The sequence below is a fragment of the Haliotis cracherodii genome, unplaced genomic scaffold (assembly GCF_022045235.1).
Source record: "Haliotis cracherodii isolate W230 unplaced genomic scaffold, xgHalCrac1.p SCAF_4, whole genome shotgun sequence".
Classification (NCBI taxonomy): Eukaryota; Metazoa; Mollusca; class Gastropoda; order Lepetellida; family Haliotidae; genus Haliotis; species Haliotis cracherodii.
This window is the reverse complement of record NW_027266297.1, coordinates 14,450,590-14,584,678: the sequence shown is the minus strand read 5'-3', so window position 1 is coordinate 14,584,678 and position 134,089 is coordinate 14,450,590. Positions and strand designations below refer to the sequence as shown.

Here is a 134,089-nt window from a genome sequence, read left to right as displayed (position 1 = left end):
CTTTAAGATCAGACAGAGGTCATTCCGTTCAAATCAGGCGTTTCTTCCTTTAGTAAAACTAACGTTTAAGTGTGCGCGCACATTTCTCAATGCAGTCAGTTCCAGGACCTTACGAACAATAGACTGGGCCCCGTCTCAATGGCAAAATGACACGTAAGTGGTTGAGATCTGATACAGATAGGAATCGATGTCGGTTTGCGACTCGTTGAACGAGAGACTCTCACGCAATGTATACACATACACTCCAGTATATCTACCCGATACAGTGTAGCAGTTAAGTGGGTACGTACAAGGGGTTATGTATGTGTCTCGTTATTACGCCGGGCAGTGGCACTGAGCGACATTGGGAGGGTGTTTAAGATTGGTAACATCGATGTTGACATGGCTATCAGAGCTGATCTAAAGACGCTGCGTCTAAATCTTGATTAACATGGCGCTCTCAGAGTCTTTGTGGACACGCCATGCCCATGTTTAAGGGGGACTAGGCTAGAGTTGGGATAAAGACCGGGTTTTGGCTCACTAAAATATCAAATTTCGAAGTTACGGAAATATCAAATACAATCTCATTAAATTCATATCTTAGTTTTCGCTACCGCTAAACAAAGATCTGAGGACATCCCATTACGAGGTCACGTCAGAACGACCTTTCGCGAATTTTGACCGACCAATGAAATGACTGACAAGAAATCGACATAAGCCAATCAGAGGGCAGCTTTCTCGAGATTTACGACGCTAGTTTCGAACTGACGACTACTCTTCGAAACATATTTTGACGTATTCTCGATTAAAAAAAGATTAAAACTGATAAGAAGAACATTCTGGAATGGCTTACAGATGGCCTAGATTGTATGGGTATAATCATAAAACCCGTAACTGTCGTTCGGAATACCCTCTGTTAAATATATCGTGGTTGCATGATTACAAAACACATTCCGACTGTCACTTTCATGATCTTGTAAGCGACGCTCTGATTGGTTGGATGAAGGTCGTTCTGACGTGACCCTTAATGGGATGTCCTCAGATTTTTGTTTAGCGATAGTGAGAACTAAGATCTGATATTAAAGAGTTTGTATCAAATTTTGAAGTTACGTAAATACAGTCAAACTCTGTATAGTAGAATTGAAGGGTCGTGGATAAAATAATGACTTACCAGCTTTTCTATTTACCAAATACGACTTGCGTGCCGTTATTGAATTATCTATCAGTCGTTGTTTGTACATTGTTATGCGTTGTACACAGTGGTAAGCCTCTTTGTCTGACAGGTTGTTTGCCACAAGAGAAAAATCACAAAGTGCAGCGTATTGACATGAACATTATCAGACATATTTTCCTTTTTACATTGGCAAATTTTAGAGTTCTGGTATGATACAGTATAGAAAATATAAGAAAAATCCGATTTATCCAGCTTGAAGAGAAAGTTAACTTTGAACAGGTCCGTGCCTCAAGGCTCTCAGCTTGGGAAGACTTACAGATGTTCAGATATTGGACACACGTTTCACGACAGCTCTGATGTAAGCTTTTGTGAAACAGTTGATCCTTATCTATGTATTTAGAAATATCATCATCTTTCGACTAACATCAAAACCAAAAGTAACTCCGATCATATATTTTAATTATAACAGGAAAGTAATGGTAATTATGATGATTTGGACTGTAAGGCTTTCCAGTCTTCTACAGTAAACTACGTTTATAACGAACACGGTTATAACGAACTGACAGATATAACGAACTGTTTTTCGGTCCCGTCCATAAGATGCATATGCTGTATGTATGCTTATAACGAACTGAAACTGTGATCACAACAAACCACTTGTGAAGGTAGACCGTTTTGTGTATTGATGTGAACAAGAAAATCCCACTTCAAATTTGTTTCATCTTAACACACCGCGTTTCCAATGGACTATAGACAGTGACCTCCCTTGGCTACTGGAGATGCTTTTAAACCGTTGTAATCTCTTATGGGAAATAAACGCATTGACAGTGCGAGAAAGACCCATAATTGTCTATCTCTAGCCCATTTGGACATAAGTACACTTTGAACGAAGGCCCCCGTAGTGCAGCGCTAAACAATAATACAAAAAGGAATACACGCAAAATCACAGCCGCACAGACGCAAACAACAAAATCACTTTAAAGGTTCCAAGAACATAAGACACTTTTTCTGAATTATTTGCTTTTGAAAAGACACAGTAAATAAGTGCGTGACAACATGGAGAATTAAAGACGGCATATTTTTCCCAGATCGGGCAGTTGAGTTAGTGCGAATAAACTCTTTCAGGGTAGTCGCCATAACAACGGTCAATGCTGCGATAAGAAACACCACACAAACAAAATATAGTAACCAGCCCCTTGAATCCATGTATTTGCAACTAGTTCCTTACTATTTCCTCTCACCAGCAACGCATACTTGAAGGCGACTTAATGGATCGGGTGGTCAGGGCGGGTGTCCCTGTTGAATGCGTGCCATCCTACCCGGACGGCCTGGGTCGTTCCTGATAATATGTTTCTATGAAACGTGATACCAAGAACATGTTTAGTCAGTTTAGTAAGACAGATCATGCACCACTGGTAACCAGTAGATCGGGTGGTCAGCCTCAACCCGTCAACGCAGTCTGATGTGGTTCGTTGCTCACAGTATCAATCACTGGAATGTCTGGTCCGCAGTCACATAGTTGGAGTGCAGCGTTAACAAACACACAAACAAACAAACAAACAATCAATCAAACAAACAAACAAACAAACAAACAAAGATATGTCAACTGCCCGTGTTTTCAGGGATATTTGAGAAGATATTTACACCTTAACAATTATTCCGTACATGCATGGAGAGCAGTGTCGATACTGGTTGAAGTAACTGGTGACTTTCGCAAGACATGCAGATACATTTCAGGGAGATATCGTTGTTCTATTTCATTACACGGTGAACACTGAACACTGTGTACATACTTCTAACATCCATGTGACTCTTGTACCGCTGATAGCGATGGGGTTGTGATAAACTCATGATGTGCTCGAACGCGTGGATAATAAGAGTTATCTCCCTTATACTACAGACGGATTCTCTCAGCCTTAAGAATAACAATGAAGTTGTGTAAAATGTTCTCTCGCATAAAAGTAATGAAAACGATAAAGAAACAACTACTACCACTACTGCTACTCCTACTACCACTTTTCTACTACTACTATTGCTGATGTTACTGCTACTACTACTATTGCTGATGCTACTATTACTACTACTGATGCTGATGCTACTACTACTATTGCTGATGCTACTACTACTACAACTGATGCTGATGCTACTACTACTATTGCTGATGCTACTACTACAACTGATGCTGATGCTACTACTACTATTGCTGATGCTACTATTACTACAACTGATGCTGATGCTACTACTACTATTGCTGATGCTACTATTACTACAACTGATGCTGATGCTACTACTACTATTGCTGATGCTACTATTACTACAACTGATGCTGATGCTACTACTACTATTGCTGATGCTACTACTACAACTGATGCTGATGCTACTACTACTATTGCTGATGCTACTACTACTACAACTGATGCTGATGCTACTACTACTATTGCTGATGCTACTACTACTACAACTGATGCTGATGCTACTACTACTTTTGCTGATGCTACTACTACTACAACTGATGCTGATGCTACTACTACTTTTGCTGATGCTACTACTACAACTGATGCTGATGCTACTACTACTATTGCTGATGCTACTACTACAACTGATGCTACTACTACTATTGCTGATGCTACTATTACTACAACTGATGCTGATGCTACTACTACTATTGCTGATGCTACTACTACTACAACTGATGCTGATGCTACTACTACTTTTGCTGATGCTACTACTACTACAACTGATGCTGATGCTACTACTACTTTTGCTGATGCTACTACTACAACTGATGCTGATGCTACTACTACTTTTGCTGATGCTACTACTGCTACAACTGATGCTACTACTACTACTACTGCTACTATTGCTGCTGCTACTACTACAACTGATGCTGATGCTACTACTACTTTTGCTGATGCTACTTCTACAACTGATGCTACTACTACTACTACTGCTACTATTGCTGCTGCTACTACTGCCACTACTACTACAACTGATACTACTACTACTACTACTACTACTACAGCTGCTACTACGACTTACTGCATACGCAATAGTATACAATCAAATATAATAATGCCATATATCGTATTCTTACTCAAATCACGTATTCAGTCAACAAATGTGTTGCAAAGTTCATGTTTCCAATTATATTTTACCGAAATCTCCCTATCTGGAGTGTCCCGAATGCTTTTAGAAACATTTTGGAAACAATGTTTTGGCACTTTTGAAGTAACGTTTGTTTTATACGATGCTTAAGACTTCGGATTTATGCGATCTTATATAGACTCCGGGTTTATGCGATGCTATATGGACTCTGGGTTTATGCAGAGTTATAAAGATTCCAAGTTATACGAGGTTATGTAGACTCTGGGTTTATGCGATCTTATATGGACTCTGGGTTTATGTGATGTTATATGGACTCTGGGTTTATGCAGAGTTATATAGATTCCAAGTTATACGAGGTTATGTAGACTCTGGGTTTATGCGATCTTATATGGACTCTGGGTTTATGTGATGTTATATGGACTCTGGGTTTATGTGATGTTATATGGACTCTGGGTTTATGTGATGTTATATGGACTCTGGGTTTATGTGATGTTATATGGACTCTGGGTTTATGCAAAGTTATATAGATTCTAAGTTATACGCGGTTATATAGGCTCTGGGTTTATGCGAAGCTAAATAGACTCTGGGTTTATGCGAAGTTATATAGACTCCAGGTTTATGCTCTTTAATTTATGAAGGCGTTCTCCCTATCATAACACCCCAAGCAGAGGTGCGATGCACTTTTAACGTTCAACAGTGCAAAAGTACAAATTTGATTACCTCAGCGTGGGAGGAAGAGACGTCATAAGTGTTCGGTGTAAGGTGGGGAAAATTATATGGACATGCCCTGTCGTGTAAACAATATTCACCACACCTCACCAATAACACAATACAGTGGTGTCAGATAGACGACGAGCCAGGGATGGCGCACAAAGGGTGTGCAGGGCTAATGATAGCACACCCACAACGGCTTCTTTGTCCTACTATCATGGCGTAGGAGTAACGTAAACAGATAGGAAACTGTTTAAGTTATGTTGTTTTTTCTATTCCTCCATTGTGAAATTTAAAGTCTGTGGATAAGTACACCGATATAAATGTGCACAGTGAAATCTGCCTGAACCGGATTCTGACAAATCCGGATTTCTGCCAGTACCAGAACAAGTGAAGGTTGAATATACCGCTTTCTTGAGCTAAAGTGATAAAGGTGTTGCCTAGTGGTTAAAGCGTTCGCTCGACTCGTCGAAGGCCCTGGTTCGATTCCACACATGGGTACAGTGTGTGTAGCTCATGTCTAATGTTCACCGCCGAGATATTGCTGAGCTATGACCAAAAGCGGCATAACAAATGTGGAAGGTGTTTGAATGGACCTTTTCATAATTGAGTCCTTAGTCAAACCAGTGATTGATATCATGAGCAACGCCCCATGCCGTTATCAATGAAGTCACCGAGGCTGACCACCCGGTCCATGCAGTCGCCAGTGGTGCATGGTCTTTCTTTAAGATGACTAAAACATAAATCAGTATGATGTTTCTAAGGAACGTCCATGCCCGGATGATGTCGGCCACTGGTCATTAACGCTGTGTTCAAGAGTCAATAACGTGAACCCTTTTGAACCCTCGTGAACCCTCGAGAATCCGGACAGTGCTGTTCCCCTAGAAATCGTCCAGAATTTTCAGAATTTCCTGATTAACGAATCATTGTTTTTGAGAATTGTCCCATGGATATAAGGAAACATTTATAACAAACTCGTCCGAGCAGCGTGTGTCCAGATTAACGGGGTCCGATTTGACGAGGTTCATTACTTGAGAATGTTAAATCTAGAAACTGGAAAAACATGAAAACCTTTTCCACAAATAATCGTTCATCTACTACATCTGTTGGAGAGATCAAAATTCCCTCGATAAGGGACACGGGTGACACTGTTACGACCTTTAGGCGTCCCTATGGTCGTGAGTTCGAATCCCAAATTCTCACTGAATACGTTACTTGGTTTGTGAGTTCCCTACCCGTACGCGTTGGTTTTACAACAGTTTGAAATGCCCAGACCTTCATCCCTTTGGGCTTTCCTCCCACATCAAGCTGATACGCCGTGATGTAACTGAAATACTGTTCAAAGCGGGGTTAAACCACACCCATATCCTCAATGTATTAGCAAGCACACTTTACAAAATGTATAAAGGAAAACAATTATTTAATTCATGAATATTTTATGAACGGGCTATGTGTATGATCATCATAATTTTGTTTTGTATAGGATACTAACGGTATCCTTATGTTTCACGTAAATGTGTGTTTTACCGACTTATTGTGCCTCAATAGCCTTAGGGAGGGACGTTATTTTTAAATTATATGCCTAATGTTTGTATATACACAGTGTATCTCTGTCTCTCTCTCTCTCTCTCGCTCTCTCTCTCTCTCTCTCTCTCTCTCTGTGTCTGTCTGTCTGTCTCTCTCTCTCCCTGTCTGTCTCTCTCTGTGTGTCTGTCTGTCTGTCTCTCTCTCTCTCTCGCTCTCTCTCTCTCTCTCTCTCTGTGTCTGTCTGTCTGTCTCTCTCTCTCCCTGTCTGTCTCTCTCTGTGTGTCTGTCTGTCTGTCTGTCTCTCTCTCTCTCTCTCTTGCGTAACGGTATCCTTGAGTAAATTAAATATGTCCGATAACCCGTTAATCCATAATCATTCACAACTGCTTCACAGTAACAGCGCTAATTCTACCAATTTGACCAAAATGTCATGTCCTACAAAAGATCCCTGCGCTGCTATAAAAATGGCGACAATTGCTTGTCCTTGCCACTGGATCTAGTCCCAATAAATCAAATTACCCCTGGGAATCTCTTGTACCACAGACAGCCTACCCCTGTACCCCAAATCCTTTCAACTAGCTACCCCAAACGCCGGTATCATTTCCTCCTCAATCACGTTAAGTTGACCAGATCCACAGTTTGTTTGGAAACACGTCCACCCAACCGTGCCATCATCAAAAGGATAAAATTCATTGAAAAATATGCTGCACATTCCTACCACTTCATTCATTGTTGACCGCACAGCTCGGACAATGTCCACGGGGGTTAGAAAAGGTGCGCGTTACCGCACCAAGTGACGTGTGAGTTGAAGCGCTGGTCAAGAAGCTATTGTTTAATATTCAAGTCTCAGAGATTAAATGGGAACACTCTTTAGAAAGCGTTTTGGGGCCAATGGGTGTTCAACAGATGCTTAAGCAGCGCGAACCGATAATATTCACCTTGTGATCAATTCCAGCAGAGTCGTCGTAACTGCGAGTATCATACTGTGCATGCTAAACCATTTGAGAGTTCAAAGGGTGAAAAGTGTCAGTAATAACGCCATTGGGGTGATGTATATCTCTTGAACAACCTTGAGTCGCCGACAACATTTACATAACTGTTAAATCGGTAGAAAAAGTACTCGTCAATCACAGGGGTGGGATTTGTGAATGGAAAGTACATGGGTAAATCTCTTAAAGTGGCTTTAGACGCAGGCTAGGGTTACGTCACAGCGTTATATCAAAAGACGAATAGAGTAAACCGGGATTTTTTAATGTGGGTCAATCTTTGGTTTCGGGGTGGGGGATAGGGGATCTAAGAGGGGATCAGAGGTCTTGGGTTGGTCGGGGATGTTTAGTGTGATGGGGCGGAAATCTGGGGTCTCTGGTGAGTCGGGGATGTTTGGTCAAGGGGTAGGGGACCTTGGGCCTTAGATTCGTTTGTTTGTTTGTTTGTTGTTTAACGCCGCACTCAGCAATATTCCTGCTACCCGACGGCGGTCTGTAAATAATCGAGTCTGGACCAGATTATCCAGTGATTGACATCATGAGCATCGATCTACGCAATTGGGATACGATGACATGCATCAACCAATTCTGACCACCCGATCCCGTTAGTAGCCTGTTACCATAAGCATAAGCTACTTTTACGGCAAGCATAGGTTGCTGAAGACCTATTTTTCCCCCGGATCTTCTTCGGTTTGGGCAAGAGATTGGTATGTTGGTCCAGGGTGAACGTGAATGTTTTGTCTTAGGCCAAAGTGTGGGCAGTATCGGGTCAAGGGTAGGCCGGGGATCTACAGATAGTGGATCTTGGGGGTGGGGGTTGTGGTTGGGTGTGGGGATACGGGTGGGGGTGAGGGTAGGGGTAGGGGTGGTGAAGGGTTGGCATATGGGGTCCAGGTGGCCGGGGATATTTGGTCTAGGGGTAGGGCATATTGGTCGGGTGAGGGATGTATGGGTCGTGATGTGGATAAATGGGGATGAATGAGCTTTAAATACATTTAAGCATTTTTCAACTAGCGACAATATCAATATCGATGTGGATGATACAACCCCGATTTCGAAAAGCGAACACCTTAAGATCGCTTTGTACAACGGCACCCTGGCCTTTCTGTGAGTTACGTGGTCGGGTGAACGGATCTACGATGACCGGACACAGAAGCAGAATATGCTTATCACATTATAGATGCTTTCTGAATCTCTCTACTACCAAATGCATCCTTGGTTACAATTAAGCATTAAAGAAAACGATCTGAAGATCTGGGGTAGAATAGGTTTTCAGCAACCCATGCTTGCCGTAAAAGTCGACTATGCTTGTCGTAAGAGGCGACTAACGGGATCGGGTGGTCAGGCTCGCTGACTTGGTTGATGCATGTCATCGTATCCCAATTGCGTGGATCGATGTTCATGATGTCAATCACTGGATTGTCTGCTTCAAACTCGATTATTTACTCGATATATAGCTGGAATACTCCTGAATGCGGCGTTAAACAACAAACAAACAAACCTCCCGCGCGATACACATACGAAACAACAACAACAACAACAACAACAACAACAACAACAACAACAACAGAATCTTTTTTGGATAGTTGCACAAACTATATTTTGGGACAGTACGATGTGGTTTATCACACCGGTGGCCGTACATGTTAAATTGGGTACAAATTACACTGGAAGCGCGCGTGAAGCCGCATTGTACTCGCCTTGAGGTTGACACCGCCCACTGATCCCACCATGGCCCTCTGGTGACCATCCATGCAGCGTGTAGACATGTCTGTTGTCTGTGTATTGTTACGTGTGTCTATATGTCATCTCACCTGCTGCCCCTGTCTAGACATGGCTCATGTGTCAGCCTGTCAAGGTTCAGCTTGTTCCTCGTACTTGAGCATATAACAAGGCCGGCCTATTCTGAGTAACTGAAAATTAACTTCTGATGAATGAGTTGTGTCTATGGAATTTCTATTCTACCCTTTCGGGCCTTTCTCCAACACCAAGCTGACACGCCGTGATATAGCTTAAATACTTTTCAAAGCGGCGTAAAATTAAGTTCACTCATTTAGTACGTACATACAAATGATTAACTTACATCTCATCAAAGGGAATCAAACAAGTGTTTTCGTGAGGTGAGGTAAAATAGGGGTCACATCGCGTTTAAAATTATTGCACTTTCGTGTATATAGCGACGTTCATGCACACGCGTGCGTGTGCGTGTGCGTGTGCGTGTGCGTGTGTGCTTGCTGCTTGTGAATGACTGAGTTAGTATGATTTTACGCTGCTTTTAGCAATATTCCAGCAATATTACGGCGGGGGACACCAGAAATGTGCTTTACGCATTGTACCCATGTGGGGAATTGAACCCGGGTCTTCGGCTTTAACCACTAGGCAACCCTACCGCCCCAGTTTTACTTGAGGTAGTGAGTGAGCATGGTTTTAACATTTCAGCAACATCAGAAATGAGTCTCACACATTGTACCAACATCGGGAATTGAACCCTGCTTCGTCGAGACGATCGAACACCTTAACCAATAGGTTACCCAAGCGCCCCTTAGAGTGAGTGAGTGTGAACATTATTTGTGTTAAATCACGGCGCGTCAGATTAACGTGGCAGAGCATGAGTAAGTGAGTGAGTTGTGTTTAAAGCCTTTTTCTTCAGTTACAACACGGCATGTCATATTAATACGGTAGGTAAGCCTAGCGAGACGTAGGTTGTAGATGGCTTCCTATTTGATTGCACGTATGAGACAGACAATCGGATGATAATCGAGTGATTCTGGGATTTCCATTTGATACCTCTAAACTAAACCTCGATAGCCCCCATATCCCACCAAAATGCCATGGTGCAGTTTAGGATGGATACCTTACCCGGACTTGTTTTATCATAGTTTTATCACCTTAGTGCCGAACGCCAGGCAGGGTAACAAGAAGTTCTTTTAGCGTATTTCGGTATGATTTGTTTGATTTGTCCCCGGAGATGGGAATAATGAATGACATTGGCACATCATGTATCTCATGAATGGATTATTCTGGCTGTGATAGAAAATGAGAATTCTCATCATACGTTATAACTTGAATATTTTCAAAACGGGTGTTTGTCGTTTAACGGCACACTCAGCAACATTCCGGCTATATGACGGCGGTCTGTAAATAACAGTGACAATCCCGTGATTGATATCATGAGCATCGATCTACGCAATTGGGATACGATGACATGCATCAGCGAGCCTTACCACCGAATCCCGATAGTATCCCCTTAAGACAAGTATAGTCGCCTTTTACGACAAGCATGGGTTGCTGAAGACCTATTCTATCCACAGTTTCTTTCGGCATGAAGCGGCCGGGGATCGAACCACCGACCTTTATTTCTCTGGGACGACTCTAGTACATATATGTGTGAATATATTGAAACATCGTTAATCTTGGTACCATTGCAATTGAAATCCCTCGCATTAATACTTATTTCTGAATAACGAATCATAGGCTGGGGGTAATGTCCCTTTGATATATAACCAACCAAGCTCCTCACAGCGACAGTCCGTTCGCAGAGCTCCCTATACTATGGTAGCCACCACTCACAACTTCCCACAGTGCTTGGCGACCACAACTCTGGACCGTTATGTTTGCTATCAAGGGATGACTGTCGTGACTCCGATTGCTCTTCCCCCTCTGTTTGTTTGTCATTTTCAATTTCAATTTAATTTCACAACTATCATGTATGATGAGAATGTAAGGGGAAACCATGCTTCTCACCACGAGGCACAGCGATGTGTATCGATGCTCTGACACAAGGGGAGACAACTCTAATCCGCACCCTGTCCCTCCAAATTCTAGATCTCGAAAGGGACCATTTGATGTTTGGACAAGTGAAATGAATTAATGAATGCTGCTCTTCGCCGGAGGGCTGTAATCGGGCCTTGATCAAGAAAACCGGTGGTTGACAGCATAACCAAGGTTCCATGCTTTCGGGGCACGATGACACAAAGCCATTGTAACCCCCATCCATCAGCTGTCCAACATATTGTCAGTGGATGCTTTGACACAAACACAGTACCTTAAGCGATATGGTGGTGTAGCTCGATCATTTTATTACCGTCTTCGCCATGCCTGTGGTTTTGACACAGAGGTCCATCCATGCTAGGACCCAGAATATGTAGGGGGCGTCATGGAAAATGATAAATACAAAATTCTTTGGAATAGGCTCGTTTACAGCCTCAGACCTATCCAGGCCAACAAACCTGATATTGTCCTTTTTGATAAATCCAATGAAATAATTTATGTCCCTTTTGACACAAATGTGATTGACAAGATTCAGGAAAAACACGGCAAATATGCGGACCTCGGTTTCGAAATGACACGCTTGCATCCCAAGTACCAAGTTGTCCGATTCTCCATTGCGCTCGGAGCCTTAGGTTTGGTACCTCCCAATCTGTTGAATGACACTGGGAGAGTACCCTGGTTCGCTGCCAAGAATTACAGCCCTTCTGACAATCTAGGTAATGCAGAAGGCTTCAGTGTTGGGGAGTCGTCACATTCACCGAAAAGTTCTGGGTGGGTTTGACTAGGCAGCGCTTCCTGGGAGAAGTCCCATTCGCTGTCTGGGCTGCGTGTAGAGGGGACAAGGGCCCTAAGCTGTTGATGAGCCTAACCAGCCTGACTTTGCCAAGATCAAGAAGGTTTTCTTTGCTGCATTTTTTATTTTAATCTGTAAATAAATAAATAAATAAATAAATAAATAAATAAATAAATAAATAAATAAATAAATAAATAAGAAGCGGCAGGAGAAGTCCAAATAGATGTCCATTACTAGTGGATCAGTACATCATAATCATCACATCGGCGTAATCATTGATTATCGCCTTGGATCATGTATCATTTGCTGTTCACGACTGAAGACGTTTTTAGGATTAAGACGGGATTAGTTTGTTCCTAAGTAGCTTACATGCACAACAGTCACAAGTTGCCTGATACATAGAACCTACTCTTTGAACTCTCAGGACTACAGGACATTTAAACTAATCTCTCAATATGGGTTTGTCACTGAAGCCCTCTTCTACAGCTTTCTCGCCTAATACAGCTATCACATGTGGATTTAATTCTTTAATACCCCATTACCTCGCATTAGTGTAAATCTTGCATCTTTACGAGGTGTCATAACGAAGAATGGCTACCGATGACCTCTGGCCCCCAGAGCCTTAGAATCACCCCACCTGGTGTCATGTCCCCAAGGGAGATAATTTGATGTCGAGTCGCGATCTTCCGTTATGAGTGACTGTTGGCCAACACCCCGCTGGGGTGCACAATACCTTGGGTATCTCGGGTAGATCGCCTCTCTATCAAGATGGCCTTCGCAGACCCCTGTCGTTTGAAATCTATTGTATATTTTAACGACTAACTTGTCATGAATTGTTCAATTGAAGGGGTTGATTGACGGTGTTAAAAGACATATTGTGCTTGATAGCTCTCTTTCTTATTAGCAACATGTCTCCCTGTACACAATTATACAATTCATTCCTGACCCGCATAACTGATTAATTATGGTCGAACTACATGTAGAGTTGAAGCATGTTTTCGGTTCTAAAAATTCCACTTGTGAAACTTGCAAGGCCTCTTGTTTTATTTACAGTATAAAAATAAGCTTGTGAATGTTGAAGTCAAATTGTAGTCATGTATTAGCCAATTTGGTAAAAACTCACCCTTTTCTGGACAAAACAGACCATTATTAATCAAATATTTATTCTTAGGAAGTTTTGATAAGAGTGAATTTTACCAATCATAAGAAAACAATTTTCAGACATGTATTCCGGTGATATTGATATGGATATCCTGAGGGTTCAAATGGGGATAAATCTGACATTTGTTAATTATGAAATAAAGCTAAACATGCATCAGGTCTAGCCCAAACCGCATCCTATTCTTACAGCAACCTCTCCAAATAACCACTCATATTTATCCAAAAAATACGTTGATATGACAAAAATATGAATTTTTCATCGGATATTCACCGATCCGTTTTGACTAACAGTGGTCTGTTGTATCAAAACCCTTATTCATCACCCCACCCCATTGGTTGGTTGGTATTTAACGCTGCCAACTGCAAAATTCCTGCTATCTGGCGGCGGTAAATAATCGAGTCTGGACCAGAGAATCCAGTGATTAACATCCTGAGCATCGATTTACGAGATACGATGACATGCATCAACCAAGTCAGCGAGCCTGACCGTCCGATCCCGTTAGTAGGCTCTTACGACAAGCATAGTCGCCTTTTACGGCAAGCATTGGTTGCTGAAGACGAGTTCTAACTGGGAAGGAAAGTGAAAGTTGACATATGTTTAAGAATTTTCCCACTTTCATGGCTCCACAGGAACGGGTGCAGTAAACGAAGCGCCATAACCTATGATCAAGAGAAGAATATTGTTTTACAACGTCATCTAATGAATACGAGACTTTGTTATAGTTGACACAATACTGACATTGTGGAAAAGAGATGCTCTCAGAAACATAGGCTAATTGTCCCTTTGAAAATATTCCCTACCAAGCAAAGAATCGTCTGTTCATTCGATATTTCAAATAAACACTTAAACAACAAGAAACAACAATATTAAGGTCAAGCATAGACACATTGCCGAGTGTCCTCGATTTAAAAAACGTCTGTAGCTAGAGTTTTTATGATGCCCTTTCCAACAAAACGAACCATTGTATGCAGTTTAATTACATTTTTATGTTCACAAACCAGACCCAAACTTGTTCATGCTATTTGAAATCCATCTGCATTGATGGACCATGTGTTCACGATTTTCCTTTCATACATAGAAATAGACACATTTATGAACGTAATTAGCTTGTGAATGCACACTGATATCTCGGTCTCCAGCTTCATCCTCAAGACATCTTTACAACCCCGTGCTGATTCAGCGTTTGTCGGTTTACTGCCCTATGACCTCATATTGTCAATTGCCGACACCCATCGATACAGAAATGGCGTCGAATTGGTTGTTAATGTGAAAAGACATGCTGTTCAATAGCTTGACAGCTTAATGCCACACTGGTTTTAACAGTTATCTCCCTTGTTTGACCCCGAGTTGACCCTTCTCTTCATTTTTGGGTAATAATCATAAAAGTATTCTTTCGCGGGCAGTGTTTCTTAATTGGATGCTTGACATTTTTTTATGTCCCCTACTGTGATTTTGTTGACCGGAGCTTAGTAGATAAATGTTTTTGACCATTTTCATTTCTTTGTCATTTTTATGGGAAGAGAGAATGATATTTTTTAAGTACCGATTTATGTATGAAATATCTTACCTATTTGTTCATGTCAAATATGTATCAGTATTGAGAGACCACGATATAATGAGTTATATTTCTGTAAGTAAACACACTATGGAAATGACAAAATTTGGTAAGTAATGTCATAAATATGACATTAAAAGTTTATATGAACGTTAAAAACGCTTAGACATTTCTACGAGTCTCTATTCCATTTACACGTACTTACATGAACACATATATGCATGCATCACACCAAGGTACATCACACACCAAGGTACATCACACATAAAGGTTACATGAACACAAACATGCATGAAATACACGAAGGTGCATCACACAAAAAGGCGCATGGCACAAAGATTCATCCCCCACAAAGGTACATCCTAAACAAAGGTGCATCACAAACACAGATTCATCACACTCAAAGGTGCATCACACACAAAGGTGCATCACACACAAAGGTGCATCACACACAAAGGTGCATTACACACAAAGGTGAATCACACACAAAGGTGCATTACACACAAAGGTGCATCACAAACACAGTTCATTACCCATAAAGATGCCTCACAAACAAAGGTGCATTACACACAAAGGTGCATTACACACAGATGTGCATCACCCAAAAAGGTGCATCACAAACACAGATTCACCACACACAAAGACGCACCACACACAAAGGTTCATCACACGAAAAGGTGCATTACACACAAAGATGCATGTCACACAAAAGTGCATTACACACAAAGGCGCATCACACACAAAGGTGCATCACAAACACAGATTCATCACACTCAAAGGTGCATCGCACACAAAAGTTACATGGACACATACATGCATACTTCACACAAAAGTGTATGACACACACAAATGTGCATCACACAGGTTACTTGCATGAATCAATCTTGCCATTGAGCATAGGCTACAAAAAGTTACATATGAGTATCACACGATACAAAACCCATGCATGCATAACTTACAAATGTGATTCATACGCTAAATAACCTATGCATGCATACGCTACAAATTAACATCCTACTCTACAAAACCCATGAATGCATAACTTACAAATGTGCATCATACGTTAAAAAATCTATGCATGCATACGCTACAAATTAACATCTTACTCTACAAAACCCATGCATGCATAACTTACAAATGTGCATCATACGTTAAAGAATCTATGCATGCATACGCTACAAATTAGCATCCTACTCTACAAAACCCATGCATGCATAACTTACAAATGCTTATATGCTAAAATACTCTATGCTTGCATAAGTTACAAATGTGCATCATGAATTACACCACCCATGCATGCATAACTTACAAATGAGCACTATATGATACAAAACCAAGGCATGCCTGAATTGCAAATGGCTACTTGTAGGCTACAAAATCCAGGCATGTATAACCTACAAATGTTCACCATCCACTACAAAACCCAGGCATGCATAATCTTAAAATGAGCACCATACGCTACAAAAAAAACATGCATGCATAACCTTGCAAATGTGCCGCATCATATATATGCCACCAAACCTTTGCATGCATAATCTGAAAACGTACACATGAATAGGTTCATCGTGAGCAAAGGTGCAGATACATGCATGCCCACCATAAATACGTCAATCACGAGCAAAAGTACAGGCACATGTTTGTGTGCATCATAACACAAATGTGCTTCATGGCAAAGTTACACCTTCATACATCAATATATTAATTATCTTTTGGCAAATGTTTAAAGCTTAAACAAATAGGATGCCAAAGGTCAAATATCGTAGATGTTTATATTGTATGGTTTCCCTTGTTTTGGGCCTCAGCAGAGAATCTATTATGGCCGTTTGTTTTATGAAGTTTGGTACTTCACCTTAGTATCACCGTTAATGGTTAAGAATCGACGGCCAAAATTACAAAAAGAAATAAAGTGATATAAGATAAACTGATGTTTTCCTGATGAGAGTACATGCAGATTTCAATGTTAACAGCGTGAGAAAGGAAAATATACACTTTGAACATTACAAAACATTATTAAAGTTTGTTTCATCTTTAGCCACCAACATGGTTGTATACTTTGTTTGCTTGGCAGAGAAGTTGCAGAGCGCACCTGTCTCCCAGGTGTGTGTAATGTCTGAAGGTACACGCGTATGATCTCTTTGCTTGCTATTAAATGCATACTGAACTCCCATTGTTATCTTACTACTATTTGTTCATCGGTTCCCATGACCATTGCACAGGGGTGGAATGTTGCTCTTGTTTGTTGCGTTTTAAAGCTTCAATTCAGGTATTGTCATGGAGCCGATTTCTTCTCAGTCAACCCCCGCCCTTCTTGTTTGGCTCACAGCGGCGTTCGTAATAATTGTTTACTATTCAGAAACATATGATTATACCAATTTTCATGTCACAATCATCTTCAAATCAGAGGCACGTTGGAGAGAACATTCAATAGAACAACAAATTACAACATCGCTATTGAATGTGTTGTAATGATAGTAGGTAAGGTCTGAATAGGTGTAACCTAAGATGATAGAGCATGTAATTGCATGTGATTGGCAGTCACCTACACTGCCACGTGTGCATGGTGCATTCAGGTGCATCCAGGTGCATCCAGGTACAGCTACACTATACATGCAGATACAACATACAAGTAACTGGCAATTATCATTCTTCCATGTACATGTTTGCTGTGAACATTGTTATCGTTTAAAGTTACTCCCACTCAAACATTTCTTAATTTCAGCTTAATTGCACACTCAGCAGGTATAATGTCTTCAACTGCTGGTACCCATATTATATTACAAGACGCACCAGGACCAATGATTTTATATACCATCTTAGCATTTAAGAACGAAAATACCTTTCGTCCAGGCACACATGTGTAAAGAGTCCAGTATGAACCAACTATTTCTTTTGCTCTTTCTGCTTTTACTTCTTCTGTTGCTGCTACTTCTGTTTCTAATTCTTCTATTGCTGCTACTTCTGTTTCTAATTCTTCTATTGCCGCTACTTTTGTTTCAACGTCTTTCTATTGCCACTACAGCAGCATTTGCTGCTATTATTGCTACTACTGCTGCTTCTGTTGCTATTTTGCTACTGCTGCTTCTGTTGCTATTATTGCTACAACTGCTGCTTCTGTTGCTATTATTGCTACTACTGCTGCTTCTGTTGCTATTATTGCTACTACTGCTGCTTCTGTTGCTTTAGGGGGCACGGATGGCCCGGTCGTCTAAGGCGCCGCGATTCGCTGTGCAGAGTTGCGTCCCTTGGGCACGCCAGAAACCTATGATTGTGGGTTCGAATCCCGGTTCGCCCCGATTATGTTCCTAGGTTTGTCAGTACCATACCCGTGCTCGTGGGTTTCACCGAAGTGGTAAACGTCTGAGCTCTGCATCACTTCGGGCTTTCCTCCCACATTAAGCTGACACGCCGCGATATGACTGGAATACTGTTAAAAGCGGCGTTAAACCCAACTCACTCACTCACTGTTGCTTTACTTCTCTTATTGCTGCTACATCTGTTTCTATGTCTTCTACTTCTAACACTGCTGCAGTTGCATTTTCTATTGCTACTTCTTCTATTGCTACTACTGCTGTTCTAACTCTTCTATTGCCATTACTGCATTATTTGCTTCTACTGTTGCTACTACTGCTGCTTCTAATGCTACTTCTACTGACTCTAACCTCTTCTATTGCTACTTCTGCTTCTGTTGCTACCTCTACTGATTCAACTTCTTCTATTTCTAGTAGGACTGCTTCTATTGCTACTACAGCTACATTTGCTTCATGTATTTGCTGTCACTGCTGCTTCTATGCCTTTTATTGCTAACATTGCTGCTTTTGCTACTTCTATTGCTGCTTCTGCTGCTTTTACTTCTACTACTGCTGCTTTTATTTCTTATTTTTCTACTAATGCTGCTTTACTTCTTCTATTTCTACTAATGCTGCTTTACTTCTTCTATTCTACTACTGCTGCTTTTACTTCTACTTCTGCTGCTTTTACTTCTTCTGCTACTACTGCTGCTTTCAGTTCTTCCATTTCTATTAATGCTGCTGTACTTCTCATATTTCTACTAATGCTCCTTCTACTTCGTCTAATACTACTGCTTTTATTTCTTCCATTTCTACTATAGCTGCTAAACTCATCTGTTTCAAATAATGTTGCTTTTACTTCTACTACAACTGCTGACTCACTACTATTTCAACATTTGTAAATGCTATCATTATGGAGCCCCCAAACAAAACTCTTCTCACATCCAGCATCCCAAATTACTCATCAGATCCGTTTTGTTGCAATTATCCTCCATTCAAATTCCTTACTCTGCACATAACCACGACCTCTTTGACTAGCTTAACCACACACGTGCAGACAGAGAAAGGTTGTCCTCTCCGATGTGAGACCCCGTGGCTCCACTCTTCGAATCCCCACCGAGTCAGTCACACCATCCCCGCCCCCAACCCTCACAGTTAATTCAAATGCTTTTGAGACCAGCGTCCAGGAAGACGTTTTGTCATGTCGGACCACAATGATTTTCAGTGTTATCGTTTTCTTCCCATGGGTTTTACTGTGTTACAATACAACACACACCAAGCGTCAGTTCCACATCTATGCCCGCTTAATTAAACTATTATTGGCAGCTTCTTGAAGTTCTCCTACACTTGAATGGGCAAGACTTGGTCCATACTAGGGGGTGAAAGAAGTGCACAGAGTCCCGATCAATCGACATATGTTAGGCGGATTTTAATCACGCTAACCCAATCTACCGACCCAAAGTTTCGTGAATGAAAAGAATGATTTATTATTTTCTTTCTGGACTAATCTGTGAACTTAATACTACAATGAAACAAAATTCAGATCAGGATTGGGAAAGAACATATCTTTACTTTCATTGTACTTTTTTCTATATTTCTTCCAACCGAATCTAATTGAAAGATATTATTTTGAAAAAGCAACAACATGGATTTAAATTTATTATAATTTCGATCACGATTTTTTAAAATGAATAGTTTGTTCAGATATGTGCCCAAAATGGACAGTCTAATTGGAGTAGTAAAAAAACCTGGGTAGCTTGTTTTGTGGAAAATGCCGAAGCGACAAAGTTTTTATGTTACAAGTGTAAAATGAATAGATTGATTGATTGGGCTCAGTAAATAAATATTTTGTTGGATGCAGTTGGAAAAAAGATTGTTGTAAACACCCCACCCCCACCTCCAATGAAATGAAGCGCATTTGGAAGACTGAAGTGGGAATCGTGTTTGAAATTAAATCTCTTCATCACGTAAAAGGAAACTGCGATGATCTTGCTAAACGTTACGTCAATGAAGCACTAAACAACCCGTGAGCAAACCTTACAGGTAAAGGGTGCCATCGAGCCATACCCAAAGGCTGGAAGACCCACAATAGCACGTGACAAATTCTTCACAGTAGAATCCGTTTCTGCACAGAAACTATTATTATACTAGTTCGGAATTGAGTCCATAAAAGCGCAATGACGCTAATTAGCTTCATTTTGTATTAGCAGCACTTGGGGTTTACTCTCGGAGGCTAACTTTTAACTGGTACCCGCATCTTCAATGATAATTGAATCGCTCACAGACTGTCTATACTCGTGATGTTTAATATTTACTTGTGGAGGATCGATGTTTCCGCTGGTGGAGTAAATTCCCAGGGTCTATTCATTAACTCATTTAGCATTTAATAAAATGAGTGAGTGAGTGAGTTGGATTTAACGCCGCTTTTAACATTATTCCAGTTATATCGCGGCGTGTCAGCTTAATGTGGGAGGAAAGCCCTAAGTGATGCAGGTCTCAGACGTTTACCACTTCGGTGAAACCCACGAGCACGGGTATGGTGCTGACAAACCTAGAAACATAATCGGGGAGAACCGGGATTCGAACCCACAATCATAGGTTTCTGACGTGCCCAAGGGACGCACAGCGAATGGCGGCGCCTTAGACGACTGGGCCACCCGTGGCCCCTAATAAAATGAACTATCCTGCGTCAACAGCAAACAAAATGTTTGGACCGAGACATTGAAACTACCACCCACTGGGTTGCAAAACGAACATTTTCTTAAACGTTTCTCTGTGAGCAACAGACTGTGCCCTTGTACGCAGCAGATGTAATTCAAAATTAATATATCCTTGTTAGTTTCAACAAAATCATTAAATGCGATATCATGGCACTGGGTTGTCTGGTCGATACCTTGATTGTCTGGTCAAGACTTGATTGCTGATTAGGCATTTGACATTGCATATCATACAAACAAATCTGCAATTTGTACAAATACGAAAAAAATCATTCATAAAGCGCTCCAAATATTCCACCTTTTGTTATTATATTAATTTTGTTGTCCGTACGCGTCCTTACGTATGCATATACTAGTATATGCTCTCTGCCTCATGACATTCATTCACCTGATGAAGGAGTAAGCATATACTCCGAAATGTTGTGTTCCTCATAATGAGATGTCGACATCCATATATTCTCTTCCTTATATTGTTTTGGTTTTTCAGATGGTAGAATATTTATGACGTGCCCGACACCTTTCGTCATCATTCGGTGCGTTCTCGGGGTGACACGAGTTGACATTCGAAGTACACATTCCCCGCATCTATACAAGATTAACCTCCCCTGGCTCAATTCCCCATTAATAAACGTACCACCTACCTGCACAGTCGCTGATGCCATGTCTCGAACATCTACACAAAGCCACCATTGAATATTTTTCACTAACGCAACAGACATGGTGGGGCTATATATTTCACGTCTCTGTCGTTTAGGCTAAATTGGTTTTATAGGAGTAATATTGCCGTAATAAACACAGTTCCACCTTCAATGTCAGCGTTTCTGATAAGGGTTTTATGACTTTGTCTGATTCCTGTTGACATAAGGATATTATGACTTGTAAACACGTAAATATTATACGGATCAATTAAGCTTGGACTTTGATATTATTTAAGCAGATTATATGTTTGGAGAAAACAAATTACAACGGAAACTTTTGCTCTGATTAAACGTTGTTGATTTCAAATATGATGTCAGTAAAGAGAACAAAAGCTGAGCCAGGGAGTTGATTGATTATTTGCCAATGATGACATGTCAATATACTCAGAATGAGAAATGAGAGTGATCAAATTGTTATTGTCTTATTTGTGACTGCAAATATCTTCGCATGGAAATGACACATGCCATAGTGACATATCAGTGAGTGAGTGAGTTGGGTTTAACGCCGCTTTTAACAGTATTCCAGTTATATCGCGGCGTGTCAGCTAAATGGGGGAGGAAAGGCCGAAGTGATGCAGGTCTCAGACGTTTACCACTTTACTAAAACCCACGAGCAAGGAATGGTGCTGACAAACCTAGAAACATAACTAGGGCGAACCAGGATTCGAACCCACAATCATACGTTTCTGGCGTGCCCAAGGGACGCAACACTGCACAGAACTGCCTTAGACGACTGGGCCACCCGTGGCCCCTATTGACATATCACATGTGAGACACCAGCTTGACTCGATAATGAAATTATGTATCAGATAAAAGCTTCCAATGGACATTGCATCAATATAACACGTTAACACGTCCTCGAGAGTAACTTCAATGCATCAATACTGACATTATCACATATAAGACAAAACCTTTACATGGACTGTACATCAATATAACACGTTAACACGTGCTCGAGAGTAACTTCAATGCATCAATACTGACATTATCACATATAAGACAAAACCTTTACATGGACTGTACATCAATATAACACGTAAACACGTGCTCGAGAGTAACTTCAATGCATCAATACTGACATTATCACATATAAGACAACAACTTTACATGGACTGTACATCACTAATCGCATAAGCACTATCAGATAGTAGATTCACGGGAACAGTGCATCGATAATGACATTGACACTTATCATATAGTAGAATCACATTGACAGCATCAATATTGACATTAACAACTATGAGACAACAACTGTAGATCGACATTGCATCTATAATGACATTAACACGTCGATAAAACCCTTTCCATGTTCATGAGAAATATGAACTAGTTTTAATGTTCGTCTTCACTCGTCACGCCGAAATCCCGAGTTCGATTCAGCATAGGTACAATGTGTGAAACACACTTCTGGCGTCCTGCGGCGTCATATTGATAGAATATTGCTTAAAGCGCCGTAAAACCATATGCACTCACTATAATCTCCATTGAGGTTCTCGAGTATTGTTCAGAAGTATACTGTAAAACGTTTATAATGTAAAAGTTCATTGTAACAATTTACATTAAAAAATCAATACAAAGCAGCATTAAAATCTGTTTTATGTCCAAAATACGCTGTTCGTTTATAATCGATTTTTAGTTATAAGCATCTTTTCTTCCTATCTTTATGTGACATTGGGAGGCAGGATTGACTTGTGGATGTCAGCTTCTTTATTCTTTTAATGCGAAGTTTTGGTGTCTTTTGATGTGAATGTCTTTTGTTAGTTCCCTTATGGTGAAGCTATTCACATCAAAAGATTCAAGCCGACCATCAACAAAGACCAGGGCTACTTTATCCTACTATCCATCACCTCATAAACTAGAATGACATAGCAATTACTCATTTCAACCAACATTATGGACAAACCACGCCATCACATTCTGTTGTTACAAGCTTGGTCCCAGGGCTTCATCCTGTGTCCCCATGTGTAACACTGTGCCTTGTAGTTGTATTTGAGGAGGAAGGGCGAGGAGGTGGAGAAGGGTAAGAAGAAGAAAGATGAGAAGGAAGAGAAGAAGGAGAAGAGTAGGAAAAGGATAAGGATAATAAGAAGAAAGTGGAGAAGAAGGGAAAAAAGGAGGAGGGGAAGAGTGAGGAGTAGGGAGGTAGAAAAAGAAGAAGAAAATTCGATAAGGAAAAATAGAGGAAGAGTTGTTTGTTGTTTTACGCTGCACTATTCCAGCTATATGACCTCGAAGAAGAAGGTGAAAATGAAAGAGGGGAAGACGATGAATGAGAAGAATAAGAAGGGGAGGAGAAGCAGGAAAGGGAGAAGTATCAGAAGACGGAGAAGGAGTATCAGGAGGAAAAGAAGAAGAAGAAGGAAAAGGAGAAGAATAATGATAAGAAAAAGGAATATATCAACTGATGACAGTAAATCAACCCCTATCCCCCCACCCCACCAATCCACCATAGTATTTGGTGATACTTACTCTCAGTTTTAACTGATGTTTTGTAATAACCAACTTGTCGCTTAACCGACTTATTTACGCCCTCTTCATAACGAACTGTCCCAGTTTTACAGCTAACTGAGCTCTTCTGACCACAATCATCGCAGTGTAGACAATGACTGAATATATACCAGCAGTTCATATGGGGCAATCCCAAACACACACACAGGGTTGGATGTGCATTGAAAATGAAGACTTATAACTTCCCGAAACACCATGTCTGACTTCCATTAATCAGTACCTGCCCTCGTTAAAACACGACCTCCGTCTCTAGTATCGCTAAACATGTGCATTAACAGCTGACTAAGCTGAACTCATGATGCGCGGCAAGGGAACGCACATATCCCTCTCAAAGAATAATCCTAAAAAGTAAGAGTTTAAAAAATGAGAACAGTAAAATCCTCAAAAAAATACACTTCACACATAATCTCAGAACACTAGCTCCGTTGTTAGCGACAGCATTTCACACCTTCGATCCCACAGTTGTGTTGGGTTATGATAATCTTGATGCCCCTCGTATTATGGAATAGAGCTAGATGTAAGAACATGAGATGCTACAACAACCAAAGAGGCTGGCGAAGGTTGTCGAGTTTGAAACTGCATATAGCTTTTTTTTCATAATAATATTTGACTTGACTGTCGCGTTAGACCTCGCCATGACCTGTCTATCACTTAACGCTTCATCAAAGAGTAGCGCCGCACCCTGAAAAGGGGCGGTCGAATTGTCTCGGGTGTCTTTGAAATCTGTAAAGTTGTGATGTTATGAACAGGAAAATAGCGTGTACTTCCAACAACTACAATTGTGTGCTGAGGTGTGTATTATAGGCAGGGCCATCTAGTCTGGGTATCATTCTAAGTCGATGTGACATCTACCCGTGTTTATATACACTCTTTGAACTGGGCAGAGTTTCCTCCTGATTTGGAGTCCTACCCCTCCCTTCAATGGGACAAATCCGGGGGACATGTCCTATCGTTACCTGGATCCAGGTGAGTTGATTACAGGTGTAAGGTTACACAGGTAGTCTACTGGACACTGCATGGATCACGATGTCCAGCGGCGAAAGGAAATAGGTTTCGGGTGAAGGGGTGCTGTTTGTGACAATGAAGTGACGTGGTCACTTTGTGTAGGGATAGGTTAATGATCCTGTGACTGCTTGATAAATAAAATAACCTTTTGATAAATAGATAAATATCAGTGAGTGAGTGAGTGAGTGAATGCGAGCGTGCGTGCGTGCGTGCGTGCGTGAGTTCGTGAGTTCGTGAGTGAGTGGGTGGGTGAGTTCGTGAGTTCGTGAGTTCGTGAGTGAGTAAGTTCGGTCGTGAGTGAGTGAGTGAGTAAGTGAGCACCCACATGGCTAGTTTACAGCACTGATGGATTTCATTGGTTATGAAAATGAAAGCCATCCAATAAAGAATCCAAAATCAAAACAAGGCATGGCCATTGTCTTTACACAACGGACATGCTGAAGCGGTCAAGAGCAGCAACATGATACAAATCACAGATACACACAAAACCCACAAAACTTATCACATAAAGATACAAGTAGAATCAGCTAAATGATAGGCAGAGATGTCATTTTCAACTTTACAGGAGTATGCCAACAACAAACCCAGACGAATTTTTATGCAAGTTGTGTGAGTGGCGGTGCTAACGCCAGGACACGACATGTTTGCCCTTCTCGCGAACACCAGGGCCCCGTTCCACAAAGCGATCTTAGCGCTAAGATGATCGTAACTCCCATACTTTAACATAGGCTTACAATAGTCTTAGCGCTAAGATCGCTTTGTGCAAGTGGACCCAGGTGTCATCACTGATATCCAGTAATCCATTCATACGGTTTTCAACACTTTTTTGCCTTCTACGTCCAATGTAATCTGTTACGTCGGATAATCGAGACTGGTTATTCTCTGGCATTGACATTGTATGTTATATAGTCCCGTGAATTCTGTTTACACTTTCTAAAGATGCCTTTGCGTGTACCTATGTACAAACTGTCATGACCTTGTGATATCGCAACCTAAATAGGAGTATGTCATGGCGAAAAGCCATGATGGCGCCAAAAACGTAAAACAAATACACAAAAGAGTATAGAACTCCGAACACAAATATTTACTTCATGCAAAATCACACAATGAAACATACAGAAATGACCGATCAAAATATATAGACAGACATAGCCTTTTCAATAGGGCCTCCATGGAGGCTGGCAAAGAAATCCCATCATATCAAGAAAATGTCAGATTCGCGTTCCGTTCAGGTGAACCGAAAAATTTAGCGAGGACTAAAATCGACCTTGTACTTTAAGCATCTGTGTCACGACAAGGCAGTTTGCAAAGTACACTGTAACTGACACTGACTCACCACGCTCACACGACAGAATAGGTCCTTAATGAGAATTTAGCATCTTTGAAATACCAAGTTCACAAGCCCGTGTCACCGCAATTCTGACACCTACTCACTTCATGAATAAATTGACTAACAGGCATTCAAGAGGTGGACAAAAGCTGTTATCATGGATACACTTAACATAACGATTTTATACAATCGCGGTTATTAAATCTTGTGGTCAATCTTCAGGTTATTAGTACTATGACTCTGAATTTGGGGGGGATACGTGTGTGTGTGTGTGTGTGTGTGTGTGTGTGTGTGTGTGTGTGTGTGTGTGTGTGTGTGTGTGTGTGTGTGTGTGTGTGTGTGTGTGTGTGTGTGTGTTATCAATACCAAACCCGTGTCGTGGGTAAGAGGAAACAGAATTGGAATAAACCTTTTTTGTTCCAGTCAGCTGCCATCAGAAGTGGCTACCATACATGAGTGAGTGAGTTAGTTGGGTTTAACGCCGCTTTTAACAGTAGTCCAGTTATATCACGGCGTGTCAGCTTAATGTGGGAGGAAAGCCCAAAGTGATGCAGGTCTCAGACGTTTACACTTTGCTGAAACCAACGAGCACGGGAATGGTGCTGACAAACCTAGAAATATAATTGGGGCGATTTGGGATTCGAACCCACAATCATAGGTTTCTGGCGTGCCCAAGGGACGCAACTCTGCACACCGAATCGCGGCGCCTAAGACGACTGGGCCACCCCCCCTACCATTTATGAAAAGTTTGATGCTGTTCCAAATAACCTAACCATCATATGTAAGCATCACTGCATTAATCCTTTAATCAAAGGCCAATGTGTTAACAGGGGAATAAATCTGTCACAAAACACGCATCAGTGCCGTCAACGTTTGTCTTGTCTTACAAACTGTCCTCTGTCGTACTGGATTTCAAAGCTCCATAGAAATCCGTACAAAGAGAGATATATTGCTGGGTCCAGCATATGTACTACCGAATCCCTGGTACAAAGATTAACCACAATCCTTCAAACATTTGAGACTGGACTTTCTTTATATTAACAGAAAGTATTTGGGACAAGTGGAATTAACACCATAGTCAAGCAAATGTAGCCTGAAGTCTACTGGGAAAACAATATAATTCTGGAACTCTTCGTTCTATGTGAAATTTGGGGATAAGTCATTTTGGAATCCCCAGGGGCATCTGTACCCCACTTCTTGCTGATCTTTCTCCTTGCATTTTAATCGGAATTTCGTCTCGGGCTGGCAAAATGAGAACAAGAATAATCTAAAGAAAGTTTAAATTAAGCTTCAGATCTATCGATGATCTGATATCGTTCCATTGATTTACTCACATGAACTAGAATTAATAGAACGCGGTGGAAGCGCCCACTCTGCTTTATATTTGGATTCACAGTGACAAAAAGCCTTCCACAAGACTTTATGAAAGATACCATGTCATCATATACCCAGTCACTGTATTGTCTGGTCCATTATCTGAACAGGACGCCGAGTGCAGCGTCAAACAAATAAGACACATGTATATGTAGCTAAAACGATAACGTCAGTTGATCAACAATTTCGTTTTTCATAGTTTAACGAAAGCTAAAAGGAAGACGTTTGTTTGAAAGTAATTATATTAATGATAAAGCATTGACGGTGACAACTTTCGTCCAGGCCCCACATGCACAAAGCGATCTTAGCGCTACGACTATCGTAAGCCTATGTTAAAGAATGGGAGTTACGATCATCTTAGCGCAAAGATCGTTTTGTGCAAGTGGGCCCCGGACGATTATCGCATGAGCTGTTCTGGAATAACATTACAGGGCTAATTTCTTTCAACTTTGTGACCCGTAAATATGTACAATAAATTGTGTTTGTAAATGTATTTGTTTATGTGTAAATCCAGACAAACAACATCCGAAAAAAGGGATCCCACGTGATAAATATATTTGTCCCAAGGCTGTCCTTCCGTTCCCAGTTAAAGGGGCTCGACCACACGCTGATGCTCAATTCCAATGTAGGTCAAGGCCTACCCATGTGAAACCGAAACATTGCCTGTACATTAAGGTTATTGATAACCAACTGGTGGAATTACATAAATCATAACAGCACACGGACTGGGTAGGGTTTGAACCAGTGAATCAACCTCGCTTGGACTGTCAATTTGCTCCCTCAAACATAGTATCTCTTCAACCTAAAATAATGAATAATTGAGTTAGACATCCGAGCTTTGAATAGATTAAGAAATTGAATATAAACATTAACGCCAAATTAAAAATAAACATCAACTCCAGAGAATAACCAGTCTCGATTATCAGACGAAACACATTTTATTGGGCGTAAAAAAGCGGTGAAAATTATAAGATTGGATCACTGAAAATTAAGGATGACACCAGTATTCGCACAAAATGGTAAGCATGTCCAGGCCTACCAGTAGCACCCGCCACTCACACAATTTGCATCCAACTGAAGTGTTGTTTGTTTCCAGACGTCACACTGTAGTCCTGCCATGCTACTTCGGCCTGTAAACAAACCAGACAATCAAGCGGTGGACCAGAAAGTCCAGTGACAAGATAGCTCATTTACTGTTTTTGTTGAAACTTAAAAACCTGATATGTTAATTTTGAATTACGTCTGCTCTGTACAAGTGCAACGATTCTGCTGCTTCTCAGTATAGAAAAACGTACAATAAATAGGTCGTCGGATGCGTAGTCGTCTCATTGTGATGAAGTGATGCCGTGAGAGATGCGACACATGCTGATCCATTTCCATTATAACTGTCACGCGTGCTGCCTGCTCATGGCGTTTGTTTTGAATACATTACTGTCATTTTGTTGAGCGAATATATATTATGGATATACATTGCATTTTTTATGTGCATTTTTCTGAAAGGTTATTTATATTGTGTGTTTAGTTATATTGTTCATGCTGAGATCCCTATCAGGTTGACACCTCATTATCTATCTGAAAAGAATCAGCTGTCGACATTAACACTGGGGCCCGATTTAAGAGTTATGTCAGTCTAGTTGAGTTACATTTATCTTGACGTGTATCTTGATATGTATCCGTACCTTAACGTGTATTTTGGTATGTATCCGTACCATAACGTGTATCTCGATATGTATCCGTATCTTGACATATATCTTAATATGTGCCCCTACCTTGACGTGTATCTTGGTATATACCCGTACCTTGACGTGTATCTTGGTATATACTAGTACCTTGACGTGTATCTTGATATGTATGCTGAATATATATCTTCTTATGTACTTTTGGCACATATAACAGATATCCGTACATTCACCCGTATCTTAATGTGGACTAAGCATTACTAAGCAGAAACTGTTGAACAATGGATGACGTTTACAGGACACTTAACGTTCACAGATCTTTCTCAGCACTCGTCACATCATAAAGCCTGGGTTAAACTAGCAGCACGATTAAAGCATCGGTTTCAACTTCTCTTCAGTCCCATTTGTTTTATATAAAAAGACTTAACGCAATGAGTATAATGTTCTGAGGAAGGATCGGTGTCTAAATTCCTCAAAATCTTTAAACAGTTTTAACGTAGACAGGGAGGTCGTTTCTAAAAGTGACGCTTTAGTGATGTCCGATGCAATTCCCTATTTTGACTTTTGTCATTTGTTTTCGTGTTCTTTTCAAGTTCACAGTTGACTTGCATGTGTTTGTGACAGGGGTCACCGGTGGGTCAGGACACACATCTGTCCGCGAACACCTGGTGTCATCACTATTTGATAGTGATTCATTAACACATGCTTTTGATATACTAGTATTCAGGATCGTACAATGTACTTTACTTTTCGCACATCTCTCATGATTTTATTTAAAAGTGACAAGTTCAATTTGTGAAAAATGTGACAAGACCATAGTTAATGTATGCTCAGTTGAGAGACCTACCATTTGAGTTTCTGTGTGAACACTCTAATGACCTACAATTTTTCTGTGGTGAGAGGGATGTGTGCGAACAATAAGGTTTGTTCCATAAAATGATTCAAAATAATACATGTTTATTGTTTGATAGGCCTTCTGAGAAAAATTGAGTTTGGTGTCCCCAAGAAGTCGTTTGTTTCCTCCTTTTTGACAAGAAAGTCGTGTGTTTTGAAGTAAGTGACTGAAAAAATATTATATTAAATGGTCATCCATTACTATATTTTTATTTTAAGGCACACCAGTAGCTAGGGTTTGGTTCACCATATATAGAAACAGATTATCAACACATATTGTGCTTAATTCAAGGGTGGCCCAGTCGTCTGAGACGTCGGAATTCTTCGTGGGCGCCCGGATAATATTTCAATGAAATGGTATTCGTCAAAGATCTCTCGTCACATGCCGTGATAAAACTGGCACAATGCTCAAAGCGGCGTTAAAGTCACTCACTCACTCACTCACTAACACTTCGTATGTGGTGTTTCATTAAACTAATGGCACTTATGAACATGAGATGATTTAGGGATCGACCATTTGATAGTCGATGGTACGGGATAGGATGGGGTAGGGTAGGGTAGGGTGAGGTGAAGTGGGCTGGCGGTTGCTTATGTATGGTGACAAAATGAGTGGTTATTTTTTCAGCTGAAGATGCAAAACCAGAATTTTACATCTAAATATATAAAACAAACGAACCCCGTCATGCAAGAACGAATGTTTTTTGTGCCAGATAAATTCATTTCCCCCCTTAAAAACAACACCCAAAAAAACGTTTGACATCTGGGAACGCCCAGCGTTATTTGAACCCCCAGCTTAATCTGGCTACGCTCTATAAACCGTGGCAGAAAATGTGACGCCAGTCTGTACGTAACACTCGTGCTTAAGTAGATCACGACATTTATTCTTCTTGGCATCGGTACCTAAATAGGATCATTCTCGGATCAGCTTACAGTGCTTTTGACGGTTAACTGTTTATTGACCTTGAATGTTTCACCTTCACAAACATTTACTAGTGAGTGGAATTTTTTTCTCAAAGGCGTACAAAGCAATATTCCAGCAATATAATGGCGACATGTAAACAGTCAGTGACTGATGTTATGAGCATCAATCCACGCCGTCGGGGTACGCTGACATGCAATCAAACAAGTCACCGAGCCTGACCACCAGGTACATGCTAGTCACATCTTACGAAAAACGTAGGTTACGGGGACCAATTCTATCTCAGGGCCTAATTTACGTAAAATTATATAGATTTTTCAGATTAGTGAGTGAGTGGGTATGGTTTTTACGCCGCTTTTGGCAATATTCCAGCAATATCACGGCGGGGGACATCAGAAATGGGCTTCACACACTGTACCCATGTCGGGAATCGAACCCGGGTCTTCAGCATGACGAGCGAACGCTTTGACCACTAGGCTATCCGACCGCCCTTTTTCAGATTAAGTTGATTTAAAGACAAACGATAATTCTCGACGCGATCACGGATCGTGACGTTATATGCAAATCTCATGCTCAACTGAAGACTCGTTTTCTTTCGAGTGAGTGAGTGAGTGAGTGTGTAAGTGAGTTTGGCTTAACGCCGCTTTGAACAGTATTCCAGTTGTATCACAGCGTGTTATCTTAATGTGGGAGGAAAGTCGGAAATGATGCAGGTTTCAGACGCAGCGCCCTATGCCCCTTTCAGATAGCACGATGTTTGCTACAATGGACCACGACTTTTCAGTTATTTACAATCGCAACTGTGTCGTACACGTGGTCAGTCGTGGTCCGCCTGATGTGACCATTGCCTGCCGTAAGAGATCACTGCGTTCTTGTTAATATTAGTGCGACCCGTAAAGACCCGGGTTTGGCTAGGTCTTCACCTACCCATGGTTGCCGTAAAAGGCGACTATGCTTGTCGTAAGAGGCGACAGACGGGATCGGGTGGTCACACTCGCTGACTTGGTAGATGCATGTCATCGTTTCCCAATTGCGTAGATCGATGCTCATGATGTCAATCACTGGTTTATCTGGTCCAGGCTCGATTTTTTTACAGACACCTGTCATATAGCTGGAATATTGCTGAGTGCGGCGTCAAACAAAAAACACACCAAAGGTTTGCAGCAAGAGATTTGTCATTGCCTATTTTGAATCAAGCTAAATTTACCAATATCAACTGAATGCTTATCCAAAGCCTACGATGTTCTAGTAACACTGATGCCATTTTTTCTTTTCTTAGAATTGAAGTTATTTGTAAAGTATGTTGATAAATCAATAGAATACGGAAATTGTTTTAAACCAAAATACAGTGACGATCGGATTATTTGGAGCTACAAAATTGAAAAAAGTCCCCAAGTGTCAGGGAGTATTTAGGACTTAAAGCACGACGACCATCCCTACCATCGTTCCGCTACAGTAATCACTGGATGCCATTCGTGAAGGTCATCTCACCTCGTTTCGTTACAGTAGCATGGCCTACAACAATGGCTGCCGTCTCCGATACAATCTGACAACTCGAGCGCGAGACAGGGTCTTCTGGGGCTCTACCCGGGGTATCAGGGGTCACTGGGCTGAATGCCCCGGGGAGGGGTGATGGAGGTTGTCGCTGGAGCTTTGTAAACAGGCATTCTTTGGGAGGTTTCATGAGGTTGTTTGGATGGCGTGTTATGGTGCATGTCTCGTAGGACCATGCACAGCGTTTGGGGTCTTGCTGGGAACTACAGAGGATGGATGTGCTGTTTTTTTTGTTCTGTAAAAGGGTTGTATTAATACAAGATTTTAGTCTTCATCAGTGTATGAATAAATTGCATGAAGCGAAAAGTCGGATAAACGACAACACTTATTTGATCGCATGAAAAGAAATATTAAAAAATATACAACTATAATAACAATCATACAGTGATACCGTAATCATACAACACGTTAACAACAATCGAACGACAACCATACCACAAAAATATCACAATTACATAATTATCGACAACAATACAGCAAATGAAGCATATCACAATCATCAACAATCAATTACTACTACTACAACTACTACTACTACCACTGCTGCTAGTACAAACTACCACTACTACTACTACTATTACTACTACTACCACTACTACTACTGCTACCACCACTACTACTACTACTACTACTACTACTACCACTACTACTACTACTACTACCACTACTACTACTACTACTACTACTGCTACCACCACTACTACTACTACCACTACTACTGCTACCACCACTACTACTACTACTACTACTACTACTACTACTACTACTACCACCACAACCACTACTACTACTACTACTACCACTGCTGCTAGTACAACAACAACAACTACTACTACTACTACTACTACTACTACTACTACTACTACTACTACTACAGCCACTACTACTACTACTACTACTATTACAACAACTACTACTACTACTACTACTACTACTACTACTACTACTGCTACCACCACTACTACTACTACTACTGCTGCTAGTACAACTACTACTACTACTACTACTACCACTGCTGCTAGTACAACAACCACTACTACTACTACTACTACTACTACTACCACTACTACTACTACCACTGCTGATACTACAACAACTACTACTACCACTGCTGCTAGTACAACTACTACTACCACTGCTGCTACTACAACTACTACTACTACTACTACCACTGCTGCTAGTACAACTACTACTACCACTGCTGCTACTACAACTACTACTACCACTGCTGCTAGTACAACTACTACTACCACTGCTGCTACTACAACTACTACTACTACCACTGCTGCTACAACTACTACTACCACTGCTGCTACTACAACTACTACTACCACTGCTGCTACTACAACTACAACAACCACTGCTGCTAGTACAACTACTACTACCACTGCTGCTACTACAACTACTACTACCACTGCTGCTACTACAACTATTACTACAACTACTACTACTACCACTGCTGCTACAACTACTACTACTACTACTACTACCACTGCTGCTAGTACAACTACTACTACCACTGCTGCTACTACAACTACTACTACTACCACTGCTGATACTACAACTACTACTACTACTACAACCACTGCTGCTAGTACAACTACTACTACCACTGCTGCAACTACAACTACTACTACCACTGCTGCTAGTACAACAACTACTACTACAACTACTACTACTACTACTACCACCACTGCTGCTACTACTACTACAACAACAACTACTACTACTACTACTACAACTACTACTACCACTGCTGCTAGTACAACTACTACTACCACTGCTGCTACTACAACTAAGTCAGCGAGCCTGACCACCCGATCCCGTTAGTCGCCTCTTACGACAAGCATAGTCGCCTATTACGGCAAGCATGGGTTGCTGAAGACCCTGGATCTTCATGGAAAGCATTCGGGGCACGGTCGTTGGTTAGGCTGTTATTTTCGACCCATTATATCATATTTGTGTCACTTTTTGTCCGTTAACATTAAATTTGGATACAAATAATGTAAAAAACCCCGAGATACCCCTAAACAGGATTGATATTTCAATGGGAAACTTTCATGAATTATTATAAATAACTCTCGCTCAGGTTAAACAACTTTGGTAAGTCTGTAGAATACTAGACAAGGAGTGGCAAGAAGTAAAACTTGTTTGTTTATTGTTTAACGCCGCACTCAGCCTGTAAATGATAGAATCTGGACCACATAACCAAACGGAAAGGGGAGAATCCGACACGACATGGTTTGCCTGACCCTTCCTTAGTAAACACATACAATCAAGCCAGTGTTTGTTTCGAGCATGTATCGATGTTATCAGTGCAGTCAAACACTCCAAGTACTGACGTTACACACACTCGCACTATCCTTTACAGATTTCCGGCCAAATGACACCTTCGATGTTCTTCTCAGATTAACATGGTGAACGTCTTGCACGACTGACTTTTGGTTGATTTCGCCGAGGGGCAAAGGACTTGGCTATTTACTTTGTGTGATCGACTGAGACACCCCTCCACACCCCACTCACCAACCACACACCACCACTCAACTTTCAACCGACAGTGCACTCGTGCTTGTCTCTCTATATCCTGCCAGCTGCGTGAAGATCTGGGTTAGAACTGGTCTTCGGCAACCTATGCTTGTCGTAAGAGGCGACTAACGGGATCGGGTGGTCAGGCTCGCTGACATTCGTCACCACTCGCCCCTTTCCGTAACCTGCAAGCTATTTGGCTTGTCCCGGAATAACACGAGTTGGTCACGAATGGCTCGCTGACTTGGTTGATAGTGTTCTGTGTGTTAAGTTTACGTAACTGAAACACATCTTATTAAAGTGTGGCTTTGTAGTGGCGTACAGATAAACGTATCACATCAAAAGAATAGTCAGGCTCGCTGACTTGGTTGATGCATGTCACTGTATCCCAATTTCGTAGATCGATGCTCATTATGTCAATCACTTGATGTTTGGTCCAGACTCGATTATTTACAGATCGCCGTCGTATAGCTGAGTGCAGCGTTAAACAAACAAAGAAAACAAAACTGTGTTATTCGATACATGATCGATTTTCTAACAGATTTTCTTTGATTAATTTAACTAATTACATGTATAATTACACGTAAATAACAAAGTATGAACACTGAAACAAAATAACTAATAATTCTTTCATGAAGCATATGCATTAAAGCCATGTAATAAAATATGCACTGTGCATAATCGGGCATTTTCAATGTTGCATATATATCAGTTCGTTAGTAGGACAAAAAACAAATACTGTCAATTGCGCAAGGTTTATATTTGGGTGTGGGAGACATGGGGATTGGGGAGGGTACACATCGTTTGCTCCATGTGGCACGTTCGCGTGAATACACTAGAATAAGATATCTTGACGCTAGGCGCAGCTACGTTGTGCAGACATTTTATTGAAACGCCTGCACTTGTCGAACTTGTAGCAAAATATGTGCAACAAGTACCACCCCATGTTTCTCAGGGAGTGAATGTTTAACGCCGCAGACAGCAGTTCACCAGCGAGATCACTGCGTTCTTGTTAATATTTGTGCGACCCGTGAAGATCCGGGTTAGTCTAGGTCTTCAGCTACCCATGCTAGCCGTTCAAGGTGACTTTGCTTGTCGGAAGAGGCGACTCACGGGATCGGGTGGTCAGGCTCGCTGACTTGGCTGATGCATGTCATCGTATACCAATTGCGTAGAGGGGCGGTGGCGGTGGTGGTTCGATTCCCCACATGGGTGCAATGAGTGAAGTCCTTTTTGTGGTGGCCTCCTCCGTGATGTTGCTGGAATAGTGATAAAAGCGGCGGAAAACAATACTCATCCACTCACCAATTGCGTAGATCAATTCTCAAAGCGTCAATCACTGGGGATTGCTGAGAACGGCGTTAAACAACAAACAAACAAACATTAAATGAAGTTATGTAAATGGTTGCCCGAGATTTTTGCACAATATTACGGAATCTCCCGAACTGACACTTGAACCCCGGAGAGCCGAACGAGTCGTTAACTTATATTTTCACACCCGTCCTTCCTTTACGCTGCTGTAGTCAAGGCCATGGTCCTGTTTACATACCCGAGGGGCTATATTATGTAAATGTTCTTGGTTGACCCCCGAAATTCAATTTCAGCGACAATTCCACCCGTAACGTATTCTCAGACTTCGTCACCTTACACCATCTGCCAAAACAAACCCGGATATTTGAGCCACGGAGTTATCTCCCCTTTCCCCCTGGTCATCTTCGAGAACCCTGGGGGTGAGAGAATCTTCCGGATGGATGCTCGCGTTCATCGATGACTGTTTTGATACGAAAACGTATGAATACACGCATTGAAGTGTTGGTTACTCGCTGAAACCACGGAGGAACCTTGAAATACATCCCATTCTCACCACCCAAATGAATTACGCCAGAACGCACATGCTAACCTCCGCCATGTTTAAAGCTTCATAAACAACCAAGGGACCTGTCATTTAGAACCGGGCGGTGTTGTTTGGGCTTGGGGTGGATGCACTATTGTTCTGAAAATAATGACGCTCCCGTAATGCTTGTCATATTTTTGAATGACCCTCCCCATGTCCTTGTACGTTTTGTTCATGACCCTCCCCGAAAAGGCAAAGTGAAAAAGCTTTTTATATGCTAAAATGTCCAAATTGTCATGACCCTCCCCAAATATATATTTTATACTTGTATGCCCCCCCCCCCCCCTTGAGACACTATCATAATTTTTGGTGACCCTCCCCTGATATAAAACCATAATATCTCCTCATGTGGTTTGACACGGTAGGTGGCTATCTCGGACCAAAATACTTTTAATGGTGAAGTTAATCAGCCATATTGACGGGGCCACTTGACTAATATTTTTGTCCCTCCATTTTGTCGAGATTCATATGCCCAAAAGGCGATTATGTGAAAATACATTTCTTCATTTTGGTCAATGCTTGCCAGAAATACTTTTGAAAAGAAATACTTTCCTAAGTCTCAGAACAATGAAAATCTAACTTATAATCTTAGTTTGAACCTGGTAGGCTCCTTTGAAATGATGTAGCTATCTCACAGCATTATACTTGTAATCTAAACACATTTAACCGAACCCATCAGACCGATGAGACACTATCTGATTTAAAGATCGTACACAGCGAGATAATCTAACCCTTGGTTACGCATGGTCAGGCTTATATTTTGTTTACTACGCGACCGATCATGCTTCAAACACTTTATGGAAACAGTGTTAAATCAGTGCAAACACTCCTTTAGATACGGAATGGCACAAAAGTTATTAAAACCAAATGAATACATTTATCTGAATTGTTATTTAGACGGCGTTTACATCCTTTCATGTCTGCTCGAAAACACACGCAAAAAGCGTTTATTTTTCAGAAAATCAAAGTTGTCAAGCCATGATTACAACGCTTTAAAAATACCTTTAGTTGAGATTTTTCTCATGAATATTTTCGAGTGGTATTTAATCGAGTTCAAAGGTAAGGCTTTTGAAAAGTAATAACGTGTATTTTTCTCTTAATTTACCGCACACAAATGGTTAACCCATCAAATAATCTTTTCATTACTATGAACGAATATGCTAATTGGAATGATACTCAAACGGGTAGAAACGAAAAGGCCAGTTGACATTATCGGTACATGGCGACATGTCTTACAATGGTCAAGCGTTATTTACAATCCTGGTTATTTTCAAGTTTGAGTTTGATTAGTCAAATTGTTGACATGCCCCCTTATTCTCCCCCTTCCCCTTAAGTCTCCCTCATCTTTGAAGGCCGCGGATTAGCGGCCAGACAGGTGCAGGTACTCGCCACCCGCGAGTTTACTGCTGTTATGGTCATCTTGGTCATTTGGACCATTGTCCACACTGTCAACTGCCCACTCACCCGCTGACCTGGACGATGTGAATTCAGCCTTCTTTATGGATTCGGCTGTTTGGAGGCGACCCTCTGCAAAATTTCCCTGGGAAGAAGTACTGACCTTTAATGATTAAACTTGATGGCCGGGTGGATAGTCTGGGTGGACAGCCCGGGTGGATTCCAACTTTGCTAGATGGATAACTCACGGTCGTTTCATCCGTATGTACTTGATTTAATTCTTATGATTAAACCAAGTTGTACTGCAGATAATTGGTTGTGTGCCAAGGTATATCTCCACCAAATGTTAACCGCACTAGTGCCAGTCGTTTAACGCAATCCGCAATTCGCTGTGCAGAGTTGCGTCCCTTGGGCAAACCAGAAACCTATGAGTGTGAGTTCGAATCCTGGTTCGACCCGATTATGTTTCTAGGTTTGTCAGCACCGTGCTCGCGGGATTCAGCAAAGTTGTAAACGTCTGAGACCTGCATCTCTTCGGGATTTCATCCCACATTAAGCTGATACAGCGTGAGGTGACTGGAGTACTGTTACAAACGGCGTTAAACTCACTCACTCACATGACGCCAAGTTCTGCCATGCACTATAAAGGCGGCATCGCCAATGTCAAGGCTTCCTTGTTGATTTGTTAAACAGTAGCTCTCATTAAGAGCTCTTGGTCCAGTCTACACTCTGATAATTACTGCTTGTTTACATTAGACGGTGAATAGACGGTTAAATACGCTCATGCATCAGCCTCATACACTCAGACCTTGAACACAGAGCCATTATATACTATAGCCCTACAATTGACAGGAACTAGGGTTTGTGTATATTCCTATCGATATTTGCTACGGTGTATTTGAATAGGGATGTATGGTCGCCGAGCTTCAGTATAAATGAGACTGCAACACATAATGTTTGAACAGCGGCATGGAGTTAATGTGAAGACCTATTCATTCGACGGTAAACTGTATGTGTATAAATGAAACACTACCAGGACTGTGGTACAAGTTAGGCTTGATGAACGCGGGCTAATGTTTGATAAAGACCGTACTGCGTCAGACATGAAAAGGATACAGGCTCGGGGAAATTGGCATTCCTTGAACATTGAAAAAGTAATTTGAAAGCTTTGTTTGTGAAATATTATAATAATCATCAGTACAGCTGTTTACGAGTATCTAACAGAGATACAATGCTATAGCATCAATTGAACGTCTTCCGACCTCTTTAATAAAGAAGAATAAACAAATAAAATGCTTTTCGGGCACATGTTTTTTCTGAAATGTTGGCAACACACACACACACACACACACACACACACACACACACACACGCCATCTACGTAGATGTAAGTATTATCTACGTGAAGGAAAGCATCATCGACGTAGACTAAAGAACCATCTGTGTAGATGAAAGTGTCACTTAAGTTAATAATTCTGGCATAATAGGATGTGGCACGGATACATTTTTTGTTTGTTTTGTTGTTTCACGCATCATTCAGCAATATTCCAGCCATATGACAGCGGTCTGTAAATAATCGAGTCTTGACCAGACAATCCAGTGATTGATATCAAGAGCATCGATCCACGCAATTGGAATACGATGACATGCATCAACCATGTCAACCAACCTAACCGCCCGATCCCGTTAGTCGCCTGTCACGACCAGCATGGGTTACTGAAGACTTATTCTATACACGGATCTACACACAAACAAACAACATAACCACGCTGTTCACTCCAGCATTTAAAAATCCATGCAAATTACAATAAAATCACCGACACACCCACGTGAAAATGCATACAGAAACCATCCTCTTTTTGTCGATCCCGCATGAAGTTGAGGCATTATAATATAAACCCGTAGAAAAATTATTATACGTCATTTACTTCGAATTATTATACATAGATATCGACGCGGATATAACAGCCAAATATTTACGCGTACATGTTGCAGTCAATGGGAGCGAACCGTGCGTAGTTGTTAGGGAAATCGTATACAGTAACTAATAGCGTGATATGCGCATGCCACAACCAGGCGTCAAAATACTGTTTTCCCAACAGCTGTTCAAATGTAATTAAATTTGATCAAATATTGACCAGTACAGAGTTATGCTTCAGGTGCGATCAGAACCACTGCCAATAAACCACGTAGAGGCAACACACAGTCTGTCCGCCCTTACACATTTCGCAGTATTATTTTTTTTTTACCAACTCTCAATCATAAAACGTTTGTTATATCAAACGGTATCGGATGTTTTATGAACATGTGGACTCTTAGACTTTGATAACACGGATATAAAACTTACAAGTACAGTAACAAAAGGTTGTATCTTATGTCATAACGTCTGAAGATTTTGGAAACCCTCAAATGACAGGTTGACAAATATTGACTGTAGCGAAACTTTTACTGATAACGATTGCGGGCGATATTTGATATAAATCCTTGTGGATTCGAACTCCAAATCTGAGGTCATAGATACATAGCGTGGGAGTGACAGACAGACATATCAGTGACTCGTGGTTGCTATTTTGCTTTAGTAAGGACAGTCGACCTTTCAGTAAAGGTCAATGACCTTTTTGGCCTAGTTTGTCAAATCACTTTCACTCTCTTGTATTCATAAGGCGGCGATGGGGTAGCCTAGCGGTTACAGCGTTCGCTCGTCACGCTGAAGACCCGGGTTCAATTCCTCTCGTGGGCACAATGTATGAAGGCCATTTCTGGTGTCCCCCGCATGAAATATTGCTAATGGCGGCGTAAAACCATACTCACTCACTCTTGTATTCATATTATTTAGATACGTTTTCGGCGTCACAATTTAAGATCAGAGCTCCAAATATCAGCGCCTCCTTGAGCAATGTCCTATTACATGATTGAAAGGCATGGTGGTAAAGGCATTCGCTCGTTACATCGAGACCCTGGTTCGATCATCACATCGATGCCATGTGTGAAGCCAATTTCGATGTAATCTTCTCACTAAGAGGCGCCTTGTAAGTCTTTTTTACAACGAGACAGTTTTATTCTTTTGATGTTGTTTTGTTTGTTTGTTTGCTTGTTGTTTAACGCCACACTCAGCAATATTCCAGCTATACGACGGCGGTCTGTAAATAATCGAGTCTGGACCAGACAATCTAGTGATTGACATCATGAGCATCGGTCCACGCAATTGGGATCGATGACATGCATCAACCAAGTCAGCGAGCCGGACTATTCTTTTGATGTGATACGTTTATCTGTACGCCACGACAAAGCCACACTTTAATATGATGTGTTTCAGTTACGTAAACTTAACACACAGGACACTATCAAAAGCTATTTCTTTAAGTGAGGCACGATGTTAGCAAAGGGACATCTTACCCGATGTTATTCTTACACCATTTTGATGTAAGCGTCATGCAAAGATGGCATTAGTATGCTTGTTTCAAATTTAGGAGCCATAGTGATCATGGGCGGATACAGGGAGGGGAATACAGGGAGGGGGAACATTTTTCTGTATAAATTACCACCAAAGACATAAATAAGATCTTAATTGTGCACCCCCACCCCCCACCCCCCCCTCCCCACCCCCCTTTTCAAAAAAGCTGTATCCGCCCATGTTGATATACAGTAAACTACGGTTATAAAGAACACGCTTATAACGAACTGACGGATATAACGAACTTACTTTTTTGGTCGCGACTATTTGCTGTAGTTATGCTGTATATATGCTTATAACGAACTACGGTTATAACGAACTAAAATAAGTAGTCCCTTTGAGTTCATTATAACCGTACTTTACTGTATAGCAAATGTTATGGCCCTCCGGGGGCACCGTCACAAGCAAGCATCATGCAAAAAGGGCTTGATGTGTTTAATCTTTGGAGGAACCATATTAACGTCAGCTTTATGAAAAATAATTCACATACAAACACATACCTTTTTACGCAAATTGTGTGTGTGTGGTGGGTGCGACCGGTAGGGCAGGACATGCTTACACTTTTCGCGAACACCTGGTTTCATCACTGACAATGTCACCCATTCATATAATTTTCACCACTACCATCCATTTTGGGGGCACGGGTGGCCCAGTCGTCTAAGGCGCCGCGATTCGCTGTGCAGAGTTGCGTCCCTTTGGCACGCCAGAAACCTATGATTGTGGGTTCGAATCCCGGTTCGCCCCGATTATGTTTCTAGTTTTGACAGCACAATACCCGTGCTCGTGGGTTTCACCGAAGTGGTAAACCTCTGAGACCTGCATCACTTCGGGCTTTCCTCCCACATTAAGCTGACACGCCTTGATATGACTGGAATACTGTTAAAAGCGGCGTTAAACCCAACTCACTCACTCACTTTGCATTTTACGCCCAAAAGAAATTTGTTTCGTCTTAAAATGAAGACTGGTTATTCTCCGGCGATGGCGATTTATATTTTATTAGGTTTGATTTACGGGTAGAGATAATTCACAGCTCGTTTGTAAAACGAAAACAAATCACCGAGGTATCACTTGAGCGATATATCAAATATAACGTGAATAAATGACATAGATGACACTATTATATTTGACTTCTGGAAACGTATTCCAAGCTAGCTCTTGTCTGGGGGGATAAACACTCAGTTTGGAATAATATAAACCACGCATATTGCACGCAAACCAGTTTATGACGTGGTGTTAACGACATTTGAACTGACCACATTATGTTGTAAACTACCTTTGAAGAATTTTATTTTATGAAATAGAACAATAATTCATGCTGCATAAAAAATATTATACTGTCTTTTGAAACAGTTGCTTTGATCTAAACCGACATGAAAAAGTACGACCGCTTCATAAATACTCAAGCGAGCTGAATATCTCTTTTATGACAGTTAAGGGAGAGAAATAGATTTGCCCATCCAACTATGTCTAGAGTACGGCACATGCAGAGGAATTTTAGAATGATTCAGCTGGGATTTCGTTTGGAGACTAGACATTTTTTTCAGCATTAGTTGCGACACGACATATTTTTAAAAATTAAACCTATGAGCCTAAATATCTTTTCAAGAAAGCCACCTTGCAACAATGTCATTTTCGTGGCAGACAACTTCTGTTATTTTCTACTGTCTGAAGCATTAATATTTTTGTAAAGATTTTTCTTGAACAATTGATTTTTTTTCGATAAAATTACAGCCCCCTTCAGAATATCAAATGGTCGGTCGGTACCAGAAACCTTTGATCGTGGGTTCGTATCCTGGTTAGGCTTTATAATGTTTCTTGATTTGTCAGCATCATACAAGTGCTCGTGGGTTTCACCAGAATGGTGAACCTCAAAGACCTGTGGCACCTCGGGATTTCCTCTTGCTTAAAGCTGACCCACTAAAGTCCAAAACCACTACTCCGCTTGTCTCGAACTAGGTATATCTCGACGAAGTGTAAAATGACCCTCAGAGCTGGAGGATAACAAGGTTACATGTAAAATTAACCCTAGTTGCTAGATAAACACAAAATACAAATCATGTACAGAAACTGAACAAACATGGGGATCATGCATATTTTTGAAGATATTTTTATCAAATGTGCACTCTCAATCACTACAAAAATAATCCCCTAAATATTATTAAGGTCCGTAACCTTTTTTACTCTTGTATAAGGCTCCAAGTCCAAAAGAATATGGTTTTACACTGTTTTTAATATCTTTCTGGCCATTAATCGCGGGGGCTACCAAGAATAGACTTCATATATTGTACCCATGTGGAGTCGTTGGTCTCCCGACCCCACCCCAGTTAGAAAGCCATGCATATCAAAATGTATTTTAGCATTGCGTAGGTGGACAATGTAACACCGACACTAAGCTGTCTGGCACATAATACCGGTGTGAGACAAGGAGTGTTGTACATTGCTACCACCGCTGTTTTTCTCCCACCTTAGCAGCATTCTTGACTGAGGGAGTTAAATTACCATAAACACAGATTGCTATCGATTTTAAGCATGAAATGAAATACTTTATTTATTTAAAGTTTCTTTGTCCGGTAACGGATGGTATTACAGGAATTTTATTGCCCATTGAAACACATTCAATGAGAATGCAACCCTTTAAGTCGTCTCATAATCCATTTTTGTGTTGGGCGTTTGATGTATTCAAGAAATTGAAAAGAATGTTTTGCATTTTCTTGTTATCACTGTTATCAATGTTGTATCATTGTCATGGTCAACAACTATGATACCGGTATGAAATATATCACCATATAATTACGATTTTTTGTTTGTTATATTTTGATCCACCATCAAACATGGGTGTATACTTTCTTTTTACGAACTGTTTCATTTAGTTTTCCTCTGTGTCTTTCCCCAATCCTGTCAACCAAAATGTAAAACGTCAAAGACAGAGAATAACCAGTCTCGATTATCCGCCGAAACATATTCCATTAGCAAAAGGTAAAATAGCGGTGACAACTATATGAATGGATTACTGAAAATCGGTGATGACACCAAGTGTCTGCGAGAAAACTCTTTCCATATTCATATACCAAAAGCATATGTATCATGATCATATGATTTAGAATCACCATCAAATAGTGATGATACCAGGTGTTTGCAGAAAGGGGAGCTAACCCTGCCCAACCGATGGCACCAGTTACAAACACAAAACATTCTGTTCTCTCAATCCAGCTTCCTCTTACTTTAATCTATCCAGCAGAAATTCTGCAACGATCTCTCAGTCTGTCGGTATGGCTCATAATTCAGCTAGCTGTTTGTCAGTTCTCTCCTACCTCCATGTCTGTTTGTCTGTCTGTCCAACTGTCTGTTGTTTACCGAGACGCCTTCTTATGGCCTCGACCCAACAATCTGCCTGCTGTGCCCGACTGTATGTCTAACCGACTGTGTCTTTCTCCGAATGCCACTTCATGTGTGTCTGACTGTGTCTGCATGAGTGTATGTCAAGGAAACTTAATGTATGTCTGGCTGTCTGAATGAGGGTATATCTAGGCCACTACATGTGTGTCTGACTCTGTCTGAATGAAGTCACGTCTAGGTCATTACATGTGTGTCTGACTGTGTCCGAATGAGGGTATGTCTAGGCCACTACATGTGTGTCTGACTGTGTCTGAATGAGGGTATATCTAGGCCACTACATGTGTGTCTGACTCTGTCTGAATGAGGGTATGTCTAGGCCACTACATGTGAGTCTGACTGTGTCTGAATGAGAGTATGTCTAGGCCACTACATGTGAGTCTGAGTGAGTCTGAATGAGGGTATGTCTAGGCCACTACATGTGAGTCTGATTGTGTCTGAACAAGGGTATGTCTAGCCCACTACATGTGTGTCTGACTGTGTCTGAATGAGGGTATGTCTAGGCCACTACATGTGAGTCTGACTGTGTCTGAATGAGTGTATGTCTAGACCACTACATGTGAGTCTGAGTGAGTCTGAATGAGGGTATGTCTAGGCCACTACATGTGAGTCTGATTGTGTCTGAACAAGGGTATGTCTAGCCCACTACATGTGTGTCTGACTGTGTCTGAATGAGGGTATGTCTAGGCCACTACATGTGAGTCTGACTGTGTCTGAATGAGTGTATGTCTAGACCACTACATGTGAGTCTGACTGTGTCTGAATGAGGGTATGTCTAGGCCACTACATGTGAGTCTGACTGTGTCTGAATGAGGGTATGTCTAGGCCACTACACGTGTAACCAACTAACCAACCAACCAACTAGCCAACCAGCCAACCAACAAACCAGCCAACGAACAAACCAACGAGCCAACCAACAAACCAACCAGCCAACCAACAAACCAGCCAGCCAGCCAGTCAAGCAACCAACAAACCCCTGTGCACCTTTGCTCGTTTGGCAACAAGGTGGATTTGTTTAAGCGGATTTATCTTGTGTTTCCTATGCTTTGAAAAGGATAATTCTGTTGCAGATTTACTGGTGTATGCAGAAATGTCTATTTTGCACGCAACAGTTTCACCGGTGGCTGTGGAGACGGGAAATGTATATTTTGTAACGTATCCTTATTAGCGAATCTGATATGCGCGACAACCTATTACCATGACAATAACTTTAACAAGATAGGAACATGTCTTGAAGCTGCAAAAGAGATGCACTGTCCTGTCTAATCAGTGTCTCAGTTGGACGCCATTAACAATGAGGGGTGGGGTGGGGATGCTGGTTCTAGGTCGGGATGGTTATCAGAACGATTGATGGAATGAAGGCGGTGTGGCTAGTCTGAGGTGGGCATGTGATGGGGTGCTGGTGGGGTGGAGTGAGACGTCGTGGGCGATGGTTATACAATGGGTGTTTACGAGGGGATACAGAAGTATAACACGTTTGAATACAGTAATACAAGTCTTGAAACGCCACAGAAATTACAGGTATGACATTTGTCCACACAGGCTCACAATCTTAATGATTTTGACAGTTTTGTTACACGGTAAGCCAACGGAACAAATCTGACTGAATTGATCGATTTGTTTTACAGGTGATGTTCGCCGCTACCACGACAATGACACAACCACCACGCGACAAAAAACACCACCATGACTACCACGACAAATACCACCAGCACCACCACCACTACCACGACAAATATCACCACCACCACGACAAAAACCACCACCACCGCTACCACGACAAATACCACAACCACCACGACAAATACCACCACCACCACGACAAATATCACCACCACTACTATCATGACAAATACCACCACCACCACTACCACGACAAATACCCCCAACACCACTACCACGACAAATACCACAACCACCACGACAAAACACCACCACGACTACCACGGGAAATACCACCAGAACCACCGCCACTACCACGACAAATACCCCCAACACCACTACCACGACAAAAACCACCTCCACGACTACCACAACAAATACCACCAACACCACCATCACTACCACGACAAATACCACCACCACCACTAGCACGACAAATACCACCACCACGACAAAGACCTCCTAAACCACTACCACGACAAGACCACCACAACCACTAACGCGACAAAGACCACCACAACCACTACCACGACAACAACCACAAGGTGACAGGCGTGACAAAGCATCCACCATGTGCTGACCACAGACGAATATTCCACATCCTGCATCCGGCTAACCTCTTGTGTGAAGGCCCTCTATGAAGGATGGACTGTGTTAATAGAAGCAACAAAACACTTTCCATATTCTTCAGGAATCTCTGCCAAAAAACAGAGTCGATTATACGATTCCGACTATATCTTGGGGATGTACTTTAGAATCACTATCAACATAGTGATGATAAGGGTGTTCGCGAAAAAAGGTGAGCGTATCCTGCCCCACCGGTGGAACCGTCACAAACACATGCAAAGGAAAGTCTATTGTTCACAACCGTGTTAAAACTACCAGTTAAGAATTACCTTTGTCTTAAAATCCAAGTGTCCTTACCATTCGACAAAAGTAAGGGAATATGCATGGCTAAACAGACACTCAAGGTGGTATATCGATAATATCGCAACAGTATCGCTATAGTGGTTTGAACAATCGCATTATTATCCCTGGTTTGAACAAAAATTTCCCTGAAGTGTTTTCAGCTATCAAAATATTATTGCAATAGTATCACTACAGTCATTTGAACTATTTTTTAATAACTATTCCAATATTATCGCTATAGTGGATTCTTGCAAATAAAAATTAGACTGTTGAAAAAAAAGATTGCCTCCCTCAGAAATTAAATTTTTGCAAGGTGTCTTGTTAAAAATAAGACTCATAGTTGTAAATAATAGTTAAAAGTTATCAATAATTATCAGGTTTTGTAGTTAAAAAAATATCTAATCTCGATACGAAATCCCATCCCTTGCTAACACATCGTCTCCTGATATTGTGGGAACATTACGCCTTATGGAGGAAGCAGTTCCAACATTCCTGAGATAGAAGGAAACATCCACAGCAATGTCCGTGAGAAGTATTGACCGAATCAATTACATGGGCGGGTCGTCATCGTGTATATATGATAAACAGATAAATACTGCATATGTGATCTGATAAGACGGTTTTCCGGGTGGATCCGGGTACAGCCATTAAAGAAATAATATTGTCAAATTGTCATATTCTAAGTGTACACCATTACTTATATTGGGACATAATAACACGTGGTGTAGCTTTAATGTAGCGTGACGTATAGGTCCCATACCGGGACAAGGTTTATTGGCTACAGCTGATTCACAGGTTCTGGAAGGTGATGAATGCACCCGCCGGGCGGTTTTCCGATGCAGCTCCCTGTTATTACTTGTATCGTGTTCGTTTAGATCAACACTTGACTTGCCTTTGCGTGTGTTTGTGACGGGTACCACCAGTGGGGCAGAACATGCACACCTTTATGAAGAGTGATGAATAAATGCATGCTATGATAAAGTCGAAATCATTTCAGCAGTGAATTCTTATGACTATGGAATTGTTTCCCTTTTCCCTTTCCATATTCATACGAAATCTCTGTCGAAAGCTGAATCGATTCCGATTTTATCATAAACATGTGTTTAAAAATCACTATCAAATAGTGATGATACCAGGTATTGGTGAAAAGGTGGGCGTATCCTGCCCTACCAGTGGCATGTGTGTCTCAAGAGTTTTAAGCCCACACACCACGAGTTGGTGAATTGCGAGATATCTTTGGAGAAAGGACAGGTTGAAGCTCGTATGCAATAAATCAATCAAATCACTTGTTAACTTCTTCAATAATACTGCTTCTCCGAAAACACTTAAATGTTTTGACAGCTTTCATTTTTCATTTAGAAAGGGATTTTTTTTCAATTTATATGGCCTTAGTTATATAGTTATATGATGAATAGAAACCATGACTTCAAAACCAGTCCTTTTGACGCTGGTTTCCCAGTGGTTAAAGCGTTCGCTCGTCAAGCCGAGGGTCTGGGTTCGATTCCCTACGCGGGTACAATGTGTGAAGCCCGTTTCTTGTGTCTCCCATCGTGATATTGCTGAAATATTGCTAAAAACAGAGTAAAACGAGACTCGCTCACTCCATTATCGCGACAGTTTGGGTTAAGAGGAAATCAAAAGTAATTTTTATCAGATTCCTTTTCAATGTGATCGGATTGTATGTGAAAATTCAAATAGTTTAGTATTTGATTAAACTTTTATTTTGCCGCAAAAATCACTTTAACCCATCCTAGTAAAGATATACCGAGCGAATGCACCACGAAGCACGGGTCATGTACATCATAGTGTTGAAAGCCAGCGACGTGAACGATAACCATAACGCCTCCTCATTTGTAGCTTCCCCCGCGACGTCAAACAACTACTCCCAGGCACTACATCAACGTCAAGCGATCACACCAAGAAGATCTGAGCAGACAGGGGCGTTCCTGTCATGCTTGGAGCATTATTCCTCACTGAAGCTCAGATTTAATGTGTTGTGCAATAGGCGGCTGATGTATTGTTTGGGATGTATATTATCTGTGTGTGCAGGTAGGAACATAATAACCCATAAGCAGTTTATTGCCCGTCTTAAAAGAGTGCGACCATGCACGTAGAAGCGTGAAAATTGAGTGGGGGGAGCTGTTTCCAGCAAACCATCTATTTACAGACCTCCATCAAACAATCTATTCATATTGAATATTTACGTTTTGGTATTTCACCACCACCAACTATTCATTTTTGGCATATTTCTGAACAAACTATTCATTTACACCACCACCCTCCTGTAAATCACATGGATGCTTCGGAACGTGCAGTTCCTGGTATGACGCATTTCATAATTGAAAATAATGAAAAAAAGGTCAACTGCGGGATATTTTTGTATAACTAATCCTTAATGATAAAACCTCTAAAATTTTATTTTGATTCGAATATTCCACATGTACAATTCCGAGTAGAAAATGCCCCCAGTAACCTTTGCTTTTGTGCGGGCCCATTGAACGGACCGGCTCGTCAGGTTCGGTAACTCGGTTTGTAGTGTGCCGTCGTACCCCGACCATGTGGATGGTTGCTCTCTGGTTGTCGGCTCCAGAAGATTATTACAAGCCGCCTACATATTGCTGTGTTTGGTGTTATGCAAAAACCAAACCAAACACACAAATATATCAAATATATTAAAATGCCATCAAAAACTTCTAAAGTAGGGACTATAGCCTTGTCAGTCTAGTTTGTCTATGTCAAAACGGCGTCTAACTGACCCGTCTATGTAATAGTGAGTGAGTGAGTTGGGTTTAACGCTACTATTAACAGTATTCCAGTTATATCGCGGCGTGTCAGCTTAATGTGGGAGGAAAGCCCGAAGTGATGCAGGTCTCAGACGTTTACCACTTCGGTGAAACCCACGAGCAAGGGTATGGTGCTGACAAACCTAGAAACATAATCGGGGCGAACCGGGATTCGAACCCACAATCATAGGTTTCTGGCGTGCCCAAGGGACGCAACTCTGCACAGCGAATCGCGGCGCCTTAGACGACTGGGCCAACCACCCCCCCCCCCCCCCCTCCCCAATCTATATAATAAGGGTAACAGGTACCTTATATTACAATACATCATACATTCTCATTCATTACTTAGACAATGATGTGTTTGAATCAAACGTTTTAGCATTGCCAATTACCCCGCGGTTTGCACCTATAAAATGAGCGATTCCCTTCTTTTTAAATTTATTATGATCGTACGATGTCATATGAAAAATTTCAATGAATAACAAAATAATTTAATTGTCCAAAAAGTCACATAGCATATAATCAAATACGATGCGACGATTTGAGTTTTTCTCGAAGTGTAAAATGACATAAATGAACCATACATACGCAACTACGTGTGAAATTTTATGCAGTCTCATATTTTTAACAACATTGTACTCACCACTAATTGAAAACAACTCCTGATGTAATTAGAAAATTAGTAGGGGTTCGTTTTAGAAATATATGCTGCAGTGCTCTTAAATAAAATGGCTTTGAAATATGCTTACAGCGATATTTTTATGTATTTTAAAACTGACCCTTTTACGCATACACTTTCTCCAGTCGTTGTGTCTTAATCGTAAAGGGTAGTTTGTAACAGGTGACAGTCAAGCTAGCAATTTAGTCTTTAGTCTTTGGACCGCGGCAAATAAACATCATTACTTAACCTGGCACTGCGAAAATAGCCGCTTGAATTTTCACGGAAGATACGTTGATTGTATTGAATGAGGATCAAAGGTTGTATTTCAGAGCCTACCAGCCAACAAGGGCATTAACTTAGAAATGACGCTCCCTGGTATACGAAACGGCCTTTAAAGCCACTGTAAACGTGAGCCCCCAAATTAAAGCGATCGGAAGCAATTTGAGTTTCTCCATTCTCTACCACAAATACCCCATTCCCATTAGTCCGTCTCATTTACGACATTACGTTACGTAATTTGTTACGACATTGCGCAAAGCGGTCACCCGGAAATGATCGGTGTATTTTGAGACGACATTGGTTTGTCGTTAATCACGAAGCATTATTTCAAGCGCATGTAACTTCAATAGCATAACACGCCTGATTTAATTCATTCAGTGTTTCTGGAGCAAGGGCGATCTATTCTGGGTGGTAGGTGTACCTCATTCGTAATCGTGCAATATATTGATGTCAAAGTACTCGAGACTTTGTGACGGGCACAAATGAAAGGGGATTTTCCGAAATGTTCGTCGTAAAATGGATGTATTATTGGATCACTAAAATAGTTTCGAAATCATATCACATTTAATACACGCGTGTTAAGTGTTTTTCATTTCCAGAAAAAATGTCAAGGTCGTTTTTCACTAAACACGTATCCACGCATCCGGAACAGTTATTGTGCACTGGGGCATGGTGACAGAAGAGATGCGTTTTCAACGTCTGACCTTCAAGGTCGCAGTTTCGACGATGTCGACGTTTTATAAAATTACCTTTTGATTATATAATGTACGAAATACAATAATTCCCCACTCCGTGAACTAGACCCAGCCAGACACCCAACTACTCAGCAGGCGGTCGAGTAGTCTAGTGGCTAAAGGGTTCACTGGACACGCAGAAGGTACGGGTTCGATTTCCACATGGTTACAACGCGTGAAGCCCATTTCTGGTGTTTCCCACATTATGTTGCTGGAATATTGATAAAAGTGGCGTTAAAAACACCAAAGACTCGAAACAAGTTGTTGATAAAAAATGAACAATGTATAAAAAGATAAATGCATTGACCACATGTGTACAGGGGAAACCTAGTTAATAAACGCTGTGTCTGACCAAATAGATCGTCCGGTTTAACACATTTATTGATTTTGGAATCATGTCTTAGGAGTAGACGTCTTTATTTATACATTTATGTTCCCCAAAATAATCGCCCGGTTAACAAGATTTCCGGATTAACGGGGCTAACTGCATTTTTAAACAATCAGACCTATGGCTATTTAACTTTATTAATATGAGAGCACCACGTCAAAGCTAACCCTATTAGATTACACATGTACTATCAACCCAAGCAAATGTTCCAATACGTGATAAGTCTTGTTTTAAATCCTAGTCTTAAACCTGATCGTGTGTACTGAATATACCTTGAATAGCATCTAACTGACATATCTACCATATACATTTTTTTAATGATGTGCAGTTTGGTTTTGATTCTTATGTGTTGTACACATTTCAAAATACACCCATATACAGTGAAACACTTTTAATCCAGACGATTTTGTTCCGAGTCAATTGCCCGGATTAACACATTTTCGGATGACCGAATCATGAGTTTTGAGTAATGTCCCCTAAAACATAATTTATCGTACCTAACAGTAACCGCCTAAAAGGCGAGGTTTCTGGATTAACGGTGTCCGAACTAACGAGGGTTGGTGTATAGGTCTCTCCTTTTAATCATTTAGCTCTAAACATTCAACTAAACATCCGGGCAATATAGGGATAGTCGATGGGTGCCTTTAATAGTTATATAATTGTATATAGCTAGACACATTCAATGAACGCTTTCATTTCCATATTCTTGGTGAAAACGTCAACGTGCAATCTTGCTTTTGAATCTAGCGTCAACTTGTTTGCTTTCCCAGAGATATGTCAAGATCATCTTAAGGATGAACATGTTTCCATGCATCGTTACATTTATAAGGGATCGTGAAAGATTCAGCCCACGGTCGGCGTATATCTCACTACATCGATATCTATGTATGAATAAGTAGCATGCCTTTATAAATGTGAATCAGTTCTATCAAGCCTATCTCTTCCTTACACTACAATATTGATTTGGAAATAGTATCTTTCATTTATTCGCATTCTGTAAGACGGCAACAATACTCAACTTTCAGTCGTCTCGACGGCGACGCTTTAATTAACGCACGTAAAGGGCCTGCCCCACACTGCCGATGTACCTCGCCGGGACGAAATCGGAACTAAAGATTAACATCGGCGAGAAAATTTGCGGAGCTCCGGCGAGAAAGCACTTGAAAATTAAAATTGACCGTAGCAATACCGATGTAGTATCGGCGTTCCCGTTGTTCTACCGATGTGAGAGCCGATGTGCTACCGGTGTAAGAGCCGATGTGCTACCGAATACCACTTTTCTGTCACCTTAGAGTTACCGATGCGCCGCCGATGTTATACCGATGTACCACCGTTGACCGGAGCTGTAGCGGAGTGATACCATTGCGCTGCCGATGTGACGGTGGAGCTCCGGCATCACATCGGCGGGGCATCGGTACTACTTCGGTGGTATTCGGTAGTACTACGGCATCACATCGGTACCAGTACAGTACACATTGAGGCCACCGATCTATAACGGGGCGCTACCGATGCTCTACCGACATGAACGTTGCCATACCGGAGTACTGTCGTTGTACTGCAAGTGTATTCCCGTTGCTCGATCCGGCAGCGCAACGGCAAAAAATTATGAGCATGTTCAAAAATTTGTACCGTCGCCTGCCGTTGCTATATTTTTGCCGATGTTCTGAGATGTCCTGACGATGTACTACCGTTCTGTGATACCGTTGCGCTGCCGATCCCCGAAAATCGCCAAATTTGTGCTCTGGTGTAACTCCTGCGACCCAAATCGACTAGGTGTGACAGGCCCTTAATCAACTGATTCCAATAAGCGCTGACCATACGTCAAACCAGTCGAGAGTATAGTTCGTTATAAGCAAATTTTGAATCTGCGAAAAAAGAGCCACCCATATTTCAAAACTGTCAATGTAGGATTTGTTGTCCTTTAAAGTTGACAAGTTGACCACCACTTACCCGAGGCTGACGGACGGTAACGAATATTCATATAGCCTGTTATCAGACATCCCGTTGTCATATTTGTGAAGTTTGACGAACTCGAGATCAGATATATTTTTCCAAAACGAATTAATTCAAAAATGCATTTGGTTTGTAGACGCTGATGAGAAATTTATGTCAATTTTGTTTTTAAAACTGATGATATATGAAGCGCACCCATGTATATCGTAGCGATAGCGTCCGTTCCTAGCATCGTATTGTACACATGTGTCCTTTTGAAACTCTCCGTTTGTAGATTCGTTCAGCTGTTTGTTCAAAGTGTTCCGTCAGGTGGCACGCCTGCATTCAAGGTCTGGTGATTACGTAAGCTGGTGAATTTAATATGAAGTGTCATACGTGGAGGTCAAGGTGGGGGTTTCAAGGTCATGCAGAGATAGTCATGTGTCTTTCAATTAGGTTTGTACTAATGCTACTAATGGATATACGCAACGAAAATAACGAAAAGAAAACAATGATGGAGGATCTGATAAAGGGTGGGGGATCAACGTTCAAGGAAAGTTCCCCCCCAAAAAAATTCGGATAGACAAAGTCTGTTGAATAACACCTCATTTTAGAAACGCAACACGTGACTGTCCAACTGGAACATACGTGTTAGTGCAATGAAAACCCGTTACCCCGTTCCTGTTAAACCTCTAAGATCTGCATTACTTCGGGCTTTCCTCCCACATTAAGCTGGCACGGTATAACTAGAATACTGTTAGAAGCGGCGTTCAACCCAACTTACTCACAAGCGTGATGGGAATGGAGGGGATTTTGTCGGGATATACAGTCTTAAAAGATGTAAAGATAGCGTTCAAGCTAACGAAGTTAACTGAACGGTGCATATTTTTACAACTTTGCACAGCGAGCGACTTTCACACGACCGGGCCACTGGTTTCTATGAAACAGCTATAGCTAGGATTTAATGTAGATCGCATGGTCCCTTCACTCATGAGATAGAACACGCGATCAAATACTTTGGAGTTGTAATTATCCTCACAAAAAAATTAATGTGTACCTTACGAGCTATCAACATGTTCGTCTCCGCCATAATGTAAAAGCATACGCTGGCAATCCTCGAATCTTGAAATACCCTCGAGCAAAACCAGAATCATTTATAGAGTGATGAGAGACATGCGGCGTGAATGACGACTACACTTCGTTTGCAATTTAGTGACTGGTGTAATGTTCAGAATGTTTCAGTTAAAAAGTTCTCACTTTTGTGCAAGACGTGTGACCTGTCAATCTTAAAATCGACGGGAAAGGGTAATTCAAAAGTGTAGATTAGAAATGTCGAAATAGGAACACAATAGTTGTCGTCACAGATGCTCCAACATTTTTAAGAATATTTTTGGACAAAAGACTTTGCACTAGTGGGTGAGTATGGTTTTACACCGCTTTTAGCAATATTCCAGCCATATCACGGCGGGGGACACCAGAAATGGGCTTCACACATTGTACCCATGACATGAATTGAACACGGGTCTTCGGCGTGACGAGAGAACGCTTTAACCACCAGGCTACCCGATCGTCCCCTTGCACTAGCTGAGGTTAACGTTTGTATGTAGGTATAACATACTCAATCTCACATTAAAAGTAACGAGGCTTGAGTTTTTTACAGAAATGACCATGCACTCACAGTGCACGGGAAAATAATATTGGTATGTATGATCGTTAACAATAGTGTGACTCAGTATCTACCACATTCTGCATGACACTGCCAACCCTCGTGAAGTTGAAAATACAATCAGTCCATTAATCTTAGACAAGGTGAGCTCCCCGCCTGCAGAGGCGGCGCGTCTGATCTCAGTAGGGGTGAAGTGCATCGTGGGGTGTTCTAAAGTGTGATTGGAATTTAAACCGATTCCATTGGACAAACTGACAAGAAAAGCATGGGTAAACAGCTACCGGGTGATATATGGTGCAAGTGGGCGTTTGTCATTGAAACCATATAGATAGCCTGAAGGCGCATCGTGGCCAGAGCGTTGTGTTGTCAATGTTGAAGTGAAATCATTATTGTATTGTAGCTAATTTCGTAGAGGAAATGTTTATTTTATCATGAAGTTTTAAGTATATAGATGATTATTGTTAAAACAGTTTTAAGGGGAAAATGGTTTGCCCAGGCCAAACTTTGTTGTTGGGTGGGGTGTTTTTTGTATTGATTTTGATAGGGAAAAATGAGGTCGAGAAAAATACGAAAATACATTGCATCGTACATCGTAATCTTTTTAATCATATTTAAGTTTGATAAGGATCGGTAGGTCATACTTCGTTTTAAGTATTGACCTGGTTTGGGTCATACAAACTATAAATCTAAATCTGACAGCGGCATTTCAATTTTATGAATTGGTTGGTGTGACAGTTAAGCATTCACTTATCATTATATTCTGCTCTGGGGGCAAACCCTTTAGCATCAATGTGGATATGTGATGCAGTGAGACCGACATGGCATGCCCTGGTATCTGGTAGAAAAAAAGATAATCTACTCCATGAATCACAGACAACACAAATTTAGTCACCTAAACATTCTTTAGATTATTTTTGTTGTCAAAACGATCTTGACCGTCGGAGGCATAAAGAACCTTGTCATCCTGATTTTATTTGTATTCTGAATTTTCGCGTTTTTAGGTCTGCGGATCCGTAAACCAAGCCAAAAAATTAGGTCTGTATTGTTTTACGCCACTTTTAGCAATAGTCCAGCAATATCACGGCGGTGGACACCAAAAATGGGCTTCACACATATTAATTTAAGAATTTAATTTAACAGAATTTAAGGCCCTATGTAAACCCTATCCAAATGTCACTGGCTTTTATCGACATGTACGTATTCATTCGTAGTGATGTAGTGAAGTGATTATTCGGATATATACACCAATAGAGAGATACAACAGAATGGGGCCCGTGAAGATCCGGGGTAGAATAGGACTTCAGCAACCCATGCTTGCCATAAAAGGCGACTATGCTTGTCGTAAGAGGCGACTAACGGGATCGGGTGGTCTGGCTCGCTGACTTGGTTGATGCATGTCATCGATCCCAATTGCGTGGATCGATGCTCATGTTGTCAATCACTGGATTGTCTGGTCCAGACTCGATTATTTACAGGCCGTCGTCATATAGTTGGAATATTGCTGAGAGCGGCGTTAAACAACAAACAAATACAATAGAATGGCTGATACGTTAAGAAGCTATTTGCAATGAATTCATTATTTCAGTTGCTTTGCATATATCATCCGAATCATCCTTGATATGTTGGGCCTTGTGGTTAAGGGGTGTGAACTTTCACACTTCACGCCTTGGATGGATGGCGGATTTACATCAGTGACCAACATGACGTCCGATGCTATTCCCTATTTTCACTTGTTCCATATGTTCCCATGTATGTAAGTAGTTATACTTAATAGGAGACCCGTTAAGATTCCGGGGTAGAATAGGTCTTCAGCAACCCATGCTTGTCGTAAAAGGCGAATAACGGGATCGGGTGGTCAGGTTCGCTGATTTGGTTGATGCATGTCATCGATCCCAATTGCGCGGGTCGATGCTCATGATGTCAATCACTGGATTGTTTGGTCCAGACTCGATTATTTACAGACCGCCGTCATATAGCTGGAATATTGCTGAGTGCGGCGTAAAACAACAAACATACAAACAAACAAACTCACTAGGTACGATATGTTCGTCATAACCGCAAACACAGGTAATACCTTGCGTGATTGGAATTATATTTCACCCACTAAATATAAACCGTCAACGCCGGACAATAACCAGTTTCGGTTATCAACCGAAATATTTCATTGGGCGTAAAGGGCAAAATAGCGATGAAAAGCAAGTACTAAACTAAGCTACACATACTGTTTGTAGATCAGCTTAACTCGACAAGTAAGACTCTATGTAAGCACGACAAGTATAGATGTACATTTGACATTAATGGATTAATGGACTTGGGGACAACTAAGAATCGGAGAAAACCCACGCATCCTATAAGAAAAGCAGCCACGTCTATAGACCACTAAACTCTGAGTATTTACTTAATCAAATGGATGAATGAACGAATAGACAGGACAAGTCTGTCTACATCAGATGGTGCGTTGCTCTCTCAAACCTCAAAGCGGCAGCTTGGTACATGAATATACTCTCAAGACGCCCAGAGGGTGTCTCTATTCTGATGGGCGGGAACGGCGACAACCGGGAAAAGAAACTGGGAGTTCACGCAGATGTTTGATCAATCAGGTGACGCCTTCGCCCATCTGACACCAAACAAGGCCAAGACAGACGAGCTCAAACACTGACAAACAGCAAGAATGAGATTTACGATCCCGACTATATCATAAGCATCTGTTTATGAACCGCTGTCACATAGTGACGATACCAGGTGTTCGCGAAAAGGCACCCGTCACAGACACATGCAGAGGCAAGTCAATTATTCACATGAAAAACACCACCACCGGAACAAATGGGACAAGTCAAAATAGGGAATTGCATCGGACATCATGGTTATCACTGCGTCAAAGCTGGAAATGATCTCCACATTTTGAAAGCTTCACTAAGACCTAGTCAGTCGACTCCTTATCAAACAACTTTTGGTCAAGAGTCGCATGATGCTCTTTGTAATCTTCGAAGGAAGAGCCTGCTCGACTGTTGTCACAAAAGTTGTGAAATGTAGACACCAAAGGCTGGAATATTGCTTTGAAGGGAAAGTTGACAATGGCAATGTTGAAGTCATCCCTTTTGTCTTACAATGTTGTATTACAACACGGGTTTAAATCCCGTTGCGGGTGAAATGCGTGAAGACCCCTCTTGGTGTCCCCCCATCATAAAATGAACACAATATTTCTAAAATCAGAGCATTACCTTTCTCAAAGAGGCGAATATGCTTGTCGCAAGAGCGACTAACGGGATCGTTTGGTTAGGCTCGCTGACTTGGTTGAGGCATGTCATCGTATCCCAATTGCGTGGATCGATGCTCATGTCTTCAATCACTGGATTGTTTGGTCCAAACTTATATATAGCTGGGATATTGCGGAGTGCGGCGTTAGACAACAAACAAACAACAATCTTGGTACTCACCGCAAATGTCTATTTGACCACAAAACCCATGTAAGAACACATCTTTGGCACAAAGAATCACAGAACCATAATTCTTATACATATACTTTATTGTTTAAAAATAAAGTACTAAACATTTTCATATACATAATCATTTCACAACACTGTTTACACGAGGGCATATCATTATTAATGACATACTATATATGAACCTATGACTATATAGGTCTCATTGCTATTATGATATGATGATATGGTTCAGCATACGCTATATGAGATCAATAGATGAGACGTCGCGAGGCCTTGCCATCGCTATATGACCGGCTTTAATATCAGAGACATACAATCTTCTTACAGTAACATAGATTTGTGATTACATGAAAACATTGACTATATTTCATATGAAACTCATTTAAGGAATTTTAAAAACGGTTCATGTAATTTTAAAACAAATATTCATACGAAACTCATTTAAGAAAAAAGCTGATCTAACTTTTAAAAAATGTACATCTATTCCCTATTAGTAAATAAAAGACAATATAACATTTAAAAAATCTTAACTTACTTTGGAATTAAATTTTGAAAGAAATATATTTATATACATTAATATTTTATATAAAATCAAGAGGAAGCATTTTCTCTAAATATGCAGAGAAAGATAATTTAAAATGAAGTTATTAAAATAATAGAAACAGAAATGCATGTCCAATTTCATATAATTTTCATAATTTGATTTTCGTTTATTTACATTCGGTTAAAAGTATCCTGTGAGTAATGCCCGGGAGAAAAATGAATGCATCTTTACGTTGTCATGGTGATTTCGGTCTATGCCTCACAGGTTTCAATACAGACTACACAGGAGAAATATAAATACCTATAGTTCTAACAATACCCTGCTGCTTCGAGCGATATTTTTGTCATGATATGCATACATATATGAAATAAACACCGCGCAAAAATGTACCTTTCCATGGAGAAACCATAGTCAGAAAAGAAGAAGTGAAACGTCAAAGTTACCATTCTTTCTCCAAAGGGTAATAACGTTTTTGCGTAGCGAGAAATGATGGCACTTTTAGTGATAGCAAATATATCAATGTGATAATGTACATATTTTTTCTACATCTCTATTTACAATAAGTTATGTACAACTATGATAATGCATGTTCAATCGGTGGTGTGATGTATATTTTAAATATATAAAATTCTCAAAAATGGAAGGTTAACAGATGTCACATAATATAATAATAATAAAATAAGTCTAAAAAGATATCAGAATCCAGACCATTGCCGTAAGTCCGTCAGCAGTTAATGCAGATCACAACCTCTTTAAAGAATATAATAGCACATTGTGAATTTGGGTAGTAAATATTTGGATCTTGTCCTCCTTGCTAAGGAAACGTACCTTTCACAATACAATGACAACATCGAGAAAATCTATATAGATACACATTTCAATATGGCCGGAGATAGAAATGAAATGGAGGCGCTTGTGATGATATGCTATATATACCTATATATGTCATTTCTCTGACTGGCGTCTCTGTCCACGTCCATACTGTCATGACTAGCTTTCTTAATATTGCTGCTGCCGCCGAAATTCGCTTAAAAGTCTGAGACATGTCACGTGTCACGTACTGGCCTCCACACACTTCCGCCATCTTGATTCAGGGGAGATAACTCTAAATCATTTGTGTCCATTTCACAGATTTCACTTTGGTATGTGGTGGTCATTTGCGCACGTGGTCACTGTGGGTCAATCTCGACCAGAATGATTTCCTTCTGCTCCTCGTTCACATTATTTATGTCTATGATGAATGTTGATTCGTGTGAATAATGTCGGACGATGTCGTCGTCCATTTTCACATAGATTCTGGAAAAAATAAAAAATAACACTCTTAAAACAATTCCACATTTAAGGAGTAGATGTGTGCCAATATTTTGGTTGAACAGGATTGTCAAATATAAGATATTGTTTCGAAAGTAATAGTGAGTTGTGTTTAACGCCACTTTTAACGGTATTTCAGTCATATCACGGCGTGTCAGCTTAATGCTTGCAAGTGATAGAGAAAGAAATTATTACAATTTCAGGAACATGCCATAAAGCCTTCAGGAACATTTTCAAAACTCAGAAGATTATATAAACAAACTGATATATACCCTTTTGACTTCTTGTAGAAGTTCTTGACTTGTTTAGTGGGTACGTGGTATTTCTCCTCGATCTTGAAAAACAAACAAAAAACAAACATAACAAGATAGTCCAATGAACAGGTTGAATTAAAAGCAAACGCTATCCGTCAATTGTACTCAATATCCAGATTCCGTATCATAAATGTTCACAGAAGTTCATATAAAGATATATTATATAAGTGCACACGTGCCAACTCCATGCCATGCAAACAATGCCCAGTCTTTAGCCCTTAATTACTGCCACCAAACATGGGTGCATCTCAGGTCTATGTCCCATATACTAAAAAAAAGGATAATAATAATAATAATAATAATAATAATAATAATAGTAATAATAATGATGATATAAAAAATGATGAGCCTAACCAGCCTGACTGTGTCAGGATCACCCAAACCCTCTTTGCTGCATTTAAAAAAAAATTAATCTGTAAATAATGATAATAATACACCTACCGCTTTCAGGAGGCCGTGCAGAGTGGGTTGTCGTAGTAGCAGTGCCGTGAAGACGTTCTCTTGCTGTTCACGAACGTACAGCAAAACTGGAACAGAATAAACGTGTAAGTACATTGAACTTGTCCTGAAACGTATGGAATACATCAGGATTGATACGTACAAAAACTTAATATATTTGGGAGGAGAATTTGAAGGAAGTATGGTCATCTAGAGTAAGCGAGTCAACTACTTTCTCAGACTTCAATTCCATTTAAGAAGATACCAGTCAACAACTTACTCTTTGGCATCTCCATGCAGTGACTACAGGAACTTCGTCTTTGGCGCTTTGCGGGTGGGTAGAACTCATCACTGCGAGACAAGTCATCACCTCCACTCAGACTGGAAACAGAACAAAATGACATGAATTTACATGAATGTCCAAACACAATGTTTCTACTTCATCAAAGAGTTTTCAATGTAACAACATATTTTATTGTTTCAAGTTCAGTCAAAGATAAAAATGTCATTGAATATATTTAAGTTGGACTATAGCGTGTTCGTTAAATAATCAACATGGCATAGTAAATATGTATTATGTTAGGCATAGTAATTATTATAATTATTATTATTATTATTATTATTATTATTATTATTATTATTATTATTATTATTATTTCGTGTCCTGTGATTTAAATGTATGTATAATTTATTTTGTATGGCTGTCTAAGTCAAACACGTTCTTCAAATTGTTTACAGAGCAGGACTATTTCCTACCATCACAACGTAAAACTTCCAATAAATCACTCATACACACCCCCTCCCCTCGTAACCGTCGATTTTATTGGTCGTTGTTTGTGATTGGTGGTCGCCAAGGAGGTGTTCAAACACCAAACAAACCCTGCTATTACATGGCGACCCCTGTTCTATCTACACTCCTTAATTCCATTTAAACGCTTTAAGTCGTCCACCGTAAACGTATGATATCCGTAAAGTGGGCGAAAAAGAAGCGTAATCTGACAGCCTCAGCTTGAACGCTTGCGATCCCCCGAACTATTTGTAAGTGGGAAGTGTGAGACAAGCGTGGGCGAGACGAGACTTTTTTTCCACATACTACGAAATTGATTTTATCTTAAGAGTGTCAGTAAGTCTTTGTTTCAATAATACTGAACATACGATATGTTATTAAGCCGGGATACCAGACACCGGGGCAACTTAACACTTGGAGAATAATTCGACATTGGACGTCAACGCAGGGAATCCGATAACGCCCCAAACAAAAAAGAAATAAAATCAATACCCGGGTCGCAGGAATCATGTCTTCACATCTTAACACAGCAATTTGTAGCTGGTGTCATGAGAGAATTCGGTTGTCGCAGTTACATGTCGATGCTTGAGCCAGTAATTAGGCGTTATCTCTCATTGCTCTTACGGCCAGTGATAACGTAGGCCTCTGAGGTCATAGACATTGACAGGACAAAAACGGGTGTCGACAAGGGAGATAACTTAATCCCTAGGTCAGTGGAAACGTGTAGTTCGCCAAGAACTATCACCTGTCGACAAATCCGATTGATAAATTACATTCCTGAAGGACTAACATGATACCAGATCATAGACTTCGTGATGGGGATTCATAAACACGAGCTTGTCATATTTCATGGTATAACTACTTACTATGTAGAATATATTCTACATATATGTCCGCGTTAACTGTTGCCAGGTGCAAGGGATTTGTAAAGGGCCCAGATCGAAGCACGGGCAACACCAGAGAAAGATGTTCAGATTGTTCTTTTTTTCTTTTAAAATCTATTTGTTTATAAAGAATATATTCATTTACAATAGTTAGCTTTTTATTAACCTGACTTGTCAATAACACCTGTGGAATATATTCAAATAGTCATTTCAAAATGAAGGGTAAAAAGATCCAAATAAATGGAATTAAATGATTGGTTCAATCTGTTGATCCCATATTAAATGGGTACAATGTGTGAAGCCCATTTCTGGTGTCCCCAGCCGTGATATTGCTGGAATATTGCTAAAAGCGGCGTAAAACCATACTCACTCACTCTCCATATTAAAATTTGACAAGTTTGAATGTGCGTATCGTTCTATATTTTAAAAGAAATGCTGCCTCGTTTCCTTCCGTTAGGAGAAATAATCAAAACTGATCACTTTGAGTGACCTCATGAAATATGCTCCTTAATATATACAAATAGTCAATGTAAAAGAGCCCATTTCTGGTGTCCTTCGCCGTGATATTGCTGGAATATTGCTGAAAGCGGCGTAAAACCATACTCCCTCACTCAATGCAAGAGAATAACCACCCTAGATTTTAGCCGAAACAAAGTCCATCTGGCGTAAAGGGCAAAATAGCCGTGGAAATTATATGAATGGACCACTAAAAATCAGTGGTGGCACCTGGTGTTGGCGAAAAGGGTCAGCGTGTCATGTAAAGTGCTACACAGAAGTTAAGCAATAACTTACCTAGAACAATCTTCGTCGTGTGAAGTTGAAATGATGGAACTCCCCTGTGACAAAAAAAGACCACTGTTATAACAGTCAAACAATACACACCATATAAAATCAGTCATCCACGTATAAAAAACACCTGACCCCCATTCCAGGACACGGTGAAGTGTCTACCATTTGATTCCCCATGCTTAACTAAACATTCTCGGCACATGTATCCCTTACCTCCATAGGATGCCACAATGCACATATTGAGATCTCGTGTTACACATAATCATAAGGTATAAAGGTGTCGTTAATCCACCCATACATGTAACAGTAAATCTAACCAACCCCACACTACATGGTTAGCCCATGAGGGAACTTGAGCCCCAAACAGGCAGGAATTCGTTTATCCGTATTCCCATCTTACTACAATGGAGTTAGTTGTTTCTTTGTAACTGTTTTCCCAAACACTTATTCACAGGTATCGCCTTTTCCATTGTACAGAAAGTAAGAAACGCTCTTTGAATGCGGAGGTTGCATTTGGTAATTATTACTTCTGAAACCATCAGTGCAACTGTTCTTAAATGTATGCAGAGAAACACAATATGAAGGTAAAGAGTTAGGCAAATAAAAGACATCTAAAGGTAATTATCAAGGGCTCATTCCAAGCGCTGCTTAATCCCATAACGAGGCTGGCATTGGAGTGCTATGTTTTGGGTCTTGTAGTTTTTCAACACATAACTGTAGTTAAAACATGTGTCGTGTGCAAATGGGAATTCCTTCATGGCGTATGTAGATCACGTGTACTTTTAGGTCTTCCAGCCTTTGGGTATCACTCCATGACATCCTTTAAGAGCACACTTTGAAATTAATTGTTTGTTGGTTCACATTAATCTATTTAACCCACCTTTTGAAAAAAATCTTCGGTGTCGATGCCATTTGAGGGGTTAAAGATCGACGGAGTACTTTCAAGGTCAACCATGGAGTAGAACTCTGATCGTTCACAGGCCGGATGGTACACTTCCTCTTTGACCTTCCGCGCTGAAAATGTAGTTCTCATGTGAAACTATATGACAACAGCAAACTGGAGAGCTCTGTGTTATTTCTTTTTAATCGAACATTGAAAACATTATATTTATTGTTTATTATGTTTCGACGCTTACCGCCAGTTTCCATTTTTCCACGTGAGTTTTTCCGCCTCTCTTCATCTCTTGTTTTTCTTTCAGCACCCTATAATGAGGAGAGGGGTGTTATAGTGAGGCGTAAGAAACGGCGTAAGAAACAGCATAAAACCAACATAAAACGAGAACACTCTAACAAATATAATTGAATAAATTCTGTAGTTATGAAAGAAACTTTAACCCATGCCCTATAACCTATGTTCAAGGTATGTGAGGAAATGTCTTGAGGACATTTCTTAACCTGAATGATTTCAAATACATAAAAGCGACAAAATCCTTTCAATAATCAGTCAGTCCATGTCTTTGTGCCTTATGCGTGAATTAACAGACGTTTCATCATGTTCATACAATCTAAATATGATTTTGTTATCGCCTCACATGATTTATATACAAACTACTCTAAAACCGTACACATCACTGCATCTATTGATTTGGGAAGGTGCCAATGTAGTATACTTTAGCATGAAAACGCTTTGATCAGTTCTTCAAGCGTCTAGACGGGTTCTAAATTCAATTTACGGATTAGATTTTTAAAAATGTAATGTGTTTCGGCCAGAACCATCTTTAGATTTAATTACCCACATTTAATTCGTGCAGTGACATTACAGAGTTTCTGGTCTCCAATGCATAATGAACTATTAAGAGACATGAAAAGAAATATAACATGAATCATAACAGGAAGAAGAAAACGAAACAGTTAATAGTGAGTGAGTGAGTTGGGTTTAACGCCGCTTTTAACAGTATTCCAGTTATATCACGGCGTGCCAGCTTAATGTGGGAGGAAAGGTCTAAGACGTTTACCACTTCGGTGAAACCCACGAGCACGGGTATGGTGCTGACAAACCTAGAAACATAATCGGGGCGAACCGGGATTCGAACCCACAATCATAGGTTTCTGGCGTGCCCAACGGACGCAACTCTGCACAGCGAATCGCGGCGCCTTAGACGACTGGGCCACACGTGCCCGCGAAACAGTTAATAACAAGGCTTGGGTCAACGTTGGCAACTGTGACATCTGTGCACGGCGTTGCAATAAGAGACGCTGGCAACTGCGACATTAATGCATGGAGTTAAGTTAAGAGGCGTTGGCCACTGCGACGTTTATCTGCTGAAAAAAGAAACGGAAGCTCACCTTATCACAAAACACCTTAATCTGACAGTAGCCTCTATGGATGGGATGGGCATCTTTGTTGTTCTCGTATGTGTCGATTTGAATGTGAAGAGGGATGCCCTGAAAATTAAGACACATCTTATAGCAATGAATAAAACATATCCGAAGGAAGGGAAGATTGATGATGAAAAAAAGCTAAGAATATGGATATGGAGGAATAAGAGAAAGTTGAGAAAACAAATTTGATATTTTTTTCTCACATTCTCAGAATAGCCCAGGATATTATGCCACATATGTCCTCATTCCTTCTAACTTGTCTCTTATATGTAATATGTCTTCACAGTATGGTACACACAACACAATGGCTCAGCCTTCATAACCCATGTCACTGCTAATGTGTATCTAATTACGACAATGGTATAATTTTCTGAATATTGTTGTCAGGTCTAATTCCCATTCTAACCCATGTGAAAGGATGTGTGCTCATAAGATGCAATGGACACAACTGCAGCGTCCCTCCGAACAACCATGTCTTAGGAGTAACCCTAGACATGTACAAAGACTGGAAAAGTCCCAACAAACAGTGATGCCATTATTCCCTATCAGCAGGGCCACGATAACACGTCGCTAGAAAAATGTAAACGAGGTTAAATTACCTATAATTACTTGGCCTTTTCAATTTCCGCCATGCATAGCTATCAAGGCAATTTTCATTTGAACGATTCATTTCTTCCCAAGTTAAGGATCTCAGCAGTGAATCTTCACTCGAACATCCTTTAGAAATACTTGACAATGGGTTGTTCCCGTGAAGGAAAATCAACATGGCTGACCGGCTGGATATTGAGTTGAAGTACCCAGAAGTTGGATAATTATAGGAGGCCCTTTTAAGTACATCAACAGGTCAGGTCAGCGGTCAAGTGACCTAAATATGTCACTGATCTGTTATTTTAAAGTTCATTCATGAAACTGGACCTAATAACCATATTTTCATGGCATGATAGAAGGTATTATGGGTTTACAGGTCACCTGGTTTTAATATGGAATTAAAATCATGTTCTGGACCCTATAAGACTAGACGAGTCGGTGTATATTATATGAGATGATGGTTCGGGTTTAAACATGTAGTTTCCCTGATCTGCCATTCAGTGTTGAAAGAGAATGTGTGTATATGTATATTTGATTGTGCTGCTCGTTCTGACATATACCTCGGGGTATTTGGCTTGTAAATTGCTTATGGGTTTCATGCATCAGAAGAAACGAACGGGGCGGAGGCTAGACGAAAACAGGATCAATGGAGTAGACGATACCAGTATTTTAAAGCGCAAATGCAATCAGATATTTTTAGCATATTCTAAGCATTTATACATCTCTATGAAATGATTGTGCCTGAGGGGAAAACATAGTTTAGTTGTGTAAAGGTTTCTGAGACGTTACTCTGTCCACAAATGTGTTTTAGTACTTAACAGCAATGTTCTGGTTACACAAACACGATTCTGTAAAGAATCTTTTGTGGAAGAAATGAAAAAGATTTACTCCTGGGTCCCCAAACCCACACACTCTCTGCGTCCAGCTGCAGTAATTTGCTCATTTAAAATCTGATAAAACATATTTAGTTAGGGTACATAGCTACGATCACGACTTTAATGTCATTGCAAAGTCAATGGGTCACAAAGGCAATCCCTATGTAACGACACACAATTTCAATGACAAGTGGATTTGATAATGTTGCCTACCTTAACACCTTTTTGATTACTGAAATCTGTACTGAGGCAATGGACTGCTATAGCAACCTGTGAATGAATACAAATTTAAAAAAATTAAAAACATGTTATATGCCGGCAACCATATTCGTTCGTGTTATGCATGAATTTACATTCATTCGGCTACAGCATAGGGAACTATGTACATACTGCAATCATGATCAATCCACTTTTGAAACAAATATACATGAAATAATTCAAAATGATTTTTTTTCAATTGATTTACTTTCTTCAAAAGCATAAGTAAGTTTTAAATCGTTAACGCTTTCAACATAAAAACAAGCAATAAAGATTTTTAATGTTTTCATCAATAACAGTGAAAGAGGAAGCATCTCACCTTGACTGCAGTCTCTCTTGGATTCCATCGAACACAGACAGCATTACAGGAAATCTCTTCAATGGAGTTGGCAGAAATGCCATGACTGTTCTTTGTATCTGAAAAAACCCGTAAAATATATAAATACATTGTAACATCACGAATTTGAATAAAATAACATCTAGTCCTGATCAAGGTTTTCTTTAAAAAAAGGAGGAACTCAGCATGTCAACTGATATTAGTATTTATCATTTTGTGCTGTTACTTACGTAAAAATATATATATTACTCAAATGAATTGAAAGAATCGGGTGTTCGTTAACTCCTTTTGAGGAGAATGTAATGCAGTAGACTGAATGCCTACTCACCAATATCTAGTATTCTCTGTTTGTAACTATGTTGACGTCCATGCCAGAATTCCCAGGCTCGCTTCTCCTCCTCCATGCCCTTCTCCTCTCGGAAAACCAGCATGATGACAGACTGTAGGGAGATGGGTAGAATATTTATTTCGTGAATTATTGAAAAGCATGTAAAAGAAAGTGACCAAACCTTTTCCATAATTATAAGCATTCTCCGCTAAAAGCAGAGTCCATTGTACGCTTCCGACTTTATTATAAGCACGTGTTTATGAATCACTATCATACAGTGGTGTAAAGAAGACAAGGTTTTTTTCTTCAAAATATACGCTTACAATTTTAGTTGTGCATGGCATTCAGTGTAATAAATGGAAGATTGATAAAATGAAACTGTGACTTGTTAACCATTACTATTCGCATAATTTTCAATTTTCCTCGTATAATCGAGACTGGTGATTCTCAGGCGTTGAGTTTTATATTTCAAACAGGAACACGGGGTTCGAATGTAACATATCCCTATGAAAACTTCATAAAATGTTCAAGAAAATGCATTTATTACTTAAAGTTCGTATCGTTTATTTCACTTATTGTTGTCAGATTAGTATTACAATTCATTCAAAAAGAAGAAAGAAACATGGTTGGACGTTTGGATCAATATCAATATTTGTCGATAAGTGTTGGCGCAATATTTTAAAACATAATAGACATATAGGTAATTGAAGGTAAGTATTTATGAAGGTACGACACGTTTGTCACAACTGTAAGCATGATATGAAAAGTTTGATGAACTTTCATTGAATATTTGTGTGGGTGGAATCATATTTCACATGCTCCCTCTAAACAAATACTGAACTAAACGACTTGTACTGTGTACAGATCGGCTTAACATGAATAGGAAGACTCTATGTAAGCACAACAAGTATAGATGTACTCAGGCCACAGTAATGGATGGACGTACACATCTATTTCCAGACCACAACACACTCTCACTCAACTTTCTCTCAATCAAATGAATGAATGGATGAATAGACAGTACAGCTCTGTCTGCTTCAGATAGTGCGTTAGTCTTTCAAACTTCTAAGCTGGAGCTTGGTACATGAATGTATTCCCAAGACGCCAAGAGGGTGTGTCTATTCTGGTGGGCGGGAACGGCCACAAAGGGAAAGGACACTGTCGTTTGCTCTCTGTTGGGAGTTCATGTCGAGGTATGATCAATCACGTGACCGCCTTCGCCCATCTGACACCAAACAAGGCCAAGACAGACGAGCTCCAAACACTGACAAACAGCTAGAATGAGATATACAGTGTTTGGTTCTGTGATCGCACGAGATCACACGCTCTCCCCAGGCGTAGGTAGGTCCCTAAAGGTCTCTCGAGTACACATGAGGCTGAACGCTAATTATTCAGACATCTAGTTCCTGTGCTTCTTTGGCACAATCAGTACATTTCCCCATAAGGAAAGTATCTCAGACAATGATGGATTCCCGATTATTATCTAATCCTTAATGTAAACGTGTTGCCATACAAAAAGACGTATAGGTGTCTAAGAAGGTCACTATCAACCACATGTGTCATAGCGCTCTCAAGAAGTGTTCCCTTGCTCACACTGAATGTCCGTAACACTGTATTGCCATAAGAGTTTGTCCATGAAGGGAGTTTTTTGGCTATCGTAATCTATAAAGGCACTTCACATGGTACGGGTATGTCAACAAATCCCTTGTCTACGATAATATCTTGCCCTGTCAGCCTTCTGGCAAGTATAAAGTGTTATGAAATGCAAACATTCGAAGGGTGGGTAGGGTGACGACTGGGTTGTGGGAATATGGGACTCCTGGTTGCAAAGTTTGATATAGAAGGCATATAAAAGCGTGAGACTCATTGTCCTTTATAATGACTCATTAATCATGATGGTTTTACATCATGATCGTCAAACATTGTGAACAAAGCTGGGGTTGCTTCGTCCATGGTATCCCAGGTATCTGAGACATTTTTATATGACAAAATACCTCCATGATATTATCATTGCATTGCAGTCATTCCCATACAAGACTCGTTAGGTTAACTCATCTTTAATACTATTTCTAAAACTTCCATTTTTCGTACCTTAACTGTAGAACTCTTTGGTAGCGTAAAGGTGGGGTTGAACTCAAACGTCAGGCCATAATATTGACCTGAAAGAAAAGCAAAAAAACCCTGTATATTATATCATCAAAATATCAACAGAAAAGACTGGTCACGTCAGTTTGGAAAAAGTAGAGTGAGTAAATCATTCCGGTTTAAACCCTTATCAGCGTTATTCCAGCCATATACATTACACCAATGATGTCACAGGGATGTGGCCTTTTTGTTGGACGGTAACGACCATAGAAACAAATCGAACCCATGTATTCGGCTTGACGCGCGAATTAATCAAGCACAAGACTGCTCCATCACTCCTTAATTTACCTTTGTTTAAGTACGTGACTCGATCCTCTTCAATACGTTGTGTGGTGGAGGTCGGGGTCTCCATGAAGTATTTGTATCCAACAACTTCTTTTTCTCTGTAATTAATAAAAGGCTATTATATAATACCATGATGTGTCACGCAAAAAGAATTCTGTTTTGTTAATATAATGATTCAATTTTTTATTAACTGTTTTATAGTTATCACAAAAATTGAAATACAGAATTGTATACATTCAGCTCTTTGCAAAGGTGACCAGACATACAAGATTATTCTTACAGACATTTGTTGGGAATGCTATTTTGTCCTAAATGATTTAACAAGGAAATGATAATATGAACGAAATGATGTGGCTGTTGTACTGCTATCGTTACAAAAAGAATACATTTACCAACAATAAGATTTATAACGATTACAATTTGAAAGGAAGCGCTTTATAATTACCCATTAAGATGAAAAATTATGCAATTCTATTTTCAAGCACATACATCATACAATTTTATTTGCAAACATGACCAGACAAAGTTAACAGTACCAGCATGGACCGTCTCTGGGGCCTCGTTTCTAAATCTTACAACATACATTAATTTTGTCAATTCACGAAGCATACATGGTAGCTTTTCATATAGGATTCTACAGGCTGATAAGGTTTAATAATTTTGAATAGCAGTCTTAAGATTTATTGTGTTTGGTAGAGCTCATCTCGGCGGGAAGGGGTATTAATGCACGTCAACATACTTTACGAAACCACAGGGATCCAATATTCAATTTCATCTGGTTTCAAAGTCAGTAACTGAATTATCTGTACGTAAACGCCATCAAGATCACTGTGACCTATTTTCCTTGTTCTGTGTGAAATCTACTCGGGGAGAACATTGACCAGGGTTTAATAATTAATTGAGCAATTCAAATTGAAAATTGAATATTATGTATCCAATGAATATACATGTACTCATTTAAAACTAACAAATGTAGTACCGATTTTGTAGATACGATCAGTTAGGTGTTGCAAAAAACTGTATGTTCATCCACAAGAAAATGTATCATTCTGAAAATTCAGATGACATATTTTGCCAATTTGTGTGAGATAATATACTCTGCTGTATATTGATGAAAAGGATTAATAATTCAATAACCAGCTACCCCAAAAACAATCCATCAAATGTCAGGAAACCGTTAGTAATCAGCTGTGTGTTGCAATCAATGTCTGTCACTGTTAAATTTACTACAATAAATATTGTTCCTCTTCAACTGACATTGACATGATAGTCGCCGATTGCTTTTTGTTTAGTTTCTGTCCCGGGATATTTGTGACCCCTGAACAGTGGCTGGGTGTTGTATGACATATACACGCCCGGGGGAAACTACGTTTTGATTAAATGATAATGTAAAGGTTCACTGCCCGCTCCTCAGAACCCCCATCAAAAGGCATTGTTGTTTATATGCAAATCTCATATTAACAAAGAGTATTCGTGTATTGACATTTAAAATACATTGTTCCAATTCTTGTTAAAACTGATAAACAATTTGAAATAATTATCAGCCGTTTGTAAAAATAGAATCGGTCGGAATACAGAACCTTGCAGTATACAATACCTTATGTACCCGGCTATATAGTTGCATATTTATGTGGACATATACATGAACATACTTGAACTAGATTTCAGAATATATAAATCATTATTTCTAAGCAACTCTACAAAGATTACAAATCTAATATTGTGCCCATGGTTCTATGTGACGATGTAAGATGTCGTCTCAATATGACTGAGAGGAGGGGAGATTAAATATGAGATGGAGTTTCCACCTGGAACACTCACTAATCCGTAGGTAGTACAACAATTACCCAAGGATATATATCCCCCTTCATCTTAATCCACAATGAAAATGTTTCCCGATGTCAAACAATCTTGACCTGACTGATCATGAATAGCAGGTATCACTCAATAAGGTGTCAAAACAGACATTTCAATGCCTGAATGATTGCGATCTATACCCCAGGGCGACTGTCACAAGTAAAATCTCAATAGGACTGCATGTTACTCACACTTTAGGAATGTAGGTTGAACTGCAGGCTTTGTCAGGGTTCGAATATTGCCTTACGAACATGGGTACTGATTTCCTTTTCTTAGCAGCCGTCTTTTCTTTAGCGGCGACCGCATCAAAATTCCCATTCGCATCTTTCACGCACTGAAAATAGAAGGGCATTCAATAAAGCTGTCTGTAAATATAGCCGAGTAAATATTGATCAGTTAAAATAGAAAGACACTAGCTATTGACACGGTCATGGACATACTGTAGAGAGTAAACAAGAGCATCTTCATCAGAAATACCTGGATAGATGGGCTTAGGTAAATAAATGTTAAAGCAAACATTGCGTTCATAGGGAACGATGGACCAATTATATGGCTCTGGTTTGAAGATGAACCTACCAATGTACCCTAAACATTCTTATTGCGTTTGTACGGTGGTCTGAAAACCAACTTCAGTGGTGACCACAGATCGACACATGAGGTGCCTCGATATGTTTATAATAGTCCTATGTTAAGCTCATAAGCAAACTTGTTGAACAGACCAATGGTATCAGACACAACTTTGATCGTTGGCCATGTGAAGGGCTGTTTCCATCATTAGACATGAAAGGCCAAAACAAAGACATTGCCATGTGGCAAATGGCATCTTGAAAAAGGAAACATGATTTCAAACATAATCAACAATTAGTTGATATCATGATCAATAAGATGATATCGTGAACGCTTGTACCTGTCAATCTTAATGCACTGACATGCCCAGGATACAGAAAAGCATACGCACTGTACCAAATTGGTTTGGAAAAATGGCAATAAGTCTTTTTAAACATAAACATTGCATACCACTATCTTACCTCCATTGCCCGAATATACTTGGTGTTTCTATCAAAGCCAGTCGACACATATGTCAAGGGACGCCATGTGAAATACTACATGAACAACGGTCGACATACTGCATTGAGCTTCCTTGGTGGGGATATAAAGGCCTTGACAGCTCGTATTTTTGAGTTTGAATGAGACCATGTTCGTTTCAAGGCCAAGCAGCATATTAAACGCTTTCTCATATCTATTTCAGACACACCTTGCATTAATACACGAAAGTGGCTGACTAAAATTGCATAGATTTACCCGGCCCAGATAGAATAACACTAGCGGTTTAGTTATGAGTTTCGCTTGAGTGAATACTCGTTCAAGCTTTACGGTATAGGCTACACACCAGCGGTGTTACAACTGCAAATAGGAATTTCATTTGACGTACTCACATAGGCATACATAATGACAAGATTCGGTTGGGCACCTTGACATATCGTAGCAGTTTTCACATTTTCGTTTGTGAAGCATAACTTCACTGAAGCATGTTTCCATACCAACGAAACTAAGAATGCAAGTTGGAACATGAGCAGAGCCGCGAGTGTGTTGTTTGAAAGCTGAATGACGGGGCTTCTATAAGATTGCATAAGGAAAACGTTCGTGTGTGCATAAGGTGTATGCATGTACAAATAGCTTTTCAATTATTTTACTTTAACTTACAAGTGCCGACTCGTACGGTGTTTAAATTTTCAAACCATCGTGTTTAACCAATAAACTGAAAGACATATATTTAATAATAGCACAGTCCTTCATGTTGTTAAACAGCCAACCCCTACGCTACACTACACAGTATAATATTCACTGAAAATTTGGATTGCTTTCAAGAAAATACGATCACCTGAAAGAAACGAATACTTTTTACACACAGACAGGGGCATTAAGGCCATTGTATTCTGTACACCTGATATCTCGAATATGGGCATTCACCGGAATATGGGCAAGATAGTGTTACATGAAATATTTGCTTCTTGGAGCCTTGGCGTTTTAGGCTTGTGGTATCACTATCTAGGAAATAATAGGTTGTTAAAATACTTACTAGAGTTCCATTTGAGGGTGACAGACAAGGTTCTTGGTAGCCGCTGTCAGGTGACTTCATGCCATAGTTTTCGCTGCCATTGGTCATGTATTGCTGGTACTGGTTGTTGTAGGCAAATTGTTGCTGAACATACCGTTCCAACATTGGAGAGTTCTGTTTCTCAGTCTCCAGCGTCAGACCATTGGACGGTGACGTTGGGTATGCATAGTTTGATGTTGGGTAATTATACACATTGTTTATGGAAGGAAGAGGCTCGACAGTTTGCATGGGCTGAAGCACTTGGAAATACTGTCCCGAAGACTGGACAATGTTTGTATTGATAGGCCCTGTCTGAGACAAAGATGAAGGTCCACATGTCGTCATAGCGTTCATTGGAATCACCGGAACTGTTGAAGCATCATAAGGAGGGGGAAGTTCATGAAGTTGGTCCAAGAAGCCTTCTTGCTTGATGTTGGCAAACGTTGTTACTTTGTTCATGGTCGTAGCTGTTGGAGATGATGTTCTTGGGCTGTCGTCGATGTAGGTCTGGACAGTTGATGTTGGCTCGGCTAGTGTGCGACTTGCTGCTGATGAGGCACTAGGTGGATTGAGTTGTTTGCGCTTTAGTTTCTCATTGAGTGCACGGCAAACCTTTTTTGATACATCATTAGTTTTCCTCTCTGACTGGTGTTGGGTAGGGTGCAAGGGGGGAGATTCATCATGATGTCCTGATGGCGGACAGTTGGGAAGAGCAGGCTCTTTGTCAAGTAAAGACCGGTGCTCATTGCCCAACGTAAGATCCTTAGCCTCAAACGAATTACTGTCAAACGTTGCCTCTAGCTTTACCGCACAGTCATTAATCATTACTGAATCGTCGCCATTTTGCAGTGGCGACGTCTGGTCACCACATGGTGACGTAGTAGAGTCCACTATCTCCTCTTGGTCAGCCTCGACGTCCAGACGAAGTGCCGTCTGCTCTTTGCACGTGCTGGGCTTTGCTGCCTGAAAACAGACAACAAACATGGCTGATGTGAGGATACAATGACACGAATTCGGCTGCCGTTCCGCATCTAGCGTGAAGAGGCTTACCCTTTTGGTGGACATTTGATCGTCGGGTGTTTCCACGCTATCTGACACCCCACAAGCGACAGAAACGGAAACGTGGATGGAGAGGCTGTCTTTAGGTATCAAAAGACGTAAACAGATCGGATTGTTCATCCGAATAAAACAAAACGATCCATTTACCGTCAGTCTTGACACGGCGTTTCTCTTAGGCACAGAGGCTCTGATGAGATAGCCCTCGGGTGAAGGGAAGATCACATTTCTTCCACCTCATTAAGTTTGAAATGTCTGTGTATGTTTCCCCTGTCACAATGCTAACCCTTGTTTAGCTCACACGAGTTTATTATGGTCATGAAAATGTACGCGTTTTTACAAGTGCGTTCTGTGTCCAGTGGGGTACGCGATCGAGTGATTTTGAAGAAAGGGCAATAAAAACAGTAGGAAAACATATGATAAATGCAGTTTATGCCCAAATGAAAGAGTCCTACGACAGCTGAACGTTAAAAGAGAAGCCTCATGTTAAACTTCGGTTCATAATTGCATTATTCTTTCAATTCATCATGGTCATCATTATCATCTACACAGCCACTAATAATTCATGTTCTTTTTGTATTTTGTATGGTAATCATCCCTTAAAGTATCCCAGATGAAATATTACAAAGGGAGACATATATAATGAAGCTGAGGTTTACTGGGGTTTAACGTCGCGTTCAAGATGTCTTTAGACAAATACGTAATCAAACTGTCTTGAGACCAACGTCAAAGATTTATATCTTTCACAATAACAATAAAACTATATAAAATTTAAATAATTATCTATTCATGTGACAGAAGAGCTATGCATGAAAGCCAGAGACGATGGTCCAAATAGGTTTAGGTAACCAACAACACAATCTACATATATTATACTCATAATGACTTAACTCAAGCGTTGCCAAGCGACGAAGGCCGCCGTGTCCCTTCGGGCCAGGCTTACACCTCAAAGGACCGGCGTATTTAATGACGATGTAAATTGTATGTTATAGCACATGAAACAGATTGAAATAGTACCACAGGTACAGGATTTCCTCAGGATATGAAACAAGTCAGATGCACAACCTCGGTTGCGTGTGGCTGCTTTCATTTGCACAATATGAAAGCTTACGAACACCATCAATGCTGCACTGTCAGATTGGGTTACGGTTTATAGCAACTGGACGCATCACACTTGCAAGTACCTGCCACCCTTCGCGACATACGTTTAAGTCTGTCGTTCTGGAGCAATTACCTGAGGTGACCTCCGTAACAATGTTTTGAGGTGCCGGTTACTCGATCTTTTTATTAGACAATTGGCGGTGAACATGTTATTTTAGATTTCTAAGAGTTGGCATAGAGATTGCTGTGCGTCCAGCGGTTGTGGATTTCGAAACAAATTGATGTAAATTTCAAAATGTAGGATCAGTGATTTCCGTGTAATAACACTGGCTGTGGAGCCGTGACTATACACTTGCATTTACATTAAACTGCGGTTATGACTAACACTCTTATAACGAACTAACGGATATAACGAACTAACTTTTTAGTCCCGACTTTATGCTGCAGTTATGCTGTATATATGCTTAAAACGAATTACGTTTATAACGAACTAAAATTAGAAGTCCCATGATGAGTTCGTCATAGCCGTAGTTTACAGTATTCAAATCATTGAAATTAAACCATCGCATAAACCTACCTGGCGATCGATGGTCGCTAAGATTGTCCAGGTTTGGAGGAACCACATAGAATGAACTGTCCATCAGCTTCCTGTTATATGTCAACCGTCTGAGGAAAACTATCGTTATCTAACCACTAGCAACCAAGTTATTTAAACTAAATAGGAAGTACACTCAACGCACGAAATTTACACAAACTCTAAGTTTTCCTCGCACCTGATCAAACCTACGTTTACCTTGCTTTCATAATCGTCGTTATCCGACACCTTGTCCATCCTGACCAAACCGCACACCTCGCTCAAATAAAGATCGTCTTAAATCTAACCCTCCCCGTCACCTCTAACGCCAGTATTTGTTCAGTCTGCGCTATCTGGAAATTATGTAATTATTTGCCAAGTAAACTTACCTCAACTTTAATGAGTATCCCGTCTTTTGTCTTCTGAAAATCGGCCTCACTCCCAGCCTCACAACTGTGAAGGTATTTGTCGAATTCGTTGGGGAGTATGATCTCCGAACTGGCGTTTAGACCCTCCTCATCGCGCTTGTTGTCGGGTCTGAAGTAAACAATGGCAAGGAATGTGTTGGTGATAATGTACAATAATCATTGCAGTTTTATAGGATGTTGTACAGACGGCAAGCTCATGAAACGCCTTGTGTGGCCTTGACATTGGTAAGTGCGCCATTTTGTGGACGTCGACGGGCGTTACTATGGTGCTATATAGGGACTGGAACACGCATCATTGTTGGATACAGAATGTGGAATTAAGGTATTTCCTGTTCCAGGACCACAAAATCTGTGTTTCATGATCAGCATCCCATTCACGGCAACAGTCACGTTTCCTTCGTTCACTACTTAATATTCTGACTCACGTACACGGCTCCATAGCAACGTGGGTTCTATGGTCAGCATATGTAAACCTAGGAAATTGACTGTGAAATTAATAATTGACCTCCACATGACAACGTGTATCAGATCACAGAAAAGGCCCTGAGCTGACATTCTTCATAAACTTGATCTACCAAAGTGACTCATATCCATGTCCCCAAAGTAGCTGATCCCTTACGTCAGATAAATCAGATGTTCAAACGTTCATTATATTTCAATTCATTGCGATGTGTGTTGAGGATCATCAATTATTAATATTGATGATGTCATAAATGGATGACGTCACACTCACCTCATATCGAACAGTTGTTCTCCCTTCCCTTCCACTGGCACTATAGGGCCAAGGTTCATATATTCATGGTACAGGGCGGCACCGTTGGCGTGGGAGTCTTCCCCGTTGATGGCCGTTGATGCCGCCGTGAGGGGATGACCAAAGAACGCCGCAGGGTCATCAGGGGGGACGTCTTTGGCGGCGGATTTTAAATCAGTGATTGGTCTTTCGTCTTTGAAATTTTCCCTGGAAACAGAAATAACATGTTTAATGCATAATAACAAACTATGGTGTCTATCTATACTATGGTATACATATCTTTTAACAGCTCACCACCTGTATCTACGTAAGGTAAGAGATTCACATGTCATGAAATTCACACCCGTTGTCAGTTTAAGGCGTGAAATATACACTCTTCAGTTTTCTGACAATTGTGGTTTGTTATTGTCGCGGACTATGTAACGAACAAATAGTTGAAACAGACAACGCATGTAGCTTCAAGTCGAGGTTAACGAAACCAACGTTAACGTCAACACTGAAATAAACAAGCACTCATTTCACATCTGAAACACACAACAGCAATGTGTAACTGACATAATACTCATGGTAACATTTCCCATTAAAATCCCCAAAGGACAGCGTCCTGAACGTCGTAACTGATCAACGTGGTCGTGCAACTTACATGACATCGATGACGTGACCTTGTTGACAACGCTAACGTCTACAGCTAAGATCATTAACCATAATGTAGATTTCCACCCGTCCACTTCACACGTGGCCACCCGGGAGGAACACTGATTGCATCAACAATGCGGTTCAGATAAGTCCTTTCCTTGGGCACTCGCACAAAGTTAAAGGGATGTCGTAACACCCCGTATGCTCTCGCTCAGAAGCCTTGCAAGCTCTCGTCAACGCTACAATTACCTCACTCGGAGTGCACGCACCGTGAACACATAGCGGCAATGTACCCGAAGGGGGATGTTGGAAGGTGGAGATGGAGGTGTATGGAGAAGAAGGTGTAAGGATCGGGGGTGAAACTGTAGAGGGGGATGTGAAATGGCAACACGGTGTTTGCTTGACGTATTTGTAAACAACATATCCATAGGGAAAGATGAACGGATACACGAAGAAGATAAAATGAGTTCTCATGCCGCTAATATATTTTCTCTTTTGTTGGAATATATCCACCTCACTGCAAGTATACTCCCATCTCCGTCGGGAGGTTGTACTGATTAAATGAATAGCCCCTGGAAGCGACAAAATCTATGTCTCATACTGCATATATCTTAAGGTGTACTTGACGGCGTTACTGAGATGCGCCATCAAAGAAGGCTGCTTTATGTCTTATGGTGTATCTGTGTATGTTCAATTATCCTATTAATCCGTAAAATATTTTAATGATTTTTAAAGATTTGAAACGTTCTTTGAAAAGTGCCTCTTCTGCTGCATGTTAGGTGTAAGATAATGTATTCGTGCGGACGCTTGAACACATTAAAGCTGTAACATTTTTTTACAGTCGATATACAACAATATCTATGCCTGGTTGGGGGAACAGTACATTATATACATCATTTTGAAGGGTGGTTTCGCGGACAGGTGCTAATTGGTGGGGAGGGTGGGGTTTGAGGGTCAGGTGAGGTTAAATGGGGTTTAACGTCGCGTCCAAGATTATTGCACTTATATAGCGACGTGCATGTCCGTGTGAGTGTGTTTTTTTGTTTGTTTGTTTGTGTGTGTGTGTGTGTGTGTGTGTGTGTGTGTGTGTGTGTGTGCGCGTGCGCGCGCGCGCGTGTGGCTGCTTGTACTAGTCAGTACGGACGCCGATTTATAGAACTAGCCAACTGAGATACCATGCCGCAGTTTAACATGAATACCCTACTCAGAGACAGTATACTGACTCCGAGCCGTCCCTTAGCCCCTTAATGTCGAGCGCCAGGCTGGGTAACAACAAGTACCACATTTTAACGTCTTTTGGTATGATGTGGCCGGGAATCGAACGCCGGACCTTCCGCTCTACCCCTAGACCCCTGGCGGAGGCGGCCGGGGGATAAAGTGTAAGGGTGGGATTAGAAGTAGAGTGGTGAGTGAGTGAGTTTTATTTTACGCCGCTTTTAGCAATGTTCCCGCAATATCACGGCGGGGGACACCAGAAATGGGTCCACACATTGTACCCATGTCGGGAATTGAACCCGGGTCTTCGCCGTGACGAGCGAACGCTTTAATCACTAGGCTACCCGACCGCCCCTGAAGTAGGGTGGTGGCGGCAGAATAGACAAATTCACATTGAGGAAGAACTTAAGCTAAACTGTAGTACGATGAAAGAGCAATGGATGATTTGTTTGTGAAAAACGTGATATTAAGCTTTCCAACTAAACGCATCATGCAAATAGTCCATTCACTGGAAATTGTTCTTGCGTGAACACATTTAAGATCAATGATGAAGTTTGGTCAGATAGCCAGACTGCCAAAGAAGAAGGCTTAAACTTGATGGGTATGTTTGGAAGTGCCCCAACACTTTATCTGGGAGTCTAATCCCCTTTCAAAGCGACCCAGTGGATCGCGTCCAGCAAGTATTGGCGATTAGAGGGAAGGGGTCGCTCCTATGGTCACTGATCCAGAGGGAACACGAGGACACTGGTAACAGCGAGGGTAACAGGGACAGTTCATTTCTAGCAAAGGGGTGACAACACATGTGCCAAAACTGATACACTGATAATGTTACTGTCGCTGTAAGGTGTGTGTGTGTGTGTGTGTGTGTGTGTGTGTGTGTGTGTGCTGGAAGGGGGGGGGTGCCTAAGTTGGTGGTCGTGGGTAGATAGGGTGGTTGAGTGGTTTGGGGGTTCTAGAAGCGGTTTTACTGCGAATTTTATTTAGAATCGCTTTCGAAAGAAATAATTATACTTGACACATTATCACTGACGTGAGATACGCTTCTGTTGATATTTTATGACGAGACAGTTTTTTGAGATTCGTCGCGTTCTCAGTGTCTCGCCAAAAACCTAAACGTGCGCTCGAAATGACAAAGTTTTTATTGGGTCCCTGTGTATTCTAGGCATCCTACGGCGTTTTGTAGTTTTGTATGTAAGCAAGTACATACACATATGAACGAAACAATCTATGAACCCAGTTTGGGCTAAAACCATGATAAATACAATAAAACCTCGTTAATCCAGAAACTCCTTCCAGACGACCACTGTTGATTACCATATTACAAAACCACAGTACTCAAGCAAGTGATCCGTTAATCCAGACATCTCTTTATCCCAATGACTTCACCTCAACGGTCATGTCCGGATAAATGTGGCTTGGCTGTACAATTTGCATGTGTTGTGTAAACTATTACAAAACTTAGTCAGCAACAAGACATGCTTCAACGAATGATAAAAGTATATACTTTCTGAAAAAAAGTAGGCATTAAGTTCACTTGCGCTGAAGCGTGAGTGTTTTAAGAAAAACATCGCTTTGCTGCTTCTGTTTGCTCACTGGGCAAAAGAACCGGCCCTGTCAATATTTTGCCCCATTCTCAACAATACTCGTAGTGAACATGTATGCGGCTATTATTCAATCTCCCTCGCTCTGTTTGCCAACACACAGTGGAAAGACGGTGGATTTTAAAACTAATTAAGGGTGGGGTTAGAAACTCGGAATAGCGTCTCCATTTTATACTTCTTTCACAGGTGGGTGATTATATAGACACATTTGATAGTTAAAATATAAAATAAAGAAATAAATACCACTGTGTCAGCATTTAGATATAAGTGCTTGTGCTTACACGTTAACTCAACAAGATAAATCCTCAAACACTACGAAGCTCCCAAAAAGAATACTTCGAAATATTAAAATATAAATATCTGTTCTCATTTCGGTACTTTGCAGATTCAACTTCGTGTTTAGTGTATCTTTAACAGGGTGAATCAAGCAACTTAGGATCTCCAACAAAGATAACATGACAAGTGTTAATAAAACAAATGAAATATATACTACTCAAATGAAGTAAGAGATCATCCGATTCTTTCATATCATTATAGATAATCTGTCACGGAGAACATCCAATTCTTTCAAATTACTTTAGTTAATCTGAGGCATGACCGATTAACTATGGTAATATGAAGAGTCAGGTGTACCTTAACATCTTTTGAGTAATGTAGTTGCCAATTGTAGGAAACGAAATTGAAAGTCATAGAAATGAAGCTGTATGCGTTTTCTCTAAGTATGTTGTCAGATGTAAACACTTTCAGACACATAACAGTTGTGCAATTAAACAGAGACAGTGTTCAGGAATTATGACAAGGCATGGGACATTAGTATTCAATCGACATAAATAACATGTCGTCCATGGACTTTATATTTTCACGTACACAACACGGACCAAGTGTTGGAAACAATTACATTCTTCACAATCCATTTAACATTAAACACAAGTTTGATTTCCTCTCGCAATATTCATGCATTGAAATAATTGTGCAAGTTTTATATTAAAGCATGGTTTAAAAGACGGCAAAACACCAGTGTCATAACTGTTTTACATAATCAAAACATATTCATTTGTAACAAACTATGCACAAAGCTTTTCAAAATACATTTAAAAAAATTTATTAATTAAAAAAAGAAAACTGAGTTACCAAAACAGAAGATCTTCCAGCATCATTGTGTACAATCAACGCTTTCAAAGTATTCCAAACACGATGTGGCTCCGAGGACTATTCTGTCAGAATTCCACCCGGGGTATAACAGACGTCACATCGCCGATAAACAATATAGCCGGGGGCACCGAGATTCCGACTTCACCGTGGGCCGTTTGCGGTTACCGGGGGCGAGGAAAGTAAGAATGTCGGGGTGCACACCGGCTACACACCCACGCTACCTATTGATATTCATATTATCGTCTACCGCTCACACCCGCCTTGCTCCTAATCCTTTCTTTTGTCGCCAACGGGTCAAGGGAGATAACTCTACTCGCTGGGCGGGGCTGATCGCCACGAGATAGGCCTGTTTTCAGCCAGTTCGTTGTGGGTCGATCCGCGACCCAGTGGCTAGAGGTTGCCCTAGTTCGCCGCGAACTGTTTTGTTTACTTAGTGGACAATAAGTGGCGCGTTATGCATTTCATAAAAGGCGTGTCATTCCTAAACTAATCGGCGGAGAGAAGAGTAAAGAATTAACTGGGATAGAATTCATTTGCGGTACGTGCGCTGTCAATAGTCCATGGGACGCAACGCGAAATGGGCCAATCCGAGAGCAGCGGATAAAGTCAAGAAAACTTAAACAAACTGATCATCGGTTTAATTGGCTACCAGAGCATTCTATGACACTGATGGCGACTTGAAGTTTTGTCGTGAAGGAATTTACAGGTGGTTAGTTTTTGTTGGAAATATTTTGTCGTTCGTTGTTGGCTTGGGGTTGGCGCTGTGAGGTCACATGTTTAGCTGGGGTAAATCCAAAGGTGTCACTATTTTTATACAATGTCTCGGGTAGCGAAACGAAATAATTAGCTGTGATTTTTTTTTATCATAATGCGATAAAAAACAAAAACAATTAAATCCCCTAAAGTCCATTTTCGGGAAATCTTATGATTATAAAGCATAGCATTGAAAGGGCAATTAATCAATGACAAAAGAAAATCAGAATTGAATGTATTTAAAATGTATTTAAATTGACAGATATGATTGCATTGTATAGTAAAGGCCTGCACATTGTTCATGATGACGACAGTCGTAATTATCTCCCCTTTTTATGAATCACATCACCGATAGAGACTTAATAAGTAAAGAGTATCATCAATGAACAAATTATTAGAATAATAACACCTATAATCCCCCTCTTGTAGATTTCAGCAATTGACATCGATCCGAAGTGAATGCCTCGGCGAACACTGCCTACTTTATTAGAGATAATTAGATATTCATCCAAACAAGTAGAAACAGATCAATAAACAATAAAAACAAGTCTGCTAGTTCAGCATTTACTGTATTGGCGAGATCGATCACAGAGATTGATCTCTGCTCTGCAACGAAATGGGATTGTTTATGTTTTGATCACAATGTATGGCGTTGTTTAGCAATGGAGATTTCGGCACGGGTGAGGGTGGAGGTTGGGGAAAGGTGTGGTGGGATGAATTGGGGTTTAACGTCACTTATATAGCAATGTACATGTGGTATGTGTGTGTGCGTGGGTGAAATGGGGTTTAACGTCGCTTCCAAGTTTATTGCACTTATATAGTGACGTTCATGCACGTTTGTGTGTGTGCGTGTGTGTCCGTGTCTGCTTGTACTAGTCCAGACTTATGCCGATTTATAGTGCTAGCCCACTGATATGCCGCAGTTTAACATGAAAGTCCCGCTCAGACAGTTTCCCAACTCCGAGCCGGCAGTCCTTGTTTTATCCCTTTAATGCTGAGTGCAAGGCAGATTAATAACAAGTACCATCTTTTAACGACTTTAAGTAAGACGCGGCGGGATGGGACCATCGACTTCCGCTCTCTGGGCAGACGCTCTATCCACTAGACCGACCACTGACAGCTATTGAAACACCTCAATTACACGTCAGTTACTAAGGACTTGGTTATAAATACGATCAATATCGAATTCAAGTGGAATACATTTCACATGTACACGGGATGGGAGGGGGTGGGGTTACCGGTGGGTTATGTGCACAGGACTCCACATATCCGGGGGATCGAATTGAAAACGTCTGCAAACTGTCGTCAATTGGAAATACACCTAAAACAATATCTCTTGTTTAAACAAGAGATCCTTTGAGGCTATTTTTGAGATTGAAGGAGTGTCAAGTTCGATGGTCATATTTGGGTCTCTTAGGAATGTGTCACTCTGAGTGGTTTGGCATATTTTGTCCTTCTATATATCGTCGAACTGCTTTGTAAAAGGCTGCATCGTTTTCATCCCGCTTCAAGAACTGTCGACGGGGAGGGAGGCGATGAAGAAGGGGCCTTATGTACCTGAGTCAGTTACTTGACCACACATGATAGCAGGCTCCGTGAAGAGATGTGTGAGTTAGTGAATTGGGTTTTACGCCGCTATGAACAGTATTTCATGCAGTTGTATCACGGCGTGTCAGGTTAATGTGAGAGGAAAGTCCGAAGTGATGCAGGTCTTAGACGTTTGCCACTTTGGTGAAACACACGAGAACGGGTATGGTGCTGACAAACCTAGAAACATCGCGGGGAATCGGGATTTCTGGCATGCCCAAGGGACGCAACTCTGCACCTTAGGATGAAGTTGAAATGTTCAGTGTGGCCTTCCAGCTCACTCACCCTTTTCAACCAACTGTGTTATATACACACAGTGAATGTTGACTGAAATATTGAGTTGTTCATGAAACAACGCATAAATGTCTGATAGTTTATTGATTAAAATTAATTATTAAACAAACCATGAATCAATATAAAAAAACAACACTTAAAACTATTACGTTGTAAAGTTCCTGTCTCATCGTGAATTGAACTGCGCACATAAATTATTATTTCTAATATCACATGCAGTCAAGCGTGCAACACTTATACCGTAATATATTTATATATCATATCCACGAAATCGTTGGTTATATGTCCTGCAGTTTTAGTATGAAAATCGATGCATATACATACATGTATATGCGTATGAGAGAATCTGAAACCTATAAAACTATAATCGGTGATTTGCTGGTATGAATATCGCATTGCCCGGTTTACAATGGGCATTATTTTCAAATAACTTTATTCATAAATGTCATGATTGTTTTGATTGTGCCCCAAAAGTATCAAACTCTGCGCAAACAATGGGTTTCTCGTGGATTGACAAAGTATCATTATTATCTCGACGCAAACGAGATTTCACGCTGACGACGGGACCTTAATGCCCACGCCATTGGCCTCTCGGTCAGAAAGCTCCCGTTCTGTTGTACTAAACCCCAGGGTGCATCTGAACTCACTACGACACCGGCCACATAAAACATCGTGTACGATACTATTTTCCAGAAACCAATAGATTTCTTTTGTAATATGCTATATTCCCGAAAGCAATCTATCTTTCTCTCGTGGTCAAAAGATGTGACAGTTGACTGTGCCGCTACGGTATATTGCGATAGGTACACAATATGGCAAGGTGAGTTAAGTCCGCGTTAACAGAATATGATGTACCTGTCAAGTACTTCTTTGATTGGTCAAGCAGAACGGACATCTTGTCTGTGAGGGCACAGGACGTGAGACATGACCGCCTATTCAGGGAGAGAGTCATTGAGGTTAATCTCGCTTTAGTACTTTGGTCGTACTCCTTGAAGGGTTACATTTGATAGTGTTATATATACGTGAATACTATTACGGGTTCATAATGTTAGTCTCGGGGGCTTCAAGCTGGATGCTGTTACAGCGCTGAACATCATCATCATCATCATCATCATCATCATCATCATCATCGTCATCGTCATCATCATCGTCAGCACCAGCATACACCAAATCGTCAAACACAAATTTTAAAAAATCGGTAAAATCTAATCTAAATCTCGAAAAATATATTTAATCTAACCAGTCTCGTGTTTGGTTTTATGGGCGATTATGTTTATACTCAAACTCACTTTGCATATCAATCTCATTATATTGCATGAATGCGTATTTCAGACTGCAAAAAGCTATAAGCATTAATGTCACGGTGCATCAGATGACATCTAAAAACGTTTATCGAACAGTTCATTACGTTAGTTCCTTTGTTAGCAACGGTTCCTGGCAACAGGCATTAAACATAAATATCATGCAACCCATCTCGCGCCAAAGACACATGGCTGAAATTAGCAACTACCCGAAAACAAACCGGAAATTATTTCATCATACAATAGACGTTTATTGTGTTTTGTTTCACGACTATTTGTTGAAAAAATAGCTTTGCCTGACTAGGGTGTCTTTGTGCGGGTGCAGTGACAGGTGAAGATATCGATCAAGGGACACAAGCACGGGGTCAATGAATTATTGATATCAACAAGCTGCAATTGACATCCTTTACTGGAGACAAAGGTGATATCGACATCCACGCACTTGTCGGAGATGACATTTGTGGACTTGAAACGAAAATGACATTTTTGCCTCAGGCACTGTCTAGCAATAAAAAATATCGACACGACTAGGTTGAACTTTTGGTATTAAGGTGATGTGACATATAAATATGTTTACGACGTAAGAAATAGGAAAAGTGTGTTCACCAGTAGGGACTAGAACTGGAACCTTTGCGTGGATGGCGAACGCATTGTCCACTTGCCTACCATACAGCCTCCTTAAAAGATAATCTAAAACACATTTCAGCCTTATATAAAGGTGACTTTTATTATTTTAGGATGCGTGTTCGTCCAATGTTCAACATTAGGTATACTTTCATCCCATCGCCAGTTCCTAAACATTGCATATTCAACTTTCCGTTTAAAAGTTTAAGAAGGGTCTCTTAGTGCATTTCAGGTTTCGTATATTTGAACGCGGTGTTCTGTCAGACTCAGAAAGGACGACCCTGTCGGTATATTGTACGAATACATAGACATAGGAAAATCATAAAATCTTATTGAAATAGTCACGTGTTTTTAAAAAAAGGTCGATTAAAAACTACCAAACACATTCCAAATGCAACATACTGCGAACATGTACTGTTTATTCACCAAACATGCTTTTCAAACCGACAGTCTTAGCCTTTGAGCTCTCATACAAAACCCAACCTTAGATTATATTCGGTGCGTGGTCAAAAGCAAGCTTACTTCGCCGACTGTCAGAAAGACAGAACAACAATAATATAATCCCAAAGGCATGCCTTTTCTAAAGAATCTCATCTCCCATAAAGAGTTTTAAGGTAGAATGTCTTACAGGAAAGTCCCATTATTGAACAATGTGCATTCACTGAAGCGCTATGGTCACAGAACCACGGAAGCGTGAACTACCTTTTAATAGCAGAGACCCACTGGAGAACTTCCTCGGTAAGGGGTAAAGAAAAGGGTCCTGCGCAGTTTCCGACACAGAATCGTTATGCAACAACATAGACGATAATAATGATTATGACAATACTAGCAAGCATGATGGTAATAATGCTGAATATATTTTAAGTGGATGAATATAATAATTCAACGATGTTAAGCAAACCCTGTGGTGACGAGTGTTTGTGAGTATGTGTGCGTGCGTGCGTGGATGGTTGGGGGTAGAATTTCTATTAATAAGCTGTGATTATTACAGGGGATAGTTTGGTGGAATAAGTTGTACACTTAAGGCAATAATAAGGTTGTATATAAGTGTGCCCTGCATATGATAGTGTCAGTCGTGGTGTAGGATAAGATAAAGCAGGTTGTGTCTTGGATATGCCCCGGAGCGCCGTCACAACATGTGTAGATGAGAAATATATTTCTTAACTTTCCTATGTGTAAATGGACAATGAGGACAGTGTATTTAAGCAGCCTAGTTCTCGTTTTTTGAGAGAGTCATACTCTTGAAAAACATTTTGGAAGAAAAACCCGAATGCAAATGTTTAAGGTTGTATTGTCTTAAAGGTTTATCGCAAGACAGACGCATAAACTTTAGGTTGGGATTAAACAAGATTCTGCTTTATTTTTTATCACCGACGGTAAATCGTACTCCCACACAAATGTGTATCAAGGGTGTTGAAACCAGTGATAAATATTTCACGATGAAATGTGTTTATCAACGCGTAAAACACGATATGGGTAGAAGAAGGTAGATATATAACTTTGTGTCTTTTCATACAACACAACACTCTGATATGCATGCATTTTATGACGAGATTTCACAGAGATCTGACATTAACCGCATCCGTAGAAACCACGTGATACATCCAACACCCCCTCCCTCCCCCAATCGAATGGTATGCAGCACTTCCACGTGCCTTAGCAACACCTGCTATCAACATGACAGATAAGAAGCGTGTATATTTCACATGGGGAGCAATGTAAACACTCGAGTTACTAGGACCGTTAATGCATTTCCAATACGATAAAAAGAATACGGGTTGGTGTACTCCGATTAAGTACTTAATTCGAGACAGACAATTACGAAGCAAATCTACATTGACCCCGTTCAGAGGGTGAAACTCGTCCAATGTATTTCGCCTGCTATAGTTTAAGGACTAATGCAACCGTTTTCACAATAGTCGTCCAACCATCCACATCATCTTTGTGCAACTATCATCACAGCCTATCGTCACAATATCAATGCAGCCGTACAATTTGTATTCAACCATCATTATCATCTCAGTACAACCATTGTATACGATTCTGCGGGGGTTGTTGTATACAGGGGTACAATCAAGGTGATTCTAGAGTTTCCAGGGATAGTATTACTAGATTGCAGGGATAGTGTGGACTCCTCCTTGAACAAGGTCGGGAAATGGGAGACAGTTCACGTATATCATTGTCAGCGTGATATATACACTGTCGTGAGGGACATACTGCACATTACGTGCAGACGGGTAGCTCGACTCAATGGTGGGTGAGTGGGTGGATTTGAGTAGGAGTACTCTTGTTTATAAAAACACACCCAAAAGCGACATTGTCCTAAAGATTTCATGGATTCAACATTCGTCTCTTCCTGCCTCATGTTTCTCTAAACATTTTCCGTCAGCTGACTGACACTTGTGACATTGACGAAGTGAAATATACACCTTCTGTCAGACATTACTTGTCGGGATCGCCAACGTGGGATACCTGCACAAGCTGGGGGGGGCTCGTTTCAAAATATTTTGGAAACTTACTTTCGTGATTTGAGAGTGTTTGAAACCTGCTTTTTTACGTTAAAACGAAAATCGAAAAAAAACATGTTTTCTTTCAAACTAGTATACATGGCTTCACACAGAGGCGGACACCATGGGGCAGAATTGCCTCGACCGGGCCAGAGAGAAATGTAAAATATCAATACAGCTCGCATTTATTCAGATAGTGTAATACATTTGAAAGTGCAATTATTTTTCATAAAAAACAAATACATCATATATGGAGGGGCTATGTCAAAACGACTATGTTCAATATTGTCGATAAGCCACAGACGCATCAGAACGCAAACTTAAGTGTTGTATTTGTCGAGAGCCTACACACACTCAAACTCAATATAAGTGAAACCCTCCGTTGATAAGTCACTTAAAAGGAAAAGGGATTGAAGTAAATGTGACCTTCACCTCAGCCCACCTACACAGTCTGTTGAAATGGATATGAGAGGCAAATACGTTTATATCAAACAGAAATGTTTTTTCATACAACAGCCAGCATCATTTGAGTCGATAAAGCATGTATTCGCCTATTAAGGCCACCGGTTATGATTTGTCGGGGTTGATTTAAAAAAACTTTGATAACATTTAACAAAAATTAATCTCAAAATTGATTTAAATATTCAAGGATGTCAAATTTTGAAAGAGCAATTAGGTTGTATATTGGGTATATAGACGCACCTTTGTTGACAGGAACTAGCACACGTGTTCACAAATTTGATTGACAGCTATTCACGTATGGGTGTATGAAATGTACAACAATGTAGCAGTGGTCACAACTTATCACAGCAAATGGAATTAAGATGAGTTTGATCATTGATAGTGTTCTTGATAAATGTATGGGAAGGTTTGGTCGCGTGTAGAAAGGTAATTCAGATCACAAAGTGAGGAGATTTCACATGGTGTTGGTCATAAACTATGTGGGGGATAATAAATATATATTCTGTTGAGATCAGTAGGCATATCATAGATCAGGGAGCATAGATAATTCTTGTTACGCTAAGGTTCTTCAAGTTCAAAAGGACATGATATTCGAGCGGCTCTGTTACAGGGGAGAAATAAGGTCACCAAGTCATAATGGTCTATGCGTCTTAAGTGTCTTATCTTAGTGGTCATACGTCATCGTGACCCCAAGGGTCGCACACCTGAGGCCCCATATAGACAAATCTAGGAGAGAACGAGATGGCCATGTCAATATGCGTTCATGTGAATATTAGAAAATATGACAATGTGTATACTTCTATCTACCACAATGGAATGTTATTTTTAAATCGGGGAGACTTTCAAAGCAAATTACAAATACCGCATTAACTGAGACTGATGGTAAAATTTTGAAATAGATCGTTTTCGAATTCTGAAATGTGTTTGTCTACCAGCGATGTGTGAAGCTTTGACAAGCTTTTACCTGTTCTGCGATAGATAAAAAGAAACTATGGTCCTTACATTGAAAGAGGCTTCACATATGTTCAACATTTGTGTTAATGTTAATGCGTTATGTCTTATAGCGGTAGTAGTCTCATGGGTACTGTATAATATGTGCAGTTTGTCCTGAAATCATACATCATGCATTTAACATGCAATTAAGTGAAAGCGACAACCTGTAGGCGTTTAGTGCTTGCTTTCGGTAACATCTAAAAGGACCGGTCCTTTGATGAATGCAGGTAGCGATTAACATCGCGAGCATCGATAAAAGAGTGTGGGATATCGTTCAAGATAATCACACGATGGTCACGTGATTTATCACATGGACATACATCTTTTTTATGATAAGCGACAAGAAAGAGATGTATGCAAATGAAGTAACTTTATTACCCATTTCTCGACACGATCGCTATCTAGTGAGGAAGGCCACGAGGAAAACCCTGGGGGCAAAGGCGAGGGAGACATAGTATGGGGGGTGGGGGGCTGTTATGCGATTAGGCGGCGGCGTTTAGATGAACATTCTTGAGACTCATTCCTTGATTGCAAAAAATTTTGCCTTTGGCATAACGCATTTGAAACATCTTGTATCGGTACCACCTTTGTAAATAATTAACAAGCAGGCAGCATTTTGCCTGGGGCGGTGACTATGTGTGTTTTTGACGGAGATGTTGCGATAAGTGCTTTTAGTGTTTACGTACTAAGCGCCGACGGTAGCTGGTCAATACGGAATACAGCGCTTACACCTAATGTAAACCTACACGTAATGACTGAAATGTATTGTTATTCTGTTGAAATGGATTACTTGGAATTATTCTAAGTACATGCGGTCTTTGTGCAGATTATACGATCTGTGAAATGAATAATCTTCCTAAGAGGTGAAATAAGCGTCTCAATTGTTTGACATAAACACAGCATACATTCATCCCTATAGACAATGACAAGTCTCCGACATCCATTTCATCAGTCACGGGGATATAATTTTCATGTTTACATTTCTTACTGAGTCAAAAGTTGATTAATGTCTTTGGAAAACAAAGTCATTTGTAATTACAATGACGCACGAACCGTGAAATGTTAGTGTAGTCTATATCGTCATGTACAACATCAGCTAATTGTGTCAGGTGGTGAAAACCATATGTATTCATGTCACTCTCCATTCCAACGTGATATGAATGAGTGTCAATTTCACATCGTGATAATAATGCGGTTTGGGGGTAAACAATGCTATAATAATTGTACATTACAAAAGTTGACCGATGTATATTTCATTATGTCACACCTGCTTTTTGCGGGTATCAGTTGACCGATTGCCAGCTATGTTTGTATAAGTCGTTGATTGACACATTGAAATCGATTCCATTCCGTGAGGGAACGTGATGCTCCCAGTGAAAATTCCTATAGAAACATTGCTTGGGTGCATCAAACATATACAAGTCCATTCAAGTCTTGTTTCTAAGGCCTCGATAATTGCGCTGAATATAATACATGCTAATTTGGTATTTAATCAGGTGTAACGAAACTTATTGATCGACAAGTCTGGCAATCAGTGTCATGATTGAATGGGTAATTTGGGCTTGAGGAGGGGGTCGGTCACATGGGGATGGGGTGGGGTGTTAGGGATTTTGTGGGGTTAAACACCGTTTCATCCGTTCATTAACGCCAAAAGCATTGTTTAAATACTACACACATTATTGATCTTTGTTTCGGAACTTACCCGGATACATAACAAGACAGTGCAAGTCGGAATCATGTCCTGCGGCAAACATACTTCCGCAGGAAGGAAAGAAGAAAAAAGATAATAAATAAATAGAAACGACAAAAATATACCTACTTATACCACAAAACGTTAACAAAAAACATGGAAATTACGATATACATATTGACCCTCATTAAAACCTAATTTTTTGGGATGCAATTAAAGGTCCTGAAGAATAATTCCAAATTCCAAATGGGATCCATGATTTTTGTTTGTTTGTTGTTTAACGCCGCACTCAGCAATATTCCAGTTATATGACGGCGGTCTGTAAATAATCGAGTCTGGACCAGACAATCCAGTGTTTGACACCACGAGCATCGATCCATGCATTTGTGATCGATGACATGCATCATCCAAGTCAGTGAGTCTGACCACCCGATCCTTTTAGTCGCCTCTTACGACAAACATAGTTGTCTTGGTTCCATGACATGGTCCCTTTATCTATATATGTGTATTTGGTAAATATAATATTCACGCAGTTTGACTACAAAGCTATTTCAGTCGGACTGGCATTTACAACTGACTTAAGTTTGACGTTCGTGTCATATGGCCTTTCCAGCTGTTTAGTTTCTGTATCTTGTATCCAGGTATAGAGTCATGAATGCATGGGGGTGGTTAACGTGATAGGCGTGTGCGCCTGTTAACTGTAAGTTTCAAAGCGTTTCCCACTGAATAGCTTAGTGTCGTGACTGAACGGTCGTATTGACTTGACATTATATAAGTGTTATATGTGTGGAAATAGCATTCGTTTCGAATGGTTATGAATCACCAATTGCGTTTCCTAATAGTCAAAAGGATACTTGTGTATGAATAATAAATACGTAGCTGTAAATACAACACGAAATCTTCGTCAACCTTGACGACTGTTTACAGTGAAATGCACACACATAGTGAAATAGACAAGTGTATGTTTCACTGACACAACTGAAAAACATTGACAATTGTCTGGGTGAATTCAAATCCTGAAATAGTCAATGTTGCTGTTGGTGTTTCACGTGATAATTGTGAATCTTGTGTTTTTTTCACTGGCTCCACCCAACAACACTGACAAATATCTGTGGTAAAATGTTTATCCTGAAATAGACAAGTTTGGTGTGATTCTCGTGGGTTTCAACACTGACTCCACCCAGTAGAACAGACAATTGCCAATGGTGAAATGTACGCTCAGAAATATACATCATTGATGTGTACGTTTCACGTGATAATTGTGCATCGCCAGTTTCAACACGGACTCCACCCAGTAGAACAGACAATTGCCTATGGTGAAATGTACGCTTAGAAATATACATCATTGATGTGTACGTTTCACGTGATAATTGTGCATCGCCAGTTTTATCACTGGCCCCACCCAGTAACCTTATTTCACGAAACTGTGTCATGCAGGGTTGAACCTTTCACATCAACCCACTAAACATATTTCGTAAGGCAACTAAATCTTTAAGAATAAACTTCATCTTTTGCTTCTCATCGACAGAAACCACTTCAAGTTACAGAGCAGAGACAATTTAAAAGTACCTTATATGTGTAATAAAAGCAACTAAAAGCAATTTGTTTGATACAAAAGCAACCAATGTTTACAGCACGACACATAACTGGCCTATAACTAAAAAGTTTAAGAAATAGGATTGTCATATTGTACGACCGTAAATATTTTATATTTTTAAATTTATAAACAATTTCATTGGCGACATGCTCATGAGCCAAGAGGGGTGCATCTGTTATTCACGCTTTATACTATTTCGCCTACCGGCAGTAACATATATGAATAATTCATAAGCAAGTAGGCGGGACTGAGGGTGTGTTTATTGGGTGCAGTACCATAAACCAGCGTACACAAAGCGGGGAACCAAATTATTTAATATTTAAATTTTACTTTGGATTACGTTTGAACATAAACTGAATTTCACAGGATTCTTATTAAACAGCGTAATTCCTAATAAAATTAGCCCTGAGACATAAAAGTGTAATTTATGATTTATGAATATGAGAGGATATATATCAATAATATTACGAAAATATGTGAAACCAATTCTTTTCATATTTAGACTTTGATGGCAGAATTTAAAATATGACAAAAATACATAGACATAACTCAGGGACTGAACACAGAGACGAGGTCACACGACTGTCAGCTGTGCAGTCCTGTTTTCGGGCCATGTAATCTGAGCCCTTGAACACATATCGTAACCTTCCCTTGACATGCCCTGAGATTCTGTGCGACCACAGTCAATAACTACATGCTATCGTTTGACATATAATTTTACTCTAAAAAAGGATCATCTATAATTTCGTGCCATCGATTTTCTGTGCAACTCGATATGCAGCGTTAAAATACAGTATGTACTCGTAGTGCTGTTTGAACGGGTAATTGATGTTTCCCCATTCTGCACAAATACAATGATAAAATAAATCTATCGATCACCGAGCTCTGACCACTGATGTGTTTATCACAAGTTGAATAATTCAATTATGATCATCAATAGTATCGGTAATAAATATCTCAGTGTGTTCTGCCATCAATTATAATGTAAATGCGGCGAGTCCCCATGCCTTGCACTATTATAATGGTTGCCTGTGTGCGACAAGTCACGGAAATACGTAGTGTCAAGTTGCATGAGCCTTGAGATTACTGTTGGATTAAAAAAAATTAATTAAAAAACATCAACGAATCTTATAAAAGTGTGTTAATTCATACTGTTTAGAAAACACGGAAATACTCGATGATATATTTGAAATATCACGGAACTGAAACAAATGTCACATTTCGGTATTAATTGAGTGTCTATAAATGAAAGATTGACTTACATTATTGCTGATATTTCGCCATCGGATAATTCAAATCCATCAAGAGAAAGATCTTCCTCGGGGCCCCAGCTCCGCATGTTTACCATGGTCGTTCCTAGCTATCACAATTTCGTATACCCGGCGATCTCAGCCGTGTGTGGGGGTAGCACTGACGTAACCCAACACGCCCTCCCAACATCAATAGAGCGGACTGCACGAACACAGGAGCTCACACCCTACACGGTCCACTAGCCCCGGGGTCCAAGCACTTAACACACTGTCCAGCGATTATGGCGTTGACCACATGGTCAGAAGGTCTTCACCACTGCGTGGACATCTCACGGGTAGTGGTGATCTTAACTGACTGGGGAAATGTCTCCGTTCGTCAGTGGTCAGCTACGCATGGATGGTTCGCCTTTATTGCTGTGTCCCTCGCGGTGCTACCTTTTCTTTGCATAACTATGGTTACCATGGATACATATTATTCTCTCTCTCGTGTCGTCTTCACCAATTTGATGGTTTCTTCTTTAGGGGTAGATTGGTTTGAACCGAGAGGAGTGATTGTCCGGCTTTTTAAGATCCCAAGCCCTAGTCCTTATAACAACATGCCATTGAGTCCGTCTGTGAGGTTGAGTCCTGCGGTTGGACTGTCGCGACGTGTTGTTTTAACACCGAATTACACTCAGCTTGGCAAATTAATATGTACAGTTAAACGCATTCATGTTAATTGCAATTCAATAGCGCCTCTATAAACACTCTTCGGACCCAAAACGATTTAACTACTTGTCAAATTAGGAACTTGGAACCAATTATATTCACCCATTCACACAACCAATTATAAAAGTCCCATGACTACTTAAATCCTGTTAAATAGTCATACCAACATACCAAAACATTAATTAAATCCTTCTGATCTTATTCCAGCTCAGGATCCCGTTTCTTGAGAACGGCGTGTTGAAAAAAAGCTAACATGCCTGTTTAACAAACAGGGGGAATTTATGATAATAGCTACCGAGGTTAGTGTATGCTTTCTGTCGGAGTCACGTGGTTGTAAACTATATTTTTCACACCTCGATGCCTCCATCTTAACACCAATGCCCCAGACAACACATACGACGACTAACACAACCAGGCTCGCGACAGTAGCGATATAGCCACCATCACATCACGGGACGTATAGCACACTGTCCCACCACAATCCTTATCTACTCACTTACCTGCATAAACATCCGAGAAACACCGGGATTATCCTAAAATAGTATCCTCATACACGTGGTCCTATACTGTTGGTAAATAAACTATGCACATCAACCTATGCCAATACAGTATCGCAATTCTAACGACACGGGTGAAATCCCAGGTAGAAATTCCATCGCGTTATGGCGTTCCAACCCCATCTCCTCTGTAACGTCTTCGTCAAGCTATAAGATTCGGTTATAAATAATAGCATAATGAATGAAAAACACCTTACCCCGAACTTTTCGACTTTGTCGCGGTGCTCATTCTACACGGCTTGTGGAACTCGTTAGACCAGTCGGGAAACACAGCTATTGTACGGAGTACCCAGTTCAACCTGTTCCTTTAGCCGTACAATACAAATATAGATGGCCGGCTCACCGGGTAGCCTCCACTTGATCCGAACAACATGGAACGGTAGGTAAAGGCACTGCCAGTCTTGTGGATTCCGTGGATTGTGTGTTGATCTAGAGAGCTGCGTCCCCGGAGTAAGTTTCTACATGGACGAGTTAACGACGAAAAATCCACCGTCCCGCAAAGGATATGACCTGCATAGGCTTCAGGTAGCTGTCAACATAATGCCTCCGCGCATTTTTGTCAATAGCGCTTCTTTTGTTATGCGTTGTACGATTCATTACAGTGGAAAGACGTCGTGAGAAAGAGGGACGGAGTTGTACTCGCAATGCGAAAAGTAAAAGGGGTAGAATGTGAATGGTTGTGCCGTTTGTATACTTCGTATGTAGAAATGACTATGTTTTATTGATAAGGTGTGGTTTGAGCTGAAACGTTGCGTGACATATGCACTCATTGGTTCTAAGTGGCTGTCGTTTTGGTGTTTATCATCACATCGGCTTAGCATCTGAACCGGTATCGGTTTGATTGCTCGATAACGCTGCTGCCACAGACGCTACATCCCCCTCCATCAAGTTAATATCATTTTTGTCACGGGACAGTGTGCAGGAGTTTACGGAAATCGATCTAGCACGTGGGTTGCTGCGCAACGGGACGCTGTCAACAAAGATGCAAAACCAAAATAGGAGTGCGGAAATGGTTTGGTGTGGTTTAATCGGTGGACATTTTCGTTAACGAGTTGGTGACACAAGCGGAAATTGATGTTCATTTTGTAATTTTGTTGTCCGTTTTATGCGATGAACATCTATAAACACTTAAGAACATGTTATAAAACTCGGAGTCCATGTTAGGCATTTTCACATCGAGGCAACAGCGGTGATGCCGTTGTCTGGCAACATGGCGGCGATGAGCTATCGTTAGGAATGGTTCTGTGGCCGTATCACACATCTTGTTAACCAAGCCCCCCTGTAGTACATATACCACACACAATTTCAGATAAATAAAACTTTATTTCTACTATATAAGATTTTAAGTTGTTATAATCATTATCATGTTTTGTTTATTTATACATTTACCACTGTTGGGTATCGGGTAAAAATATTCAAAAGGATTCTGAGTTATTGACATGGGTTTTCCTATTTGACCTTGACCTCAGCAGTTTAAAATGTCAGAATGTGTGTTGAGATGACCCCGTGTCAACTGTGCTTGATGGATACCAATGGATACTACCGGATACCAATGGATACCAATGGATGCTGATGGATACCATACAGATAGCGTTTTGTCTTATCCCGAGGAGCAAGCTGTACATGGACACTGTGATATCGGGACAGGCATGTGGTCTTCGCATGTCACGCCGAAGACCCTGGTTCGAGTCCCCAAATGGTTCTGATGTGTGAAGCCTGTGATAAGGCAGGCTTTTTCTAAATCGTCGTTGAAAAAATTCTCATAACAAATGAGTACCCCCAACCCCGCCCCCACTCCTACCAGTGATGGAATAAATACCTTGTTTTTTGAAAATAATATTTTCTGTGGTCCATTCTGAACATATTTTGTAAAGGCTGAGTGAAAATAGATGCTCATTAGAAATGACAAATTACACACTTTTCACGAACACAAAATCAGCCTGGAGCCTTTGGAATTTTTTGTTTTGTTTTGTGGGCTAGACACATCACATCACGCATCTATATTTTTACTACTGCAGACAACAAAACGACAGGAAAACGTTGTGATTTATAGCCACGAGCTAGCCACGTTATCATAAATGTTAAATCTGGTAGATTGTCATCAACAAGTTTCCGTTTTCTGCCTGGTAAATGAAAAAAAACAGCTGATCAAAATGGAATACGTGCGTTTCCATTTATTAATTCATAAGACATTTCGTGGTCACTTCACTGGTCTCGGGTAGCAAAGTAGCCAAAAGCACTACAGTTCCCTTTGCAGAGTTGCATCCCTTAGAAATATAAGGATCCGGTAATCCTTGGCACGAATCCCATATTTACCCGTCATTAGCATTTCAGCATCATACCCGTGTTTGTGAGTTTCACCAACGTGATGAACGTCTAACATCTGCACCACTCCGACCTTTCCTCCCACACCAAGCTGACACGCCGTGATGTAACGAAAATGGAGATCAAAACTCACTCACTCAACGTTTAAGTCCATGCCTTCGCGCTAGTTCTAAACATATATACTAGATCTAGACTTGACCTTAAGGACATCTGACCAACATACTAACACTCTCTGACCTAGTGTGCTATACAACAGATACTAATCTACCTTTGTAGGCACAAGGCAATGAAAACCAGCCCCGACTGACAGTTTGGTATTTAATATGACCCATCCCTCAGTTTAATACCTGTCCCGTTAACCCATAAGCAATGAGTGCTAAAACAATAATTACCCGTGAAAACGATGTTCCTTTAAAGATAACGATAAAAAACAAATATACACGATGTACACATGCGGGCATGAGTGTATCTGTCTTAAAGGTGGACCCTCCTCCAGTCTGGCGAAATGCCCTGCCTTAAAATTACTCGTGACCCTCTTCAGTCACTGTGAAGTATTATACAGGGTATCCCCCTTAGGTTTCCTTTGAATTTTTTATTTGATTAAGAAAATATTGGATAAAATAATTATGCTTCAACTTTATTTAATTGTTTGTTGGAAAAGCTGGATTTCCTGAAAAATGTGAATGAAGAAAAATACTATTGTACTTCTCCTACTTTCAGAGAAAATGATAGTTTGTCTGGAAGGAGTGAACGGAAAATCACATAACACCCCTCCCCCCCCCCCCCCCCTCCACCAACCCCCACCCCTATATTAAATGTTCAAGCCCCAAAGTCTTGTTTGAAGGACCTGATTCTATCATGCTACCCTAGCTCCTTTAGTTGAGACGATCCGCCTTTAAGTGTCTGAACACCGTGCAATTCTAGGCTGTGACTCACATGGTCCGTGCGTCTGTACCCGATGTTTATATTCCTACATATTACGTTTCATGAGTAGGATTTCAGCTGTGAATGGCGCCCAGTGCAATGAACCCATCGCACAAAGTAATCTTGGGTCATGGTATTATTATACATTTCTTAAGGCTAAGCTAATCGACCTTCTCTCGGGGCCCCCGACCACAGGTGACAGGGCGGACGTGTGGGTATGTTGGTTAATGATAACTTTAATTACCATGTTATGATTTTCATGTTATATGTTCATGATTTGGTTCCTTCATGGACACTGCATTAAGAAAGTGTAAGGTTATATAACTGGTTGGCACTTACAAAATAAATAGTTTATTTGCATGTGAAAACAAATATAGTACAAATATTGGACAGTCAACAAGAGTGAGTAAACGAGAAGCAGGACCCAGAATGCACTCAAGATGAACTACGGTTATAACGAACTCAAAGGGACCACTAATTGCAGTTCGTTCTAACCGTAGTTCGTTATAAACATATTTTATGCATATATACAGCAAATGTCCCAGGCAAACATAGGTTCGTTATATCCGGCAGTTCGTGATAACGTAGTTTCCTGTAGTTTGCTTCGCTTCAGCGTGATGTGAATGGTTGTGATACATCTCAAAATATATATAACTTGTTGGCACTTACAAAATGAATAATTTTTTGGCATGTGAAAACAAATATAGTACAGTTAACAAGAGTGAATGAACGAGACTCAGGACCCAGAATACACTCAATATGCAAATACAGTAAACTACGGTTATAACGAACTCACAGGGACCACTAACTGTAGTTCGTTATAACCGTAGTTCGTTATGAGCATATTCTATGCATATATACAGCAAATGTCCTGGACCAAAAATAAGATATATCTGTCAGTTCGTTATAAACGTAATTTCCTGCAGTTTGCTTCGCTTCAGCGTGATGTAAATGGTTGACACACCTCAAAAGTGTATAGTTTTAAATAAATATGATTCCTTAGAAGACGATTTTGGGGTTGCACCACTTTGTTTCTTTTAGGCTTTTGAATTCATTTTTAGAAACCCTAGAAATTCTTGTCAAGAATCGATCAAGGCATTGTGATTCTATGTTAAAGTATAGGGGTTACGATAGACCCGAAAAAAGTTAAATGAAATGAGATTAGAGCAATTACAAATTTGACATTTCCAATAAAAATGTATGAAAAAAACAACTGATAAAAGGTTAACGTGAAATATTAAGACACAAGATATATAGAGCGAGTTGTCCAGGCTTGCAACATGCGGGTCATTTCCTTGACCGCTTTGATTGATGACATATCAATATCCCCAAGATAAGGCTTGAAGTAAGCCGCATTGTTGACAACCGACAATCATGGCATTAGCATTTCAGAATTCAGCTTTATCAATAATAAGCCTCTTACACGACGTCACCGTGACCTCTATTACTGTCCCGTCACTTCTTTCTGACCGATAACCTCTAGTGGTCAGTCTCGTGAGTGGACACAACTGGACACCTGTATGGCCAATGGCTATCAGTGGGTATTTCAATGACTCGAAAGAAAATGTTTAGATAAAATCATGCTGTAGGATAAGGGACTTTAACAGGTGGAGGGTGTCAGTTGCGTGGGAAATAGTACATGCAATGTTATCATCTTAAAACAATGCTGAAAGAATATTATGATTAGGTTTTAACGAGGACTAAGATGAAGTACAGGTGTGTTTGGGATACGAATAACGCTATGTTGCTATTAAGGCTAATATATAATGTGATTTGGATTAAATTCTCTCAATACGAATAAGGTAGGTATTTTTGTACAGTATATTTATTCTTTTTAGTTTTGCCAAAAGAGACCATGAACAAAAACATTCAAAACATTTTGTTGGAAAATCGAACAACCTGAAACATATTTAGGATGAGTCATATTCCTTAATGCATTCGTGTCAGGAATATTGCCTCTAATTAATGCGATATGATTATGAATTTCGTTCAACAATTTCTTTTTTTCTCCCATGACAGTCTAAACCGTAATGATAAACTGAAAACGTATAAAGGTATAGTTTAGCCTAATGACGCCAGAACGAAGGACAATTTAATTATTACGCTCAATACTTGACAGATTATAATATTCTGTTTTGATCTTCAAATATTATATGTACTGTAAACTACGGTTATAACGAACTCAACGTGACTAGTAATTTTAGTTCGTTATAACCGTAATTCGTTATAAGCATATATACAGCATAACTACAGCATATAGTCGGGACTAAAAAGTTCGTTAGTTATATCTGTTAGTTCGTTATAAGCGTGTTCGTTATAACCGTAGTTTACTGTATCGCGTAAGACAAAAAACAAGGGAAATAATTTTAATAAATGCAATACTTTCAGTTTCAATCCAAACACGCCCCTCCCCAAAAACGCTTCTGATTATTAAATCCATCGTGCTATTATCTCGGCTGTACCAGGTCATATATCATAGCTGTAGGAAATAACACGGCGAAACGCTCATAAATCACCGGTACAACAATCATAAAAGCAGGTGACCCGTGACAACATGTCACTTTCACAGAATGTTGTGCATTGCAAATTAAGTAAGGCTTGATGGCAACCAGCGTACCGCCATCTCCATGCAAGTGACAGACACAGCCACGTTTGCCTTCTCTTTGATCAACTGATGGACTGTAACGCATTGTCATAATTTTTAGCATATTTGATGAAGACGGGGTTGTTCTGATAAACCACTCTTATGTCACAGTCTGTTTTTCAATGTTCATAGGTGACGATGATGCACTTATTAGATCCCCTCTGCAGCTGGTAAAGATATGAATTTCAAGGAGTGTCATTGTCGTTTAATATGATATAAATTGACCGTGATGATACTGGTATTGTATTGTTTGTATACGACGTAGTAGTAATATTGGTAGTAGCGGTAGAAGCAGTGGTGGTAATAATAAATATAGTAATTTTGATGTAATAATAATAATAATAATAATGATAAAAACAACAACAATAATAATAAAAAAACCATAATATGCTACAACTACTACTACTACTACTACTACTACTACTACTACTACTACTACTACTAATACTACTACTACTACAAACACCACTCATGATGAAAACAAGGCATTCCACAGTTTTCTTAAACGAGCCAAGGATGTTGTACATAATCTCAATGTCAGTGTTGATTTTGTTGATGTTCTGTACTGCTGGACGGAACAGAAATGCGTGTCAACCAAGCAAACTGCATTATCAAACCGACCCAGACTAAATTTTTCAAGGAGAGGCTATCTGAATAGAGGATCAGCATCGAGCATATGTGCAATGTGTTGAGAAAAACAGCAACCCCGAAGAGTCCTTCGCTTGGATGAAGTCTGCTGGCCTGAAAAGTGAAACAGAAGACTTTCTGTTTGCTACTCAGGACCAGTCACTTTCCACTCGAAACCGTCAGTGTGATTTTGCAGCAAATTGTAAATATGAAAGGTAGATTGTGCAATGAATTTGATGAGACTGTCCAACACATTGTCAGTGGATATACAGCTTTGGCACAAACACAGTGTCTTAAGCGACATAATCGTGTAGCTCGATCATTTTATTACTGTCTTCGCAATGCTTGTGGTTTTGACACATGGGTCCATCCATGGTACGACCCAGAATATGTAGAGGGCGTCATGGCAAATGATAAATATAAAATTCTTTGGAATAGGCCCTTATACAACCTCAGATGTATCCAGGCCAACACACCTGATTTTGTCCTTTTTGATAAATCCAATGAAATCATACATATTATTGAATTTTCTGTCCCATTTGACACTAATGTGATTGACAAGATTCAGGAAAAAACATGGCAAATATTCAGGCCTCGCTTTCGAAATGTCATGCTTTCATCCCAAGTACCAAGTTGTCCCGACCCCCCATTGTTCCCTGTGCCTCAGGATTGGTACCTCCCAATCTGTTGACTGACATTGGGAGAGTACCCGGGTTTGTTGTCAGGAATACAGCCCTTCTGACAATCTGAGTAATGCAGAAGGCTGCAGTGTTGGGGAGTCTTCACATTCTCCGAAAGGTTCTGGGTGGATTGGACAAGAGATAGAAAGTGGAGGCAGCGATAGAAAACATTTTTCCTTGTGAAAGTTACCTTGAATAAGAAATGAGTAATCTTATCCCCTGTCAAAAAAAGTTAACTACGGCCTTGGAGGTAGTAGTTGTTGTAGTAGAAGTGGTAGTCGTAGTGGGTGTAGTAATTGAAGTAGCAATGGAAGTAGTAGACTTCTACTGCTGCTACTACCACTGTTACCACAGCTGCTGCTACTACTTCTGTTACCACAGCTGCTGCTACTACTTCTGTTACCACAGCTGCTGCTACTACTTCTGTTAACATTACCAGTGCAAATACTACTTCCCTTACCACTACCGGTGCAACGATTGCTTCTGTTAACACTACTGGTTCAGCGACTACTTCCCTTACCACTACCGGTGCAACGACTACTTCCCTTACCACTACCGGTGCAACTACTACTTCCCTTACCACTACCGGTGCAACTACTACTTCCCTCACCACTACCGGTGCAACTACTACTTCCCTTACCACTACCGGTGCAACTACTACTTCCCTTACCACTACCGGTGCAACTACTTCTTCTCTTACTACTTCTGTTACCACTACCGGTGGAACTACTACTTCCCTTACCACTACCGGTGCAAATTACTACTTCCCTTACTACTTCCCTTACCACTACCGGTGCAACTACTACTTCCCTTACCACTACCGGTGCAACTACTACTTCCCTTACCACTACCGGTGCAACTACTACTTCCCTTACCACTACCGGTGCAACTACTACTTCCCTTACCACTACCGGTGCAACAACTACTTCCCTTACCACTACCGGTGCAACTACTACTTCCCTTACCACTACCGGTGCAACTACTACTTCCCTTACCACTACCGGTGCAACTACTACTTCCCTTACCACTACCGGTGCAACTACTACTTCCCTTACCACTACCGGTGCAACTACTACTTCCCTTACCACTACCGGTGCAACAACTACTTCCCTTACCACTACCGGTGCAACTACTACTTCCCTTACCACTACCGGTGCAACTACTACTTCTCTTACCACTACCGGTGCAACTACTACTTCCCTTACCACTACCGGTGCAACTACTACTTCCCTTACCACTACCGGTGCAACTACTACTTCTCTTACTACTTCTGTTACCACTACCGGTGCAACTACTACTTCCCTTACCACTACCGGTGCAACTACTACTTCCCTTACCACTACCGGTGCAACGACTACTTCCCTTACTACTTCCCTTACCACTACCGGTGCAACTACTACTTCCCTTACTACTTCCCTTACCACTACCGGTGCAACTACTACTTCCCTTACCACTACCGGTGCAACTACTACTTCCCTTACCACTACTGGTGCAACGACTACTTCCCTTACCACTACCGGTGCAACTACTACTTCCCTTACTACTTCCCTTACCACTACCGGTGCAACTACTACTTCCCTTACCACTACCGGTGCAACTACTACTTCCCTTACCACTACTGGTGCAACGACTACTTCCCTTACCACTACCGGTGCAACTACTACTTCCCTTACCACTACCGGTGCAACTACTACTTCCCTTACCACTACCGGTGCAACTACTACTTCCCTTACCACTGCCGGTGCAACTACTACTTCTGTTACCACTACCGGTCCAACTACTACTTTTTACCACTACCGGTGCAACTACTACTTCTATTAACACTACCAGTGCAACGATTACTTCTGTTAACACTACCGGTGCAACGACTACTTCCCTTACCACTACCGGTGCAACGACTACTTCCCTTACCACTACCGGTGCAGCGACTACTTTTTACCACTACCGGTGCAACGACTACTTCCCTTACCACTACCGGTGCAACGACTACTTCTGTTAACACTAACGGTGCAACGACTACTTTTTACCACTAACGGTGCAACTACTACTTCCCTTACCACTACCGGTGCAACTACTACTTCCCTTACCACTACCGGTGCAACTTCTACTTCCCTTACCACTAACGGTGCAACGACTACTTTTTACCACTACCGGTGCAACTACTACTTCCCTTACCACTACCGGTGCAGCGACTACGTTTTACCACTACCAGTGCAACTACTACTTCTGTTACCACTACTGGTGCAACGACTACTTCTGTTACCGCTACCGGTACAATGGCTACTTCTGTTACCACTACTGGTGCAACGACTATTTCTGTTACCACTACCAGTGCAACTTCTACTTCTGTTACCACTACCGGTGCAACGACTACTTCTCTTACCACTAATGGTGCGACTATTGCTGTTACGACCTCCGTTACCACTGCTGGTGCAACGACAGCTGCTACTGTTTCTGTTACAACTACCATTGCCACCATTACTCATACTATTTTCTACTGCTGTCACCGTCACTGCGACATGCACTGTAAGCAACAATTAAATAATCTGGGACTGAGATGAACCAGCAAAAAATAAAATTATTCCCATAAAACTGAAATAAGTTTTCAGTTTAAATCAGGGAGCCTGAGCCTGTTGAACCTATATATCTTCCTGTCGAATATTTTCTTAAGTTCTTACTTCTACTGGATCATATATACTACCTTGATGTTCGACTGATGACCAATGACAGAAAACAACATCATAATACTAGTAATCAAATAGGCCTAAGTCGATTGTGAAGCCTACAGGTCATTATTAAACGTTCACTCGACACCTCGAGTACCAGGTTTTGATTCCAAACATTGGAAAAGTTTGAAGCTCATCCTGGAAATGCCCCGTAGTGACAGTGCTTAATATTGGCGAATCGGGGTCAAACCATCTCCCTCTCCAACACCCCCTCACCACCTCACACACACACTTTCAAACCTTATCTAAGCGTGTATATTATCTTACACACCACAGATCTCCACAAAGACCAGATGAAGACACTGACATATATTTACCTGTTTACCTTTCTTAAACCCAATGGTAATAACATATGGACCCAGAAACATTGCAATTTTAATACTTCCGTTTCTGCCCCTGTATATGACACATATGTCATTGCTTGCCATCTCCAAGACTTTATTGATCAATATCGATCAAATAAATCTACCCCGTCAACGGTTGTATTAAATATTAACACAATAGCAAGCACTGGCTCTTCTGCCGTTACCACTGAAGTGGTTAACACACCCGACGAAGATCTCAGCCACTACAGGCGCAATATTCACGTCTTTGATCTGAACACGTGAACACATGGTTAAAAGCGATGGATTCGGGTAGAAATGGGTTAGGTAAATAACGCCCCGCAAGCAAATATCATTGAAAATTACAGTAAGATGTTTCTTCCACAGAATGAACGTATCTTAGGCTGTAGAAAGGGGATCAATAACTATGGTTAATGGGGAATCTGTGTAAGCCAGGGAAACCACTTAGGTCCACCTTTATTCTGGGTCAAATTGCTGTTTATGTTTATTGGAAGGATTTGAGACAACAAACTGAAGGTTTCAATAATGTTTAGAATATCTTTGTTTCTGATTCTGTTGAATTCACTTTCAGTGCTTGAGAACAAACAATGAGAAATCAAAATCTTCATTTGACGAAATATATTGCGTCATGGAGCCACAAATGTCAAGAGGGAAGGACAATTTTAATAATCTAATGTATATTCACCGCGGTGTGTTAATATTCAAGAAGTTTGAGTGAGTGCAGTTTTTACGCCGCCTTCTATAACATTGGCGGGAGACATCAAAAGCTTGCCATATTTATACGATAGGAAAACCCGAGTCTTGATAGGCTAGCGGTTTTACCAAAAATGCTATCCCATTTTCAGATCTAAGGATCTAAGACAAGTGCAAATCAGACTTATGATATTGTGGAATACTATCACACCAAATAACAAAACAAAGGGGAGTTTTTTTTAAATGTTGTATCCAATGCCCAATTAGGAAACGTTTAATCGTCTTCAGGATTTTGAAAGGCGGTCCCACTACCCGAGTCTGGAAGTGAACAAAACCAAATGTTAGGTGCGAATGCATCCCCCCTCTCCCTCTGTCCACCATTGTCCCTGTCAGTCATCCTAAATAATCAACTGTACATCCTTCCGATAATGATAACCAAACGGAATCAAGTTGAGCAAAGTGGAACCATCCTTTCAAATACACTTCTCAGTATGTTTGTGCAGGCAGCCCTGCGCCCGTCAAGTACCCTGAGATAATTATACCCGTGCTGCTATATGTTCTAGGGCTCTTAACGAACTGGTTGACAAGGACGGTGTCACGCCACTATGTTGAACTAACCCGTCAATGCCCAGAATCAGTTTACATCCGTCAAGGCGACGTCAGGAGAATTGGGTGCACGACTTAACACAGACAAAGTTAATTAGTAACAAACTATTTTTTTCTAAATCCTCCAGTACATACACGTATACACTCTAGTAATACAAGGAGGCACGGGTGGCACATTCGCCTCAGGCGCCGCAATTCGCTGCGTAGAAACCGTGCTCCTCTGTTCGAATGCCGGTTCGCCTTGATTGTTTCTAGGTTTGCCAGCACCACACCCGTGCTCGTGGGTTTCACCAAAGCGGTAAAGGTATAAGACCTGTATCAATTCGAGATTTTCGTACACCATAAGATGACAACTGACTGAGGTACTGTTCAAAGCAGCATTAAACTCACTCAGTCACTCTACTGGGAATAGGCTAGTCGTAAACTGCTGCCGAATTTGGATGGGGTAGAAACAATGTCTGGCCTTGCTAGTTGTGTGTCACCATGCGTTGATAGTTAAGACTATTTACAGGTCATCATGACATAGATGGACTATTGCTGACTGGGGCGCACAACATTCGCCCCGCCACCTTTTAATATTCCACAAAACAACACAGAAAAATCTCTTTCATTAGCGACTGAAAATCAAATTCCGTTTTAAAAAAAATCACTGTAAAAATCATAATTTTCGTTACAATGGTCGATGATACAATGGATATGGAGACTTGTTATTTTATCTTTTAAAGAACATGAAAGAAATGTTCAAACACACTTTGGCATAAAACAGAAGGGCGGAAGTGATTTCATTGTCTTACACACCTATTAAAGAATATTTCTCAAAATATAAATGGTATAGCAGGCTATTGAAGCTGACTTGAATCTACCTTTTTACTTTTGAAATGAGCCCCAAACTGAGAATATAAGTTTGAGCACGCGCATGTTATTGACAGTGTAAATTGACAACTGCACCCATATTACTTGACTTTCCTGCAGAAATGAACAAAGTTTCTTACTCCGAAATCAAACGATGCACTAGCACGGATTGGGTATGGATATTCCGCGCGGACGTGCAACTTTGAATGACAAACTGTGCGTTAAGGTGAGATCGGAGGGTTATAGAAATTACCCCTGCATCGCTGACTGGTGCGGGTGGATTAATTCTAAATAAAGTGCAATACAAGTCTAAATGTCAATAAGTGAGTCAGTGGATGCTTTTAAACGCTTGTGTATTTTTGCACAATAGCCACATCTTCAGCATCATTTGGCGTCCCACCTTCAGCCAGAATTTTTGTTGTTAAGAAAAACACCATACAACAATTCAACAGTCTGAAGCGTGATTTTTTTCCAAGTTTATTCGGGGACAATATATTTTTTTTCGATAAAAATTCCCGGGGGCACGGGTGGCCCAGTCGTCTAAGGCGCCGCAATTCGGAGTTGCGTCCCTTGGGCACGCCAGAAACTTATGGCTGTGGGTTCGAATCCCGGTTCGCCCCGATTATGTTTCTAGGTTTGTTAGCAACATACCCATGCTCGTGGGTTTCACCGAAGTGGTAAACGTCTAAGACCTGCATCACTTCAGGCTTTCCTCCCACATTAAGCTGACACGTCACGATATAACTGGAATACTGTTAAAAGCGGCGTTAAACCAAACTCACTCACTCGCCATAATGGTATTGACAATGAATGGTATGCTAATTGTAGTATGTACACACGTTTCCTGAAGAGTGCGAGCACCTGGAACCTAGTGACAACAGGGTAAGAGAACCAATACCAGTAGAGAAAAATGTTGGCATCTTCTGTGGAATACAGAACTGTGGGAAACCGTTTGGGCGTTAGCAAAACTACAGTGTTCTATAGTATCCGTTTATGTGTGCTTTTAGTGAACATTTCATTGACGATCACGTACCCTTGCCACGCGAGGAAGGTTTGACAGATGTCATTCAATGGTTGCGAATAAAATGGAACTTTCCAAAGGTGCAATCGACGGATCTCATATCCCTATTCGGACCTAAATCGCTTGGCTTGGTGTTCATTGATAATGGAGATTATTTTTATATTGAGACCAGATTTTTTTCAGTTTCAGCTGCAGAACCAGATATTTGTTTAATTGACACTAGCAGCCAAACTATCTTGTTTTAAAAACCCACATTGCAACAATGTAATTTTTGTGGTAGGCAACTAATTTCTTGTTTTTCCAACATTACGTGGCATCATTATTTTTCAAAAAAAGTTTCGGGATAATATATTTTTTTTCGATAAAATCGCCACCCCCAGAACATTAAATGCCCCTAAGAGCATGTTAAGTGGGCTACATCAGCTGGCAGCGGGCGCAAGATTCATTCAAGAATTGTCATACACAAATGATGATGTTGAAGCACAGGACAATTAGACAGACAGACAGACAGACAGACAATTTATTCAATAAAAGGCCACTGGCCCAAAATACATACATATGCAGGAATACATAAAGCCTGCGCAAAATGACATATTTACAAACTGGGAAATTTTACATTATTTACATTTTTTTATACTTATTCGCAGTGGATTATTTACTATTTACCCTAAGTTGATGAGCTTTGGTAAGAAAAATAGATATTTTATTATATAAGGTACAATTATGTATGTATGTAAACACATTCATCCAAGTGGCGCTTCTGACTCGTGTTAACAAATGTGACCACTTGACGTTGATATTCGACCAATTGGAGTGTACAACTGAAGTGCCCACCTTGATACGCGATACTTATAACCTGTTGCAGGTGTCTTGCTTCCATAGATTGATTCGACACTTTTACTCGTATCACATTCTGCAATGCGTGTTTGTACACTGTTTTGTAACGACTTCTCGCTGGGACTGCATATTTTTCACTGTTTCTCGACGCCCCTTCACTAGAAGCCAGTAAGGGATACGTCTGATATAGTAGTATATTACATCTGTACTGCATTGTCATCTAGTCATGTCATGTCATTTTACACAGAACCCCTACCATTTAACGAGATCTGTACACTTGGTAATTCGCTAATAATGATTGTGTCGAGTACATTTTGACACAGTTCATGGACGAGGTCTATGTCATGATGACATGTCGTTTAATGCAAAGAACTTGTTGTTTAGTAAGGAAAGTGCGATTTATCTTTTGACGCGTCTTTGCGGGTGAGTGAATAGTGAAACTCACTCATATTTCCATATAAAGAATTAATATAATATGTTAGCACATGTATGTGTGTTGAAGGGCTTGTGTTCAGTGGCGGGTATGCTTTCTTATAAATATAACACCTAACACCAGAGAATAGCCAGTGTCGATTTTTGACAACAGTTTCCATTGGGCATACCATGTTTATTTAAAATGGAATGCATCTATAATTATTATGCATTACTAAGTAAAATGCCCTTTGGAATACATATATGGTATATTTGAGAAATAATAAAATTTGAAGCGAAATATAAACGCATGCACACATCGTTTAGTCCATGCCATGAATATTTAAACCGTTTTAAAGACAACAATATTTTGAGCAGGTGAAAATGTTTGCTACATAAAGCATAATCCATATCCAAAAGATTTTGGCTTGAATAATTCTGCGTAAATATTTGCATGACTCTACTTGTGGTTATTTTCGGAGAAGACTATACTCCTAATGAAAGAGACTGTATCTCGAATACAGCTGTCATCAGTCGTCTTTCTTCGTCATTTTTGGGGTAACATGATGTATAGAATACATGTATGTGTTTGCTTGTTCACAGTTTCACAACATATAGTAATATTTATGTTATCGCAAATACATCTCTAGTGATTCATTTTTTATACTTTATACTTCATTCTGTTCATTTCATACTTGACACTTCAATCTGTTCATTTTATACTTGAAGAATATAAGATTTCATCTCATGGATCAGTATCTCGTTGGCCTCGGATGTAAAGTTAGTCGGTGCCTTGGACTTGTAACCTTTGTCGTTACCAAGCAACTATGTGGCCACGTGACTGACATAACAGTAAAACGTGTATATACATCTTTATCTACTGATATTATATACGTGATCTACCTTAACTTACCGCGGTGTTTAATCATGGTGAGTGAAATAAGTTGAATTACGCTTTGAACACTAATTCAGTTATGCAAGGGGTGGCTGAAAAGTTGTACACCCATAACAGTTTGCATGTACATGTAGTTAGTGAAATGTTCACAGGATAATTTGAAGCACACACACACAATATTCTGACTACAGTAAACTACGGTTATAACGAACTCATAGGGACCACTCATCTTAGTTCGTTATAACCGTAGTTCGTTATAAACAGACATACAGCATATATACAACAAAAGGCAGGGACTAAAAAATAACTTCGTTATATCGGTCAGCTCGTTATAAGCGTGTTCGTTATAACCGTAGTTTACTGTATTTCTGAAGGGATCAAAGTGACTAGGTATTCTGTGTTGATGAAAATGGATAATATTGGCAACCACGCTGTTATCAGGTAACTCCAACACTTTTGACACCATCAGGATGAAACCGTCTACACAAGTGGGATCCTGGCACTCCAGCATCGTTGACAGAAGCGTGTGGACCTTGGGGGGATTATGTTGAGAAACAATTAGCAACTCCATAAATACAGTATATCATAGCCACCCTCTTAACGACATGACTGCTTACACTGGGAGGAATGACTGAAGAAATGCAAGTCTTTGGCGTACACCACAATGGGAAAACTGATACATCAGAGATACAAACCAACTTCCATAGGCTTCTGGCAACATTTACACTGCACGTCGTTTTCCGACTATGCAGTAACATTATTTGTGCAGACAACCAAATCGCCAGTTGTGATCCCTCTTGGTATTTTCTGAATGTGTCTGAATTAATAATATATTGTTAGCAGTAAACTTATGTGCTGTCTAAATAAAATGTTTAACTAATATCACATGACCTCTATATATGATGGTATATATTACGATAGTTTACTGTTATTTATAAACAATGACTGTTCAGCTGAAGAAATGACTCGCCTTTTTGTGTGTTTGTGACGGGTGCCCCCGATGTGCAGGATACGCTCACCTGTCAAGCTTTTAGCAAACACCTGGTATCATTAGTTAAACTGAGAGTGATTCATGATCCCATGCTTATAGTCGTCGGAAACGCACAACGGACTAGTTTTAGCAGAAATCGTTTATGACTCTGTAACTGGTTTTGATAGGGATATTCCGAGTGACTGACTGACTGATTGCTTGAATATTGCAACTGAACTGATACATTTTCAGCTTCATTGAATATTTTGATTCAATTACACATTATGTATGGATATCCCTATTAATAATAACTAATAAATTATAATTAATATTAACATGTATAAAGTAATCGAATCGATTAAAACAAATTTCGAAAATGTTTATGGAAATGAAATGGTTTAACTCTATACAACTAATACAGGTATAAAGGTCAATTATATTAACATCAACAGGCAAAAGGGTGAAGCTATGCTTAGACCACAGACGACATCACAAGGATAACAACGGACTTTTAGTTTTTATTCGTATGGTACAGTCAAACACCGTTGTGTCGAAGTTAAAGGGCCCTATGTAAATTACTCGATTACTGAAGAAGGAATACGCAGGGACAAAGCATTTACTTCGAGATAATCGTTCATTGGACACAATGGTGTTTGACTATATGTGACTTTTAGCAACAGATTTCAATTACAATTAATAAAATGAAGTGATATCAGTTCATTGACTTGGAAAGACATGTTTGGATGCACAGGACCTGTGTCAGCAGTTCCTAGGACGACCTGAAGAGTTACTGTACGTGCGTGCTTGGTTTGAACGCCCCTTTGAACAGTATTTCAGTTACATATATGATCGAGTTATATGTTATAAAATTGATGTTGGAGGAAAGCTCGAAGGGATTCGGGTCTTCGGCATTACCTCTAACACGGTCATAGTGCTGACAAAGCAAGAAAGAATAATCTAAGATTTGAACCCACGAACATAAGTTTCTGGAACGCCTTTGCCACGCAACTCTTCACACCGACTGAGTCTCACGTGTCCGTATGATTTGATAAACATATATTTGCAAATAAATTATTACTCAAAACCATCTATGAATTACTACTGATGACCAATACTTACATGTGTAAGACGTGAAGTGATATCCCATCAAGACGTTCGGGGAGAGCTGTGATAATACGTTTTTGAAGCTCAACACGCCTACATATATTTTATCAGTGAAAAGAAGAAGTGTGTCATCCCTGCAGGGACCCGAACTTGTGCCTTACTTTACATTTAGTCAAACAAATCTAGATAGCCATTAACAGGCAATACATGTATTTCAATTTCCCCAAAATCCAGACACTTACGATCGCTGGGTATATAGAGCCGAAGTATGACGAAGTAGTTTTATGTCGAAAAATAAACAAAAGACGACATATCTGTTTACTTTAGGCAAACACATTTCAATCTTAACTTTGGTATTTGTTAAGTCCTTTCAGACAAGTGATTGATTAAGTGGTGTAATTCTTTTATGTGTTAATGTACACAGGGTGTGTAGTTCTGGGTCGGATTATGAAATGAAGAGAAATACTTTTACAATGGCAACGAAATAATTTCTCACAGTTATATGAATGAGTTAATATTCATATGAGTAAATTTACAACGGTTCAGAGGTAAAGGTTTTATAAATAAAAACTGTTAAAATGACACAAAAAGCCCACCAGGAAAATTAATATTGAGTTGATTTATCATATTATGTAATCTCAATGGATTTCTGTGCATTTCTTCGGTATATAAAACATCTATATCATAGTTTTTTTTAAGTGTATACTTTCTTTTTTCCAGCAGTTTGTGTTGAAGCATTAACTGTTATGGACTCATGAAATGCATGAAATGTTGCAGGTTATTGCAATAATATGATCATAATGTTTTAAAGAGCAGTGTAGTGACATATTCTGAAAGATAAACGGTAAGGTGTTTCAGTAGACATATTGATAACTGAAAACAGATAAATAATTAATTTGATGACATAGACTGTCCGATATTCCGGTTACAAACATAATAAACCACTTGACAGCTGACAAGAAAAGCTTTTGAAGCATTTTTTGGAAAAAATAACACCCCCTTTATTCTCATCTCTTATGAAGAATGAACATGCCCCAAATTCCCAATATCTTGTGTAGAGAACACACAAAATCCTTGGAGGAACTTGACTTTTGAATTGTTTGCATTAATTAAAAAAACCAAAACAATTTCATCCTCATTGAACATTTCAAATCGTCAAAGAAAGTAAGAAATGTTTACTTATGTGACTGAATAAATACAGTATCGTCAATAAAAACGTAAATCATAAATTCTTTTTTTCTTCATGGTATATTCCGTATTCGACGTAATAAGCGCCCACAGCGCTCTCAAGATTAGAAATAGGGCGCTCTTATTAGAATATTATTTAAAGGATAAATTTCGTGGTTTATGCTGACAACCTGAAATGTTTATTTACGACAGATATATTTTTCAAGAATTTAAATGCCCATAATTAAGGGTGCATTTAACACACGAGTGCGTATTATACGCGAATGAATAAGTCTTGTGTACATTGATCAATCGGAAGGGGTGCTAATCGGGATTGTTCACAAGCCAATATATGAGCAAATATCGCCGTGGGCGCGTATTAGAGCGGGGCGCCAAAGGACGTAAAAAGATTGTACTTGTTGTTACCCTGTCAGTCGCTCGGCATCAAGGAGCTAAAACAAGGACTGGTCGGCTCGGAGTCAGTATACTGTGTGTGAGTGGGGTATTCATGTTAAACTGCGGCATGGTATCTCAGTGAGCTAGCACTATAAATCGGCATCAGTCCGGACTAGTACAAGCAGCCACACACACACGCACACACACACGTGTATGCACGTCTCTAGATAAGTGCAATAATCTTGGACGCGACGTTAAACCCTATTTCACCTCACCTCAACATGAACTGCCCGGCGAAAGAATGAATAAAAACAATTTTAAAAAACAACAAAAACTGCCGGGCGAAAGAAACTGTGGCAAAAAAAATACAAACGTTAGCAAAACGTTACTAGACTGAAACAGTCGCCGAAACACTGCTATCAAGAGAGATTAACCATAGTAATATGAAAGAATAGTGTTGTCCTCTTTTGAGAAGTACCGGTATATATCCCGCTAGATTATTCCTATGACACCTTTGCGTCAGACATAACGCGCGTGTACTTAATCAATTACCTTAATGATTACACAGGTGAAGGCTTTATCGTGAGAATTTTGCTACACAATGTCATCAGCGTTATAGAGCTCTTTTCATAACCAATGTGCTACTTTAATCTATCATTAAAGTGTCTATTGCCTTCGACAGCCACCGTGCCACACATATTAACTTACATCTGTCGCACACCTGTCATTTACATGTCAATCAATCACTTAAAAAGTCCCGGTAAAACAAATTAGAATCAATCAAACTTAAAATAGCGGGGAAATTAATTTGGGGTTGTGAAAAAAGGCATTTCGCCTGGAGTGATTCTTACAGAGAAGACATGTGAATATAGCTACGTTCTGTGGGATATAATTACCATGAAACACGAACATGGTTTGAATAACGTGTCTACTCCAAGTAGTAACGAGTACTTTTAGCAGCCACGCCTACCCCCACCCCCCACCCAACCCGTCCCTTACTTCATGAAAAAAAGATGAAAAAAAGAACAAACCATATTTCCTATTTCAGCTCACCAGTGAGTGAGTATACTTTTACGCCACTTTTAGCAATATCATTGCGGGGGACGCCAGAAATGGGCTTCACACATTGTACTCATTTCGGGAATCGAACGCAGATCTTCGGCGTGACGTGCGAACGCTTTATCTACTGGCTACCCCACTGACCTTCTAAAATAAGGTTGGTAGGTAGATTTTATTTTAGTTTCAGTTCCACATTAGGGATTAGGGAAACCGGATACACACATTGCTTTGTCTGTCACAAGACAAATCTATATGCCCGGCGGTCTTTTATTACAGCCTACGTTATCAAAGGAAAGTGGTGTGATAAAGTTACCTTCAGGCCAAATAGATACGTGTATAATGTCTTCAGAGCGTGGAAGGGCTCGGATATTATCCTGCACGTTATCAGATGTGTTTCATCATGGGTTACATATTGTTATTATTTTCTTCAAAAGTGCGAAAACTCAACCTTTTTTAATCGTATCCGACATACTATTGCACTTTGTACAGTCCAGACACACTTCACCGGCCACAGAAATACATCACATGAAATTTGTGGACCCGACAGTGCTGTCTTAATGTTGCATTTAGGTCTGATGTCTCTAAAATCAGTGGAAGGGAATTGGCTATTTGACCATTACTGAACGATATCAGATCATCGATATACATGAAACCTAAGATAAATTGGTTGGCCATATCTTATTTTGATTTTGGCAATCTGAAAAAGAAATTCTGACAAGGAGGGGAGCACAATTTGTGCTCATAGGGATGCCTATTTCTTGCCTAAATGACTAATCCCAAATTTTCACATAGATGTTATTTATCAACGAGGAAGTCCAGCATTTCACACATTGTTTTCTCAGTAAACTTCAGTTGACATTTACTTTCGTTTTTGCCAAATTATCCTTAACCTTTGAAAACAGAGATGTAACTGTATCTATAGTCACCATATTAGGTGCCAAATGCCCCACGAATCAAGGAGTGAGGTTTGCGGGATTGTGGTGTACAAAGTTAAAAAAGCCAATGTTTTGACATAAGTGAACTTGGTTCTTTTTGAAATTGCAAAATAATCACGCAGATCTTTTGAGTCCTTGAGAATCCACGTGGTATTAATTCCACGTGTCCAAAACACTTTTTGTGAATAGAAAGAAAGTCTTTTCTTGATTGTGCTATGGGTTATGGTTACTCTATCAGACAGGGAATTGCTGGACCCATGATATCTCCCTTTGTACAGATTTTAAAGAGCTTTGGAATCCTGTACCCATCCGCTGGTCGCAAGAGGCTGCGACTGTATCGGGTGGCCAGATGCCGTGAATCGTCTCTCATGTTTGTTTGTTTGTGTTTAACGCCGCACTCAGCAATATTCCAGCTATATGGCGGCGGTCTGTAAATAATCGAGTCTGGACCAGACAATCCAGTGATTGATGTCATGTGCGTCGATCCATGCATTTGGGATACAATGACATGCATCAACCACGTCAGCGAGCCTGTCCACACGATCCCGTTAGTCGCCAGAGTCTCAGGCAGGTTTTAGGGCTGGATACAGCACCATTGATAATATATTTGTGTTGCAAAGACTAATACTGAAATACTTATCTAAAGCTAATGGCAGATTTTACTGTTTATTTGTTGATTTTAGAAAGGCCTTTGATTGTGTAAAAAGAAAATTGTTGTGGTATGTCATGTTAAATAAGGGTATACATGGAAAGTTATTTTATGTCATTAAAGATATGTATTTGAAAGTGAAATCGGCTGTAAAGTTATCAAACAGCACAGCAACTTGCTACTTTGAAACGCTAAGTGGTGTACGCCAAGGCTGCACCCTTAGCCCAATATTGTTCTCTTTGCTTATTGTTGAATTAGAATCAATGTTGCAGTCCTTCGGCGAGAGGGCAATATTTGTGAGTCAAGAATCTCTAGACATTTTGTTGTTATTATATGCCGATGATTTGTGCATAATTGATGATACTGTAGTTGGTCTCCAACGAAAACTTAATATCCTTAAATCTTTCTGTACTAAATGGGGTTTAGAAGTTAACCTTAGTAAGAATGAAATTTTAGTTTTCAGAAATGGTGGAAATGGAGGTTTGGAGATGTTAATGTTAATGTATCTACCTATTATAATTATCTTGGTTTTTTATTTTCAAATCGGCTGTGTTGGACGGCTGGTATCAACTCTCTTGTTCAGAAGGCAAATAAGGCTCTGTTCGTTGTTAAGAAATTACAGCATTGTTTGAAGAACATACCCGTACATATACTTTTAAAAATATTTGACAGTCAAATTAAGCCTGTATTATTATATACTTCAGAAATATGGGGCTATTAAAAAATTGCAGCAATTGAAAAATTTCAGATTAAATTCTGTAAATTTACTATTGGAATTGGAAGTCATGTTACAAATGTTACTGCCCTTGGCGAATGTGGTAGATATGGATTATTTATTGATAATCACAGGAGATGTATTAAATATTGGTTGAAATTGTTATCTTTACCCAGTTATAGATACCCTAAGCAATGTTATTTAATGCTGAAATCTTTAGATGAAGTTAATCGCACTACATGGGTGACTTGTGTCAAAAGATTATTATTCAGTTATGGATTTGGCCACGAGTGGATTTCGCAGGAAGTTGGTCATGAGACCCTCTTTATTAGTGCATTTATTCAAAGGTTAAAAGACTGTAACCAACAGGACTGGTATTGTAAAGTTTGTTAAATACGTAAATTATCAATGTATAAGGAATATAAGTCATTGCTAACAGTTGAAAAGTATCTCTGTGAAATCACAAGCCGTCATTATAGACGTATTTTTGTTTGTTAAGAGTTGGCGAGTTGCCACTGATGGTAAATTTAGGTAGAAGAGGCGGTATAGAGTACTGTAATAGGCAGTGCAGATTTTGTAATTTACAGGAAATTGAAGATGAGTTTCATTTTATGCTTGTCAGCCAATGTTACAGATATTTAAGAAATAAGTATTTACCTATTTATTACTCTTCCAATCCTACTTTATTTAAATATAATACACTATTATCTTGTAACCGCACTAGTATTGTAACTAATTGTCTTAAGTATATACTGGAAGCACTTGCAATCCGAAATACTGTCACTTAATACCCTCTGTCATCTGCCTCATACTGTATTTTTCAGTGAGTATTTGTATGTGGGCCTATGGCCTTTATACTGTAATAAAGAATTGAAATTGAAATTGTTAGTCGCCTCTTACGACAAGCATAGTCGCCTTTTACGGCAAGCATGGGTTGCTGATGGAATCAAGTACAAAAGTGGAATTGACATGTGGTCAGGTCTGAGAGTCAACTACTGATGGTACTGCTGCGTTGATTTGAGGTTTTCATCCTCAGCTTCCACACCGGCCTGAGATGTGGTATATTTTTTATTTATTTGTCACTTTGCTAAGTTCTTTGATTCAACAATTAATAAAGTGGTGCTTACACATATAAGACAAACCCTAACAAATAACATCACCATATGACGATTGCATTTATATATCATTATCAGTATTTCATGTAAGAAGCTAACCCTTCACAAAACCGAGGTCTAACGATTGGACTATATTCATCTTTTAAATGCTTAGAACATTCACATCCTTTTATGTTTAGTGTAAAGTTGTAATCATGATGGAAAACACAACCAATGTATCTTTAAAACAGTTTGATTAAATGGCAGCTCAGTTTGGGAGGAAAGCTGAGTGAATGAATGAGTGAGTATGGTTTTACGCCGCTTTCAGCAATATTCCAGCAAATATCACAACGGGGGACACCAGAAATGGGCTTCACACAGGGAGGAAAGTTGAAACTCTCGAGCAAGTGTGCCGACAGACAAAGATAACAGCAGTGATGAATACTCAATTCAACAATGATTATATAAACAGCCATATATGTATTAATAGAAACTTTGTTGATTGAATTTGAAAATATTTACATCACTATGATCATACATACCAATAGATGTATTTGCTCTGATGTTTCCCTGCTCGATCTTTTTTCATCAGCAGGTCAAACGGTAATTGGTTCTACTATGTTTTATCAAAAGTTTTCTTTTCTTTCTCAGATGTCTGAGATTTGCATCACTTGGGCACGCCAGAAACTTATGATTGTGGGTTCGAATCCCGGTTCGTCCCGATTATGTTTCTAGGTTTGTCTGCACCATACCCGTGCTCGTGAGTTTCACCGAAGTGGTAAACATCTTAGACCTGCATCGCTTCAGGCTTTCCTCCCACATTAAACTGACACGCCGTGATATAACTGGAATACTGTTCAAAGCGGCATTAAACCCAACACACTCCTATGTTGTATTATATATAACTGATTAGAACTTCAACAACCAGCCAACAAGCTTTCCCGATCGCTAGTTACATATCATGTAGTTTAAATATTCTGTGTGCAGACTTGCGTCCCTTAGGCGTGTCAGAAACCTATGATCGTAGGTCTGAATACAAGATATGTTTCAAGGTTTCTGACCACTATCCCGTGCCTGTGGGTTTCACCAACGAGCAACATCACTTTCGGCTTCCCTCTGATATCAAACTGACACGCTGTGATATAACTGAAACACCTTAAACTCACTCACTCATCTTTAATATTATGTTTTATATTTAAGACCTCAGTTGGTCGCGAATACCATGTCAATAAGCTTGTGGCAGCACTGTACCACTCGAGGGATCTTTGTAGAAGTCCAATCCTTAAAAAAGCTTCGTAGGTTCGTGAATCGCGTTCATTTCATACAACATACTCGCTGCCAATAGCTGCAAGATTGCTGATGGGTCCTTAAGCAAAATTTACTCATGATTTTCTCATATTTTATAGCATTATTCCGGCCTTGTCGGTGCGGGAATCACCCCGGCTGGACTTCGCACAGTGTATCTGCGTTAGGAATGACGAACGAACGCATTTCAATACTACTTGGGTCATATTTGTTAGGGCCGCAATGCAGCATACTTACTGCCTACAATTACTACATTGTCCGATATTATTGTACGATAAACAACTCCTACTCGTCGTTTATTTCTTAAGTAAACAGACAATGTTCTCTCAAATAAGTGTTTACAAACATGTAAATCTTCAAAATTCATCATAATGGAAAATCTCACCCTCGTTGCGTTAACGATACATTGTGATTCGTAAATACAATTGATAAAGGTTTACCTGCTCATGGCGATGAACATTCGCATTTCTCAAATCTGTGTGTCTGTTTTCCGGAGCCACGTGTACCACAGCGTCAGCGTACGCTTCTCAGTATCACGCCGAATACCCTTGTCAGAGTAGGATTCTGATGCCTCACCTAACCATCATCACAGATCGCCAGCGGGGACTCGAGATTGGCTTTAAAAACTAAGACATTAATCGTTCTTGTTTTATTACCAAAGGGGATGCGATTTCGTCACGGGTGGCATGATACATTATATGTATCGTATGCATCTTGAACAGAGTGAGTACGTATGACGTGACATGCATATTGCAGATTGCACAGGCCGTGACGTCCCCTTTAGCGGCTGTCGTTAAAGGTACAGGGTGTCGATAATCTGCCCTTTGTTTTGAAGTGGTCGCTTGGGTAAGAATAATTTGATATTTTCTTTGATACTAGTTTCAACGTCTTACAAAGCTTCTGAAATATGCCGCTTGTACGAGAAGGGTTCAAGTGCGCCAAATTGGCTAAGAACAAACGAGCTATTAATCCACACTATCAGCAAACATATTTACATAAACTTTCTGCAAATAGATATCTACATATACGTTCTGCAAATAGATGTTTACATACACGTTCTGCAAATGGATATCTGCATACACGTTCTGCAAATAGATATCTGCATACACGTTTTGCAAATAGATATCTACATACACGTTCTGCAAATATATGTCTACATACACTAACTGCAAATAGATATCTGCATAAACGTTCTGCAAATAGATATCTACATACACGTTCTGCAAATAGATATCTGCATACACGTTTTGCAAATAGATATGTACATACACGTTCTGCAAATAGATATCTACATACACGTTCTGCAAATATATATCTGCATACACGTTTTGCAAATAGATATGTACATACACGTTCTGCAAATATATGTCTACATACACTATCTGCAAATAGATATCTGCATACACGTTCTGCAAATAGATATCTACATACACGTTTTGCAAATAGATATCTACATACACGTTCTGCAAATAGATATCTACATACAGGTTCTGCAAATATATGTCTACATACACTATCTGCAAATAGATATCTACATACACGTTTTGCAAATAGATATCTACATACACGTTCTGCAAATAGATATCTGCATACACGTTTTGCAAATAGATATCTGCATACACGTTCTGCAAATAGATATCTACATAGACGTTTTGCAAATAGATATCTGCATACACGTTTTGCAAACAGATATCTGCATACACGTTCTGCAAATAGATATCTGCATACACGTTCTGCAAATAGATATCTACATACACGTTCTGCAAATGTATATCGACATACACTATCTGCAAATAGATATGTACATACACGTTTTGCAAATAGATATCTACATACACGATTTGCAAATATATATCTACATACACGTTCTGCAAATAGATATCTGCATACACGTTCTGCAAATAGATATCTACATACACGTTCTGCAAATAGATATCTACATGCACGTTCTGAAAATAGATATGTACATACACGTTCTGCAAATATATATCTACATACACGTTCTGCAAATAGATATGTACATACACGTTTTGCAAATAGATATCTACATACACGTTCTGCAAATAGATATCTGCATACACATTCTGCAAATAGATATCTGCATACACGTTCTGCAAATAGATATCTACATACACGTTCTTCAAATGTATATTTACATACACTATCTGCAAATGGATATCTGCACACACGTTCTGCAAATAGATAACTGCATACACGTTCTGCAAATTGATATCTGCATACACGTTCTGCAAATAGATATCTACATACACGTTCTTCAAATGTATATTTACATACACTATCTGCAAATGGATATCTACATGCACGTTCTGCAAATAGATATCTACATACACGTTCTGCAAATTGATATCTACATACACGTTCTGCAAATAGATATCTACATACACGTTCTGCAAATAGATATCTACATACACGTTCTGCAAATGGATATCTGCATACACGTTCTGCAAATAGATATCTGCATACACGTTCTGCAAATAGATATCTACATACACGTTCTGCAAATATATATATCTACATACACTATCTGCAAATAGATATGTACATACACGTTTTGCAAATAGATATCTACATACACCACACCTACAATGGGTGAGGTTGTCATGTGTAGTGGTGGTGTTGGCTGCGCTCTGGGGAGACACCAGGAATTGGCTTCAGCCACTGCATCCCTATGTAGAATCGAAATCTGGTCTTCGGTTTGACGAGCGAACGTCAACCTTAATGCTATCCCATCGTCCACTTCCATTTCAACCTGATATAACCGAAATACTGTTTAAACGGCGTTAAATCCACCCACACATTTCATTTCGGTGCGCCTTTAAAATGGCCACGAAATCTGCACATACAAATATTAACACTGGATTCACTTAAATATGATCGAAAAACCCTTTGGATCTGTTGTATGTAGGCAAGTCTTCAAGGGTTAAATAGCCAATTAATATTCTTACATACACGCTGGGCTGTGCATATCTCAAATATGCTGTTGAATATGAAACATTGAGAGTCATGTTGCACCGTATTTGATTTCGCGATTACCACAGTACATTACTGAAATTTATGGGTCCTTTTGTTGCCTCCTATTTCGGAAGATATATCAGTATTTCATCTTTCCCAGATAGCTGACATATTTGTTTACATATGCACATACAATTGCCGACATAATTAAACGGCTGTATTTGAAGAAGCCCCTGATGTTGTGGGCTGACAGGAAATCCTTCATGAAAATACACTGTCGGGCAAAAGAAAGTATACACCATCGTTGATGGTGACCAAAAATGAAACAAACTAAAAATGGTTATTCGATGGTGATGTATTAGATACGGGTATCATAGGCGATATTATATCCATCAGTTTGCAAAATGTACTGAGAGTAATTTCATTGGTTGTTTTTTTTAGAGTCGTTCCGTTCGAATCCGGCTCAAAACGAAGCTATGAGTTGTTTGATATTTGTTTGTTGTTTAACGCCGCACTCAGCAATATTCCAGCTTTATGACGGCGGTCTGTAAATAATCGAGCCTGGACCATACAATCCAGTGATTGACATTATGAGCATCAATCCATGGAATTGGGATACGATGACATGCATCAACCATGTCAGCGAGCTTGACCATCCGACCCCGTTAGTCGCCTCGTACGACAATCACAGAGGCCTCTAACGGCAAGCATGGGTTGCTGAAGACCTATTCTAATCTGGATCTTCAGGGGTCACGAAGCTGTGGTCGCGGTTGGATTCGGGGTATTTGTCATCAGAGAATACACTGCCGGGCAAAAGAAAGTATACTCCCATGTAAGATGGTGTCTAAAAATGAAACAAACAAGAAATGACTACAAAATGGGGATGTATTTGATACGGATATCATAGTTGTGTTATTCACCCAACGTTTGCAGTGTTTCAACGACTGTTTCAGGGTTTGAGCGTTTTGATAACGTTTGTATTGTTTCGGTCCATCGGATGTTCAATTAGGATCTATGTGTAGTTTTACGATGCTATAGGGGAGCACCAGCTTGTGCAAGGCACCAACACTAAACACTAAACACTAAACACCAACACCGTAAAAGACGACTATGCTTGTCGTAAGAGGCGACTAACGGGGTCAGATGGTCAGGCTCGCTGACATGGTTGATGCATGTCATCGTATCCCAATTGCGTGTCACGACGCTCATGATGTCAATCACTGGATTGTATGGTCCATACTCGATTATTTTACACACCGCCGTCATATAACGTGAATATTGCTGAGTGCAAACACACAAACAAACAAACAGAAGTTATTATCATAAAATTAGTAGATTTCCTGGCAGGATAAAGACAACCCACAAAAACGGTATCATATACGGGGTCATATACGGATAAAGATGCAAATATGAAAGGTCAGGAAGGTGTTATTCTTTCAATGTTTGCAAACAAACATGGCGTCGCCGTTGTCTATCGGCGATCGAGTTAGACTAGAGTAGTTTCCCTTTGACAAAGGGCAGTTACTCTTGCGGGCGGACCGATGGATTGCCGCGAAAGACAACAATATGTGCATGCACTTGTAGTTAGGCATTGTCTGAAAATACAGGTTTCAGTTGGAACTATGTTCACTGTCAGACTAACAAACTGGCCTTCTGACGATATAATTTATAAATCAATGCGCACATTCCAGGAAAACGGTTAAGGTACCGTTTGTGAGAGATCAGAACATGTTTTTCGAAGATATTATTTAAAAATGACATCATATGACAAAAGAATAAAAAGAAGTTTTAACGCTAGTGTGTTTTGTGATTGTAAATATCCTGTTTTAGGAACCAACATTGTATTTAACGAGCTTTGGCGAGCCAAATGCATATTGTAAATTCCTAACACAGAATATTTACCTTCCCAAAACACAAGCGTGATAACCTCTTTTTATTTTATCAATATAACGGCCGGGGACACCAGGATTGGGCTTCACCCATTGTACTAATGTGTGGAATCGAACCCAGGTCTCCGTCGTTTCGAGCGAACGCTTTAAGCACTAGGCTACCCCACCGCCCCTTTTCTATAATAAACAATACCTAATTTAAAGCAGGGTTCTTTGAAATCAGACAACCCAAAACTACGAACGAATCGCACGCACGCACGCACACATTGTTTGGTAATCGCGACGTTAAACCCATCTCATCCCAGACATCTATTGGCCTTTACCACTGTTACCCCTACATCCCCGGGCAGAATACATAACCAGCTTTTTCGTAACACCCGACCGGAACGATCAGCTCATGTTATCAACCCCTGGTTTTCCTGCCCTAGACTCAATGATTTTTAGGTTGCCTTGACATGTAATATGGTTGATCAGGTGGAAAACAACCTCAACTAACTCAATCCAACATCTACTACTTCGCGAATACATCTACTGCTACACCCACTACCCCACACACAATCCCTTCTATTAACAGCGGTTAAGATTGTCTGTAATTACACCTCCACTGTAAATACTTCTTCTCCATTCATAAATAACAACAGCGTAAATTTGGTCAAGTATAATGCCAGAGCGGTGTTTAAGCCTTGCTGCATACAAATTTAAAAGCAATTTGATAGTGGTGCGATATTTCTCACGACATTTTACATGTCCAGCCTTTTAATACCTTGATCTACTGAATTGAACCATTTTTATCACGTGCATTGCTTCGGGGTGGGTAGTTATCGCGTCTCGACCAATTCACCCCATTATTGTCAAGCGCTATTGACAGGCATAAACGACCTGTATTACAACAGTTCCGAGATTTGTGATGGTAATTTTATGACCCAAAAGCCAAGTAAGTACAAGCGGGAGAAATCATTGATGGTCATAAAGTACAAATTACTTGTTCTCGAAAATCCATGTTTCCAATAGCCACTATGTTTAGCTGAAAAGAGTTTTCACTCTGATCGGAGTTTAACAACGCCCTTCTGAAAGAACGTTTATTTTATTCTCGTTAAACAGTGCTATTATCCGACAGACGTTCGTGGTGGTTGCAGTAGTACTACAACTAGTTGTCAGGCATGTCACATCTTGAACGTAGGCAAAGCACGACCACCACTAATACATTCACGAGGCATACATAGTCTGCTCGAGAGGCGCTTTATAAATAAGTTATGACTTTATGATGAATTATATATCATTAGAGCAGGAATATTTCTGTATATGAGGGATTGTATGACCACATGAATGAATCAACCTTGACATTGCATTCATGAAAGAAACGTCAGGAGAGAGAGAGAGGAAAAGAGTCAGGAGAGAGAGAGAGAGAGAGAGAGAGAGAGAGAGAGAGAGAGAGAGAGAGAGAGAGAGAGAGAGAGAGAGAGAGAGAGAGAGAGAGAGAGAGAGAGAGAAATCGATATTTGATGATACGAATAGTTTTGAAAATACGTATAGGTGTAAATGACCCATTAGGGCTGACACGCCGTGATGTTACTGGAAAACTGTTCAAAGCGGCGTTAAACCTAACTCACTCACTCACTGACTCACTCATATATTGCCAGCGTGTCATATAAACTGATAATTCATAAACAGTTAAGCTACGATGTTTAATCTTCTGTTAAAATGTGTTTTGTTTTGGGTGTACGAATTAAGAGGAAATGATTAAAGATGGCCATTCTTTGCCGTTTTTTGTGTGACACGTCAATTACTGTCGACATTTCGCTCCTTTCGATCCGTATGTGACACGACATCATTTGTCCCGACAGTGGCCATTGTCTGTCAATTTGCACATTGAGTTGTAAAATATTAAAACAATGGAATCCCTGGTGTCGAACTTGGATGTGTTGTCTCGAATTCATATTGGAGTCCCAAGTATCCAAATTAGGCATGTAATTCCCCTGACGACTCGAACCGTTCAAAACAAATAGACCCACACTCGCCACTCACTTCACATACAACTGCCCGATCTCACTGCGATTGCCGCGAATACACCAAAGGCACTTTGTTCTGAAAGAGGCACGGATGGCCCGGGTATTGTCAAAGGCGCTGCAATTCGCCGTGCAGAAAACTGATGGTGGGTTCGAATCCCGGTTTGCCCTGTTAATGTTTCAAGGTTTGTCAGCACCATACCCATGGTGGGTTTTGAACAAAGTGTTTAACGACGACACCTGCATTAATGTAAACTCTCCTCCCACATCAAGCTGACACGCCATGTTATTTTTAAATGTTGTTGAAAGCTGAGTTACATCAAATTCGCTGTACATTCGTCAGAAATACTTTTTCAGTACACATACACACCGTAGACAGATGGCTCGGGCAAACGCTTACCGGATCTGTCGAACTGGAAGTGTCGAATTCCAGGTTGTCTCAAACTCACTTTATACAAAGGTAGGTTCCTGTGACACTGAATAAAATTTAATGCAAAGTTATGTTTTTTACCAAATCTGAAACAATTTCAATTCGCAACAGATAAATGACTCCTGTAAGTGTTCAAATGGTTTAATTTGCCACACTGACTTCAGAAAATGCGTGATTTCATAAAAAAAACCATGAACATGCTAAAAGGTCAATTTACAAATCAGTAGCGTGTGCGTCCACCTCTGGTTGCGATGCAAGCAACACATCTTCGTCTCATGGAATGGACCAGGGGTCGCACAAAGTCCTGTGGGATATCTGTCCATATCTGCTGGAGCATGTTTCGAAGTTCCTGGAGTGTCTGTGGAACACGTGGTTGACGTCGAAGGGGCCGATCCATCTCATCCCACGTAGGCTCGATTGGTGTGAGAACAGGGGAGCGAGTCGGCCAGGGGATGACATTCGCGTTGTTTTGTTGAAGAGATTCCTGAACAAGTCGAGCAATATGAGGCCGGGCGTTGTCATGTTGAAAGGTAATGCCTGGGCCATGACGACGCAAAAACGTTAGAACAACAGGGCCGATGATCTCGTCGCGGTAGCGCTGTCCATTGAGATTTCCCTCTACCACTATCAAACGGGTCCTCTGTCTTGCTGTAATCCCCCATACCATAACGCTGCCGCCCCGAACCGATCTTCCTCTATGACACAATGATTGACGTAACGTTCACATCGACGTCGGTACACTCGAATCCACCCATCGATGTGGCTGAGGTGAAAACGAGATCGTCAGTTAATAGAACTTGTCCCCACTGCATGGCCGTCCAGCGTAGACGCTGTCTGCACCACTGTAGACGTGGTTGACGGTCGTTTCCGGTCAAAATGGTACTTCTGGCGGGTCTTCTGGCGACAATCCTTGCACATCTGAGGCGACGACGTACGGTTTGTGAAGATATTCGTCGAAGGCCAGAGGTGCAGTGACTGTTGCTGGCTGGAATCGATCTCGTAGGTGTGTTGTTCGAATCCAGTTGTCTTGTCGATTATTGGTTACGCGTGGCCTGCCACCCCGAGGATGATCTCTGACTGCATTCGTCTGTTGCCAACGTAGCCATAAACACCAAATGGTGTTTCTGTGGACGTTAAATTGTCTTGCAACATCACGTTGACTCGATCCTGCTTCAAGCATACCAATGGCTCGCATACGCTCATTTTCGGACAGGCGTGGCATTTCGTAATGTTGAATAATTGCGAATTTTTTTTTTTTCTGAGTGGTTGTTGTCAGCACGATGCTAAACAATGCATATGGAATCCCGTTAACGCACATGTATTTTATACCCATTCTTGGGTAGTGAAATGCATGGGGGCTTGCATAAAAGTCAACTTTTGCATGGAATGCATGCTTTTCTGTAGTAGTTGCGTTTTTGTGGCTTGATTCCATACATGTACTACAATATTGAAAACCAAACTTTGTTTGAAAAATACACTAAAATATTGGTGTCACAGGAACGTTTGTTGTTGAGTTTATTATCAAGAATTATAAATATGTTAAATCTTTCCCTGATAGGTTGAACTCAAAATTACCCCCCCCCCCCCCTCCCCAACCCCCACCCCCTACACACACACAACTTAGTACAGGTTAGAATCGTACTAATTATCTAACGGCGAAAAAGTGCATATGTAATTATGACAAATTCTTCTGTTTTCGTGCATATTCTATAAATGTTATTTGTATAAAATGCACATTGTGGTAGATTTGCTTTCCTTTGTCTGATGGCTGGATCAGGCAGTAATATCTCTGGTCCCCATCACTTCGAAACAACGGATTTCGCCTTCAAAAAGTTGTTATTGGTCTTCATAAGTGCGAACCTGTGTTTCGAACCACCGACTTCTGGAGTCTGACACACACAAGGGGTGCAACGCTTCACAATGAATTGTGGCGCCTTAGACGACTGGGTGTCCCGTACCGTAGTGGTAGTAATAGTCGTAACTCTCACCCAGTGAAACCCCATATATCAAGATGGGACCTTGCCATGTTAAATCGACCGGATTAAAAAATCTACCGAATAAACGGATCATTGATGCGGAGTAACGCTCCTTTGTAAACGCATGGCCGTTCCAAGAACATCGTCCTCAACGCTGGGTTTCCGAAAAAAGGGGTAAAACTGTGTGTCATCATACCCTATCGACTTTGTCTGACAACTATCAATCATTGATTCTGCAGTCTCTCTTACAGACTCCAGAGCAAACGTTTAATAAACTTATCTTCCATTTAACTCACATTCCCTTTTTAGCTCTAGCAGCCTATACTCACCCCTTTCTCAGCTCTACGAGACTTATGGTTCCTTAATACTCCAAGGTTTCTTTATGGAATTAATTTTATTAAACTTTTAACATGACTTTATTCCGGGAACTGGGTTAATCTGCTGGTTCAGTTGTTATTGGCCTGTGCACACACTAATCACAACTTACCTGCCTTCCGTAAGGTCATACTGGGGGCACGGGTGGCCCAGTCGTCTAAGGCGCCGCATTTCTCTGTGCAAAGTTGCGTCCCTTGGGCACGCCAGAAACATGATTGTGGGTAAACGTCTGAGACCTGCATCACTTCCGGCTTACCTCCCACATGAAGCTGACACGCTGTGATATGACTGGAATAATGTTAAAAGCGGCGTTAAACCCAACTCACTCACACACAAAGGTCATATTTATTGAAACCATAAGATTATCTGTATTGTTAACGCAATGCTGCACATAGGACTACTATATAGTTATAAGAAAGTATAATCCGTAAAAAGTGATATGAAAGAATATTGTAATTTAGATTAATACATTGTTGCATGGCTTTGTGTTTTGCACCCCGAAACCGGTACAAGCATAAGTTCAGATTGGTTCGTGTCATTCAACGATAAAATGTGTTTTAGAGATAATCTATCGTCCAGATATTGTAGGCCGTTCATATTACGTCGCGACGAAT

At 40.3% G+C, this 134,089-nt stretch overlaps 1 protein-coding gene across 6 annotated transcripts; it reads right to left on the bottom strand.

The window, feature by feature from the left end:
• Positions 1-59,953: 59,953 nt before the first annotated feature.
• Positions 59,954-124,391, bottom strand: LOC139478240 (grainyhead-like protein 1 homolog). 6 transcript variants are annotated; one of them, XM_071260653.1, is made up of 18 exons: positions 124,267-124,391; positions 79,903-80,127; positions 79,131-79,278; positions 75,993-76,973; positions 74,104-74,246; positions 72,059-72,153; positions 71,717-71,784; positions 69,626-69,737; positions 69,280-69,377; positions 68,916-68,972; positions 67,204-67,302; positions 66,054-66,120; positions 65,798-65,931; positions 64,921-64,964; positions 62,738-62,838; positions 62,461-62,546; positions 61,978-62,039; positions 59,954-61,690 (listed from the first exon to the last, which is right to left on the bottom strand). In XM_071260653.1, exons 1-18 carry the CDS (start codon positions 124,290-124,292, stop codon positions 61,564-61,566), a joined length of 2,673 nt encoding a protein of 890 aa, XP_071116754.1. In that variant the 5' UTR covers positions 124,293-124,391; the 3' UTR covers positions 59,954-61,563. The 6 variants fall into 6 exon arrangements, with proteins under 6 accessions (XP_071116754.1, XP_071116756.1, XP_071116752.1 ...); XM_071260655.1 differs by lacking the exon at positions 124,267-124,391 and adding an exon at positions 116,522-116,569; XM_071260651.1 differs by lacking the exon at positions 124,267-124,391 and adding an exon at positions 99,045-99,414.
• Between the last annotated feature and the right edge of the window lie 9,698 nt (positions 124,392-134,089).

What these genes read in the sequence shown, in the direction of transcription:
- LOC139478240 (XM_071260650.1), bottom strand. Translation starts at nt 97,680, where the DNA reads ATGGTAAACATGCGGAGCTGGGGCCCCGAGGAAGATCTTTCTCTTGAT. An exon ending in TCAACCTACATTCCTAAAGT is followed by an intron (nt 72,154 to 74,103) that starts GTGAGTAACATG and finishes TATTAATTACAG; the next exon opens with AGAAAAAGAAGTTGTTGGAT. An exon ending in TGGAAAAATGGAAACTGGCG is followed by an intron (nt 65,932 to 66,053) that starts GTAAGCGTCGAA and finishes CTACATTTTCAG; the next exon opens with CGCGGAAGGTCAAAGAGGAA.